The 144,179-nt window shown below is 45.5% G+C and overlaps 1 long non-coding RNA gene across 3 annotated transcripts; it reads right to left on the reverse strand.

Annotated features, from left to right (window-relative positions):
• Positions 1-18,772: 18,772 nt before the first annotated feature.
• On the reverse strand, positions 18,773-95,738 carry LOC135904748 (uncharacterized). Of its 3 annotated transcripts, none has more exons than XR_010565196.1 (6): positions 95,618-95,738; positions 81,357-81,446; positions 31,777-31,917; positions 26,985-27,108; positions 26,813-26,923; positions 18,773-19,188 (listed from the first exon to the last, which is right to left on the reverse strand). It is a non-coding gene; the product is annotated as an uncharacterized lncRNA (long non-coding RNA). The 3 variants fall into 3 exon arrangements; XR_010565195.1 differs by having other exon boundaries at positions 31,777-31,953; XR_011507426.1 differs by lacking the exon at positions 81,357-81,446 and having other exon boundaries at positions 95,618-95,728.
• Positions 95,739-144,179: the final 48,441 nt, after the last annotated feature.

Consider the following 144,179-nt stretch of genomic DNA (forward strand, 5'->3'; position numbering starts at 1 on the left):
ACACAAATAATGCGTCTCACCCTTTTTACTCCTTTTATTTATTAAGCCACAGTGACAGGAGCCTCAATAACTTATAGGGACTTCACATGCACGAAACAAGCTAATCAGACTAATGGAGAAGCATTAGAGTTGGTATTCGCAATGTTTCCAACCTCTCCGGAAGTATTGTTTTTGAGACCGGATCGAAACACAGTCAACAAGAAGCCGTTTTCGCAGGCCTAGACATCTCAGCCTGATTAAACTTTGTTTTTTTGTGCTTGCCGCAAGTGATATACCGTAGGCACTAAGGAAAACGTAGCCCAGTGACATCTGCACTTCTCGTAGCTTATCGTATAGCTAAAACATACAATTTTAACATTTCTTCTAACGGAGTATAGCTTTCATACAGAAATAAATAGCGGATGTATGTGCCCGTGAAACACAACGTACAATTGGTAAGTAATTGTCGGTCAATAAATGAGCCACAGTATTGAGAATTTCGCTATATATACGTAGCACTCAACAAGTTTTTACGCCTGGCAGCTGTGTTTTCATTGTGTAATACTAAGCGCATTGCTAAAAATAATATGGTACGAAATAGGTAGTTCTAAAATAACATTAACGAATAAATAGCTATTTTTTTCATGAAGTATTATGACACTTTCTATGGCTATGCAAGGGATTTCAGGCTAATATCAAAGCTACTCCCTAAAGACGCATCGACAAAAAATAAAGAAGAAAACAGCAAGTGAAGTGCCGAAAGCTGACGCCGTTTTATGCGCGTTATTGCTACAACATAGGGAAAAAAATGCACGTAACATCAAAGTATTCCAATTCTCTTGTCGTCCAGGTAATGACAAATATATTCTTTAGTTACCCCTCAATCCATTTTTACAAACTCTAGCGTCCTTGACAAAGCCTTTTCTTTCATTCACGGGATTTTAAAACACCTCGTGTTTGGTGCATCGTAGCGTTAGCCGCTTTTGCGTCATCAAACCCCATTTATCTAACTAACTAGCGTGGTCTCACGAGCTCGAGAGATGTAATCGAGCTCGTGAACTAAACTAAACTGGTCTCATTTCGAAGTCGCTGTGCTTTGGATTCTGAGTGTTATCTCTCTAAAAGATCCTCGGATGGCTCGCATGGCAGATGCTACTATAAAAGTCACTCAGAGGGCTTTGCTCCTCTTTGGAAACGAATATAAAGATGGCTACATATGCACATCGCGGTATGCTTTGTTTCCTCCCTAAATCAACGGTAGTGCAGACGCTATAGGCGCTGTAGGGTTTCTTACCATTGGTTGCGCTGATTACCAAGCTGCGTGTGAACGATGCCCAGAAAGAAAAAAGAAACGAAAAAAGATGCAAGCACATGCACATGCCCTTCAAACCTTCGAACTGGAATGGAAGCGAGACAGGTCATAGCCGTTAGTTAGCTGTTCGGGGTAACCGAACCAGCGCTTTTCATTCAGCTAGCGATCAAGAATGAAACATTACGCGTCCAGCGGCCTCCAGACCGCGTTACCGTCACACCACCATCCATCATAATATACGCACGCATCGACGGCTCCGCAAGCCGACGTCGCTTATCATTGTACGCGGATGTTTCATTCCGGCCATCAGCGTCATTTCCATTGTGGAAGAGTGGCAGGATAATCTGTAACCTCACGATGACTTTGCCCCGAGCGAACGATGGTGCGTATCGCCTCGATTAAGTCGGAAGGGGGCACCCGAGTGTTTTAATCACCTTTGGTGGTAAGCACAATATATACGCAAGTGAATGGACGACAACAATACAACACACAAGTGTCAACACTATCTGTATTCGTGAACAGGGATTATTACAGGACATTCCTAGAGTAAAAACGAAAGCATTTCTTAGCTGACTGCTGTCAACTACGATGTAAATTGCTTTTTTTAAAGGTAACTAAAAGAGAAATTGACGCCTTTAATGCCGCCAGCTATTCACCTACTCTGGGAAAAGAAAACTAAGAGCACAAAACAAAATGAGGCATTTAGATGCTATAGACCTTTGCGAAGTTCCAGCACAAGTGCAAAACAAGTCACAGAAAAGCGTAAAAGCACACTAAGACCCACATTGCTGTAAACCTAAACCTAGGGCGAAAAACGCACACTTTCTCACTGTTTCTTACAATAAACGTTCATTCCTCCTTCTCCTCCTTCCACGAAGTTTTCAAAAACCAAAATGTCTTTCTTCAATAACTCCACTGTCGACCATTGTCCAAATATTTTTCTCTTTCGAAAAGAATGGCCGGCGGTCTGGGAACATTAAATGAGCTTTTAATCTTCGCCTCACATTGTCGTATCGCGGGAGCTCTAGTATGAGGTGTTGTACGTCTTCGTATGAGTGGCCACAATGGCACTGCGGACTAGCAATGCATTGAATTCTGCGCAAGAATTGACGCGGATATGCTGCGCCAAACACGTAGGCGGTGCAATAAAGTTACAAAACTTCTAACCTCGGTCAACTCTCTGTGGCATGAACAATTTAATGTTAGACTCTACGAAGAATAAGTCTGAAGATTAAGATTTCTCATGACACCAGGTGATTGTGGCCCGTAAGCCTCAGCGATAACGACAGCAGCCGGGTTTGCTCTGGGGGCCCCGCGACACACTGTAAGCACTCTTCACAACGAAGTTAAATTTGAAAAATCACCGTCCGAGCAGTCCGCGCAGATGGTTAACCAACTAAGCTGAAACGAGCGGCCCCAGCGTTTGTCACTGGGTTAATCCCGACGGTTCAGTAAACGATGGCTTGGTAGGATGGCGGGTACTCGGTACGCAGCTACTACTTGCGCTCGGCTGCACGAGCCTGTTTTGTTCCAGGTTTCCAGCATCGGCATGGCGTAGACGAGCTCGTTATGGGTTCTTCTCGCGGCATTGCTGATCGAAGGCTGCTTGCTCCTAAGGAGTACTTATGACGCGTTCTCGACCCATTTTGGAGCCTGAGAGAAACGGCTGCGGCCACAATCGGCTGCGACGGAGAGCAACGACGTTACTACTGCCGCGTATAATCCAACACCACATAGATAGCACAAGGACTTTTCACTCCGAATCATGACCCCATGTTACCTGACCTGACTGCCATAGAATCTAATGGGGATGCTCCCGAGTAGAAAACAGTCATTTTGATGTCACCGCTTTCATCACGCCAGCCTTGTCAATGGAAAGGCCAGGTAGCATGACGTCACGGATTGGAGTAAACATGCCTTGTGCTATATAGTTGGTGTTGCCAAACTGCGCGCCCCTCTTTCACTTTCTCTCTGTTTTTTTGTGCGTGCGCATGGAGTTGTGCAGGAGGAGTTTTCGGCGTACAGGCAACGGAAAGATTGGCAGACGTATGCATGGACGGACGAGTTGGTTTGCCGTATACAGCTTCGCTGTAAAAAGTATTTGCCTTTATACTGGATATCCAAATCAATTTGTAGCTATTTAGCACACTATTTCTACATAATTGTAGTGCCAAGCATACATAACTGTACCCATCATGGTAGAGTGCTGGCTTTACTGTTTTATTGCGCAATACCAAGTCGAAGGTTCGATTACCGACTGCGGCAGCCGAGTTTTCATTGGGACGAAGCAAAAATTCATTAGTGCACCGAGCTTTGGCAGAACGTTATTTTAAGAGCCCCACGCGGTTTTTCGGAGGACTCCAATACGGCATCTCTCGTACCCGTTGTGTTTCTTATCACGCACTCTCAGCTATTTTGCACGCTGAAGAAACAGCCCTACATGCTACTTGCAGTACGTTTACTAAGTAAGTGTGTTACGCGTGCATCTGCATAAACAGCAGTGACGATTCACCTTTGTTCTAAAACGAATGCCTTTCTAAAGGGCGAATAACACCACGCGTGAACACTCTGCTAATTCCACATTTTCATCGAAGTGAAAGCGTCCTTTCGTTCTGCAGTATTTCGCTGGGCATCGCAGGGACGTGTCAGAACGTAAGGCTGCCTACATTAAATTCTCGTTTGCTGGTCGTCGCGTGAACGCTTGGAGAGCGACCAACCACGTTTGTAGAACGCAGTTTGCGCATTCGTCAAGAAAGGAAGTCGTCTGCGAATCTCTGAAGAGTATTCTGCGCTTTCGGTATAATTCAAAGGTTGGCCGGCACTTGTCTTCAACGTGCATACCCTGTTTGCTTCCTTCCAAAGTAGCGAGATGGCCACAGAGATCATGTTTGCGTAGCAGCTGTAAACAAAGCAAGCCTAGTAAACCGAGATAAGCAAAGCGGGGAACGATGGCAAAGACACACCTAAATGCGCTGTACCCTCTGCTGGCGCTCTCGCGCCAGCGAGCTTCTTCGGTCCAGGAAACACGCATAGTGAATATCATGCAAGTGGGGCATTCGCGCTGCTTAGAAATGCAGCGAAGAAGCGGAAATGTATTCAACTTTTCACTCCGGAGGTGATAGGATACATTTTGTATACGGTACAGTCTTAACGTACAGATGTTCTAAGGCTATATTTCATGCAAGCGTTGTGTCTCAACGGAATTAACGTCGAGCCTGTGGCAATCTCGCGACGGATGACACTAACAGTGAGCATTTTGAAGTTTCGTGGGCTTCGCTCACGTCCTCAATGACAGGCTCGTAAAATCAGCTTTGTTTGTTTCATTCTTATCATATTTACTCAAGTCTAAAAGCTAACCAACGTCGTTCGGGTAAGTCAATATACATGTTTCTAACGCTTCCATTTTCTTCTAATGTTCACATGCGTCAGAGACTGAGAAGACTGGCGACGAATCAATAGAAGCAGTGAAAGAGTGGTGCATGTAAAGAGAACACAGTGATCCTCATAGCATCAAACTTAAGGGACATAAATAGGGCGCATCCATCAGCAGATGTGTCTGCGTGCCGCACACACCTATGACAATGCGCGTACATATCCTGAATGAAAGCACGCAGAATGACAAAGCTCACAGATGCAACAAGTATTGATTGGCAGAGCAAGGCTATGAGAGACGACCTCTCGTGACCGCGTGTTCTTTTGTTCTGCCATCTCTTTTTCTCAAGAGCCATATTTGTTGGCCTCGGGAGAGATCATCAAGCAACGTGCGGCAAATAAGCAGCCTCGAACAACAGGATCCGTCTGACGGGCAGGGGAGAACTACTTTTGATAATGAGATGATAACTTATATTTTCCAGAAAAACGTGTTGTTTTCGCATCAGCACAGCAAGAAGACGACATGGCGCGCCCACAAATGCGCTCGAGGAATCGCGCTTGCCGATACTTATAAGCCTAGATCATCGGTGAAAGGCACATCATTAGGATTTCGTGAGACAGAGTTGCTTGAGTTTTGTGGAGCTCCTCCTCGTCAGTATAGAATACTCCCCACAAACCCTTCTTTCTTGTATATATAGATTTTCACTGCAGCCTTCTCGCGCTTATGGGGCGTTGGTAACCACAGCAATTTTCCTTCAGAACCGTCGTCGTGCAAGTGGTCCCGACAACTGTGCGAACGCCATACGTTCTAAAATCAACGAGGGCGTCAGTGGCTGTAAGGCTTCACTTAATGGGAACATCTTTGGGTGGACTATAAGAGCTATCTCTCACAGAGATCTGTGTTTGTCCTTACAGAGGGTGGCCCGACAAGTAGGTATATTTCCAGCCGTCGTGTCCCACAATGTGGAATGTTGCGCTCTATTCTTTTCAATCTCGTTTTTGTAGACCTTGCTGAAATGCCACCACAGACTCCTAATGTCTCGCTCTACGCTGACAGTAATTATTTGCATCTGAGCGTCTGACATGGCACGGCCACAAGTGCGTGCTAGAATACAGAAGCGGCAACTCTGAAAGCACCATACCTTTGCCGACAAGGACTGACGATTTCTACAGAAAAATGTGCACCAGAGGCATTTACACGAAAAGCGATATCTTTCTACCGGGTGTGTATCGAGGGCCAGTCCATCGCGTACAAGAAAGCTCACAAGTTCTTAGGCGTTATTGTGGATTGTGACCTCACCTGGAGTCCGCATGTGTAATACATGAAGAAAAAAACGCAGGCTTGGCTTTGTTCTCTCCACAGTTACTCGTACCTTTACCACAGGTGGCGAAGCAAAGTGACCACTCGACGGCCAGTAACCTCGAAATCGCTCGACAGGTGGCGCAGCAATGTGCTTCGCTCGAATGAACCAGAAATCGCTGAGCTAAAATGGCTGTGGCTTAGCTAAGGTTAAGCCCAGGATGCGAAGCATACTAGCCTTTATTTTAACGCGACAGCGTTAAGGAGCTCGTGTCGCAGAAGAGCCGGTGTTGTCGGCGTCGGCTCAGGCGTGCGGCGCTTGCTCAGGCGCACATTTCGTTGTCGCGCCGAACGCTGCGTTGCTCCACGCTCACCGCGTCCGATGCGGGGCGCGTAGTCGCTGCGCCGTAGCAAAGCCACCTAGAAACAGTCTCTGTAGCACGCCGCAACCTTCGCTTCTCATTCCAACGAGCAGCTCTGTCTCCAGGAGGCATCTCACCTCGTGAGTGTCTAGCAGAGGCAAGCGCAGCTGCTTATATACCGCCGCGACGCCGCGAGCGACGGCGCGAGTTGGAGCCCCGTTTCTCCTTTGTCGTGACGTCACGGTGTCACGTGGTCAGCCTTGAAGGTGACGCCACGAGCGACGGCGCGAGTTGGAGCCCCGTTTCTCCTCTGTCGTGACGTCACGGTGTCACATCGTATTGAAGGCGACACCACCACGCCTGACGAGCTGGGTTGAGCTCTAGTAATATGCTTCGCATAAAACTCATTTGTATTGAAGATATGTTCAAATTCGTAGCTGGAAAACGGTGGAGACCGTCTGTACGCTCCATGTTGCAGCTGTACACGGCACTTCTTCGCGGATTCTTGCGGTGCTCTCTTCCTGTTTTGTCGATCACTTGCAAGACGAATCTCCTTGCACTACAGAACGTACAAGCCCAAGCGCTTCGGACATGTACGTCTTGGCCTCCCGATGTATTCTTCGACAGCTGCAACGATTGTCGAGGCACAGGAGCACCCGATCTTCGCTCATATCGTCAGTGAGATGCTAAGAGCGCACATTCGACACCTCTCTCGGCTAACACCACACACCATATAGCCAATTTGCCAGTGCGACTACCACAGGCTACCTTCTGTGGTATTGCGACAGTACACCATGACTCGATATCATCTGGCTTCAAGCATGCGAAGCACCCGACATCGGCATTGTGGTGTATCCGGCAAATTCGCCTGTGCCACTCAATTCCTGGGGTTGCTAAGAAAGTGGACTTGTCACCGCTAGACTTGAAGCAGTTGTCCCTGCTTCTCCTCAACGAGTCTTATTTTGACCGCATACCCAGTTGCACGGACGGTTCCACCGATTTAAGCAGCTGCACCGGAGCAGTTGTTGTTGCATAAGATGGTACCTCTTTGCAGTTTAAATACTCGCGCAATAGAACCTCGACCGCAGCAGAATTTGCCACTATTCATGGTGCACTCAAGTACGAGCTCTAGCAGCCACCGAATTACCGGGCTATTTTATGCGATTCTAAACCATCCCTACAAACTCTGCAGTTTGGCCTACGTCATGGGTTAGATGAGCAGCTAGTGTACGAAATAAGGCACTCTCACAATCATGCGCTTGAGAAAGGCGACGACATGGTGTTTCAGCGTTTGCCAAGCCATTGCGGAATTGTTGGCAACGACAGCGCAGATGAAGCTGCGCGCTCGACTCCCCAAGAACATCAGCGGGTTCCTATATCACTTTCAAGAACTGATGCCGCGCGACAACTTAGTCTTTTACCAATTCACGGTTGCACTCTCTCGACGCTAACTTGCGACTTCACCTGCCATCTGGGCTCTCCCCTCACAAAACTACTTTACTGTGTAGCATGCGGTTGGGCAGTGCATTTACAAATTCCTATTCATTCCAAATGGTAATGGCCAACAATGGGGCGTGCAATTTGTGCATGTGCGATGAAATTATATAGCACCTTCTGTGTCAGTGCCCATTCTTTGACACTCAATGACATACTTTACAAGCGAAACTCAACCTGCTAGACAATAGAGTGCTCCCGGAAGAAAAGACAATTGGACCATGACCCATGCGTTCTTGAATGCAAAAGGCCACAAAAGCCCTTCTGCGTTTCTTGAAGGACACTGGACTATTTGAACGCTTGTGACAGTGGATACTCCACTGTGACTGACTCTGAACGATTAACTATTATTTTTTTCTTTTCTCTCCTTATCTGTTCCTGCCTTTTCCTCCTCCCCACTGTAGGGTAGCCAACCGGGCATGTGCTTGATTACCATCTCTATCTTTCCCTCTTCGTTTCTCTCTCTCTCTCTTCTTTCGCAGTTACAAGTCGATGACATTGCGTCTGTGATAGCGTCTCTTAATGGCAAGTTACTTTATTATCAAGCATAAACCATGGTCTCCGAGTTCACGAACTCGAAACCGTGGTCCCGACATTGCGACATCGGCGTCCATTTTTGAATGCGATGACGATGACAGTTCTCTTCATCTGTGCCTCGTACCCACCTTGGAATATACGCCATGAATTGGGCGGAAGAAAACACATCATATTTAGCGATAAAGATAGCAATAAATACATCTAAAAGTAAGATTAAATTAGAAGCCGTAACTGAAACTTGTTATTCTATCTTTCGCTCTCCAGATTCTCTCAAGATTTAGCGATATTACCAAATTCTATCAAAATCGGAGGCGAATATTACCACCGCCTCACACTAAACTGAACAGAGCTTAGTCCGTTACTTGCAGGCGACTACAAACAGAAACTTATACGAATCCCATGCAACTAAAAACTTTCTACCCCGATATATACGAGAGCGATATGTGCAAGCTATGCAAATCTGTTAGAACCAACCTTCAACAGATGTTCTGGGGATGTGAAATATACCAAAATAAAATGGCAGTCTCCCCAGAAATTCTACGGGTGCGGTGGTCGGCCGTGCTGCTCAGCTCAGAACTCCAAGACCAACTTTGGGCTGTCCAGCGAGCCAAGGAAGCCGCACGGGAGCACCAGCTCCCAGTGGCCATCTAGGTGGCCCCAGGCCGAGGCTTCCCATCGCCGGATTCCAAATAAAGTTATCACATCACAGAACTGAGACTTCCGATTATTTAAAACCAAATTATCAAATAAATGAAAACAGGGTGACTGTGTCTCATTTGTTTATAATCAGGAACATTTCTGGTTACCGGTGTTAGATGCGCACACAGAAATAGAGGTGGGGAGATAGACGGGCGAGACCGATTTGGTCGACCAGCTAATGTTTTGCTACAAAAGTCGGGGAAATATACACATTCGAATGCGCTAGGGAAACGCGGAGCAAGAAGAGGTAAGTGTGTTAGAGTTTACAGTGGCATGCAAAAGAAACAAATTTGACAAAAAAAAAAGATATCAGGTATAAACAGTTGTAGTTTTCATGAAGATGTTTCCTTGGAAACTGCCAATGATTCGCAGACATCTTTTTCTAGGCTCCCTTGTTGTCACTCGATTGGGTTGACCTGGTTTTCTTCTTTTGGTGTTTCTTTACATTTGCTAATATACATTTTGCGGATGGAAGTAAAATGAAAAACCGTATGTGGAACTTAGATTTAGGTGTGCGCTAACCAATCCGGAGGCCCCACTTATATTCATATTTACATCGTGGTATTGGCATAGGAAACCGCTGAATTTAACTTCATAATTTTCGTACATATTCCAATAAAATTTCAACTGCTAGGCAGCCTCTACTATCGCCGCCTCTCTCGCTATGTCTCCCTTTAGAATTTCGTCAACAATATGGCAGCTTTCAAATTGCCCAGATCACCATTCCTTGCATTTCTCTCATTCACAGATTATTTGTTCAATTTAACGCAGTTTGTCTGCTTCCTCGAATTCACAGCAATCTTAACCTGGCGGCATTCCGGTTTGTCGCTTACTTGATATTGCGAGGTCACAGCAATTTACGCATCATACGAGCGTTCTCGTCCTGATGGATAATTATAGGAAACAGTTACGATAGAGAAGAAACCGCGCTGACGCTGAGAAAAAGAATAAACGTTGCATAACTAATATACAAAACGCTAGGTCATTACCCCCTCCAGTAACATACTGCTTCCGCCCGTGAAACAGAGTGAAAAGATTGTTTCTGCGACTGTCCCAGAATATGTCTTAGTGTTCGATAAATGGAAGAGTTAGGGTTCACCGCAATAAGATTTACCATTGCCCCTCATGAAAAAATCACCCAAAGGCAATAGCCTTACGTCTCTTTTAAACCAACTAAAGGCAGTGAAAACTGTTATGTTTGTCTTTCTAACAAAATTAGCTTAAAGACATTTTTGGTTTTACGTGCCATAACCGCTTCCTGATTGAGAGGCGCCGTAGTGGGAGGCTACCGAATATTTTGAGCGCTCGTAATTCTTTGAAGTACATTTACATCTATGTCATCATCGTCATCATCATGTCTACGACCACTGCAGGGCAAAGGCCTCTCCCATACTTCTCCAACTACCCCGGTCATTTACTAATTGTGGACATGTCCCTGCAAACTTAATCTTATCCGCCCACCTAACTTTATGTCACCCCCTGCTATGCTTCCCTTCTCTTGGAATCCAGTCCGTACCCCTTATTGACCATTGGTTATCTTCTCTTCTCATTAGATGCCCTCCCTATGCCCATTTCATTTTCTTGATTTCAACTAAGATGTCATTAACTGGCGTTTGTTCCCTCACCCAATCAGCTCTATTCTTATTCGCCTTAACGTTTGAATGTTTTTATTCCTGCGAATACCTATATGCAGTTTTGTCTATATGTATTACTGAGTTGTCTGGACACTTTCAGCGTCTATTTATTTCTTTTTTATTCTTTGATTATGCGTTGTAGAGTTATGTTGTATGGATCACTCTTGTAATTGTATATTGATGTATGCCTTTGTGTTTTATTGTTTTCTTTGCTCCTTGTATCACTTGCACACATTGCTAAACACCCAAAGGTCCTGTAATGGTCGTTCACTATGGGACCCTTGTCTGTATGTTTTTGTCCTGCCATGTATATTTTAATTGAACTTCATAAACAGAGATTTTGGTTCTGAAAAAGGTGAGCTCTATGGAACCGAAAGTACTTTCACTGGTTCGATTATTTGCAGTTTAGATTTTTTATGTAGCGAAACTTCATTTCACGCTGTGGAAGCCTTAGCATTAAACCACAAATTCTACTACAGACTTCCATTCGGCGTTCAATATACAACTTTCACAAAAAGTAGTGCTCATCATTGTATGCTGTTCATCAGTAATGCCAGCAGTGGCCTTGCTATTTGCATTAAAATACTATTTTACTTCTCGAAGACTGTCCTTAATGGAGGATCACATACGCCCGTCCCATTTCTGAAACGAATTGTTCTGAAAACAGTTGAAACACCTAAAGGCCTTAATGTCAGTGGCGTTGTTTGGCTTGCTCCAGAAATCATCTCGAACGTCTCGACGCCTACTCTTTCTTTCTTTCATTGAGTCACCAAAACTAGTAAGTCCTGAAAAAAATCGTTCCAAAATTTTCGTCAATATTGACCGAGTAAACGCTATATAAACGAGAAGTCAAATCTACCCGCCGGTCATGTGCACTATTATTCTACCGCTGTCACTTTTGGCGATGTCACAGCGTCGGTCATTCCCAGTTGTACACGAGGTTAGAGAACCAAAACACTGTGCGTTTCTTCTGAACGACGACCTGCAAAGACTGTGCGCCTTTTTGGCCCTTGTCTCAACCCGCCTCCCCCCAAATTATTCCTCATCAATCTTGACTGCGTCTGCTTTCTTGACCACACTGAGCTGCTTTCTTCACTGTCATGAACGCAATGTCAGGCTGGGGCGCGCACTCCGTTCGACATATGAAAGCACCGAAAGCGCAGTGTAAAAAGCAGGCAATGCAGGCAATTGATAATGACTGTCTGAAGTACTTTCGTTTATTAGTGTACGTCTAACTGCTCTACTTCTCTTATGTTTCATTGCCGACATGATTATAGTATTCACGCGACGTCAGGAAGCCCGTATTGGTCGCCAGTTTTACACACCCGAGAGCGTGAAAAGACTGTTTTAATGTATGATGAGCAAAACGAGAACAAGGTGAAAGGAGGAGCCAAAACGTTTCGACACGTGGACTTGTCTTCTTCAACTCCACTTGTCGAAACGTTTTGGATCCTGCTTTCACCTTGTTCGCGTTTTGCTCGTCGTCTTGAATTTCCGTCTCCCGCCTTCCCCGTGTTTTCCCTCTTTTAATGTGTGGCAGTTAAAAAGGCTTTTTTCGCTTTCGCTGCTCAAAGCTACCGGCGATACACCACAAAAGACTCCTTCTTCGATTCAATGCGAGAGAACAGCAATTACCCTCGGTACAAATTGACTCGCCTTTTAGGTCTACCGGGGGCGAGGCCGATCGCCTGTGCCATGACGAGGCCAAGTTAGTTGAAAAGAAGATACGTGCTTGTCAAAACACGCACCTAGTCATTTACACTCGCAGTTTCTTTGACGACTGCACACCGCTCGAAAATGAAGAAAGCGCTCGCTTGCGGCACGGCTAGGTAAAAACGCAGAAGTTCGGCTTTCACATAGCTGTGCTTGAACGGAAACAAGAGCAATAGACATTTTTATCAAGAAGCATTCAAAAACGTGTGCGCTAGACATGTAAAAGAAAGTATGAGGTAGTAGTTTGGTGAGAGCTTGGCAGACTGAATTCAATACCGAGAAAAGTATATAAAGACTGAAAAAGAAGGAGAGCGCCGTCGATGTCAAGCTGTCCCTTTGTTCAGACCAGGCGTTATCGCTTTGAATAAAGAGAAACGGAAGTACAGTCATCAATAACAGAGTCCCTGCTTTGAGTTTTTGGGGGGGGGGGGGGGGTGAAACGGCATTCCTGAAAGCAATTTACGTTTGCCGCTTTCGCTCGACGGTGAATTTTTATCGGGCTTTCTTTTGGTTTCCTGCCAGTGCGTGTTGCTGATCTTGACTCGTAATGACGGACGCCAAGAAGCGTGTCTTTTCCTTCTATTTCTAGTGGGGCGCATTATGATGGCATCCAGTACTCACTGCAAGCATTTTCTTTCTTTTTTCTTTTTTTTTTGCTTTGCCTCGCTGTTTTTAGAGGTCTCCACTGCCAGCCGCTCATTGAAGCCATGCCTTCGCTGCCCTTCAATCTTCAGTGCCGGTAATGATTTTCTCCCATCTTATTTCTGTGCCGTATGGTATTTTTGATTGTCTCCTCCTATAGCAATCTAATGCAGCTGGTAATCCGCAGAGTAATGTTGCAGACATCAGCAGCACCATCCAATTACTAAACCGATGAGTACGCTCGCTTGAACGTACTCACATAAGGACGTGCGCAATAATCATATTTCACAATGTGCTTCCGGGATGTATGGCTTCCAATGATGTAGGCTGCATTGAAAAAAAAATGTTTGGTCTGTGGTCCTGTCGAGCATATGCAAGTAAGTGAAATAAAAAGACGGCTGCCGTTTGGATTCCAGTGGTATGAATATGCATTTCACGCATTCGTCCTGCATTTACCGTATCTACCAAAGAGGTCCACATCAAGACGTAGTTTATTTAAATATTTAAATTTGTATATATTGCATTCTCAGGGCAAATAGCATTACAGAGAAAGAGAGTTATGAAAAAATATTGTAAATTTTGTACGCTATATTACCGGACGACTGATGGAATACTCATACCGGTTTACAAGTAAGGAGAATATCAGATCATAAAACTAAACGAATCTAAGACGGTGATTATTACCGCTCCCCGTTAAAAACAACGCACTACCTGTACCTTTAAAGAACGCTTAGTCCAAGAAGAAATTTCAAAGGACATGATTCACAATAGTAAAACGAAATCATAATAAAATTTCGAGAATAGTTAACTATGTAAGAATGCTACCAAAACAGTGCAGTGTACTCCCAGATAATGAATCAATAGGCATTCCTGACGCAGAACTTATGAAATCTAATCACTACTTTAATAAAGGCGCTATACTACAGTCGGCTACAATCTCAGAATGCAGAGGCATCTTGACACACGTAAATTGCTTATGGCTTTTGCGGTGACCGTTTTCTACCGGCTAATTGCTTTTGCAAAGTTATCCCTCGCCGCCAAGAGGCTTTTGCAAGTACCCTAGAGCTTTGTAGAACGTTGCCACCCACGCTACAGAAAAATAATCTTTATCTAATCAGTTGCTGCAAGTGACGCGAATAGTACGGTACAGGCGCGGCCACTGCTAGCGGGAACACTGCAGCCTGTGGTAGCGCTCCGCTGAACGCCATCAGTCTTGGCAGGCGACTCACCATAGCAGACGACTTGCCGGGCTTTCTTTTTTATGCGAAGCATACTAGCCGCGCAACCACGCTCTTCGTTGCTGCGCCGCGCGCGGCCGCGTAGCTACCATATGACGTCATGACAGCTGCAAAAGCGGAGGCTCAACTCGTGCGCTCGCTTGCGGCTGCGTAGCTACGTAGCCGGGCCTCAGCTCGTGCGCTCGCCTGCGGTCGCACAGATGGTACTGCGGCCTAACTCCCACTCCACCCGCTATACCAGGTTACCAATACCGCTATACCAGCGGTATAGCGGTATTGGTAGCGGTAGAGCGTATTTATTGGTTTGAAAATACAGCAATCAGCAGAGTAACGCATGCGTTGTTTCTTCGTCTAGCCGAACCAAATATAGCCAAGCAACAGCAGTTCACCAGGCTAAAGAGTTGTTCGACAACTAAAATAAAGGGTAGTATGCTTCGCATCCTGGGCTTAACCTTAGCTAAGTCACAGCATTTTTTTTTTTTTTGCCAATTGCTACGATCGCGCCTGTGCCGCAAGTGTTCATGGGGCGCTGGTGGTGGGGCTCTCCACGGCGCAATGCCATGGCTCCCGTGTTCCCGGGAGCTAGAAGTGGCAGCGCATGTATGTACATTCTGAGACGTACGCGAGCCCCAGTGAGTACGCAGGAATGTAGCATGAGTCTTGTTTAAACCGCCGGCACACTCGTACTGCAGATCAAACTTCCGACAACCTGCTCGTCACTAGCGCGTTGTATTGAGGATTACTTCGTAAGTTTTGTGGGCACAGGTTAGCACCCATAAAAAGAAGAAAAGCCGCGTGCTACCTTGGCGGAAACCAGCCCAATAGAGCATTTGCTAAAGTATTATGCGCATCCGAAAGATAAGTATTTTGCAACCAAAGGATGCGGTGCGGTACAGGATGACCTATGACAAGTTGAGTGTACAACTTAAACGTGCAGTCGCGGCCCGGTATGGAGGCCACGAGAATGCCATGCCATTTTGAACAATATAGGATGCGTGCCCGTATCAACGTTCCCATAGACTGGTGAACGTAGGTAAGCCCTGTCCACAGCCACACATTTTCCTACAAAAATTACAAGGGGGAGCTCTGGCACGGCGATCGTTCAAGCAACATGGTAATTATGGTTATTACACGAATTTATCTGACCATCGTGCTTGCGGTTTCAGACGTATTTGCCACTTTGTTTACTACCCGCCATGGTGGCTTAGTGGATATGGTGTTGGGCTGCTAAGCACGAGGTCGCGCGATTGCATCCTGGCCACGATGGCAGCATTTCAACACGGGCGAAATATGAAAACACCCGTGTACTTAGATTCATGTGCACGTTGAAGAATCCCAGGTGGTCCAGATTTCCAGACTCCCCCACTACGGCGTGCCTATTGATTTAGTTGTGGTTTTGGGATGTATAACCGCATAATTTTATTCCTAGCTTTGTTTACGACGCTTTATGTGCCTTCATCTGTCTAAATTTCGAAGCAATCCATGCCTTTCTAAATGCAGAAGTCAATAAGAGTCCGCGAACACTCATAATCGCTACTAACGGCAGCGGTTCCGCCTGCCATGGCAAAATCAACACGAGGCAAGCGCGTTAACGTGCTGGCTCGCACGTGAGGAATACTTAAGGGTGTTTTGTGACTTCTGTCGACGCAGGCGCCTTTTGCATATTCGTTTCAATTTCGGGCTTCTGTGATACAGACCGTGTGTTCGAATCCTACCATAGTGAATTTTAATAAGGTTCCTTCTTTATGTGTAATGCCGTGCCTCGTTGCAAAGGATGTTTTTGCAGTCACAAAGGTGTTTGAAGCCATAACTACAACGCTTAGGGAAATTCATGTATACTAAGCATCGTTCCCCTTCTCTCTCAACCAGCCTGCTTGCAATTCAGCTCGCAGCTCGCCTGAACCCCAGCGCCACAGTTACCTCCAGCAATTATTCTACGAAGATCTATGTTCAGGAGTAACGCATGCGCACTTGCATTCCAGCATGGAAACTCTCACTCTGCTCAGAAACTGCCCGCGCTGTACCTCAAGATGAACGGTGAAATCGCTGACGCGAAATTGCAGCTCCAGCTACTGAAAAGTGTTTCCCCCTGTCGCTAGGTTGCACGTTACGGCATTGCTGTTCCTAAGCGATGTTTCAGTGCTCGTGGCCCATTCTGGAAGCCCATTACTTTTTTAAGAAACTAAATGGCGACAAGGCGCTTTCTTTGTTTCCTTGAGACAGCGAAAGCGACTGACCAGGGGGCAGAGCGCTGTTATAAGCCGTCGTATATTAGCGCGACAGCATTAAGGGCCCCATTTCACAGTATATGCTGTGTCGGCGGCGGCGGAGTACTCCGCGAGCAAGAAATGTCGTATATAATTAGGTATATCTATATGCCGCGCCTCGCTTGCTATATGACTTGCCGTATATGTGGGTTATATTGCCACACCATTCTATCACTGTAGTTGTTCGTACCTTCTATTACATTCTCGACAAAGTAATTCCTCGGAAGTTTGAGAATGACTGCCACAAACAAATGGCGTGAAACAAACCATCAGCCCCCGCATGCCTTTTATGCTAGTTCGAGGAATAAATATTAGAAGTGCGGAACAATAACAGACACCTGGGGCGCTATAACGTAAAGCCATTCCAAACCTTTCTATCCCAATTCTGCATTCAGCCCTCCACGATTGGTAAAAAAATTTTCGAGCCACCACCCACTGCGCCTGTATGCCGCGCGACATCACGAAAATTGCGGAAATAGCCCATCTAATGTGATATGTGGTCACTGATTATGCGTGATTAGACGCAATGAAAGAAAAATAGAAATTTCTGATTCGACGCCTTTATCGCCATTAGCGAAAAAGGCACGCTGTTGGATGAATTGCTATTGGTCAAACGTTTGTGGGCTACGCCCACTTTATCTATATATCACGCAATGGCACAAAACCACGAAAAATCACCACGTCAAAGTGACGTACATGCGGTTAAGACGCATTATTATGCTGAAGAAAAGTTTTTCTGAATAGCCGAAGACCGTCCCATTCCAAAAAGGAATACAAGATGGCTGCCGACGATCGCTATGGCACTGGCTACTCGGAACTACCGGGGAGCATGGATTTATTTGCGTATAATATAAGATATTGAGTGTCAGCATATCGTTATCGAGACGGCATGTATACGACACCGCTCCGCCACCTCTACTTTGCTCAGGATCTGTTTTGACGCCATTTTTTGCTTCCGTTGCACGCAGCCACGATTTTTCACCAGCAACCGCAAGCTAAGCAAGGCGAACCAGAGCAATCGCAGACGCCAGCACCACCCTCCTCATTCGTTTATCTAATTTCACTCTGCGGGCTCAGCCCAGTCGAAACTCTCTCCATTTGAGGGCGCTCCCCACCTCTTCTCAGCCAATTAGATGAAAAAAACTGCTGAATGTAGGCAATGACATTCCCTTTGAAAGCAAAAGAAAGTGACATTCTATAAACGAGAAGCGTGTTTGATTGGGCTTTTCAAACAACGCTGTGGGTTACCGTTCGATGATTGCGGCGGTGGTTAAGTAAATTTGACGACAGGGGATTGGAATAAAACAGATTGTAATAGTTTTAGGCTATAGGGCCCCTTAAAATGATGTACATTTTTTTTTGAACGCGGCTGTGCACTACCTCTGCGATTGGCACACGCAAGAGGCCGCGTATGTGCCGGAAACCTCGCCTTCGTGCGTAGCGTTCGCCACCAACGTTTCACGCTAAACATTACAGTTGCATAAGCTGCAGTTGTCGGGAAGCATGAGAAGCAGTCAGGTATTTGAACGCTATCGCATTCCGCTCTTAAAGGTGAAGCTTAAGCGTCCTCTAAGTGTTTGCTGCCTCGTGAGCCGCAAGTGACTAAACTCAACTCAGCCGGCTGAGATGTGGTCAAATTTCACGGATAGCGCTAGCGAAGATATGTCTTGCTTTACGAACAGACATTTCACTCCAACCACCTCACAAACAACGGCAAGCGCTATTTTACAAGCCTTCACTTTTCAGAGAAGGTAATTTATTTCGAGCAGTTGTAATGTGTGTTTCAGTTCCCCGTCTATTACACGCCGGCGTAAAATCCCGCCCGCATTTAACAAAGACTTTTTCGGACATTTTTTTTTCATAAGCAGTAAATTATTCACGTGTATATTACTTCACATCGACTCTCATATTTTTCGCCTAATCTCACAAAATTTGATCTTAGTGGCACGTATAGTTCTCCGAGAACTGGGGGTTAAATAGTGCGTCTTTCGTGAAATCCGCGAACAGTTACCAAGCGTTCTTGCATAGACGAACTGTACGCGTTAGAAACGCTAAAACCCGGGAGGTTGGGCATAGAATGTCGTATTATTAGCGGCAACCTTGCGATAGACTGTTTGTCAGACTGTCCTTCAAAGAGCTCTGACTAACCTAAACTGATGTTTTATGTGGCTGGCACATCTGGGTTTTTTTTTAGTGATACAGCGCCAGTTAATTGTATAAATATGCGAAGAGAATTTTATTTTAAAAAATCAGATCAGCATGTCGACTAGGTGGCACAGTCGAACTTCTGAGCATTGCTCCTCACCTTGTACTTTGCGAAACGGTTGGTCTTTTGTGAAGTTTTCTTCACCACGCACGCTTTACCATGCCACATGGGCATGTCAGTCAACAAAATCGATACCACGTAAGCCAAACAGTGGCACACTTTGCTGTCCGGCGCTGAGTCCAGGGACCATCTCGATCTAGTCAAGATAGCACCCTGGGTGGCTACGGCTCGTGGGGTTGTGGACTGAAGGCTTCACGAAGGACCGAGTGCTGCCGGCGGGGAGCACCCCGGTGCGATTTTCCACCATTCATGTTTCGATCTTTCTCTCTTCACGTCAAAAAGCCTTACTTTCTTGTCTTCATCAGCCACCTGCCTGCATAAGAAATAAAGATAGAGCAGGTAAATTCAACTAACTTCTAGTTAATATAGTATTTCTTGTAGCTCACGTAATATTCTTCTGCCGCGAAACAACCAATCTGGTTTTCGCCCTCTCTCTCATTTTGCATTTTTCCAAGTAATCGTATTAGCAATCACAGAATTCTACACTACGGATTTGCAGATGCGAGTGGCGTCACTCCCTATTACCTTCATACAATGCTTATTTATTCCATGCGCCAACCGCTTCGTGTTCCATGTATCTCTTTCCCCACTACGTATGCCCTCTCTCTATTGTTTTATGGTCCCGCTCTCAGCATCGGCACGTAATAAGCAAGTCTATACGGTATATTGCTTTATATGGCCTCCTTCACATGTCAGGACTCTCCTTTCTCCATGTGCGCGTTTACTTTCCATTGCCTTTTTATTGTAGGCCCATCACGTTCGCTTTGCTCATCCTTCAATGACGCCTGCTCGGGCGTGTCCCGGAAGCACAATGCATCTGCTTCTTTGGTTCGTCGCGTGTGTGTTTATTTCCAATTCCCCATGCGCTTTACTCTTCATCGCTTTCGCTTGTTCCACACGGCACACAACGTCCCTTCTGGCTGCAGATCCTCAGTGTCCACCGCGATATTTTATTCTGGAACCACGCTTCCAACATCTGCCTTCTGGCTGGCGGTACCGACGGTTGACATTCCACGCGTGTCCTCGCTTCGAAGTCCTCGTTGCGAGAAAGCGCACTGGCCACCCTTCGTTCGGACGCTGTCGTTCGCCGAGGGTCCATTTAGGTTGGACAGCGCGGTCTCCCCCCTCTTGTCCAGCGCGCAGGCACTCGATGTGTGCCGGCTCCCCAAGCTGTGGCTTGAGGCCAGTTTTGAGAAGAGCTGCAAAAAAAAAAACGCACACACAACAGCCCTACGCCAAAAAAAAAGAAAGAGTGCTCGCTGTCGTTCGTTGGCGTTTATTTCGTGCTAACTCCCCTTTCATTCCATTTTATTGCTACGTGATAAGCGTGCACGCATTATTTATTTTTCACGTTTGCTTCTTCTTTACTCCCATTGTTAAACACGAAATTTCCTTTTTTGTTTATTTTTACTGAGCTTATTCTGTACTAGGGCGTTTAGTGCCCCTTTTGCCTTATCATTCGCCATCCGTTCCTGTAAATTTCGCTGTCATTCATGCTTGAAGAAAGTGAAGGAACTTCAGGCGTTTCTTGCCGAGAGGAAGGTGCGGTCCCAGGCAGCTGAGCGCGGCGTCAGAAATGGGAACCTCGCTCTGTCTGTCACTTCTGTCTTGAAAGGATGAATTCTGTGCGACAGTTCGACGTCGACTGTAGGCAATACCACGGGCTTTCTAGAGCGAGTGCTTGTTGTTCTTCGTAAACATTGCGTTTTTGTCTAGCTGTAATTGCTGCGAAGTGTGGAGATCTCCACGCGTTTCTCGGGCTTTTGAACGGGCACGCGAGAATTTCTCTGTGCCGAGAGAAATCACTAGGCATTGGAACATGACACATCAATAGATTGGAGAAAAAACAATTTCACTGTTCCAGTTCCCTCTGTCCTTCGAAAGCAATGCTAATATGCAGAAAATGGCACTTAAAGATGACATTGCCGCGATACTGTGTTCAAAAAGTAACAAACCGGTGGCCATGCTGCTACGGAAATGCGGAATTAGCTTTGTAGTGTTTAGCATTTGATGAAAAAGTTCGCCATGTACTCATGTGAATGGGAGGCCTGAAATCACGTATGAGACTTTAGCAAGCACAATTCATCATAAATACCGCGTCCATTTAATTTATGGTGCCACATTCGAACAAGATATGACGATGATTGGTCAATGCCTGTGCTTTTCATTTCGATGGCCTGGTGCCACACGTGCGAATATTATTTTATTTGCATTAATGTCATTCATTATTTGATTGCAGTCGCCAAAGTTCTTTAGGCCGAGAATCTCGCACATTTCAATGCCGTATATTTCTGAGTGCAGTGTGCTTTAAAGATGGCTGCCATAGGTGCTGAACTACGTGCTTCAGCGCCTTGATTAGTGATGAAGCATTTAAGCGCGGCTTTGAACAATTGTGTGCAGCAAACATCCTCAGGTCGTGACCGTATGAACATCGACGCGGTTGCGCCGATTTTTTGCTGTAATTTCATGTTTTTTAGGATATGAAAGAAAACAAGAAAGCGAAGGCTGACAAATGATGGTTCAAATATCATTAAATTGAAACGTTATTGCCAAGAATTTCAACTGCAAATGCGTGCTTATATTTAAATTAGCACTAAAAATAGCTTCTTTCGAAGCACCGCTGATGTCATCGTCCTCATGCCATTAGGGAACCTAAAGTAATGATTCTTTATTATCATTTTTCGCGCCCGTGTGAGACAAACATATAAAAAAGCCATTTGTTGCAGTTCGCATGTCCACAGCTCTCCATGTATTGCTGAATAGAAGAGAGATATTTGACCAGTATTCGCGGCTTATTCGTTGATTGGATATTCTCGATCTTTCGGGAAGTGTTTCAGTGGCTTTCCGGTTGTATTCGACTCAAAGCGCCGCGAGATACTCCTAAATCTGGCAGTGTGGGCCCAGTCGAAAGGAAAAAGAAAACACATGCTTTTGCGGTTATTTTGTTCCGTTTCATAATGGACCGCGTTTTCGACGTCCTATTGCGACGCCTCGGCATTTGGTTCAGCAGCTGTGGCAGCTCTACTACTCCCCTCGCCAAGTTAACAAACCAGGCAGCCGCATTTGCAGCCACGAATGCGTTTGAACTTTTCGATAGGAATTTTCCTTTAGCTGCTGCTACCCGCAAGCAGCAAATAGAGGCACTAGTCGATAGCGATTATTTTCTTATAATTCAATGGTCCTTTCAGTTTGAACGACGTCCTGCCTGCTTATGAATTACAACTGTTTTGACGAGGGTGGCAAACTTCATGGCTAAGCGCACTGCTTGCACCCGCGTGCCGTTGTCATCTTGTTTCAAATGAAGAGCGTCAGCAAATCAGTGGTAGGTAGCAGCTGAGGACCAAAAAAGTTGTGCAGTTTCGCGCGAAAGGCAAGACATTCAAAATTTTGCCACAGCAAGGTTTAGCGTTTCGCTTACACTTGCCAGACAGCGTTCTAAGGATGCGTGCCCCAACGTTGCTGACGCATTACGGACCACAAGGAAACTGCTGCAGCGCCACAGAAACAGTGCCCCCGGAAACTGTCAGGCATCTCACAACGGCGGCTTAGTGAGGGTCGCCGCCACCTGCGTTTCAGGCATCACTTCTAACTGGCGTGAGAGGTGAGGCGGGGGAAAAATCGTCAGCGTTTATAAATGCAAGCTGACTGCCCGTTCAGCTGAGACCACTGTAAGCACCACAATGTGCTTGCTATTTACACAGCTGCACGGTAGGAAACCACTGTTGTGGGCACAGCGTGCATGCCAACAGCGCCAGGCAGGAGGCCACCCTGGCACTACTGAATAGCCCATTGAGCATAGGATTAGCGTACGTCCGCGTCCACTGCCAATGAATTCCTCGTTCTGCATGCAAATGCGCTGCACGTTTCTAGCCCATCTGAAGACAACCCAACCATTTACGCGGGAGCAATACTTGCAGCGTCAAAACTGAGACAGCACGGCTGTGGCGACGGCACCTCGAGTGTCCATCTGATTGCTATCGCAATAGAAAAAAACGTGAAGGTATTAGGGTGTCGCTTTTAGAAGCAAAGTTTCTCTTTGCGAACCTCGATGGGTTTCGTGACCTTGGCTGCAGCCTGTCAGTTCTCTTGCCAAATAACCCAACCACCACAACGGAGTACTCGCGCCGCGCGCACCACTGGGTTCTGTGCACCACCACGAGATGGCGCTCGCCTCCGCGCATCCGTGGCACCGGTGGTTTCGGCCGTGTGGGAGAAAGAAAAGAAAAAAACCAGAAAACTCACCTTCGAGCATTCGCATTTGTACCGTAATGGGGAAATAAACGTTTCTTGCGGATAGAATGGATGCCATTAGCGCTGCGTACGTATGCACGTGCTGTCTCTGAAATTGTGGTGCGCTCGAGGCTTCCGTCGTACGTGACAGTAGTCAGCGAGTATGCTTAACAAAAGGCTCCGTGTAATATTAGTGCGCCCGCGCTAGTACGTGTGTCATTGAATGTGCGTCTTTATGTGTGCGAGCCTGCATGTGTGTACACATGTTTCGACCGCTTATGCATTCGCAGAAAGCTTCGCTGTACATAGATTCCAACTGGCTGGATCTATGGTACTTTTGGTAGGCTGTTTACTCGTCTGATATAGTGCAGCAGTGCTGTTCGCTGGAAAAAGATACCGAGCTCCTCACATTGATTTTAGAGCGAAAGCTTTACTGGCCGCGATCTTGCGATTTCGCCATGGCGGTGCTCCGAGGAGCCACATGACGTCACAACGCGTGCTTCGCCACAGATATTTCTCTCTCTCTCTCGCTCCCTAGTCACTACTGCGCATGTGCCACTAGTAGCACCGAGCCACACGTGTTCTGCCGCTGCACAGCACCACGCCTTTCAGCCACCGCCGTTTGGGATGACGTCACACGCGTGCCTCGTCATTGCACTCGCCTCCGCTCGCTTCGCCAGCTGCGTCGCATGCCTGATAACATGTCGGAGGATTGAAAAGGCGAGCTCGAGTGCGCCGCAACCACAGTTGAGGCGGAAGTATGGACGGCGACAATTCTGATAAGCAGGAGGAGGCCTGGAATCGACATCGGAACGAGATGAAGAGGAAACGAATCGCCCAGCAACAGACGAACCGTGCGCCGAACGACGGGCTAAACGCCGAAACATAGCTAGACAACCAGACTATCCTGGACTTGCAATCAAGATTAACCAAGGCTAACCATGCTATGCCCTAGCTTTCGCTACGTATATCCTGGCATAGCCGAGCTAAGCCGCTGCCAATTTTGTTATAGTGGTTGGAAGGAAAACTTGCGACGCTTTTCAAATCTGTGTCCCTTATTGTGCGAATAGGAAATACGAACAACGCATTTCGCTAAGCTAAAAATGTATAAGATGCTGTGCGCCGCAAACAGGGCAGAAGAACGGAACGTCTCGGTGGGAGGACCTCCAGGCGTGGTAACGGAGCAACTGCGCATTTGCTGTTCGTGTGATTGTGTCTCCAGCACCAACGACCATGTACAGCTGCCACCGAATAATCCTCGTAACGTTCTGCGCACAATGGAAGAGGGTAAATAGCATGAACCATCCTGTCCGCCCCAACTGACTACTTCTACAACTGCCACTTTTTTTATAAGTGCAGAGTACAAAAGAATGCGGATAGTAAGAAAAAGGGGTGTAAAAGTTTCAGGATAAAAGGATAAAAGGCCCCGGGAGCCGCAATATGCGCACCTGCTATTCGGTTGTTTTCTTGATATCTGCATGTTTTGCTATTCCTTCTAGTTTCGGTTACCTCCCTTCTGACGAGTAGGCAGGCGTTATGCCCCTTCCGGTGGCAGATGGCAGTCAGCTCCTCGCTTTCCCTTTCCTATCAAGTGCATATACGTTTTCAAAACAAATAATAATAGTTGTTTGTCTCCTGTTATCGCTCTGTCTCGTTTAAATGGTCCTACGCGCACCATGCATACGCTGACTGCCTCTTACTTTTCGGTGCCTTTTCCAGAGCGAGCTCGCGCGGCGCAGTTCATATTCTTTTGTTCTTTGTTAAAACGAGACATTATCATCCACAAAACATGGAAAAAGCAGCTGCACAAGTTCAACAGTCTCTAGAATTTGTTGCCAGTTTATGTTCGCGCGCCGATTCACGTCTCTCGGAGTTTCAGCGCAGCGTTGGGAAGCTAGCAAGTCGCAATTGATCGCAGCCTAGAGGAATGTTAAGCGTGGCTTCGCGCTAACGGGTTGCCTAAACTATGGCCTGCACGCCTGTGTAGGCGTCCGTTTGTTCACGAGCAGTAAAAGCTCACGGGGTCACTGTCCGCATGCTATGCAATATATATATATATATATATATATATATATTGCGTATGCATGTGTCATGCGCATACTATTTTTGGCGGGTGCACCTTTTCCGTCGCTTGTCATGAGTAACTGAATAATATTACCAAAAGTGTTTATGATCAGTATGTTGTAACAGAGTCGGGGCGTAGACAATGCAGCTAACCGATCGTGTAATCATGCGCAGAGAGTTCTGTATTTGTTAAGGTACCTACAAAGGAACGCTTTCGACAAATACCGTCCCTTTCGTTCTATCGCCGTTTCTGTTTATATGTATCGACTACGAGACGTATGTTCTGCTAACAACATAAAAGAGAACAAAATAAGTCTTCATGCTCCATCACATTGGTCCAACTTTCAGTAACGTTGCCCTAGCTGTTGGCTAGCATTGGCTATTTATTTAGTGCTAGAATGGACAGGTCTTTAGAACATTCTATAGAAACTCAATGACTGCGCACCTGCTGCAGCCCTTACTACAAAAAAAAAGACATATCACCTTGGCCGGCTACTACTTACGCACGACTGGTATACCATCGCCTAAGACTGTGAACTACGACTCTGTAAGCCAGCGGGCATGCCAGCGCAGTACGCGGCTTTCGTATCACTGCACGGAACTAAGGCGACGGAGCGTCTGTTTATACGACGAGAAACGAAAGCGAAGAATTGAAAGAAGCGATGCTCCCCTTCGCCGGTTTGAAACATTTATGCGCTCCTGTTTTTCCCCGGAGAGTAACACAGCTAGCGCGCGCACGTGTGCATGCTCTGCCGCCGTCGACCGCTGCCTTTGAACTCGTTAGCTCGTGCCTTTTGTCGACTCCGCGTTTCGCTTCAATAATGAAACGTGCGCGGGTGCTCAGTTCGCCGGGAGTGCACTTACGGTATCACGTGGGTACCGCCACGCAGCCCACTCTTTCGCGGAGGTAGCTGATGTTCATTTGGATGTTTCGAACGCATTCCCGGACTTATGACGCTCTTGGTGCGTGGCGTGCTGCACGCATAATTTAACAAGCAACCGAGACGAGCGCGTCCACCAGCCGAATGACTTTCTTCCTGTTTTCGTTTGTTGAGACGCTCAACTGTGTTATTCGCTTGATTGAATTTGAATGAGCGTAATGCTAGCGAATGATCATAGAAATGCTACCTGTGCCTGAGAGGCAGTAATCCAGTCATAAAGTATGTGCACCGAAGCGAGTAGGTGAGTGAGTCGCATACGCAGGTGGCACAATTTTGCTCTCAATTGGGCTACAGGTGTAGGCAGCCACCGATAAAGGGCTTATTCGCGTTCATAAATGCATAACTTCACATTGGCGAACCACGGGCAGCAGGTGCAAATAGAGCTAGAGGAGGTAAGAAACTCACTCAAACGTGTTATCGGAAGAAATATTGAGCAGAATTGTCTCTTCGTCCTTACTTTATTTTCTCTTTAGTTCCTGTTGTTTTAACAATCACCGTCTGGAAGGTGTTTGCGTAGTAATGTGTTCATAGATTGGGCCTAAGGATGCATGAGGGAGGAAGCAAATACCTGTGTTGTTTAACGCTGTCATTCGCACTGCATGGTGCGATCATTCGTTCCTATTATTATATGGCGTACAGAAGTCTGGAAAACTTTCAACTTGTGAATCTGCTCTCAGAAAGTTCGAAGTAGTTTTTACTTACACAAATTTACGTCCGCATCTTCTCAGCAGGCCCACGATGCGGCTGGCAGGCTAGGCCTGTCGGTCCCGACGTGGGAGCGGCCCGCGACGTGCTAATACGCGTTCTGCAGGACTGTAAAATAAAAGTTACTCAATCAATCAATCAATCAATCTTCTCAAGCTTCCTCCCTAACCATGTTCGGTTCCTTCGTAGGCCCACGTTCCGAATTTGGTGTTGAGGATGCTCTCGTTTCCTGTAGGGGGGGCTGTGGGCCTTTGTCAAGCTGCCGTCTGCGAGCAGCTTTTACCCACAGCCTCCTCCATCATCCCCATGGAAATAAAGATTTTTATTATTATTCACATTTCGTGACCCGGTCACGAGGGCGCGGAGGGGGTTTAGCGATTTTTGTTCGTGACATGTATGTGACGTCTGGAATAGATATTACGTTCGTTCATGCGGAATGCCTGGCCTTAAAAAATAAATCTTTCAAATACAGATCTAATCCTACTTTCGATATATCGTCAACCTTGTAACAGTGTGAGGCGATTCTTGGGAGAGCTCGATGAAATACTGGGCAAACGGGGTTCAGCTGTGCAGTTATGCTTAGCTGGTGATTTGAACATAAATACGCTATGCGTCACGTCAACCACTGTTTCCGATTACTTATCCATTCTGTCTTCTTATGGTTTGGAATCCATCATAAATCATCCGACTGGAGAAGAGTGCCTAAATAACCGAGTCGTAGCGTCCTGCATAGACCACATTGTGGTGCGCGCATCTGACTATTCTGTGGCTGCTTGCGTAATAAATCAGAGATTAGCTGACCACTACTTTGTGGCATGTCGCCTTTCGAAGCCTTCTCTATCTACACAACATCAATCGGTTGGGAACACAAAAAGAAATAACATGAAAATCCAAATCACTAATACAAAAATGTTGGACCAACACATCACTAATTCTGCCTGGTCTTTGCTAATTGATGGCAGTGCACCCGATAAGATATACGAAAAGTTCTCCACTCAACTTAAACACTTTGAATGCCTAAGCACATATACTGTCATGAAAAAATGCAGAAATAATGTTAGCTGGCCTAATGCCGATATTATGCGTGCCATATCTTTTAGGGATTGGCTCTCGAAGCGCTGCAAACGCTCTCCTAAAAATGAGATAATAAAAGCTGAATATAAAATTACAAGAAACAGGGTAGTCCGGCTCTTGCGAACAGCAAAGAGAATGTATGTTTTTAATAAATTCAACCAGTCGCGCAAAAGTCCCGCGAAAACGTGGTCTATAATAAATAATCTTAGGAGAGGAAGTGACGTTCCTTCTAATCCCATTGACACATTTCTAGATGACAAAATAGTGGTAGTTAACGCATTCAACCGCTTTTTTTCGCGTGCTTCTGAAAACGCTTTATCCCAACAGGAAAATAATTGCACGTTGAAGGAATCTGTGTCGGCATCCGCTTTCTTGCCTAGCTTATCGACACCTGACCTGAAAAGGATTCTTTTTAGTTTTCGGCAAAATAAACCACCAGGAATAGATGACATATCTGTAGGCACTCTGCGAAGAAACTTCGATGTGCTTGCTAACATTTTGCTTTTTTTAATCAATGGCTTTTTAGAAACTGCAGTAATTCCCGAGACTCTGAAAACGGCTATAGTTAAGCCACTATGTAAAGGATGCAGGAAAGATAACATTGAAAACTATCGGCCAATCTCAATTTTGCCGGTACTTTCCCAAATACTAGAAAAATTCCATTACGAATGCATGATGTCTTTCTTAATGAAGTTTTCGATTTTATCGCCCAGATAGTTTGGTTTTGTTGTGAATCGAGGTACCACAGTCCTACTGGAAGAATTCTCAGCTGAAGTATATTCTGCATTAGAAAACAACTTATTCACCTGTGCGCTATTTCTAGACATAGCGAAAGCTTTTGACACAGTTAATCATAACATTTTACTAAAGAAATTAACTTTAATGGGATTCAGAGGACCATTCCACAGGGTACTGCGAAACTACATGTGTGGTAGGTCACAGATAGTTAAGGGTGACAAGAAAACCCTCAGTAGCAAGCAATGGCTTACAGCCGGTGTTCCCCAAGGCTCAATTTTATCCCCTTTTTTATTTAACATATTCGTAAACGATCTTCCTCTAGTAATTTCTAAAGGCACTATCTATCAATATGCTGACGATACGGTTATATTAACAAAGCATATAAATTATGAAAAGGCTGTGGGCGCCCTGCAAAATACAATACACCGTGTAATGCACTGGTTTGCGAAAAATTGTATTAATGTAAATATCAGGAAGACACAGTTAATATGCTTTAGAAATCCCTTAAAGACCACAGCAATAAACATTCCAGTATTCTTGCATGACCAGCACTGCATTTCATGTACATGTACCCCTGTTCAGTATGTAGACTCTGTGAAATATCTCGGTTTATTTATTCATAGCAGCATGTCGTGGCAGCATCATCTGGCATATCTGTGTGGCAAACTTAGAAGTGTCGCTTGGTTGCTTTTTAATATAAAAGGTTTCACGCCATTATCGGTAAAAAAAAAAACCATTGTGCATGCACTCGCATACAGCATCTTGCGATACGGAATCACCGTTTTCGCTTTCTGCGCATTGAGATGGCAGACGAGAATTGACAGTTTACTAAAAAGTATATTAAAAAGTGTTGCCTATGGCTGCGGCCAGATGCCAGGTGACAATTCATTTCCCGCGTTAGGTTTTCCTTCATTTCAGTCATTATTTAAGCAAACTGTTGTTCTTCGTCATTTCTGGAATGACCAATTGAGAGAAAAATATGTAGCTCCTCGACTTTTGAGGGACAACATTCGTTTCAATGTTCCTCGTTCGTCAACTCGGTATGGCGAGGCACGGAGATGCGTCTATGTGCCCAAAATCTTTAATGATCTACCTGACGAATTTTTCTCGGTTCAGTCAAAAAAGGTTTTAAAGAAGATGTCATCTTCCATTTGAGTTTTCTTTTATGTATTGGTATGTGTATATTTGAAGTAATTTGGTTGTATTAACCTGTATATCTTTATGAGCTTACAAAAATGTTCATTACGTTGCCATAACTTGTTTTTAATTTTTGTTTTTTGTTCTATGTAAGCATAAAAAAAATGTTCACTATGTTGGACTACCATGTATCAAATTTTCTGTTTTTCATCTATATAAGCGTGAAAATATGTTCACTCTGCATTGTATTAACATGTATTTATTTTCATTTTGTTTGCACAATGTTTTGTCGGCACTAAGGTTACGCATGTATGTGCATACACTGACCTCATCGCTGTTGCCGGCACTGCCGGGCCTAGTCACACAAGCCATTTAGGCTTCGACAGGCCCGCTTACTATGTATTTTTTGCTTGTGGTGCATAAATAAATAAATAATTATTATTATTATTATTATTATTATTATTATTATTATTATTATTATTATTATTATTATTATTATTATTATTATTACTCTCTCGCTGTAAGCCGTACTATTCGCACATTTATTGATTATATTTTGTTTGCAATGGGACGACAGATAGCCACTGCCACCTTAAGAAGCCAACCGCTCCTCTGAAATGCTGTCACTAAAATAAACTAAAAGCACATTTTCTCATGTAATTCATGACCGCCAATCACGCAGAAACCATCGACGACGACTTTCAATGCAAGCGAATAGCCGACCGCTTCTAGAAAGCGAACAGCGTTCTGTAATATACCCTTGAAAAGGTATGATTCATACGGTGAGCAATATTTAAGCAGCGTTTGTTGCATTGTCGCGTGATTACGTACACAACAGAGCCATTATCCAGCGTACCTGAGGTGGTACTATAGGTGGCCATGCATACAGACCGATTGACTCGTCTTATGGGTGTTGTTCTCCAGCAGCGCGGGTGTCTGCGTGGAGGGCGATTCTAAACCCCTCTTTTTCGGCCGCCACATAGGGCCACCACAGTGGGAGAGGATGGACGGAATAGAGGATGGTTGCCGTTCCCCAGCATCCCGCCCCAGCACCTAACCTTCAGACTCCCCAAAGCTCTCGCGTGACAACACGTGACAACACATATAATATTAGGCATTCGGTGGGGAACGCACCTCACAACTCGGTTTGCCCGAGAGACGGTGCACTTTTTGAAGATGCCTTTTTTTTCTGCGTTGAAAGTCCGTAACTCTCCGACCAGCAACCACTGACTCCGGAAACGGAGAAGAAAGAAAAACACCCAAGGAAGCTTATTCGTGTAAAAATGAGTTTAGCTTCAGGAACTTTTGTTGCCGCCCTGCTAGTTACTGAAGAAGTTGGGGAAATTGAAGGTTAAAGAGAGCGAGAAAGTGAAACCTGGTGTGCTCTATGCAGCCATGTCTTTGTGCATAGTGTTACAAAGAACACCAAAGTCTAAGCCTGCTGGTGCTGGGACTAAACGAATGCTTTCGAAAACAATTCTCCATTTCGACGACGCTGAAATGGTGAAGCCCGATTTTCGTATCTGTTTATCTTTTCTGTCTAATAGGAGAAGGTGTAGTAACAATAGCAGGGTCTATACTCGATTTCTTCTATACCGTGTATACCGTGTATACAACTTGTGTATACAAGTGTATACAAGTGTACCGTGTATACAATTCTTGTGTCTTCTGTCTAATCAAAAATGTAAACTAATAGTAGAGTGTCACTTTACGCTCTGCTCTCGACACCTTGCTTTACTTAGTCCATGTGTTAGATTATTCTCTGTCTAGTTGTCAGCTGTCCCCCGTGGATCAGATCCGACTAGTCCATGAAGATACATTACATCAAGATACATCCGACAATAAAATTTGAAGAAAATGTTTCAACGAATAAAGCGCTCTCATGCCGCATAGAGTCTAATTTAAGGTCATGAAGCCGCGAAGCTTGCACGAAAGGGTGCTTTGCTATAGGCCACCAGAATATAGAAAAATAAAGATGCAAACGCGAAAGCATTTCGCACAACTTCTAATACCTTCTGCACGTGTGCTCCCGAGGGGCGTACTTTCCCACAATTGGCAAAACCATGCGCTCCACCTCGTTGCCGAGTGACTGCTCCTTCAGTAGAGGGCGCGATCAATGTTTCCGCCTCGATGCACTTCGAGTGGGTTCTTTGCTGCAAAAACGCATGAACAGCTTTCAAGCCGCCCGCCTGCAGAATATATGAGACATTAGGAAATCGAAGCTCGGTAATGGTTTCAGTAGCTCTCATCGTTCTTCAGTTATTCCACGCCCGTATATAGCATTTGCCTTTGGCATGCCTGCATTGGGTAAGCCACAATAGAACAGCGCAAGAAGGAATAAGCGAGAATAAACAATTCCTCGATTGTTGAAGTCATTTAGGCGTACTTGAAACGCGAAATCATCATTGTATGCAGTCTAAAGGCTATAGAGCAAATTTACTTATTAAACTTTTTAATAGGACAATAAGATAATGTGATTGACTCCTTGTTGAAACATATGTAACACATGTCCAACCATGATAATTTATAGCCGTGCAATGCGCGCTACATAGTTTGTATATATGAAGGTTTCAAGAAAGAGCTGCTGTACAGTCTTCTTGAACGGCTGTCTGGCCCACATATAAAAATGGAACATTAATGGGAAAAACAAAGAAGGCGAAATCCGGCGAGAATGGCATAATACGTAAGAACGTTCGGCTAGCAAAAAAAAACAGCGGTAAAGTGGCAAACATCTGCAAGTTCATCGATCGACCGTTCGACCGACCATGCCGACCGAGCATTGGTCAACTGAGCGAGAGGCCGATTGAACACTCTATTTAGCAGTCGAAGAACAGATATCTTGACCTCATTTTACGTGATTACGTCATAAATCACTGTGACGAAACGCCACAGTGATAGGTCCAAACTTTACGACCCTGGAGTTCAGATTAACCGGCGTCATCGCATTCTGTCTCAACATAAAGTCAAGACTGGCCGGTCCACAAGAAATGGTTGGGGGCAACGGTGCAACCTAATGGGGCCGCCATTGCCTCGGACGAATACGGAGGCCATGGCTACCGGTGCCGGGCGCAATGGAGTCAAAGTTTATTGACAGTTTTCGGAAAACTACTCAATGGCGCTAACAGTTTGATTGGCACCGACAGATTCGCTTTTTTCATGTTCAAAAACGTTGTACTGCTCTTGAATATTATTAACACGGATTGAGGACATCATTTTCCAATCGGAGTTTTCTATTCATAGCCTTTACATTAACTTTCTTTGATTAGTTTTATCATAGCCGAGCGTACAGTTTTACCATTGTTTCAGCCTGATTCCAATTAAGGTAATCCAATTATTAAGGCCCACGTGCTGATTCGAGCGACAACCAGAAGATCAGTAGAAACTGAGAAAATACTATAGCAGAACAGGCTTTCAATATAACTGCTTGTGATAAACGAAACGAGAACTTTGCTCTCTATGGTTTATTGTTTTCTTGATCTGTAAAATCATGTGCGTATTCGCTTGGTAGTCAGTTATTAGGGGCCTGTACTATTTGACACCTCGCTTCACTTTAGTAGTGTCGCTTTTCTAGATACTTGGACAATTTCATTAATTATCAAGTCGGCTTCTCTACACTCTATATTTGCCGAAGTAATGGCGGAAGCATTCGAGGTTCAAATAAAGACAGAACACTTCGTGCTCATGGTGGATTTTGTCTCTTGCAGAAAGGTTAATCACGAGAGCCTCGCGTGCATTTTGCGCGCCTTAAGAATCGGAAAGTGCACATGTACGCGACGATCGCCAAAAATTATATTATATATTTTATTTATTATTATATTTGGCCATCTTCATCGCCAAAATCCTAGCTCTACAATTATGAAATGATGTATTTTGGAGTTGGATCTATTCGAGAAAATTTGGTGAAGATACCACCTCTGAGATAACAGAAAGAATAAGTGGAATAAAAACTGCGCAAAGCTTTGCAAGTTCGTTCAGCAAGCTGAAAAAAGATGACCGCTTTAGCATCCGAAAGTCTGCTCTGGTCGAGAGAGCAACGAAAAGACAAGAAAAAGGAAGAAAGAAAGCCTGGACACTCAGCGACATGAAAAACGGCGCAGGTCAGCAACTGCAGGAAAGCAGCAAACTAGGGAGAAGGGGGGGGGGGGGGGGGGGGCAAGCGACGAGCGAAAAATTCGCACGTGCCCGCAATTCGATTCCTGGAGAGGTGTTCTCGCGGCATAGCGCGAGACGCCACGCGTTGCGTCCCCCCGACGCTAGGTGTCGGCCGCTGCACGCCGTCGGGGAAGTTGGGGAGAGCGGCGTCGGGGAAGTCGGGATGGAGAAGGGAGCGTCGGGAGATGTTGCGTTGTCGCGGGGAGGGGAGGGTGAGGGGGTTTGTTCCCGCCGTGGTGGGGGCGCGCGCCGGCGCGTGCGTTGGGTTCGATGCTAATGAGTTTAGAGAATTCCTGGGCGTCAGTTTCCTCCCCACCCCCCTACCCGCCCTTGCGCGCCTCTTCCTTCCATGGATGGGGAAATCCTCTCCGTCCTCTCTTTCTCTGGCTCGCGCCGGCGGGAAGCGTGGCCGGAAATCGCTCGACTGGGAAGCACGCAACTCCCGAGGCGAGGCGTGGGAGTGCCGCAGAACGCCGCCGGAGCTGTGGGGGGGGGGGGGGGGGGGCGCCCGGTCTGGAGAGCGAACGCTGCTCGTGGGGGGTGTAAACAAAACGAGTGTTTAAACTTGAGGCATGCGGCAACGCGCGGTCGTACTTTTGAGCTCGCATGGCCGTGCGAGAGGCGCCATTTGGGCGAGCGACTTTGGAAGTAGGTGCAGGTGTAGGTGCTACATGGCGCGAAGAAATGGCCCCTGCACGTGCTGGCGTTTCAAGCGACGAAAAGAGGGAGCGTTCATTTCGATCACCGCGGAGCGCAACTATGCGCGCCACAAATAATGGGAATGCGAAATTGTTATATTGAATAGAGTACAAAATCGGGGCGAAAGAAAGGAACATGTACGGGAAGAAATAAGTAACCTGGGTGATGCACGGTGATACCGAGTGTCCATGTACGCATTGTGAGGTTGTTGGATGAGACGCCGTTTAGAGTGCAGGTGCTGTGTCTAATAAAATCGCAATACATGTGCGTCTTTCGAAGAGAACTTTTCATCAGCCACTCAGCCATTCCTAAATGTGCGAACGAACCTAATTTATGGGACATAAATTTAAAACAGAAGCCAACTTGCGAGGCTGTGGGTGTAAACTACGATGAATGTTTTCCCGTATATTTCAACGGCTGGCGTACAGCTAGATCAACAAAACGACTTAATCAGTGGGCGATCATTGAACGAATCTGACGTGCGTCATGCGTAACGGAACTATGTTTGGAGTTTCCGTATCACGTTCAAGTTGGGAAACCACTATAAAGTGTCCCTATCTTTTGCTAAGGTCACATATTGGTGGTAAAGAGAAACCATACGCAGGTGTATGGAAAGCGATGGTAGCGATATATAGGCACCGACGTTAGATAAATGTTCCCGAAGAAACTCTTAACTGGCGCCTTTACATAATCTTGGAGAGGCAGACACCTTATACAGCGCGAACTGTTATGGGCTCATTCCAGTAGCGATTTCGGTTGGCGATGTTGCCCACCGCCGCCGCCGGTGTCCGTCGCAGCTATGTCACGTGCGCACCACGTGGCGTCGACACTTGCAAACTTTGCATTACAGTTGTTTTGTATTCCACCGGGTGTGACCACATGTAGCAGTTGCGTGTAGCAGTTTGCATGCTGCATGTAGCTGAACCCCGTTAAACCAAGCAAGCTACGTGACTACTTGTCACCACCCTGTTTCAATTGCGATGCAAAGAACTCATCGTCGCCGCTATGAAAAGCGTCGTATCGTGGCACGGGTCAAGGGATGTGACACGTGCGTCGCGTAGTCTGGATACCTGCGTCTACTCTTCGGCACACGTTATGGCGCCTGCTCGTAAGATACGAACCGCCGCTGAAGAAGTGAATCGTAGAGCTGCGGGCGCTGCTGCAACCAGGCAACGTCGGGCGCAGCAGACCTCTGTGCAGAGAGCAGCAAAAGCCGTGGCTCGCCATCTACGCCAGTAGGACAGTTCAGATTGTTTTTGTGAAAAAAGACGCCGAGATACTTCGCCGCGAACACCCTCTGGTGCGTGGTGCCAAAAATGGAGCTCGCATGGAGCCGCTCCTCAAGCTTACGCTGTGACTGTTCTGCAGTGCAGGCCTACTTTTCTTTTTTTGCCAAGTACGCTCTTTTTCTTTCAAAATGTAATACGGGCGTCGGCAGACTGCCGCGACTACTTGTTTTCGACCAATTAACATGAAAGGGATCCACAAGTGACACAATATCCCCAAATCTAAAATGGACACATTGTAAGACGACAATACAAGAACTTCTCAAAGCACGAAATTTCACGAAAGACACCCTCTAAAATATTACAAACACCGAAGGTGCAGTACAGACAAATGAAATTACACAAGACCAGAAACTGCATAAACTGCCATATATTATCATAATAATAATACTAGTTACCTTCATATGTTTTTCCCTTAAAGGCCTCTTCACTCTGTCCCACGCTGTGTTGACAGCACAGCCAAGGCTGCGTGCCTCAGCATGGCGTTCGGTGCTGCGTCCTAAACCGTCGTTCCCGTTTCATCCTCGTGCATTGTTTGGCCCACTGGTTCTGTTCTGATGCTTGTATTTGCTTTATATTTCTGTCATGACGATTCGAGAGCAAAGCATTCGTGAACATGCTGCTCTATTTCCGAGATCCATCCTGGGATTCTTCAGCGCTTGGGCTTAACCAGAGAGGCTGCCCTCGCTGTGCACGACCTCCAAAAATTGGCAGCCCACTCGGCAAGCCACTGGCGCTGTCAGATTTAGAGGCCCTAAATTACGAATGTTCGGTTTGGAATGTTTGGAATGTTTAGATGGGGCCACCACCCAAACTTTTGCGTACGTGGAACTATCGGGCGGCGCGCCGCGTATTGTTCGTGAACGCAAAGTTTGAACCCACTTTAATCTGTGGGTGTGGAGTAAGGTGTGGAAAGAGTAAATGAACACTACTCAAGACGTAGCAACAAAAACTTCGGCAAACGGGATATTCAATGGAGTTTTCTCAACAAACCGTTTAGAAAAACGTCAACAAAAGCTCATTCACATCCCACGTACTGCGCAAATCGAGAAGCCAAGCTTTCATCAGTCATCAAGGCAAAACGGGGCATTGTGATTAGAAATCGGCCGCAGATTTCAGTCGCGAGAGCGTCACCTGAGTGTATTTTCTCGGCTACGTTGCACTGGATCTACCGAGAAGAGGGTTGACGTTGCCGCCAATAGAACAGCTTCATGCCGCGTATTTCACTTTCGAGGGTAGACGACGCTCCATGACGAAGGACCACGGTGCTTTCACACGATCCTGCTGCTGATTGGCTAATACCCACCGTCGCCACAAACTTCGCTACCAGCATATCGTGCTATAGAGCAAGGAGTTGAGGAGGAGAACGATGGAAAGGAAGGAAGGAAAGGTAGGGAGGTCAGCCAGATGCAGAGGAGGTGGGTTACATAAATAAGTGAAGGTTGTCTGTAATAATGCATGGTGAGTTATACCATGAGAGAAAAATATCTCCTGGATAAGGGAAACTAGTAACTAGCATACAAGAGCAATGAAGTAACAGACACAATAAAAACTCAATTACTGCAATCACGAAGCTGCGTGACGCTACAATATATACGTCGCTTAAAATAAAGGTCAGCTGGTCAACGTTGCATAACCTGGTAATAAACCTTGCATGTGCATATACTGCAATTTTCACCTGGCAACAGAGTACACGCATTTCATATAACCACGTTATGATAACCTGAAAAAGCTATTTATAAACAGCCAAGCGCACGTTTCTGAAGTGTGTAGCCTTTGTTGAAGATCGTAATAGCTTACTTGAGCCCCTTAGTCTGCGATCAAGCGTCATCAGTCTGGAAATCAGTCGGCGTCTTGGTTCCAAATATATACAGCAGTTCAAAAAATTTGCTCTATAGCTTCACATGCGTCACCGCATGCACAGTAAGTGCCTTTAGCAAGACTGATGCGATATGCCATCAAAAGAAGGCGTTTCTTCGGGCGTGTGCCTCTTAATAGCGTTTAGCAAAGGTACATACGACGGAAGGGCTCAAAGATAGGTACAGAGTGAGCACGTTCAGTGAGAGTTGAAAGCGTAAATTTTAAATTGAGCAGCTGCTTGGTTGTTTTCAGAGATAAGTGGAACATCAGTGTGACGACACTGTTTCAAAGTATTACATTCTCATGTTTGGGCCGTCAGGGCCTACATGGAAAGGTCTAAGAAACCTGTGAGGTTGAGCGTTCTTTTCCTTTAGCATGCAACGTTGTCATTCTTTCATTCTTTCCTGATAAACAAATAACTGACCAAGAGTAAAGGTGTCGCTGTCGCTGAGTACGTTCCTCTAGGTCAATCTCTCACAGGCAGCCCTGGCCATTAAAGAGGAATTAAGAAGAAGAATAAAATGGGCTGGGATGCATACCAAATCATTACCAAATCGTGACTGGGAACTCATCACTGTAGTTGAAAAGTGTACAATGATAGCCTTCTACCGTTGCAAACATATGGAGCAGGAACTTGGACCTTAACAATGAAGCTCGAGGACAAGTTAAGGACCGCACAGAGAGCGACGTAATGAAACATACTACGCGTAACCTTAAGAGACAGGATGAAAGCGGTGTGGGTGACAGAGTGAACGGAGATAGCCCATATTCTAGATGACATTAAGAAAAAAATTAACGTTAGCTGGGAAGGCCATCTAATCCGTAGGGTAATAAAAGGGGGACCATTACAGTTAGAGAACGGTTGCCAAGGGATGGACAACAGCAGAAGACTATGTGGGATGATTTAATTGGGAAATAAGCAGGCGCAAATTCGAATCAGCTAGCTCAATACAGTGGTAATACGAGCTGGCTGGGAGAGTCCATCGTCGTGAAGGGGATATAAAATCTAGGCTGACGATGATGATGATGGTTATGGTGAAACGCTGTCGATATCTGTGAGGTCACGGCTTACTGGTGCGTGAACTTCGGGATGCCATCGACACTCATCTTTCGTTTTTTTTTCCTTTTTAAGGCCCTTTCGGCCACATGCTCTGGGACGTCCTTCTGTATACTTATGTAAGCATGTACCCAATTATGAAACAAATAAACTGAAACTGAAGGATTCCCAAGCAAAGTTAGCATGGCAGCTTTTTCGTATGTGCGAAACGTAATTTACTAATACAAGCGCCCGTGATACCCTGTACTCTTTGTCCGTGTTTCTTTGCGCTACAACGGCTTCAATCTTTACTAATACAGCTTCGAACAATATTTTTGGTGCCCCTTTAACTTCTGAAGCCACCGCTCGGTACGGGAAAATTATATAAAAGTTCTTACTCTATTGCTGTAGTAGCTAATGCCGTTAAGGTATTAGCTTTATGTACTTTTTTATTTCTTTTTTGTGGCAATGGGCAGGTGGACAACGAGCAATTACGTGCGTACCGCGAACACGTATAACGACAAGAATAAGGTAATGACGTGACACCTCGGTGACAAACCAAGGTGACTGCGACAACGAATGTAGTGTGGTGATAATGGTGACAATGTTGTCATGAAGACGAGCGTACCTAGAAGACAAGGCTACGACATGGCGACGGCAGCATGACTATGATGGCGAACATCCCAAAGGCAGTGCGCTGTTTATGTTCTTGTTGTTGTTGTCGTCGTCGTCGTCGTCGTCGTTGTTGTTGTTGTTGTTGTTGTTGTTGTTTCTTTTGAATGCATATGAACACATGACGCAAAAGGGCAAGCGAGGAGCAGGCCGTCAACTGCCACCGAAACGGGCACAACACCTGCCTATAGTCATCAAAAAGGAGTCACAAAAATACAAATGGAAGTGGCCAAGCAGGCAGATACCTGCAATGTGCAGGTTCTGGAGAACGTACGAATAAGGTAGGGCTATTTTATTTTTGAGCCGTGCTAGCCTAATGAGCACTACGGGAACAGTTAAGTTGCTCATAAATAAGTGTGCTGGTAGCATTTGATTGGTAATGGTCGCAATATGCGCGTCTCTACAGTCACATATAGTGTGGCGTTTCTGGCACGTCTCGAATCCTCTTCAAGAGTTAATTGTCGGGCGGAGGTTCTCAAACGCCGGGGGCTTTAATAAGGCTGTTGGCCTGGCGCTCTGTTTGTGATGCTACCTAACTCCGTATTTCGAGCTCGCTGTTGCCGATATAGCGTATTCTCAAGATGAATCCACGCCGGGTTTTCGCAAAAGGTCGCTTAATCAAGTGTCCCCCAGCGACCCATAAAGTGAAAGTGTGTGCGTTTAGTAGCCGAGAAAGATTTATGTTGTGATCAGGCGCGTTCGTGTCAATTGCTTCAACCTATGACCTCTGCCGAACGAAGGAGTTAGTGAATATTTATGGTGAAAGGAAGGTAGCGCGAAAGACAAAGACCAAAAAGAATCGGCACCACATATACCTCTGGTTTCAATTCTTTTGTCACACCAGGCATCAATATAGTAATGGAGGCACCAGCAGGTGCCACCTTTAAACCACCTTGGTTATTGGGAGGCCAGGAGGAAGTTACCAAACGAAGATTTTCTCCGCACTGTGGCCACAATGTACCTGTGGCCTCAAAAGTGGCGTTGTGTTGGTCACGCAAAAACCCAGATGCTTCCAGAGCAGAACAGCTGCAGGAAAGTGCCGGTTGATTCTGTAATGATTTCAATGGCACGGTGATGACAGCATAACAACAACATGGCGCCAATGGGATGACCACGAATGTACAACGAAGAAGGCGTGACGATGATGGTGTGATGACAACCCAATGACGAAGTCGAAATGATGACGATGGCAGGTCCTTGATGACGAAAATCTCACAGCACATTCATGATAGCTACTTTCTGACAACTATGCATTGATGACGATGTTATGACAACAGCCGCGTAATCCCGATTGATTGAGGACAGCATAGTTATGATATTATGACGAAGAAGCAATGAGATCGATTTGAAAACGTCAGTGAAGCCGCTATCAGAAAGACAGAATATGTTGGACACAGCCTTGAAAAGAAAAAAAAATGGCCCACCCTTACCCTACAGGAAAATGGGTGCAAGCGAAGCTAGCCCTTCAAGCACCTGACCTTCGCCATGGGTAAGCAACCTACAGGCAACGGTGCAGGATTCCTTCGGCCTCCCACTCCCTCAGCTCGGGATCTTCTCGTTGCTGTCAGATTGCCTGGGCTCGGGCGGCTCTAACGGCTGGATCAGCGCGCTGACGGCAAGCCCTTTCACGGGCGAGTTCTCGCTGCCGCTCCTCGATGGCTACCAGTTCCTCGGTGGAATGCACTACGCATGGCCGTGCCATCCGTTTTCCGGAGAATGAACTGAACGGAAACGGAGCCGGCGCAGCACGTGCGATACCCTTTCCTGCACTTTCCCTCCCCTGCGTAAGCGAAACTGCTCTGACTGGTGCCGCGCGTAGCGTGAGCTCGCGCCTATGCAGCTGAAATCCTCGCTAATGACACACCCTATGCACCGGCGCAGCTGTCAACTCATCAAACCGTTTTTTTCCTGCAGCTCCTCTGCTCCGGGAGCAACTGAGTTTTTTTCCCGTGACCGCAACGCTACCGAAACTTGGGATAATACTATTTTCGCTTAAAAAACGACACACCCGCAGGAAACAAAGTTACAAGATGGTTCACCGACACACTGCTGCTCGTTCTTTCGAATGAAAAATGCTTCTAGGGCCTCACGCGCTGTTGTTCTTGCGCTTTTCCCGAGAGTCTGCGTGTCACAAAACAATCACTCACTGCCACGAGATGCGACATGTGTAACCTAGTGCCTATGCTATTCTTCCTTTTCTTTAATTTGTGTGCGTTGCCTCGCAATCGATCACTCAAACATGAAGTCCAGAAGTATATTTCATTCGAAAAAATGAGCAGTGGTGTTTCAGTGGACCAAACGTAGCTTTGTTCCCTGCGGAAGTGTCCTGTTTCAATTCAAAGCTGCGACCAAGATATTCTCTCTTTTTGTTGTAGTGGCTTCGATGGCACTTTTTCAGATTTTCTTTTTTCGCATGCCTAACTTTCTGTATAAATGTGGACTTATTGTATAAATTAGTACCGTGAAAAGCATCCAGGTATACGAAAAGAGCACCAGCTGAGTATTTGAACTACATAAGGGTAACGAAATTCTCTTCGTCAAGTTAGCATGTGACCTCGTGCGTCTTGCGCAATATTCGCTATTCTTAGGATCCCTAAGAACTAGAAATTTTTCAAGGATAACATTCACCAAGAGCCTTTTCGGTGATAGCGAAATCTAATTGCTAGTGTTTCATTGGAATATTGCTCCATTTGTAACTTTACAATTTTAGGATAAACGCCAATTTTCAGCTGTCATCGTTAGTTGATATGTGAGAATATTAATAAAGCAAAAGTCCTCGGCACAGCGCTGGTAAATTTCCAGTTTATTCCTGGCTCACACGGACCCTAGGCAAACTGGAGACGTTTCAGTAAATTATTTACGCCATGCTAGCGTATGTTATAATGTTCCATATTGCCTGCGTTACTAAAATCAATTCAAATGTTTTAGCAACAATTTTAGCGACTGTGCAGCAAATTTTAACGTAAGTTTAGCCACCTTTTCGTGTAACTTTAGCGAAACGCTTAAAAAAATTATGGTATATGACTGAAAGGGACAGTTCTTCTCTAGGTTGACACATTTTTGGCACAAAGTTGCGGTGAGAGTTTCCCTAGCGACCAAAGAGACCAAAGTGTATGCGAAAGCCCTGGGTTTCATGTTAACTGCGTGGCTGACCCCTGTCAGCCATTCGATAATAACAATAGCAATAATTAGTAATTATCATCATTATTATTATTCACGATGGACTGGAGAACTTTATACCACTAAAAGGTGCTAAACACTCTAAATTTCGCCGCCGGCTTTCTGTTTAACTGAAAACAGCTTTGAAAGTTAAAGACCTCGCTAACAAGAACGCAGACCATAAAAATCAGGAACACTGGCATATAGATTTTAAAATGTACAGGGCGTTCTCTAAACGTCTTTACAAGCGTGATCATTCTATCCATATAGTGCATGTGGAAGCTAGTACTTATAAAAATTCAGTCATTCTGGAAACACATTCGGGAACAGTCGACCAACAACACGAAACAAGATACCTCTCTAGTTAGCAGTGACAGCCAAATTGTTCCAAACTTCGCGAGGCACCTTCGCCCTACACTTCGGGTATTTGTACGGTGAAGGGTATAGTGATGGAGGGAGTGAGCTTTCTAATCACCCTTCACTAGATTCGAGTCTATCGTGCTCAGAAGAACTTGTCTTTAAGAACATCGAACGCTTAAAACCGTATTATCCATGTGGTCTTCATTACGTTCCACCTGTTTTCATACGTATACGTCCTTGCTTGTTCCAGTGACTATTTGAATTTTGAATTCTGTTTTAAAGACGAACCCATTCCTAAAGGCTTGGAAAACAGCGCGGGTCGTTCCCGACTTCAAGTCAGGGGTAAAAACTGCTGCGAGTGACTACAGGCATATTTCTTTTCTATGCAAAGCACATAAATTATTCGACTCAATTCCGCACTCAATAATTTCATCCTCCATTAAAAATAATATCATTCTTTCGCGGCATGGTTTCATATGGGGACGCTCCACAGCTACCAACCTTCTTAGCTTCATGATGCGTGCTTCCAAAGCAGTGCATAAGAAAGGACAGCTGGATGTCGTTTATTTTGACCTCGGTAAGGCGTTTCACGTTGTATGTCACAAAATACTCCTTCGAAAGTTGACAAAACTTGATCTGCACCACTCTGTCGCAGCGCTGATAAGAAGCTACCTACGCGAGCGGTGCTGCTACGTTAGCGTAAATGGTCAGTCGTCAGAACTTTATGCAGTTACAAGGGGAGTTCCTCAAGGCTCTGTCCTGGGCCCTCTTCTTTTCTCGCCATTCATTACCGACGTCTCGGCAGTCATTCAAGAATCTTGAACTGTGTTGTATTCTGATGACGCGAAACTCTTCAAAGCGGTAAAAAAAAATGTTGATGAGTGCGGCGCTTTTCAGAAGGACTTTGGGAATTTCTCGTCATGGCGCGTTGGAAACAAGCGGCTCATAAATGCATCTAAAAATGAAAGTTCTAAGCTTCACGTGGAAGACTAACAGCACTTTATTTCCCTACACCGTTAAAGACGTTCTCTTGCCGAGAGCTCAGGGAACGAAGAACCTTGGAGTGTACTTCTATAGCTCTCTGAGCTTCTCGCTCCACGCTCAACAGATGAAGCAGCATGCACTTCGAACGCTCAGGTCAGTATGTCGAGTGACGAGGGACTTCAAACAACCTGGTTCATTTGTAACTTTATATACGACCACATGCCTCGTAGTTCTTGAGTACGGCTCCGTGGTTTGAGGCGGCACTTGTAGGTCAAATTGCGAACTTTTCTAAAGTGTGCACAAAAAGTGCACATCTATATTTAAACATGGATTTGGTCTAAAGCCTTCCATCTCCATAGAGCTAACACAGACACTCACGTTGCTTACTCTCTCCTGTAGATGCAACAAACCGGATGTCGTTTTTCTCTACGAATTAATACATTAAAATGTGCTGATCGCACTTTGTGTGCATTGAAATGTGATGCCCTCAGCTCCCACCACAATGGGCGTTTTACGTACCGCAGAAAGGCACAAGAAAACAGCGCCCCTTTCAGCCTTCAGATTTTTGTGACCCCCTATCTAGAGTGCAGGCTACATTTAACGCCCATTCAGAATGCCCAGATATCTTCATGCCCGATTCCAACAGTTTTCTGAAAGGAGATGTAGAGCAATTTCAATAACTCAACAAAAACTCTCATATCTATTGTGCGTTCCGTCATTCTCTAATATTCTTTATGTTTCTCCACTTTTGTATTCTCTTCGTATACACTTTGTATGCTACTTAAAATCTGGATTCGCAAAATTTGTGTGTGTGTGTGTGCGCGCGTGTGTATGTGTGTATATGTGTGTGTGTGGGGGGGGGGGTTATACCTGGAGGTTGCTTTGCCGAGTGCGCCAGCACCAAGACCCCCAAGGTTGTGCCTGGACACTTTAATAAAGCCGCTTGGTATAATATTATTATTATTATTATTATTATTATTATTATTATTATTATTATTATTATTATTATTATTATTATTATTATTATTATTATTATTATTATTATAGAGCCGATTTCGCTAGAAGTCAGTCTAGCACACTGTGACAAATTGTTAACTGGATCTTTGCATGTACCGCTTAATATTTCTCTAGTCTTGTTTGATGAGGTAAATTCTATTGAAAGCGTAACATCTTTCCATAGCGTGCCCAGAGTAATCTTTCATAGGGATCTTAATACACCTGAAATTGATTAGAACACGCTTATATATTCAGATTACAATCATTACAAAGAGAACAAACGCACCTTACTGTTGAATTTTCTCTCCTGTTCCCTTCAGCAGCACAACTTGTGGCAACCTCATAGGCCATTTCCTATAGAGTGCTCAAGATGTGCATGCCTCTGGTTCAGACATTTCCCTTGTGCGTTCCGATAAGTATCGCCGGTCGCTAAGAATAACAACCACTATGTCAGCCCTGAGACAGAGCTCCTTCAGTGGCCTAAACAAATTGGTTACTGCTCACAGACAAAACCAATGTCGATGACAAAATATATCCGTTTGCGGAAGTTGTCTTGAGCAGTATGCGCAAATATATTCCTCAGTCCCTTCCTTCCAGCGTCCACTCCATCCTCGCCATATACATTATAAAGAGCAGTGGAAATAAATGGCACCGCTGCCTCAGTCCCTTGTTGATATCAACATTCTCCTCGGTCCTCATCACTTGCTTTCAACTAAAACAGTATTTTCTAAGTAAATCTCTCTCAAAAGCTGTAGACAATCGTCACCTAAGCCTTCCCCTCGTACAATATCGCACAAAATGTTGCGGTCTACGTTGTCGTAGGCTCCTGTATTGTCTAAAAAGCCACATATAACGGTCTGCTTTCTACTTTTGATATTTAGTAGTATTTAGTAGTATATAGTACGAACCAATAAGTTATTGTCTAAATGCTTACCTATTCTGAAGCCATTCTGAAGTTCTCGCAAACTGCCATTATTCTCTACCCATGCTTGCAGCTTTAATCTGATTGCCTGCATTGGTAACCTGCATATTAACGATGTAATGGTCAACGGTCTATACGAGTAAATTCTGCCTTTCTCCCCCTTACCTTCATAAATTAAATTCATTCCACTTTGTCGCCAACTGTTTGGTACTCTTCTATCTTTTAAGGTTTTTTCCACTGCTTTCACCAGAGCTTCCTTACTTTTTGGCCCTAGTTCATTAAACAGCCTAACAGGAACCTCGCCTGGCTATGTAGATGTGCGCTTAGGAATTTTCTCATCGGCTTTCTTCTAGTTGAAGTTTTCCATCTGGTTCTCTTTGATGTTCTTTTTTTTCTTCATATACAACCTCGGCATTGCCTTGGAAAGATTATGTTATTTTTCTGGAGTAATTTAATGCTGCTTCCCTTTCCAGTTTGTTTCCATCTTCCTCTAAGATGTGTTGTTGTATTGTTGACTTCCTCCCTAATAATTTCATGTGGTTCCACAATATTCTAAGGGCGGCCTTCTCTTTCTCACGTATTTCTGACGACCAGCGTTCACTTTCGCCTTTTCTCTTTGCTTGCATCAGTATTTGAACCATGGACTTTTTTTCCCGGTATATTTCCCATTTAGTTTCCACTTCACCCTCCTTCGTCAAACGTCAGCAAACGGGCGTACAATTTCGTGCCCTCCTTCCTTTCCTCAAGGTCCACTAGACTCAAGATTGACGAGTTTTTGACCCACGAAATACACCTTGGGCCAAAGGGAACACTTCAGGGGGCGGTGATCTCCCAGACGCTGTTCAACATCTCCCTGATCAGCCTTTCGAAGGCCTTGAATGAAATCCCGAACATTAACCACACGATCTACGCGGATGACATCATCATCTGGTGCTCCAGCGGATGTGAGGGTCAGGTCGAGGATGCTTTGCAAGAGGCCATCGATGTGACGGAGCGGTATCTTATCCCAACCGCGCTAAGGCGCTCGCCCACTAAATCCGAGCTCTTGGTCTGCAAGAAGAGGCCCAGAGGTGGTTCACGTCGGTCCTGGAAGCCAGCAGCAGAGAGCCACATTACATTATTCACAGGTAAGGGCTCCCTAGTACCGCGGGTAGACACTATCAGGGTCCTAGGAATGTTTATCGAGTCAAACGGGGCCAATGCGGCCACCCTCAAACGCATTTGTTCCAAGACCAAAAGCGCCCTCGGCCTGATCCGAAGAATCGCCCAACAGGTACCGCGGAATCAGGGAAAACAATCTGATCCGGCTTATCCACGCTTTCGTGCTATGCCACCTCGCTTATTCAGGGGCTATGCACGACTGTCTCGTATCGGAGCTCAACAAGATCAATGCCCTAATCAGAAGAGTCTTCAAGCTGGCCCTCGGCCTTCCCATCCGAACGCACACAAAAGACCTCCTCAATTTGGGAATTCACAACACGCTCGAAAAAATCGTTGAAGCCCAAGAATTTTCCCAGGTTGTCAGACACTCCGGTACCCCAGCGGGCCGAGCCATACTTTGCAAGCTGGGACGTAACCCCACGGTCGTCAGTCTCGACGCTGTGAAGCTGCCCAGCGACGTAAGATCCAAGATTTACATACACTGGATGCCACGAAATATGCATCCCACCGACAACGAAGGACGAAGACGAACCAGGGGTAAAGCTCTGCTCGCCAGTGCCCGCTTGAACAAGGACCGAACATGCTTCGTAGACGCTGCTTCGTACGTTCATGAAGAGGCTTTCTCCTCAGTGGTCATCGACTGTGATTCTAAAATCCTTAGCTGCGCTACCATCCGCACTTCTAATTCCAGCCTTGCAGAGCAGTTTGCTATTGCTCTTGCATTGACGGACAGTGTACATGACACGATTTATTCGGATTCCAAGGCCGCTGTCAGGGCCTTTCAGATGGGAATGGCGGCTTCCCAGGCCCTACGTATCATCCAAAGTGCCAAAGACAAGAAACATCACTCTTTGGCCTGGTTCCCTGCGCATCTTGGAACCATTGAGGGTGCCTCGGTCAACCCCAACGAGGAGGCGCACTCAGCTGCACGAGGTTTGACTGACCGTGCATTGGGCACCGCGTCCTCTCCTGGGCGACCCGAGTCTCTCTGCTCGTACAACGAAATCTGCAAATATAATTATCTGTCAAGAAGACTCCTACCTTTGCCGCACTCCTCGCTGTGCAGGGCCCAGGCAGTCACTCTCAGACTTCTGCAAAGAACCACTTACCCGAGCCCCGCGGCGCTGCACACAATGTACCCCGAACGGTTCCCAAGCCCGGACTGCCCTCTGTGTGGTGATTATGCGGACTTCGGACATGTCCTGTGGGGCTGAACCCCTGCCGCTCCCCCTTTCACTCAAGAGGAAATGATGAAGCTAATTAGGGCCCAGGATCGGACCCCTCAAAGCCTGACAGTCTAGAGGGCTCGCAAGAGGGCCATCAGGTTTCACCTGATGGTCCCCGAGTGGGCCTAGCCAGGTGACGTGGAGTTTTCTTACGTCTATAGTGGACCAAATAAAGTTGTTTCACTCATTCACTTACTTCACCCTGCGGCAACTGCGCATTTTTTGCCTGCCTGTGCTCCCGAGATGCTTTCTGTCGTTCGGCGATCGCCTCTCCTATCTCCCTGTTCAACCACCTTTCCGGTTTATTTTTTTTTCCAACGAACATGATGTTTTTCTTTCAGTATTTCTGTCGGTATTACACCTAGAAGCTCACTATATTACCCCTCTTGGCCATTTGCCAAGTCCTTTTTCCACTCTTTTGACTATAATTGTTATTTGTTCGGTGTTCAGATTTGGACTGGCCATTTTGCCTGACTTGCTCTCTATCCCAACTACATATTGGATTTTCAAAACGTTACGTTTACGGTCACTCCATATGCTACTGTGCCCTTCCTCGTCAATGACCATTTCTCTAAACTTATCATGAATTCCTTCTGTCATCAGACAGTAATCAATGGTCGATTTCCGGTTTCCCACTTCCCACGTGATCTGCCCTTCACCCTTAGTCCATGTATTCATGATAACCAGGTTATGTTGCTCACAAAGACCTAGCATTGACTTCCCAGCCATCTAAACCCTGTATGTGGGCATTCTTGTCGCCTAATAGGATAATTTCGGCATTATTGCCGAAACACGTAATATCAGCACCTATGCATTCCATTAACTCTTGATTCTTCTCTGTGCAATAATTTCGTGTCCACAAATACTTCACGCCCAGCCAAGTTTTTTTTTACCACTCATTACACCTGATAACCAAAGATGCTCTTGACATTTTGAATTTTCTCTTTTTCATTTGGCTCCCTCATGGATGAGCATTCCGACTCCCCTCTCTTGTTCTTGGAGAAGAGCGCCTCGTACCGGCCAGTGGAGTTTTGAACTTATATCCGCAAACGCTCTAGTAAACGTGGATAGTGTTTTCGACTGCTGGGCTGTAGATGAATAGAACTCCAAGCAGGCGCAGATTGTTTTGCTGTCCATTTCTCATCGTTATGCAAAACTTCGGGTTTCAAAACTGAATTCAGTCAGCAGCACGTGACGGTTCCTACATCTAGTGCTGTGTTGTTTGATGGAAGCTCAACAGCGAATGTCTTAGGCGCTTGAAGCCTTTTCATTCCTGAGGCGATTTCGGCGTCCCCTCCACAATATTTAAAGCTTACGGCAATATATTTGCACCAGTATTGACATCTATAATTACTAACACTTTCAATACTTTCACTTTCTTTCACATGTGGACAACTGCTCGTGTTTCTCCTGCATTTATGTCTGGATGTAAATAAGATGTCTTTTATATTGCCCGATTTCTCTTCCCTCTGCCATGTCTAAGAGTTTTTAGCTTGCTATTCACAAGATGCTGTACTGCACTGTGAAGAACTCGTTGTTTCCGAATCAGCAAGGATTTTTCCCCGGGCGCTCCACTATCATAAGTCTCGCCAGTTTCACGACACAGATCACCGCGCTGTTATTTCAGAGGGAACATGTTGACCTCAGAAGAGCTTTATGTAGTCGGCTACTCACTGATTCTGACCAAGCTTCGGCATTTTGGTGTTGACTGGTCAGTTGTCGATCTCTTGTATATTTATCTCCTTGATGCATCATGTTATGTTAAGGTCAATGGCCAAACATCTTCTGTTTTACTTGTCAACTAGCGGCATCCCCGAAAGATCAGTATTAGGACCAATCTTATTGTTAATGTTTACTAACGATGTTCTTTCCTCCATTCCGTATTCCTCATTCCATCTATATGCCTACGCCATCGAAACTTTTAATGAAATTCCTACTCTTGATGACTTTGGCGTCCTGCAGTCTGACCTGGTTTCTTACTATAAATGGTGCGAGAATAACCTCGCCTGGAACCCTACTAAAACCAAAGTCATGGCTTTCGCACGCCATACAGCAAGCATTTCTTTTTCTTATTCTGTAGATTCTGTACCACTGTTTAAGGCCTGTGAAATCAATGATTTAGGCGCACAACATAAGATCTTTCAGCTCAAACTAGACATGTTGGAATGTGAGGTACGCGCGCTCTCTTGGCTCTGTTTGCAGACTATCGAGAAAATTCAATTCTCCCACACCATTTCACGAGTTGTACACAGCAATCTGTCTTCCCCAATTCGAACATGCATCGGTTGTCCGGCATGATATTTCTAGATTCAACGGCGACGTTAGAGATCGGGTCCAGAAATAGTTGTTTAACCCACTGCATGGCTCAGCCAGCGGCTCTGGTGCTTCGCTGCTAAGCCCGACATCGCAGGATCTAATCCCGGTGGCGGCGGCCGCATTTCGATGGCGTCGAATTCCAAGAACGCCCGTGTCTCGTACTTTGCGGGCACGTTAAGATATCCTCTGGCGGTCAAAATTATTCAGAAATCCCTCATTACGGTATGCCTCACAATCAAATCGTAGTTTTGGCACGTAAACCCCTAGAACTCAATTCTGTGTACACGTACACCTAATTTTACATCCCGTCTGTTAACGCGATTTTCGCAGTTGTTTTCATGCGGGCAAGGCCGGAGTGGTCGGTATGAATCGGCCAGCCAATGAAACTGCGTTGGAGTCCCGAAATTTTCCTTTGATATCTAATTATCAGTGATTGCAGAGAAAGCAAATGCAATCAAGACAGATGACGATTATTGTTCAGGGACAAGTTACAGCCCAAGGGGTGTAACGCTTTATTTAAGCTGCGTACTCATCATTCATATCGAAGAACACGCATTCGGGTAACTGCGTTTCGGGCTCTGGAAGTAACAAAAATGAAATTTTGACCTCGGTACTGAAGAATAAGCAGGAATCTAAGAGCCCTTCGGAAATTTGACCCGGACTTCTCTCAACAAACATAATCAGAAAACTGGGGTGGTTTCTTCATGAATCCAACTCCCTGACCTTTGCACGCAATCTTCATGACGGCCGTTCCTCTCCTAGAAAGTGCTCGCTTAGCTTTCCTAACCCTATATCTTGCAAATTTTATCCGCTCTTGCATTCTGGTACGGTCGCTTGTGTTCACGCGCTTGCGTGCCAGGGCCAGCATGTCGGTCTAAGTGCGTGTGTGTGTGGTTTAAACCAGTGATTACTTTCAACAGTGAAAGCAACCGATCTTTTTTCGGGGGTGGGTGGTGGGGGAGGGACTTTGGAAGCTAGCTAACTGTCTCGACATGAGCCTGTAGCAGCTAACTTCGTGCGATCGAAGCGCCTTTGGCTCTAATGTGACAGCTGACGCGGTTTTCAGACTGCCACGCAAGGTCGTTGCACAAACACCCTACACGCGCCGAAGCGGTCGCCTCAAATGGCCCTCCATCCGTCTTCGAAATTGGATAAAGACGCTGACGTCGCACCAATTGGCACGCCTCGTTAGGTGACGCCGCCGGAGAGGTCGTCGCGTGTAGCGGACGACGGACGCCAGTGTCTCGGCTAATGTTTGCCGCTTCGCACGTCACCGAGTGTCGAGACTAACAAAGAGTCCGCGAAACCAAGTGCGTTGTGGAGTGTGTAGGCAGGAGTAGTTCTCCGTAAATTAAGATTTGTTTGGATGCCGAGACACCGAGGCCGTCTTCGATAATGTCTCAGCCGTCTCTTACCGGCAAGCCAGGGTATGAAGGTGGCTTCGCACTCACTGGTAATGAATAGGCTCGTTTCCACGAGCGTAAAATAAGAAAAAAAATTTCACAGTCTAGCCCAAAATACGAAGCATCGATTGCGATAGCAAATTACGAGGGCCGTTTTTTTTTCAACCTCCGATCGCTCCGTGCAGGCGCTACGCGGGCAGCAGAAAGCAGACATGCGCTGTAGGCAACTGCGCAGCTCTCGCGCTACACACTCCGCCATTGTTGACATTCAGGCGTCGGCCGGCATTGTGCTACAGCCACGTAAACATGGCTGCCATTATTGTTGCTCCCGCCAAGTGTGAATTGCGAAGTGTTATTCGTTTTCTACAGGCTGAAAGCCATGGTACTGCAGAAATCCATCGGATAATGAGTCGAGTGTATGGGGAAAACTTCATGAGTGATGGTGGTGTGCGTGAATGGTGTCGAAATTTTAAAGATGGACGTAATGATGTGCATGATGAAGGGGGCCAAGGACGCAAATCTGTCGTTTCAGATGACCTGGTTCAACGAGTTGACGGTATGGTTAAAGAAAACCGCAGATTCACCATTACTGCTTTATCTACGGAATTTCCAGAAGTTTCAAGGTCTGTTTTGTACTCTATTGTTACTGAACGGTTACGCTACAAAAAACTTTGTGCACGTTGGGTCCCAAAAATGTTGACGGACGGCCACAAAACTCGACGAATGGCGTCAGCTTTGGAGTTCCTTGAGCGTTATCAGGATGAAGGAGACAACCTTTTGAAATCAACCGTGACTGGGGATGAAACCTGGATTCAATACGACACACCGGAAACAAAACGACAATCACAACAATGGATGCATTCAAATTCACCAAACAAACCAAAGAAATTAAAAAAAAAACTTCAACAACAGAAAGACCATGGCTACTGTGTTTTGGGATCAACAAGGTGTGTTGCTTGTGGAGTTTATGGAGCCCGGAACCACAATCACTGCAGCTGTTTATTGTGAAACTTTACGACGTTTGCGTAGAGCCATTCAGAACAAACGAAGAGGAAAGTTGACCGCTGGAGTTGTTCTGATTCATGACAATGCCCGTCCACACACTGCTGGAGCAACTCAACGGCTTCTCGAACAATTTGGATGGGACATTTTCGATCATCCGCCATACAGTCCAGACTTAGCACCCTGTGACTTTCATCTTTTTCCTGGGCTGAAGAAGTGGCTTGGTGGGAAGCGCTTTCAAACCAATGGCGACCTTCAAACCAACGTCAAGGACTACTTGAATTCATTGGCGGCAACTCCTTTTGAAGACGGTATTGCAAAGCTTGTCCACCGATATGACAAATGCCTCAATCTCTTCGGTGATTATGTCGAAAAGTAGCCGTAACTGTACTAATATTTTGGTAATAAAATTATTGTTTTAGATGAACTTGTCTTTTATTTGTAGCCTATCGGAGGTTGAAAAAAAAACGGCCCTCGTAGTATACAGCAAAACAAACATGGGGAACTTACGTGCGGCCTAACAGCGCAACTTGTTATGATACTGAAACTAGAAGAAAGATCGCAAGCCCAAAACTAATCTGCTAAGTATTATTCCTTGTAATAACGAAAGTTGGTTTAAAGTTACGTGTGCTAGGTAAAATTATTTCCTCTTGTTTAAGCATTTCCGAACATGTAGGCTACCCATGAATATATTTGTATGATATTGAAAAAAGTGGCCTTCCCATTATGCAGGGTGGAGCTGAAAGAGTACAGAGTGCTTCGCATAGGTCGGAGGCATCTCAATAGCCCTCTTGCTTCTCTTTACGGTGTGCAGAGAGAAATTACAGGTAACTTCTCAAAAAAAAAGGTTCCAGTTTCACCCGAAAGGCAAAGCTTCGATTGTGATAGCAAATTAGTGGCCAGCTATATGTAGTAAGGATAGTAATTTTATTCGCCGTATAAACTTCGAAACATTCACTCACTAACTGAATTTACAAGCATGGTCTCAGCGCGCACAAGCAAACATGAACACATCACACTCGATGAGCGTGGACACTAGCTGTCAAAACGGTGCTGAGAGCAAGCACGGCAGCAGCAGCGGCAGAAAGTGACCTTCGTGCTGCCTATCGCTTCAATGCGAGAGTGGCGAAAACACCGCGCGCACAAAGTTATGAGTCGTCTGCATATTCCTTTAAAGCTAGGGCACGCGTGACCGTGTGCGGCCGTGCAAAGTACGCACTTGCTGGCGTAGTGGAAGCAGCACCCCACCCCCTCCGCCTCCGTTCCGCGCTGCCTCCCCGCTTTCCTTCATATATGGCGAGAGAGAACGACCTGCGATCGCCAGTTCCTTGAGACTATGCGGTGCCGCCCGAAGCGGCACAAGGGACACAGGAAAAACGAGGACAAGCGCTTCCTCTGTCCCCTGTCACGCTGCACCGCACAGTCGCATGGAAAACCAACTAGCTCAAATCATCGCCCTTATACGTCAGTTACCCTTGCGCCAGTTCAGGAAATGCGCAGTTGCTCTCGAAGCACAACGCCGCCCGTCCTCCCTCCCTCCCATCCTCTCACAGCCTGATGATGATGATGCGTGGTGTGGAATGGCGCAAGGGCCAGGTATGGCCAAAGAGCGCCGTAACAAATGTTAATAATATCGATGAGCCCCTCACCTGCATCCTCCCCCCCTCGACTGAAGACAGCGTGTCTGCTCCCCGCTTTCTTCCTCTTCTTCCTTCGAAGATGGGAGGTGGCGGATTCAAACACCTTATAGCGTATATTGTGAACCGACTAACGGTGAAACGGTGATTACGTGCAGCTTTACTTGGCGTCTCATCGTGGAGAACACAATTAGCCACATAGCGAACTAGCCATGGATGTGGTTGATAATTGTGTAAGCTGTTCGACGCGGCGTCACTTTAATTCCGGCTGCAGAGTTCTACTTTAGTCTTTAGATTTCTCCTGTTGCAGTGTCCTGTTCCTCTCCTTTCCTCTTTCCTTTTTCCTCATCTCTTTCCTATCTTCTATTTCTGTGTTGCTGTCACTTCCCTTCAGAAGAGTAGACAGGCTTTGTGCCCCTTCCGGTGGCAGTTGCCAGCCTGCTCCTCGCTTTCCCTTTCCTAATACCTGTGTATGTGTGTATATGTGTTCAAAACAAATAATAATAATTTGCGCGCACCAGATTGAGCCGTGGTCATCGGCTTCCATCACGCGCTGTCACTCGCACATACAGCACACGACGCGTGGTGGCGTTGTTATTGCCCTTGGCTTTTTTGCAGAACATGACGGCGACGCTGACGGTGACGGCAAAAATGTGCCTCGAGTATTCATATAAAGAAATTATGCAGGTCCCACACACAGAAGGAATCAATGTAATGCATTCTGTAGCGTTTGCTTTGCTTGACGTTAATTAGTGGGGATGTTGACGAGGAATGTTTAATTTCTTCATCGTTTGTCCAACACAAGAGTGGTGAGTTGATGATAAACATTACCTTGCGTGCACCACTGCTGTTTGTCTGCGTAGTTCACAAAATACAAAGGGACAGGTGTTTGGTTGAGGCGCTGTTGTGCGCCATATTTCATAACCTCTGAGAGGGTAGAGCATTGTCATTGCCTCACATGGCACATCGCATCGTGGCAGAAACATTATACTTGAATTGGATTATGAGGCTGTAAGTGCCAAAACCACAATCTGATTGTGAGGCATGTCGTAGTGGCGCACTCCGGATTAATTTTGGCACCGTGGTGTTTGTTCTTTAACGTGTCCCTAAATCAAAGTGCATGAGCGCTTTTCTTTATTTTGCATCCGTCGAAATGCGGCTGCGTCGGTCAAATCTGCAACCTCGAGGAGGAGGAGGAGGAGGAAAAACTTTATTTGCTCTAATTGATAAGAAATTAGCGGTGGCAGATGTGGTCGGCCGTCTTCACGGTCTTCTTCCCCATCTGCGCAGGTTCGACGCCCATTCCAGGGCACCACTGAGGGTGGCTACTCGGTGAGCGTGCTTTACTACTCCATGCTGGATTTTCGGATCGCTGCTGGAGAGCACCCTCTCCCACTGCTCCGCACTCGGGTCTTTTATTTGAAGGAAGCAATGTCATAGCCGCAAAGCCGTCGCGGCTGGCAGAGCAGTGTTGATTCTACGTGCGACCACCTTCGTTGTGTTCTGTCGCCTAGACCCTGCGGTGCGCTTTAATTAATGCGGCTCTGCTTCTGCATGCCCTACGTAAGTTGTCTTCTAGACATACTTGCATGGCGTTTATTTTTCAGGAATAGCAGCAGCGCACCATGCCGTTATCCAGCATTTCCTTGCCTTCTCACGTCACCTTTCCTCTATCCCCCCCCCCCCCCTTGTATTTGTACGGAAAGTGCGAACGAAGACAGGCAAGGCTGTTATTCACTCGTTTTGCGGTGGTGTCGGTTCTACCCATTTGTTACCCCCTCTCCCCTCTGTCTCCTGTCTTCCACTCGTCTAGCTTCTCTCCGTACTTGCACGTTGGTAGAAAGGTAAGCGCTTCCGGGGGGTAACTGGTAATTACAGCTGTGAAAGAGGCTAAAGTGGCGATAACCCCGGAGCTCAAGAGGGCATTGTGCACATGCGATGCGGAGTGGTTCAAATGAGTTCCTCACGTCGCTTTTCTTCTCTGTCTTGCTTCTTCCATGTATCTGCACGTTCTGAACCACAACCCCTCCACCCCCCCCCCCACCCCCCCCCCCCCGACGGGGTGTACCGGACAACAGCAGCCACAGCAGCAACAGCAGTGGAAAAGCCGAAGAATAAGGCAATGCAAGCTTTGCTTTAAAAAGGAGTAAGCTCGTTGAGAGCCACAAAGCCACCGGCTGGCCACGATAGGTGGCGAGCCATGGTAGTGAAGCAAAATTTAGGGTAAACAGTTGCACACAGAAAGAATGCAATCGTTACCATTTGCCAACGCCTTTAGGGTAACCATCTTGGCACGCATCAATTTGCCATTCTTTTTTATGCTGAGCAAATTCCAAGACAATGCTTGCTGTTCTTTCGTACTGCACCTTCATGTGAAATCTGTCCCTGTAGTCTAACTCTTTAAAATGTCTATCCCCGCAGTACATTGTCATAATAATTTATTAATAAGCTTTCGGAGCATTTGTCGGTATGTTCACTATGAGTATGCAAAACACACTTTGTTCATTTAACGAGGAGAGGAAAAAATCTAAGCTACTACACATCCGTTCAAACATTCCACAACGTTCAAATATGAGTGTCATTATTCTACGTGCCGTCGCTATTGTCCCTGGAAGTATCTTTCTGCTAGCCTTGAAGTCTCAGCACCACACATGAAATGAAGTCTCAGCACCACACCACATATGGATACAGACATGAAAAAATCTACTATACATCCTTTTCCTGGAGGTACTAGTACGGACATCACCGTGAAGCACAGTAAAAATAACAGTCTCACCCAAAAAGTGAAGCACTGATTGCAGTAGCCAAGTATTACTAATGATGTAGTTTTATAGGCGATTTAAGCTACAGTGAACGTTTGGTTACTAACTCAAGTATGACGTCAGTCGAGCTTAGACAATTAGCTCTCAATCCATCAAAATGTCGCAGATCCAACGAGTCGGAATCTGTATACTGCGAAGCGTTGTGTGAGAGCAGAAAGTGTGGAAACACGAGTTCGCATATATAAAATGTCCGCACAATGTGGCACGGAAGGCTTTTATGAGGGCATTGTAGTGAGGCTGACGCAATGCCGCCGATGTGGGAAGGCGAGCTTTCTGGTTCTTTCTTTTTTTGTTCTTTCCCCCACACGGCTGCAGCCGCCATTGCCGTGGATCCGCGGAGGCGATCGCCATCTGGTGGTGGTGCAAGGTAGCCGAGCCGCAATGTCGGGCGCGTCATTCGCTGTGATTGGTTGGCCTATTCGGCTGGATAATAGTCGCGCAGGACTCGCAGTGACGAAAACCCGGCGAGGTGCGCAGAGAAAAACTTCGCTCTTACAACGAGCATTCACTGTCACCCCAACAGCATGATGAGGAGCGCTGGCATCTCTGAGCGCATATGCTTGCTTCAAGGCGAACGTTTTGTGTTTCCGCTGACTTAACCATTTTAAGAGCGCGGCGTCCCTACCACTCGGAGATTACGCGACCTTCTACATTTAGGCACTCGGAAAGACGGCGTGAATGAAGCCGCCTGACATCCCGGATGGCACTAGAAGTCTTGCCCTGGAACCTGCAAACAGCTCGCCACCAATCAATTCTTCCCGCATTTACAGCACGAAGGCGATGTCAGAAATGTGGCGGGAGCGACCGCGTAATTGCTATCGCTATCAAAGAACACTGCACTTGCCCGACGTGATACAAAGGTTGTCGAGCAGCCGTTAACTCTCGCCATGAAGACAGACTATCGAACACGTGCTTTGTAATTATCCATATCGGCATACGAATGAAGGCCTAGTTTTACATCATGACTGCTAAGGGGATTCTCGCAGTTGCTTTCGTGCGGGAAAGGCGGGTGTTGTTGGTATGAATCAGCCAGCCAATGAACCTACGTCGAAGTCCCGAACTCTTCCTCTTAAATGTAATTATCAATAATTAAAAAAAAATGTTACCACGCACACATTTCACTCAGATAGCGAACGACGTCCTTCCGCGGCATTTCTTGTCAACAATCTGTAATTCTTGTTTCATCGTCACGTTTCCCCGACTCCACGTCGGAGGTCGAATATGAATTGTATGGCCGCGGGCGTAGAAAATAGGGGTGTTGTAACAAACGCAACTGCATCGCAGACCATATGTGCCGGTGATAAACCATTACTAAGAGCAGCCAGGAAAAATACTTTTATGTCGGTGACAACCTAACAATAAAAAGAAACTATATGTAGGCTATCCAGCATAATTTGCATAGATGCGCCAGCCAATAAAGATCGCTTATTTATCTGACGTCAAGCTGCTTCGCGGGTTCGGAACAACTGCTTTCTCCTTACATACAGATTGGGCTGTGTGTCGCTGGTTTCAGGATGAAACCTGAGCCTCTAGACAAGTTTTATCAGGGTATCATGATATCGCATATTTTGTATGCCTTGTTTTTGCTGGCTGCATGTGCCGGAAGCCATTTCGAAGCCGGAAATGCGTCATAGACGTCGTCTTTTAGATACAACCTATAGCCACTTCAGGGACACGATGACGAACTTTCGCTAGAAAAGCACAAATATTGCGCGCTCTAGTGAAGCCTGTGAGTTTGCAGCATTGAAAATTGTGGCACCGTCTGCCACGCACCAAGCGAATGACAGTTTGTGTCCTGAGAGATTTTGGCGTACACCTTCGCTTCTTTTCCCGCCTGTTAAGCTTCCTTGCCTAATCATACACAGGGCACACGAGAGGACTCACACAAGATGACATAAGGCAGGGCGAGGGGTAAGTATAGTCAAGAAGTAAAATTGTTAGTGGCACCATAGAACAGGCTTCAGAACAGAGGCTTCACGCACAACCGTATATATATATATATATATATATATATATATATATATATATATATATATATATATATATATATATATATATATATATACGATTAGTTCAGCGTACCACCGCAAGTAAATGTTTTTGCTTGTGGCAATTGCTGTTTGTATCATAACGTGCATAAAGTTACTAAGGCATTAAGCCTCCATACTCCAGTCATATGATGTTCGGGTTATCTTTGTACTGAACGGAATGAAAAGCCCAACAGTGATGGTCTATTCAAGTCTCCATTGTCAAGTCATCTCCTTTGGGTTAGCATTAGGGCATTTAACGTACAGATTAACCATAAGCAGAAACTGAAAATGCACAGAAGGAAAGCGCAAAGCATCAGCCAAATAGGTGGTGCTGCAAGACGAGATGACTACGATGATATATCACCTGAGAACACGTCTCAAGAACGTCCACGACAAGCTGTGACGGTGATGACGATGACGATGCAAGCGATGACGAGAACGACCGCGAAACAATGGCAGTGACGCACGAGGACAGTGCCACCGATGATAGCCATTACTGACATCCCGATGATTAAAACTTCGAAGATGGCATAGGGAGCAAACATCGCGGTTTCTCTATGAAAATTAGTTTGGAGACGAAGCAATTCTTCTTATAGCGGCTCCTTGTTGCTGTAGCGCAGCCTGGCTAAACTGGGTAATCATTGACTAAAAAAATTAAGAAAATAAAAGAAGAATAGAACCTGACGATAAATATATACATTGCAGCCGCAAGCGACACCATGAAAAAGGCTTGAGTGCCGTTAGTATCTGCCCCGATGAGAGCCAATCAGAAGACTGAAATCACGTTTCTGATGTAGCAGACTGCGCAGAAATGCAGGAAGGTGCGCAGACAGCTTAATTACCTTCGTGCGGAAAACGTACGCCTAGCTAACCCCTGCCGAAATCTCTCGGTGCTCGTTTTCGCAGGATTGAAAAAAAGAAGAATGGCGAGAGGTTATGGGTGTGCGTTGCAGGAGGAGAGAGCGAAGGTGCGCACACGGCTTTGAAGTGGACAGCGGGTGCGGGATAATCGCCTTAAAACGGGAGAGGAAGCGACAAAAATCGAAAAGTCATCCCACGCGCAGCGCTGCTACCTCGCGCATAGGCGCCTGTTCACGTTTTTCCCCGGCCGAGCAAGAACATCCAGTGGCACAAGAAGAGAACACCAGCCGCCGCCGTCTGCGGCCCGGCGGCGAAGAAGCCTCTGGTAACGAGATTGCGGCGCCGCCATTGGTCGGATTTGGGCTGTGGCCGAGGAGAAGAGAGGAGAGAGAGGGAGCAGCCGGCACCGTTTTCCGAGCCTCTCCTCCTTTGGATGTTGTGCCACTCCCTGCTTCTCCCTTCGGGCGTAGTCCGCTCCCCTTTCCCTTCGGTAGAGAGAGCGGTGCAGTGAAAGCGGGAGGGACACTGTCGAATTCTGGAGGGAAAACGGGGAAAGAAAGGAAGCCGAGAGGGCTTTCTGGGGGTTTTGGGGGGGATTAGGGGGGGGAGGGTGCAGAGAAACCTGGTGCTTCGGAAGAACGCGGACGAAGTCGGCGTCGTTGGTGGGTGGGCGGCTAGTTCTGTAGCGGGGTTTCAGCAGAGAACTGGCGTGATGAAATAAGTGAAGGCTCGCGCGTACCTATGCAAAATATTGGCGGAGTAGGTATCATTGCGAAATTTAGGGACCCAACCTGGGAGTTCCAGAAGTGTTACGAGAGCGATGGTGACGGGCTATTGTCAGGTTCGCTCACATAATAAAAGTATAAGTGTAAAGTTTGACCTACATCCACACTTGCACCACAAATGAGGTAGTGCATGTGGGAGCCTAGAAAGGAGAATTGGATAACGGCTATAGCGCCATCCCTCCCCTCATCGTGCTTTACTCTGTCTCTCCTTGAAGCACAACTGTAAAACGCGACGAAAGCGACGTCAGCATGACGCTACGGCGACGGTAGCTGCGCCCAGTCGCCTCCGCTTCAGTAAGACTAAACAAAAAGAAAGAATAAATGAAGATTAAGAAAAAAAAGCCGACGCTGGCGCGCCGGCGAGTCCGCCCTCCACGCGGTAGCGGCCAAGAGGCGCCGTGTTTCGATTTCGCTTTCCGGGGCGTCCGATGCTGTGGCTCCGCATCTTCCCTCATCCTCTCCCCGCTCCTCTTCCTCCTTCTCGCCACCCTTTCCCTCCGTCCCCAGCTCTTTCTCGCACATGCGCCGCTCTCTCCCCCTCCTACTTCCCTCCGCGCCGTAAACGAGCGCGCGCTGCGACGAGCGGCCGAGCGTTTTAGTCGCTCCTGGGTCGCCGTCGCGCTGTTGGGATCTACGGTTTTCTGCGGATGCCCAGTTCTATCGCCGGTTTGTTGTCCTTTCTTTTTTTTTTGTGCAACTCTCGCCCTCCCCTGTCCACCGGCAGCGATCGTCGTTCTTCTCCCCGATCTTTCCGGTACGCTACACGGCGACCAGTAGCGTACCAAATCGGTTCGCCGTTATCGGCCGCTACGGATAACGGAGCTTCACCCATACTCCGCCTTTTCCGCCTCTAATGTTGACCCTACGAATGTGCCTGCGAGTGGGGCCTGAGTGATTGTTTCCTGCTCCGTTCTGTATGGATCCAAGGCCCAACTGAGCGCCAGCCTGACATTTGCCCGATGGCCTACTCCTGCTAAGCGAGCCGCTGCTTTCTGGGTGGAGTAACTGTGAATTCCTGTGTGTGTCTATCCTGTGTACCTGAGCGTGGCCATTTACCGTACAACGTGACTGGTCTTCTGAGCTAGAAGGCCGCAAGACGCCGTGTGCTTCGCTACATTCTGTGCCGCCTGATCACAGGACTAGCCTGGCAATTTCGACCTACAGTGCCGGGGGTAGCGAGAGATGGACGTCGGCCACGTATGGCGGTCTCTAGCCCGCCATGTTCGGCGTCTGGGCCCGTTGGCTACCAAATTCCCGCGTAGTTCGAACGGCGTCCGATTCAACTGCAGACTTGATACCGACGAGTTCGAGGAGCGTCATCGTGGTCAGGGTGACGGCTGGATGGGCTGATGGAGTGCGGCGGGTTTGACATCACGTGACTATTCAGCTCTCAAACATTTACCGTTTCTTTTGAAACTTTCGTTTTTCCCCCTGTGTTGCTGATATTCCCGACGTCCCACTCCCTGCGGCGACATCGGCGGAAGCAAGATGTCGAGGACTGTCGGTTGACAGAGAGCGAAGCCTCGAAAATTCTCACGATGCCTCGTTGCTGCCAGCAGTCCAGATGCCGAAGGAGTGCGATATCTTTCCTTGATGGAGACCCTCTTCTGCGATAACCAACTGCGTCGTCACCTGCTGTGAGCCACTGTGAGTGCGGTCAGTGTGATTGGTTGCTGATGATTGATGAGAAAGAGGTAAAAGTCATAGCGGCGTACGCGAACATCCCTTGCGTAGCGTAGGATTGTTGTCGCGCGAGACGACGCGCTGTGCTTTTACTTTGCCAGTGTTTCCTTCGGTGTATCCATCCTTTGAAAACTTCGAGTATTTAATCCATTGTCTCTGTTCTCGTCTGTAGCGAACGCCCGTTTCAAACTTTACTTGTCTGTGTCCTCCTCTTTCAAATGTTGTTGCTTCCGTCGAACGAGTATGTTGCGTTTCCGACATCTCAGCGGAAGGGTCGGCTGGGCTTCGAAAAACAGTTTGTGATTTCGTTACGCGACACGCCGATCGTTTACGCTTCAGAGATTGCATCGTCAAAGATGGCCGCCCAGCGAGACAGTTGCGAGCGCCCCTAGGGTGCGTCAGCCAAACTACGGAGAGCATAAGGAATGCTTACACTTTAGTGTTGAGAGATTGAACGCTCATGCAGACTTCGCAGGAAAAGGTAAATTCCAGGAAGTACTTTCGAGTAATTGGCTGCTAAAGTTGTTCCTGCAAGAAAGAGAGAAAAGTAGAGAGCAATCCAGATTGTTTCTTTTTTTTTACGCACACAACTACCTTCCATCGCAGTAGCTCGAAAGGCCACTTCCTACAACTGCCCACGGTGTGAAAGATTCAGCTCCAAGTTTGTTTTCTAACGAAAAACGTGCTGCCTGAGCTTGACAAGGCTTTCAGCCAAATTAAGTGCGGATGCTGAAAAGCACAATAGCACCTTGTAGTTTTTATATGAAATTCCACGTCAGCCACTTTCAGCAGCGCCTGCAATCTGAAAACAAGCAGGGGATCGACTGAGGCTCCGCTGTACTCGTCATTCCTATTTCAGCGCGCTTTCAGAGGGATATCCGAGAGACCTCGAAAAACCTGTCTTCCTCGTTGTGGTGCTTCCTCAAACGCATCTTCTACAAGTCTGTCCGCAGTGCTCGTCAAAACAATACGCTTATGACAGGAGGCAGACAAGCCTGTTTGCGTTCGGATCGGTTGCAACTTTGTAAGCAGACCCAAATCTGAAAGTCGTCATCAACTTGATGTGTTCTGCGCACGTGTTTCCAAATTTGTTTTCGGCTACTTCACATCGTTGGAGTGTTGTGACCGCTGTGTTGATTAGGCCTGCAATGACAACACAAGTGGGGAAGTGACTCATCGTCCAGACTAGGAAGTGCTGCTCCTGGAGCCTCCACTGCAAGCCATTTTGGTCTCTTCCATGAAGGTGAGTGAATCCTATCCGGCTTGCCTGATGTGCAATGGCTGCGTTGTGCCCTTGTGCCTGACCACGACTCCAATGACGACAGACCCCTGGCTAATTTACTTAATCGGTGGTTGGTTCATGTGATCCAAAAGCTCTGCTACAGTCGACAAATGCTCACTACTTGTTTTAAGTTCATTTATGTGCATATTTATGACATATTTATGCATTTCACTCACGTTGAAGCCTAGGTTTAGCAAGAGTTCTTCAATACAACGAAATGCAGCTCAGCTTTGATTTACCGTTCTTGGTGAACCGATGCTTCAAGTCGAAAACTATCAAGGGAAAGTGAGAGGTCTCTAGAATGAAAGCAGTTCAGACTTAAGATATTTCGAAGAAACGTCACTCTGGCTTAGTTTTTTATGGCACAATTAAATCAGTAACTTTTTTTTTCAGATATGTGATATAACACCACCAGTGAAATTTTATATGAGGCCTGACTACGTAAATGTAGATTGCTACACAGGATTATTTGTCATGGGAACCTAGCCGTTGGAGATGCGGGAACGAGTAGCTTAAAAATTACTTCAAATCTTTCCTCCCTGAACCTCAGACGAACCGAACTACGTTGTGATCGTAATGCCACTCTACAGTATAATCTGCAGCCAAACACATCGTAAGCTACAGGTCAGGGTCTCCATACGCAGTTCCAACGTAATCTCTCAAAACCGCGTGTTTTATCCCCTGTCAACATTTCTTTTTTCTGATTCATCCTACAAGGTCGCTCGTGCTCAAACGAGCTCCTGTAGATTTCAGTAACGTATATTCAACGTTTTTGCTTAGACTAATATCTTCTAACTTAGGACTTAAGACAGGCTAGTATCACCTCAAGGTAGTTTAGAGTTCATTCCGCGTAATAAGTCTTCAAGACCTCTCCCATTGAGTGCAGTGTCCTGCACTCAGTTTTGAACTCAACGTGAAATATTTTCGAAATATTTATCTAAGTCGGGTTGTTTCGCTAACGCTTTGCAAGCGTTCATGCTACAAACAAGCCACTGTAACTGGGAATGCTAGTTCTGAATTCTCAGTCAGGCTTTCCTGTAGCGCCACGACAGCTGTTGCAAGCAGACGTGTTCCTTATAAGCATTTTAACTGAAAAGTGTCGCTTAACACTCCACACCTTGCAAATGTCAGGGTCGGTATTCACCAAAACATCTCGCGTTCGGCTTTTTCATAAGAGTACATTTCAGCCAGCGCTCATACTGGACATATTAGCAAAGGTGGCCAGCCAATGACAGAGAGCACCTCAGAAGAAGAAGGTTTGCGAATAAAGCCCCAGGTGCAAAGTGGCCATAAATGATACCTCGGAGCTTGTCCTCATTTAGGTGAACCTCTTCACCACCTTAGTAGGGTAGCCAACCAGACGCATTTCTGGTTTACATCCTACCTTCTCTCTCTATTTCCTCCTCCACCACTTCAGCGATTTTATAGGTACGCGAAGGATGTAATCCACGGGAGAACCATGGGGACATTAGTTGCAAGATATAAGAAATGGAAGTGGGAAGATACACGTGAATAACTTTAGCAGGAGCTCTACATTAAATTTACTCGTTCTTTAGGATTCCCGAAAGCGTATACTTGTTCGTCTCGTTGAATGTACTCTGATTATGTTCTTTTCAATAGTATGAGGAAGTAAGAGACTACTTAGCCCTTTCTGGTTCTGACGTTTGCGGATGAAGTGAGAAATTTGTACTTCGTAGATCTAAGTGTCGAAACAAAGACAAACGAGAAAGTCGATATTTTTTCTCATTGGCTCTTGACAAATAAATGGCCTCTTATGGTTATTTGGACTAGTTACTTCGCAATAATAAGGATGCAAAGTATTGCATAAACTAACCTGAACGTGGCCACTCAGTTTTTACCACTTAAGTAGTGCGGCCAATCTCTGAAATGGGAGTACGGTATAGCACGATTAAAAGACGGGACAAAAGGAGACACATAGGAACACACACAGCGCTTGTGTGTGTCCCTATGTGTGTTCTTTCGTCCCGTCTTTTAATCACGCTACCGTACTCCCCTTGAAGATGCATCACCAACAAGCCCACATTGCCACCCTCACAATCTCTGAAGCCAGTTTCTCCCCAGTTCAAATGATAAAACTGTCGAGCTTTCAACGTAGATTCAGTTTTTTTTTCAACGTTTTGTTCACTTTGTCAATGTAATTTCTGTAAAGATAAATTGTTGCTCTTGCTCTGCGAATACAAAGCAAATTTCATAGCTAAATTTGTTGCTAAGCTTGCTTCAAAATAATGAAACCATGAAGCCACCCAGCCCAAGCTGAAATGACGTCGCAGCAAAAGCTTTTGTGCTAACACGGCCTCCTGCGTGAAGTCATATTCACAATATACATAAGCACGCACATACTATGTTGTTCTGCAAAGTTCTTTTCCACCAAACAAGAAGTGCCAAGGTTACACGATACATCGTGTGAATTGTAAGAAAGATGGGCGTCACACTTCCCTTAGAGAATCTAATAGTGTCAACACAGTCCGCCTTTTTACAACAGCAGTGCAAAAATATTTGAATAACTTTTTGTATAGCGTATACTAACGCAGCGCCATGACATTCACGCGCGTACGCTTCATTTGCAGTGAAGCACAATGATACGCTGCTATTTCCTTTTTTTATCTTTCCGGCAATGGAACACTCGCCCACACAGATCACGACTCTGACACCGTCCAAGGTTGCTCTGCGGTGTGCTTAGTTGGCTGTCTAGCGCCGCGACCGCATTGTTGCATTCGGCGCTCTGTACATGTGTGATCGCTGACGCCCAAATTTGCTCGTGATGCTTGGTTTTGTGTTTGTGCGCATGCTGGTTTCCACGGTTACAGATAAATCTTTAATTCGGAGTGCACAGGCATCGACAGCACTGCTGGAGGTGCGCACCGCGAAACCGCAGTAGCAGTACTTAGTTCAAGGGCATATAACATCCGCACCCAGCTATATAAATTTGGAAAGTTGCGCCCACTTCGCTGCTGTATCACCAAAAGTCATAGTCCGCGTGCTAATTGTAAGCAGATTTGGAATGACCGAAATCAGCAGCTTAACTGTTTCAATGTCTTAGCGCGAATTATACCGCAAGATTCGAACAAATTTCTCTGTTTCCGTAAAAAAAGCTCAATATCCCTAGATTTAGGGAAATTGCATGCTGGTTCTGCACCCAAAGCAGGTGGTACGCCTTAGACAGCAGGCTCCGAAAACGCCACACAGAAGCCTGACCTAAGCGTAACACGTCACGTGGATGTTTGAAAATGTAAAAGAGATCCATGCACGGCAGATAAGTCGATGAATTACGTATGTACAGTTGCCGACACTCAGATTTGTAAGATCAGATCCAGCATTTGTTTTTTATGCGTGTCAAGTATTTTAGTAAGGTGTTATGATTATTACAAAGATTATTAGACAACAAATTTGGGCTAAGGCAGTCAAATATTGTTACGTAAATAATGCACAAGGTGTAATTACATGAATTTATACACGATGTATTTAAAGTGAGGCGCAAGACATTCAACAAAATAGTGCAGAGCTGTCACGCTGAACGACACTGTCCGGTTCGTCACCTTTAACACAGTTATCGATTTTTCCTTTCGAATTCGGTAGCCTTGCAGCAATATTTACGTTTATGGCAGCTCATGTAATACGCATATTTGAGCGAATGTGTACAGAACAAGGGAAAATACTGATTGAAGTGAAAATGTATAAGGCTGGAATTTTGTGGTCACAGAACACTTAGTACATTTTCACTGGGACAGACTTCATGAAGTCTCAAATGGCCTATACATCGCGTTCCTTACTCGGCTTGCAACTGGACGGCACTAGAACTACCATTCGCTTTTTGTTTTTCTGTGACAAGAAAGTTTCAACATGGTAACTGACATGGATGACGATCGGGATCTTATGAAGGGCCAGCGAAGCCTTTATGAGATCCTCATAAGTTCTTCGAAGAAACAGGGAGAAGTAGCAACCAATCAGTATCTCGTCTTGAGTAATGTGTTCAAAAAGATAAAAGGACTGCAGTACATTTTTCTGGCAGCGATGCCAGCACTAAGTAATTAGCTCTGCAACATGCTAGACACGTGCGTTTAAGCTTAAAAACTCATCTTGCAGCTGGTTCCCTGATGTTTGCCCCCGACGCTGTTTCAATGCCAGAACGTTACAGGTCGTTAATTCCTGCTTTGACGTTCTCGTGCTGCAGTGATGCCATACTAATACAACGTGTTCTGATATCGCTATTTTCCTTTGTCACGCTTCTATGCTTTATAACGTTTAAGCATCCTATGCACTTTTTTTTCTTTTAAAAAACAGCGAAAGGACAAAGTACACGTGGTCGCTCTTGCATTATAAATAGGAATAATACCCTGCTCCTTAATGTACAATGCATCAACAATTGTAACAATACGTGCGCGCATTCTTCAGTAACATATGTAGCAAAAATGAAACCTATGAAAACGCCTGCTCAAACAAAACAGGGACTTAAAAACATGGGTTGTGTAAAAAATTAGTGATGCAAGAAATAAGCCTAAACGAAACAATTTACTGTGAATTTAGGTTCAGTTCCAGGGAATAGACCTAATAATTTCCGTAGCGCACCTTCATAACAGCAGTGGAAGCAGTATAAATTTTGAATTTAATTAACGTAGGCACATGAAAATACTTAAATGTTTCTCCACCTGATGTGACATTTCTGACGCAAAAGCTTGGGCGCTACATGGCTCGGTCGAAAAGTTTCGAGCGAGCAACCTATATTGCACTGATTTTTTATTTAGGGTTTATAAGTCATGGCATTATCACTAGTTGGAGGAAGTTTCATTAAATGGTATTAACAAAATGACAATCCTTGATACGTCTTTACGAGCTGCTCCTGTCGCTCCAATATTGTTCTCATAAATTTACATAACATAGCATGATTACCTTTGTCACGCAATGTCACAGACGGCCCCATCGAGTGCTGAAAAAAAAAGTGAATTAAAAATAACAACCTTCTTTTTCCAGCAACGATTCCTGCCCAAAGTTTGTGAAATATTCCTGCCTCAAAAATTTTTTTTTGGCGCCATCACTTATGAAATCATCGTTTTCCGCAATTTTGGACAACCAATAAGGGAGGATGGAGGTTAATTACCACTGCAAATTTATTTTTCTTGCTTAGGAAAAATAATAATGAGAAGCTGCGAAATCAAGCTTAGTGAGGTTTCACGGGGTCAGGACTTGATTGTTATTGATAGTCAGGAAATCACAACGACAGTTGATCGCACAAAGAGTAAAAGTCGACATTTATTTTCACCATTCAGCTCTGTTGCGGTTCTCGCACATAATATCGCACCATTCTTGATTGAAGTGCCATAAGGACAAAAAAATGGCAAAATGTTATGTAATATAAATTGCGAAACATTTTGTTGTTCTTAATTCGAAAGTTTGTCACATAAAGCGGGTGATAAATTTTTTGCGTGCGAATGAATCTTGTTCTCATAATCTCACATGATGGTATCTTCACTAGCTCGTGAATGCAGCTTTTTGCGCACAAGACGAGGACGAAGAAGAGGCTGAGACAGGCGAGCGCGTGTAAGTATGTTGGTCAGCGCGGACGATGCCTCAATGACAGGCTACGGGAGCATCGCCACAATGCGATAGAAATGGGAGGGGGTTATTATGATGCCCACTGTAGAAATTGTACGCCAAGTCCCGCAGACGCCACAAATACGGTCCATGTAAACCGCTGTATAGTGCCTGCTCAACCGTGAGCAGAAATCTTAATCAGTTAATCTGGGAAATTATCGAAGCGGGATTGATTGAAAGGAGTGGTGGCACCTGCGTGTCACAACCATCCATCGCCCTTTCCGGCAAGGAGCTATCCTTCTTGCGCAGAGATAGGTATCTTCTGCGAGAGGCGCCCACGTGATGTGTCTCGGATTCTGGTATATATAGCGGTCACTTGCTTCAAAATGAAACAACGTTGTAAGTCTGCGCTCGTGTGCCTCAACCTCTCTTCTTCGTCCTCGTCTTGTGTGCAAAAAGCAGCATTCACGGCATCTTAAGTATTCAAACATTTAAAGTTTATCATGTCGCGTTCCAAATTGCAAGAGTGACGAGTGTTTTTTTCTGCTGTGCTGTAATGAAACCTGGTAACTTTCCTAAGTTGCAATTTATTGCTAGAAAGAAGCTCTCATAGCCCGCCATACATCAGAGACACCGATAGATAAAAGCAGCAGTAGAGTAGCAGTCTAAAGAAGGATACTGTTTTTAAATAATGTCTAAACACGTCTTTGAGATTAAACACAAATTGTATGCAAGCCGTGGGTAACCTCTTACGTGGCACACTACATCGTTAAGTGGTGTTAAAGAAAATAAGTGCTTTCCTTAATTGTGCCGCTAAGCAAGTGTTTTTTTTTCCTTGTTCCTATTCATTTATTCATTCTATTCTTCAGATCGGCCTCAAACGCACAGCGATTTTTTGCCTTGTTTTATCACGCCCCCGGAGAATTTGTCCAGCGATACGCCCATTCCATATTGTGGTGAGCCCAATCAGGAACGCACCACCTTTCGCTTAGCATTCCCAAGCATTGTAAACATCTTCACATATTGACGGCGCTCTTCGCACGCCTCAAGAACGCTTTCCTCTATGCTTCAAATAAGTCTCACAAGATCTTGGGAAAACAAGCAGCGCCACATTGTCCTCAGGGCAACCTCCGAACACCTATAGTAAAGTTTCTTCTGCCTTCAACTCGCCCCTCCCCTTTCTCCCCCCCTCTCCTATCCAAAGCGCGGTCATATCACGCGCGTTCTTTTCACAAGTACGCACACTTGAAGACGACAATTTAGTTGGAGTGAACTGGCCTCCCAACTGAAATGCAACGGTAGCAATCATGCACCCAGATTTTTATCCCCTTTTCATTGATGATGAGTCAGCAAAAAAAAAAAAAGAAGAAACGTCACGCAGTCCTGTGTAAACACGAGAAGAAATCTCTGCTATTGTCTGCAGAACTTGATAAGCTTGTCAGGACTGATTCCAGAACAAACATCTACCTATAATGCACGCCATTATGTAACAGCAATTTCCGTCAGAACGTTAAAGCGCAATTCGTATCTTCGTGGCAATTCGTATCCGCTCATCTGGAGGCGTTTACTTCTGGAGCCTTTCTTTTTAACAAGCAAATTTGGAGAACGTGATTTCGCAGGGATTCGCACCACGACACCCTTGAAAGTCAGAACCCGAACTCAAACAAATCTACCTTGCCAACACGGTTCAGCACGTTTACCTCTATGACCTTATACTCTGTGTAATGTCATATTGTAGGGTAGCCAACCATGCTCAGGCCTGGTTCACCTCTCTGCCTTTCAGTCATGATTTTCTCTCTATCCTGAAGTCGCTGTGGCGGTAATAATTGTGCCACTGATGCATGCTGCTACCCCCTTTACACCGGTAATCCAGTTTGATTTGGCACAAACCGATGTATTTCTTTCTAATCAAATAAAAATAATATTTTTTAAGCGAGCACTTGTGCGCACTGGTGCACAAGTTAATGATGATGCGTTCTTCATAGTTACGATAGTAACGTTTAAGTCGATTAGGCAAAGCTTGTTTACGCAGTAAAAGAAAACTTAAGAAGATTATCTGGCGAGGTTTTGCGCCGGCCACGTCAGCCAGAACTAAGCGCGCTTACGTAAGGTAACGTTGATGCACTTGCCATTATAGCTTTTTTTTCCTACAGCTACTGAAAGAAAAAGATATATATAGAGAGAAATCCGTCCAGGGTGCGCATGTCAATAGCCTTCCGCAGATATTATTCACCATCTTTTTATTTGTTATTTCCTGCCCGAGAAATCAGGGCAGACTTAGCGTTGCGTAACATGTGGAGATGCATAGTTGCGTAATTTCTTTTTCATCATAGCGATACCACTTAATGTACGTCTCACGTTTTTCTGGCACGCAAAGAAAAGACAATATTCCAAACTTCAGTGGAGGGGGTCGTTAAGTTTCACGTGGTAATTTCCTTTTCCGTCTTTTGACATGCGCTTATTTTTCTTTCTTATTGGGGTTATTATTTTTTGTTTTACGCGAAGGCAGTTTAAAGTTGCCGTTTTAATCAACTCAATCTTCTGTTGTTGTTGCTAGTCAGTTGCAGAAGTATTCTAAAATGTGAGTGCGATAGAAGCTTGATCTTGGTTTTCCGAAAAAATGTCAGTCGCAGAAATGCCATGAGTGACACCCAGCACGGTGACATCCTGTGCGAAAACAGCTGCGGCGAATGGGCCAATTTTGTCCAGGTTGAGCGACAACAGAAACTTTGACTCTGTATTGCGCTGCATACGGCTTATTAGAGCGCTTGCGCGTAACGTATTGCACCTACTTCAGTGCGTTATTCGTCCGCTGTGCCATTGTGGCCACGTTGATGAAGATGTATGACACTCTATTCTCGACTCCCCACGGCAGGGCACACCCAGGTGAAGATTGAATCAATGTTGTTAAACCGTGGACATTCAACACTGCAAAAAGCATTAGGCCCGTAGCCGACAACGGGGCTACAGAAGAGACTACACTCAGGGCTCTAAAAGTCCTTTTTGTAGAAAGTATAATAATCTTCGGCTTCTACCAAATGTTCGTGAATGAAATCACTAATTGTTCTACCACCACAAGTAGCAGATGTGTTGCTTGAGTTTGCCTTTGTTGTATGTGATTATGTACTTATCGTTTTGGCAGGCAGCATCGTGTGGTTATGCCAACCATCTTGTCTGCAAAACCTAAATTACTTGCATGTTTTAAAATTCGTTTGTATACTTTCACTTGTTTACGAAACCGTACGTGTGTGTCTCTTAGTGTACTTTTACTTCCTTCTGCACCTTCCTTTACCCATGTGCGAAACTTCAAACATGTTCAAGATATTTCATGCCTTCAGTGTCTTGCGGTGTTTTCCATGCTTCTGCTTTCGTTTGTGCTGCTAAGAGAAGTAGCCGGTGCCACTAAAGGCACAAAACCCTCCTTTAAGCTCACCGAAAAAAAAAAAGAAACTAAGGTGAAAGGGACGACAACAATTATACAATGACGATGTTTACCACGACGAAAAATAATGGAAAAGACGTTAGTAGTAAGCGCGACGGTAAGTAGTATGAATGAGACAGCACACAAGAGCCTACTGGAATACGTACAAAATATTGCTTCGTGTGTTTCCCTCCTTCGTTTTTGAGTGCCCTTCAAGTCGCTCTACTCACCATCATACTTAAAACGAGTTCAACTAGAATGCGATGGTGACTTCGGCTCGACGTTATCATTGACTATGGAAAACTACGCTATGTCACCGTGGGTCGTACGCGGCAGAGGTCACAATACAAGCACATCACTAAACGAGTTTTGCGACAAGGGGCGAACTGACCTCACGTGAACTGACCCTACGCCTATGACGTCACTGTTGTTACGACCACATGAAGCCAGCAGCGGCAATCTTTGCACTCTGCTTAAGCTCGACTCCGTGATTGCTGCTTTTGCTGCAAAAGGCACGAATAGGGAACAGAACTTGCACACATGCTCCTGGATTTGTGTTTGTTTTTATTATCACGATAATAATTTAGCATTGTGAAACATAGTTCCAGCGCACATTTGAACAAGGACGAGGCGAGAAAGACAACACAAACGCCGGACTTCAACAGAGTTGAAGTCCGGCGTTTGTGTTGTCTTTCTCGCCTCGTCCTTGTTCAAATGTGCGCTGGAACTATGTTTCACAATGCTAATCATAACCAACTAGCCCAGCTGTCCATACTTAGGAATAATTTAGCGTAATGATACTTTTTGTCGGGTCGTAGTTATTCATCGTATTAGATATCGGATGGCTCAATGCACACAGTCGTTCTTCGTACGGAGACAGTTGGACAGGTGGGGACGGTAGCTCTTTCAGGGTTTCAAGTATTTTGGTTACCAATCCTCCCTGGAGACATGGGATGCCGCGGGGCCGGACTCTCGCACCTCTCTGTGGAGGAACTCGGCGAAGAGGACGTCGGGCTGGTTTCTTTTTTTGTCCGTGGCGTTGCCGCGCCGAGCGCCACGTCATAAGATATTCAAAAGCCTGTGCTCCCCGAGTAAAGACGGGTTCGCGAAAGTGAAAGAAAACGAGGAAAGGCGAAAAGAGAAGGAAAACATATTACGGCCACGCTCGAGGCAATAAGCAGCAAAGCAGCTCAATCTGGCGCCTCTCACTCGTTCTCTCAATCTGCTGGCGGTGGTACATTCTCCTTGCGCGCCGCCTATCCGTAAATTCCGTGCACCACTGAAGAAACTGAAGCGGCCAGTCATGTGATCTGCCGACTGATGGAGCAATAAATTGATTTAAACGCGAGCGCATCGCGTGAGATGTCCTCACCTAGGAAAAGTGTCAGACCACGCAGTTTCTGGGAAGTTTAAACCCTGTGACGCAAGTGGATGTTTATGCTTCGCAACTGGGAGTTATTCGGCATTCCTAGATGGTGTCGTGCCAGATGGTGTGACGTCCTGGAAGTTTCCAATGCAGTGTCAACTGTCGCGAAAGCTTTGGTGCTTGAAAGACGTGGCTTGACCACGATGTGTTTATATTCTGCACATTGAAAGTGCAGCCCGAAGCTATAAAAAGTGGGTCGAATTAGAAAATTATATTTATTGAATAACAAAGAAAAGCACCCATGCATCCACTCCCAGCGGTGAAACACGCATTATCGAAACAAGCGGGAGAAGTCGAATTACGCATGGCTGACGCATGCCTGACGCATATCGCTCACCCATAGGCTTAAGGGTCTATCCTTTCTCTCTAGCCTTGCACGTCACCCGGGGGGGTTCATGTCGTTGCGAAAATAAATATAAAAAAGTTGTTGTTGCTTCAGACCTCGCCTGTATTCGTGCCCATAGCATGTCTGGAAACTACAAACTTTTCATAACCACATTTGCATGCAATTTCTTAAGAATATAAAAAGTGAAACGTTTAAATAAAAGCCTTACTCTCATCAAGACGGACCAAGGCGGTGGCAATCTGAATCCATATTTTCTAGCGGACTTGTGCAGTTCTCTCATTTCTACCGAAATTGGGGTGTCACAGAGCACCATTTACGACAAAATTGTTTGCTATTTAGATCTTATACAATATAGCTTTTTTTAAAGTTTTCTGCGCATCACTAGCGCTTGGTAAATACCAGCAAGGAGTTGACGCACGCAGGGGTTGTGAATACCGACGAACATCAGTCGTTATTATTTTGCGTCCTTTACTGCACACACACAAAAAACAAGTATGACGAACTGCGCCAACAATAGTTGCCAAATACAATCGCTGAAGCTTGATTCCAGAACTGCTTTGCGACAGATAGCCGGTGGCCAGCGTTCGGCATTGCCACGTGTTCTTCCCCGGATAATGGCCATAGCTCAGCCCTGCTTATCATCAGTGATGATAAGAGAACATACTAATCAAACTTGATGAGGGGAATGATGAGGTGATGAGGCTAGCACTTCAGAGTGATGAACACGTAACTTTCTATGTCGAGACCTATGGCGTGTGTCCTCAGTTAAGTCTCTTCAGAAATGCTGTGGAAAAAACTACGTCATCATTCTGCGCCGTATAAGTAGAATCGATTACATTACGATATGGCACAGTGTTCATTGATGGCGTTAATAGCAATACGTTGTTGCGGGCAGAAGCCCAAGGAATACGGAGTGCTTCTTCAAACTGAGCTAGCGGTACACTGTTGCAGCAGTAAGCTATGCCCTTACATTACATTACGCCCTTACAACTCTTACATGATGCTGAGTTCATCTAGGATCGACATATTCCGTGATGGGTACTGTTCACAGACAATGTTTCTGCCCTGGGTGAGCACAATTTATCCTCAAGCTTCTAAAAAGTTTCAGAAGCGGTTTGAACGTTCATTTCGTTCCATTCAGAACCTAAACAATCTAGGAAAGAACTACGTCGCTTGGTTCTATCCTCGCCGCTTCAAAGCAATGTCCTGGTCAACGGTAGTACCAGATAGTTTTGAGCATCGAAACTGTGCTTTCTTTCTACATGTTTGACGTTTTAACTTACCATTATGAATAAATGACTGAGCAGGTGGTCGCAGTGCTTGTTTTCTCTTGCTCAGCATTCACGGTTACAGCAAGATCTGTGTCAAATGAAACAGATACCCAAAGGGTGACTCGAGAAACGTAGCAGTTTGACTATAATGACGTAAAAATTCCGCCCCTAAACTGGCATCGCACCTGCAACAAAGCTATTCACCGCGTCTTGTTGTCCGCACGCATGACGATTCTTTTCCTGCAATTGTAAGTATCGAAAAGGAACCGGCAAGTTCTGCAGAAAATTGTCTTCACCGATGTCTGCGTGCGTAAAGCCTCGCAACGCGAGCCTCGTGTGCGACAAAAAAAAATGTGTCGTCGCCCATAAAGGAATGCATTTAATGGCGGCATTCCTTTACGAATTTATACCAGGCCGGCACGTGGTGTCTTTCTTGGGCCTCTTCTTTCAGAATAGCGCCGAGTATTGAAAATCATAAACAAGTTGTTGCCTCTTGGCGTGGCTCGAACTAACGATGCCTCGAATGCGAGCGAGGTTCTAACCAGTGTGTACCGCAGGCAGTTCCAGATCGAGCATGGTAAGCTTCCCGCACGTGTGGCGAGCTAATTAGATGCACCGCTTTGCGCATACTTCGAAGCGAACAGCATCGAGTTGTAAGTGTTGGTACGATTTGTGCGCTGCAATTCGAAGTATAAGATGAGGACGGGCGCGCAGAGTTGGGTGTTTCTGGCATTGCAACGCCAAGCTGGACATTTATTGGGTGGCCGCGATGTGAGACTTTCTGAACGTTTCGTTCAGAACTGGAACCCGGCACGGCGAATGGCTGTGATCGCGTGCGTGGCAGCGGAAAAGCAGATTTCTGTATGACCGCTGCCACATACTTCGCATGAGGATTAATAAATTTAAAGTAGTCGTCGGAGGCAATATCTCTGAATGACCAGTCTCCACAGACGGTAAGGAGACACAGTATTTGCATAAATTTAAAAAAGAAATAATCTTGAGTATGTTACAGTAGGAACAATTTACTGTGCTTATCTGATGAATTGGAAATATCTCAGCGACCTCTGGTTGTCAGATGAAATTGCCCTGTTGAACAACTCCGGATAGAAATCGCAACAAATTATCAACCGTCTCAACTGGGAAAGGGCCAAGATAGGTCTGAGAAATAGCAAGGTAAACATAAAGGTGGCATTCGATAGCATGACAAGGTAAGTAGTGTTTCTGTATGCTAAGCCAGCCACTCGAAGCTGCGCAAGGGCACATTTACCGAAATCATAAAAGCATACAGTGCTGCCAGGTTATAGCCGTACGTACTGCTTCCTGCTCAGAAGTGCGAACTCATTGCCTATGGTCCGTCGCGGAGGGCGACAAGTAAAATTTTGGAAAAGAAATTTTGAGTGCAATGTCGGAGACCACAGGGCTTTGTCAGCCATTCGGAGAAAGGTCGCTCAGCGTTTGCTCGCTTTCTGTTCGCTGGTTGAACGAACCGCAGCTGCTCGTTTTCTTTACAATACAAGATCGAGCACTGCATAAATACACCTAATTAGCATGTGGCACGTTGCAGCCTGTCGGTGCGGCCACGTTCACCAGCAGAGATGCAGAGGGCGTAAAGGCGGCTCGCACACTACAGCCATGCATAATAAAGTAGGCCCATTTTCGGCCATCCGACCTATGACGATCGATACGGCAATTCACTACGACCCATTGTGATGCTTTGACTATGCGGGCTGAAAGCGAGGAAAAGACTTGAATTCTCGTGTTTCTTGCTTGTTTTTTCCTTGTGCTCGATTTTCACCCGGTAGCTATTTACTGATGTGAACGAGAACCTAAGCAAAAGTGATTATCGTTTCATTCGTTCTTATGCGAGACTTGCGTTGTCGAAAATGAAAATCCAACCGCCTTACGGGACTGCTATTGGAGACTCAAACACGCAATGAAGGAGTCGACTCACAATTCACAAACTTGAGGAATTCTTTTCACAGCCACTTTTAACACAAGGCATCCTTCTACTGCCTTACGGGACACCGGTTAGTTGCACTTCGCTGTATGCTCTTCCACGAGAAGGAAAATTGAGCGCTTATTACGCGGTGCTTCATCGCATTCATCGCGTTGTGGAACAGGTATCGTTCTTTTCTTTCCTTCTTTTTTTTGCGATGCCCAGATATTCTCTTTGGCGTCTGAGGAAACTTGAATTGAGATAAGCCACAAGTAGCAAACTGTGCATACTATTCAAATGAGCCGTCGCTGACACTTCCTGTAAAATAGTTCCAGTCGTGGAACATGGCTGAGAGTGTACGTCGCCATTTTACATCGCACAGAATTCATCATCGGGGAGTAGAGAGAACTCCGTACGTATTCAATAGATAGATAGATAGATAGATAGATAGATAGATAGATAGATAGATAGATAGATAGATAGATAGATAGATAGATAGATAGATAGATAGATAGATAGACCATTGATTGATTGATTGATTGATTGATTGATTGATTGATTGATTGATTGATTGATTGATTGATTGATTGATTGATTGATTGATCGATTGACTGATTGTTCTCATACCATGCCTCCTTTATCGTTCTGTCAAAGTTGCTTCGGATAAGTACCTGCGTTTCAAAATGCCGTCGCAAGCAACCTCGTTCAGGTGAGCTACTTCCACGCTAGCACCGCACACTGCACCGTTTCGGCGATATCTATAGCATCGCTCATTCTTTCTTTACTATTGCCGCGTGCCTTGATTTGAAACGAGCATGTGGAAGAAAATATTCTTTTTTTAGCATTCGGCAAGCGCGACGCGTAGGTAGCGGATTGCACCTTCGACTGCAAAGGCGTCGCGGAGACGCCGTGATGAAGAGAAAAAGAAAGAAAAAGAAAAAAAGTAGAGGTTTAGAAGCACGGACGGAAAGAGCGTGCGAGCGCCGAGAGGAATTGATTGCTTCCGGAAATATAAATTCGCTCGGCATGAGCTCAGCCTCTCGAGACGTGGTACCAAGGTGAAAAAAAAAGAAGGAAAAGACGAGGTGCGACACGCATTGCAAGAAAAGGAACAAAAAAGAAAAGGAAGCAGGCACGGTGAGCTGGAAGATTCAACTCGCCGACGTTATCACGTCGTTACTTATTAAAGCACCTTCTCGGGATTGTAGGAGTAAGAAGAGGAAGAGGGGGTGTGAGGAGGAGGGAACGCGAAGCTGCTTTGCTCGAGAAAGGAAGGTCACAGGCGGGACGACGTCAACCAGCGAATGGAAGAGGAAGATGTGGTATTGCGACATGTCTAGAAATAAAATTTGGACAGAAACACCGCAGGTCTGTGTCCCCGGACGAATGGCGCAAAAAATAGCTACCGCTGGACCCTGTAATCGGTCGACTGGGGGAAGCTGTGGTGACGATCGGTTTGACTGGTCGTCGCATGAAACGTAAGTTTGTCGGCCGCTTCCAGCGCACCAGCGAACAACAAACGCAAAAAAAAGCGCCCGTGGCCCGCGCGTTGGGGGCACGTTAAAGATCCCCTGGCGGTCAAAATTCAATCTGGAATCCCTCGCGCACTGCGGCGTGTCTAATAATCAAATGGTTGTTTTGGCAAGTAAAATCCCCGGCATTCAATTCAACAGTCGATCGCTCCTGTGTGGGCCTGCTCGCATTGGGGCGCTTTTTTCTACAAGCGAAGGCGTCGGGATTACTTGGCGTTGCGGAAGCAGACGACACCCTGTCTAATGCTAGGCCACGCACTACCGGTGCGGGGGCGGTAGTTGGGAGCAGCCTTTTTACTCGATCGCTTTAATGACGCGTCTTTCCTGTTTAATTTATTTCTCGATAGATTCGACGGGGACGCACAAGAAACAAAACGAAAAATAAGAATCAGAAATATACGCGTCTATTTTGCGGGCGTTCAAAGAATTAGGAACATTAGAGGGAAGTTCGCACGCTACGCGACCACCTGCGACGTCACACAAGGTAATGTAGGTAAATAATTATAGCGATGGGAAGACAAAAAATATGAGTAACGTGGCGTCGCACGCGTAGTTCAAACCAGTGAAGTGCCGCTTACGGTTCACAATAAGTTTAACTCTGTTTGTCGAAAGTGCTGTAAAACATTTCCCTCGATAGGGAACTTGGTATCTCGTATTGTTCTACATCTGCGCTAGGATGCCTCCAAGTTTGAACGGCTTCCATTGACTCCTATACTTCAAATTCTGCGTTCACTTTCTGAGAAAACCGCCCCAGTAAACTTCTGTGGTTACGGCGTCGCGCTACTGAGCTCGAGGTACCTATTCGATCCCGGTCGCGGCGTCCTAATTTCTGTGGCAGCAAAATACAAAAAAAAAACGCTCGCCTACTTAGATTTAAGTACACGTTAAAGAAACCTACTTGGTCAATATTAATACGGTGTTACCTACTACGTCGTGCCTCGTAATCGTATCGTGGTTTTGGTGCGTAAAACCCCTGCTTTTAACTTACCTCTGGAAAAATGATTACTGCTACACAACAGTAGGTAATGTGCCAGTGAGGAGGGTATACTTCTCTTTTTCGCGAGATTGCCTGATCTATGATCGCCTGGTTAGTTATTCGCGAGATACTACATGCTTCCTCCAGGCACTTCAACGTGGTTTTAAATATCACGTGGGAATAACGTTTCAACATAGCAGTGGCTGTTTCTCTTCAACACTGTTCCCCGTTCTTATAACGCATACTTAAAAAAGTAAGTAGTTCAAATATTTGGAACGCTGACTTACTTATGATTTTACGTGGCCCATGTGCGATTTGGAAAGTGGGTTTTCCTCAATAACTTTGCCAAACCGCGTGAGGATCTGAACTTCGATATACTGATCCTTTTGAACTGTAATTTATTGCATTTCGAGTATTATTATTTTTTATTTTTTTTTGTCACATTGGCAAAGAGCTGTACTTTCGCGAACGTTTCAGATTCATTATACAGAGAAAGTTTGCTCATCCTCTATTGGTTCGACATGTGTTCGGTTCCCTCTTAGATATTAACGCAAGGGAAACGAAATTTTAGCGTAAAAGTGCACCACAGTTGACCGCCGGAGCTAATTCTCAGTAGCATGTTTGCTTCTGTGTTTTCTCCCTTGGCTGCGCTCTATCCACTTAGTGCGATGTATTGCCTGCAATAACCTCAACAAATGAACAATGAACAAATGAACAATGAACAACACTGAACAAATGAACGTTAAGAGATTGCGCTTAAGCATCGAAGCAAAGCCAGCCGTCGGAACACAATACATCACCGCATTTGTGTAGACGACCCCGACGCCAAAGTGCAGGATGAAGGAGCCAATAGCTTCACCAAGTGCGTCAAAGCTGTGTGGAAAGGTTTCCTTCAGGACGAAAGGAGGCGCGAAGGTAAAACATTAGTACTATATCCTTGCAAAAAATTAAAAAAAAAAACACTAAGGGCACTATAGGGAGCCGTTAAGGAAGCATGCGGCTTGACCTTACTCTAATCATGATTTTCTTAGCAGGCTAAAGAAAAGATCAATGGGTAAATTTGTCATCTACCCTAGTGTAGCTCGAAAGTAGAAAAAACAAGCCGTATGTGTTCCTCGAAAGAAAAATTCGTCCTCGTCCGGTTATTGTCAACTCCAAAGCTTTCTTCCTTATAAACTTGTGTGTGTGTCCGTTGTAGCTTCGTGCTACACTCCGGTGGGCTACAACATTTCCCTTTCCCGAACCTTCCTCCACCTTACGAGATCCCACAGAACTGATTTGCCAAGACGAAGGTGCTTTAAAACTTCTAACAACGTTTTATACAGTGGTACGTGACACAGTTTGGTGGGAATTATACACGTGTGTGGGGGAGTCATCGGCGCCGGCGTAGCTGCATATCTAGATGAGCTGCAGCTCCGCCTAATCATGTGTTTGTCGAAGGCGTGTTAGCTTTGGCACATGTGACTTTCGTAATACTTGGTTCTTATAACGTGTAAGATGTTCCTCGCCTTCTGTTTATAGCTGTGCGAGAGATTTTAGATGACGGACCTAATCTGATACGACAGCACTAGAGATCAGCGGACGAAATGTGTTAACGAACACGTCTGTCTGCCCACCTTATTCACGCATTAGCAACATGCGTACGCCAGACCAGTTCAGCACCATCGTTAAGGGACACCAAACGGAAATATTAGGCCGAGTCAGAACAGTAGATTATGCGTCTTGAAGCCTATCATCGTTTTTTTACGTGCGAATGTATGGCTTGGTTGGCGTAGAAGATTGCCATCGAAAGTCTCCTTGGCTGCTGCTCAATTTGAACCACCCGCGCCAAAATGGACAAGTTGAAACTATTCTCACGTGACCTCCCTCTCCGACGCTCTCCACGAATCAGCCAGTGCTGGCGTCACGTGAAAGGTATCATAGTACAGAACAGATTTGGTCACTTCATTTGTTTTTATTTTTGTCACATTATAGCATCCAAAAGATTTGTTCTCTCTAAGGATTAAGATTTAGTTATTACAGAAGCCTAAGCTTTCAATCTAGCTCGACCTAACATTTTTACTCCATTTGGGATTAATGGGTGCACGTTGATAGGAAATTGTGTGCCGGAGAAAGCAGGTAAAGCGGAGCAACTGCCTACTGCTTGTACAGATTTAACAACATTTCTGTGTGAGCTGTCAAGGGTTGTAGAACAACGAATTACACTCAGGCGAGCGTTATTTGGACCCCTGGCAAAGGGAAGTGCCGATCTACATATGTTACTAGATGCAAAATATCATCCATCGTGTGCACATTCAGCGCTTGCCATACTTCAAAGTAGTACATTCTTCATTCTTGCCACAAGTGAAGTCTGGCATCGATCTTCTTCATCACTTTCCAATGGCAGCTTGTCACGTCGATAGGGCAAAAGGAACTATTGATAGATGATTCTTGACAGGCTTTAGTAAAGGAGCGACCCGTGTAATTTTCCAGGAAGGTGAATCTATATACTGCAGGTTGATGGCAACTGATGAAAGAATTGACTGACGCTTCTGCCTGTTCTACAAAGCGAATGAATTCGGGTATTTTGAGTTTTCAATGGGCCGCGATGATTCGCAGGCCGAACTCGTTCACCCCAGGCTGTTATCAGAATTCTATGGACTGAAGGTAAATTCCTGCATGCTTGTTGCTGCATTATTGGCACGCTTAATGGGCACCGTATCTCTCCACAAACGCAGTTATCTAAAAAAGATCAACAGATTTAAGAGATTCCTTCGCCTATGAACTAATTTACTGCGACAGCAGCATTCTCCTACAGCGAAGACCATCTTATTTTCCTTTAGCTGCTCCTTCTTCAAATAATTCGGATAACCCATTACGGACAGCTGGACAATAATTGTTTTTTTTTTGTTATTATTTGTTTTGAAAATATATATGCATTCATGTCTTGAGTGTATAAGCGGCATCGCTAAGGCGACACACGTGGGGACATCAGCAAGAGTTAACAGAGGTCTGTACACAAAAGGCGTGCAAAGACTGCGGAGGGTATTTGGTTCTCTACTAGCGAAGAGGAGTGAAAGGAGGTGGAATAAGGGGACAGGTACAGCAGTAATTGTGTGCACACTTGAAGGTGCAGAGCACGCCTAAAAAGGCCAAAAAGATTTTTTCACTTCAAGCGTTGTAGCAACTCCCTCCATGCTTCCGGCACCAGCGACACTCCCGGTCATGGTTCAACCTCTTCGGCTACTGAAAACACTCCTGAGCCCAGCCCACTTGCGCTGAACATCGTAACGGGTGCAAAAAACACAGGCCGTTTTCACTAGTTTCTTTCTTTTCTTCTCCCTTTTGGTCCCGCGGAAATCGTGCATAAATGCGTCCCCCAATCCAATGCGCAATGAGTGTCGGCATTCGTGAACGTCACCCCGATCCAGGTGAAATTTGCGATGGCCCTTGTGGAGTCATACATGCTCGAAGATTACGCAGAAAATACACCGGCGAAACCAGGACGTTTACGGTTGGGGAGGGACTCTTTGAACTAAGGCGCCTAAGATGACTATGCGCTTCAGACACGGCTGGTAAAGTGGGGGACAGGTTAAGCTGAGGAAACCAAAAGCCGAGGAAACGAAAAGCCACGTGCCCATCTGAGTGGTGGTGCCGATTACACGAATTCCATTATGCGGGTTCCACTCCGTCCTAAGCACTTTCTTTTCTGACGAAAAAAAAAAAATATAAGCAGATTACGCAATTGGGTTAACTCTGATGGAAAAGGTCAGCTAGCGGAATATTTCACTTCAGTACAGAACAGCGGGTGGAGTGGCTTTGTACCGACGCTCGAGCATGTGAATTTGTTTTTGTTTTTTGAACTTTTAGTGCCTTCAGCTTCCTTCGCTGGATTCACTCGGTGCTTGGCCGGTTTGTTATAGCGAGAAGAGCTGAATTTGTTTTTCGTCGTTCAAAATTTTCTGTTTTCATCTCACACTCCAGAGCGCCCCCAGTAATATTGGCTATAGGGGCCGCATAACGTAAAGCTATTCCAGTATGTTTTTATTCCAATCTCCTGACGTCAAATTTGCGTAACCGCCGACGCAAGCATCGGGCAGTCACCCGCAGGGTTGTCTGAATAAACCAATCGAAGGCTCCCCTCGTTCATAGGAGGTCACTTTTGTTTGCTTGAAAAACGAATAACATTCCCTACACTGAGCGGCTTGTCTTATCTAATTGGCTCACGAAAGGCGAGGAGCACGCTTAAGTGGAGAGGGATTCGATGGGGCCGAGCCAGTGCACTGAAAATGGATAGCCGGATGAAGAGGGTGGCGCCGGCGTCTGCGATTGGTCCGCTTTCTCTTACTTAGCTCGTCGACTCGTCGGCAATCGCGGTGGCTGGTGGTCAATCGCAGCGGCACGCAACGGAAGCTTAAGAAGGACGCTAAAACGGATCCTCAGCAAAGAAGAGTTGGCAGAACGAGGTCCTAAACGTGTCGAAAGTTCTCCAAAACGTTACACGGCCACGCAAAAAGTTTTATTACACGCAAATAAACCCATGCTCTCCGGCAGGTGCGAGTAGCCCGTGCCTCAGCGATCGGTGGCAGCCATCTTTTATTCCTTTCGGAACGGGGCAGCTTGCGGGTATTCAGAATAAAATTGAGTTTTGTTTGGCATATTAATGCATCTTTAACATGTACACGTCACTATGACGCGGTGACTTTTTCGGTTTTTGACGTCGCGTGACAGGCAGGTGAAGTGGGCGTAGCCCGATATCTTTTGGCCAATTGCTGAGTGCTAATGGCGAAAAGACGTCGAATGAGAAATTACTATTCTTCTTTTGTTCGGTCAAATTATGTATAATCAGTGTGTACACGTCATATCAGATGGGGAGCTATCGCGGTTTTCGTGACGTCACGTAACAGACGGGTGAAGTGGGGATGGTCCAAGAAAGTTTTTCACCAATCGCGCATGGCTGATTGCAGAATTGGAATAGAAAAGTTTGGAATAGTTTTACGTTATAGCGCCCTAGGTTTCCTAAAAGTGCACTGGCTCCAGGCCATTACTTGTATCGACTACAGTCTGTATAGTCTGTCACTTACACCTTTGCTTACGCAGACCTTGCTATTTCTTTTTGTTCTTACTATAGCGTCGTATACGCAGGTATATTGAACTGTTCAAATGTTCCAATAGGTCTTTGATAGAAGCGGAACCAAGATGTTTACTTAAGGTGTTTACGACATCGATCTGTCATTTGCAAGTGCGCTTGTAACTGAACTCATAAAACGTTGGCAAGGTTGTGTGGCAGTGATCACGGCTTCAGCAGGAGGGTGTGCTTGAGCGTTAACAAATTCCAGTCGGTATTCTCGCACATCGAGATTTACGAAATACATAGCCTAATTTCCAATATAGGCTGTAGGAAAATAGACAGGCACTATACATGCATTCGTTAATAGTAACGCTATTACGTCGTAAACTGCTCCTACACAGCGCCAGTTTGATACGGCAGTGACAATTAGACGAGGTGAGGCCGAAGCGCTTTGCGCAGCGGTGTCAATCTTTGTGGGACTGCCGATATTTTGTTCGTATTTTCTTCTATGCATTGTTCCTACTGAAAGCGATGACCTAACTGGCCTGACGCCGCTGCTCCGAACACAGCAACTTTGTGCCGATTACATGTTTCTGGTGAAGTGGAGCGAGAAAACGTGTTTTCGCAACAGCGGTAAACGATATACCGTTATGGTATGAAATTAATTTCGTGCCGCGCACGCAAACACAGTTTCATAATTGGTCACTGGCTTGAAAAGGGCTCCAAGCCTCCGACAAACATTGGTGTTTTGGTTTCGGTTTTTTTTCTTTTTTTTCTTTTTTTTGCGGGAGCCGATGGGAAAAAGGAAGTGCCGCAAGAACTAAAAGCAGTGTAGTTGAACCGAGAAGACATGATTCGCATTAATGTTGGTTAAGTTGGAGGATAGATGCGTCCGCGGTATTTATATATTTATTTATTTAGTTACTATTAGTAATTATTTAATCATTTATTTGTATATCATCAGTTTGTACTTGCACACGAAGAGAGCGGGTCTGCATGCAGGCTATTGCCAGGCAGGCATATTTTAGTATAATTTGCAGAGCAAGAGGAAGATACCTTTCTTCGTTTTGAATATACTAAAAGTTACGAACGAGCGTTCCCACAATTCTACCACATCCACTGCACACGCGGCAAAGAGCACGGTCATCGATATGTGACAGCGACAGTGAGAATAAATTTATTAGAGTGTCCTAAAGAACTTGATTGGGGGGAACCGAAGGCTCCCCAATCAAGTTGGTGGCTCTGCCTGCGATGGGACAGAGAGGTGGTGACCCTGCGCGACGTCGTGGGCCCTCTGGACGGCCTGTAGTTGGTTCGTTAAATCCGAGCTCTTCTGCAAAGCGTCCCACTTGTACTTGTGTTGAAGGTCGTAGCCCGCGTTGTACGGGCACAGCCAGAGCATGTGGTCGAAGGAGCAGCATGCGTGACCGTGTTTGGAGCCCGACTGCGGAAAGTTCGGGTCTATCCAACTAAGCGCTCTGGGGGTGAGGTAGGATCTCGTTTGTAAAAGCCTGAAAGTAAATGCCTGAGCCCTGTTCAGTGTCGGTGTGGGGGGAGGCTATTTCCTCCTGCTGTGTCTGTAATGCGACGTAATTTCGTGAAAGGTAGTCAGATGATTATTGAAGAGGCAATCCTGTGGGAGAGGCGAACCATTAGCTCGGGCGCGGTTCGTGAATTCACGCGCCAGGCAGTTGGCCCGCTCGTTAGGGTTGCAACCCGCTTGGTTACTTACATCGTTCATGTAGGCCGGGAATTACGCTAGGGTATGGCCATCGATATGAGCTAGTAAATTATGGCCATAGGCAGGAAAGGCCCCTCTGATGTCTGTTCTGAGGAATTAAATGCTCCGGAGCGTAACAGCCTTATCTGCAAACATTTACCCACGAACCGCGCAAGTCTGCATCGTTCAATAAATTGCTCGGCATTGTTAGTTTTTCTTTGCTCTCTGGGTAAAAAAAAATGATAAACTGTCGTTGTATGTGCAACACGCACTCGTATTGAGCTCCTTCGGAACAGTGGAATGGTTTTGTGGTAACTCAGCATAAAACGGTCACTAGAAGCAGCCAAGAAAACTATGGTAAGTGTTTCAATAAAAGAAGATTTTAAAAAAGGCAGCATTGCCGCAAAACTTGATCAACAGTGTCAGCGGTAAGCGTGAAAGCGCCGCTGAAGCTTGAGCCAGTTGGTAACAGTGCATCTTGGTGGTGTTATCTATCAACACACATACTTGGAAAAGCGACGGGCAGATTAACCGAGTGCTGCTCACGGTAAGCGGGAAATACTACGCGAGAGTTTCTTCAAACGAAAACGGATGCATCGCTGTATATACACGACACTGTACTGCTGGAACACAACATGTAGCAGCGTTCTTTGTTTGAAGGGCATAATGCAGGTGTACAAGAAGGCCGGTACAGAGTCGTGCCCATTGTCACGCCCCTATGTGGGGGGGGGGGGGGGGGGGCCTGCTGCGGATGCGCCGAGTAACGCTCCCCCCCGCGTTGAACGACGAGTGCTATTGATTCGGAGGAACAGCTCCCTCCACGCCTCACTGGTTCTAGCCTTTCCTACGCTTCCTTCAAGACTTTCTTTTTTTTCTCCAGAGACACGGCCCGTGCGTCCGCCACACATCGCGCGCACAAATGTTTGCTCGGCCAACGCTTTAAACTGGCGACGAATACCGACGGGTAGCGCGAATGTGAAGGGCGCCCCGGCTGTGTTTGGTCGGGACGCCTCGGTGCATAGCCCCCGGTGCCCGTGTATACGACCTCCTTCCCTTCCTTCCCTTCCGAACTCCTTCCCTTCCTTCTTTTGCGACCAACTTCCCTTCCTTCCCTTGCGGCCTCCTTCCCTTCCTTACTTTGAGACCTCCTTCCCTTCCTTCCCTACCGACCTCCTTCCCTTCGCCTTGTTGTAGGCGTTGCCTAAGACACTCTGCTGCACGGAAAAGTCGTTAATGGCGACTGGTTTGTTCAATGAGCGGGGAGTTTGTGTATGTGCAATTCATATATCCTCAAATCTTTTTCTTTCTTAACTGTTTGTGCTACTGATTACGTTGTTCTCGCACGCCCGCGCCCTGAAGCGCTTTATATTCTTTTTTCTGGTCGTTATGGAATGCGTTGTCTGATGTACTGCGGAGAAGACGCGAATAAACGAATGGATGCCAAATTATAGGTGTGCTCCCCCTATTATTCGCGTACGGCCAAATTATTTTAACTTGGTTTTAGCTCGGCATTAACACGCGAGTACGCGTGGGCTTGCACCACCGCGGTGTTCAGAACTTTTTTTTTCCTTTACACTTTCATGAAATGTGCTGCTCAGCATGCGCAGTGTCATTTCATTTCAGTTTTTATTTTCCAGAAAGAAATAGACCTTTCTGGTAGGGGTACCTGGGCAAAAAGCTATATTTTGACAGCTCGACTGGGACCGGGCAACCTGGAAACATTTTGCAGTGGTGACATTCGGGAGATGAAAAAGATTAATGATAAAAACATAGCCAATAATAACACATACAGGTGACATGCACATATTCTTCCGCATATATACTAACACACGCATATATTGTAAATACACAAATACACCTAAATTAGACTTCAACATCTCACAGATATACTAACAGTAAAAAAATTATAACATATCCATTTCCAGCAATAATATAGGTTCGAAAGTTTAGTAGTGATTGAAAATACATCCACTTGGGCAGTCTGCATCGCATCCTCATTATCAACATTATTTTAAGGCGACATGTTTCGGAAATATTATTTAAGCTGTTTCAATGTAAAGCCTATGGTATGCTTGTACCTGTTTAAGATACTAGGTAAATTATCTTCCAAGGGTTTGTAACTTGTAGTTAGGGTGGGAATGCGGTGTAAACCACAAGTCCGTGTTTCGCGTGCGTATGTTGCTTAGTGCGGGTTTTAATGCTGCTGTGTGTGTAAGGAAATCGTGAATGGAGCTAGCCGAAAATAGAACGAGAGCGAAATACGAAAGTTGTACATGGGATGAGAGGCCATAATATTAGAGGTGTGAAATGCTCGCCAGTGTGTAATAAGTACGGAATATTCGAAATATATCGAACTATCTTTTTTTTTGTAACACGTTGATTTTCATCCTCTTTGTCATAGTAGTTGTTATCGATACTGGACTGCAGTAGTTCATATGTGCCTGGAAGAGTGCGTGATATATTCGAATTTCGACAGATGTCGGAAAACTTGTGCGACAACGTGTCATCCGTTCATATACAGTTTTTTGCATATTGCGTTGACCTGTGTATCCCAAGATAAACAGGCGTCAAAAGTGATGCCCAGTATTTTGTGTTGGTGGACGAATTCGATTTCCTGTCTTGCATAATAAACGGCGCGATTGACTGTCAATGGTTTGTTCCTTGCGCGGAACATAATGATTTTGGTTTCAGTTAGATTCACTTCAAATCTATTTTGTTGGGACCAGTAAAACAACTTCTCAAAAAAAATGGTGCATTTTCCTTCCAAAACGTCTGCACCTGGAGCAGAAAACAAAACAGTGCTATCGTCAGCGTAAATAACGAAATTAAGTGAAGTGTCTATGTCGGGAATGTCATTTACGAATGTGTTAAATAAGAATGGGCCTAAAACGTTGCCTTGCGGTACACCGGTCTTAATTGCGAGATAACCAGATCGTGGCGCCCTGTCAGGTGTTGATACTGCGTTCTCATACGATTATAACCGTTTATCGCAAATGGTTAACATGAAACGAAAACACTCAAGGCGCGATTTCGGCGTCACCATCACCGTCGTGACCGCGAACGACAAGCACCGTTCTTTTTTTTTTTTTAGGGGTGGGAGGCGGGAGCCACCGAAAAAAAAAAAAACGTGGTCAAGCGGAGACACTGTCCCCCGTCAGAACATTGGCGTGATGCGAAGCACAGCTATAGCGTGGCTGCATTCATGCGCCATCTGAGCGGTGCACGAGATGAGAACGGCGCAAAGGCACTGGGCGTTTCTGAGCCTCAAATGAAAAATCATCGCACATATTTTTTTTTTTTTTCACTGGTTTCAGGGTGAGGATGGATGCCCGTTTTGTTCAGGCCTGCATGCGCGACGCGGTGTGGTACGCGCCCAAACTGACCAGAAGGTCTTTCTCCACCCGCCAAGCCGATTGACCGGAGCTTGATGGCGGAGTGCTTCGATGAGCATTGAAGGACCCTGGCTGTGAAAGGCCTGGTTTACTTTTATTTTATTTTTTTGCGTGGAGCCGTTGCTGCTGCGCAGCAATATATTGTTGCCACACGTGTTGCCTCTGGCCAACGTGTCGCTGCCGCGTGTTGTTAGAACACCGCGTCCGCGGAGGTCGAGCGCGAAGCTAAAGCAGGGTTTGCGTACCGGCTATAGCTTCTATCTCATTGCAAACGTCACGCGCGTACACATACAGAGGGACCGAAGCAACGACGAAGACAAGAGCTGACTACGCAACTTCTCCGAGTCTGAGACAAGAAGCACCCACAAAATACTGCTATCGTTGCATAGAACCTAGTTTTAGTTCGCAGATCGCTCGGTAGAGGACGGCAGGGTACCCTAGCAACATGATGATGATGATGATGATGATGATGATGATGATGATGATGAAGCCTCAATCAATGGCGCAAACCCACTATGGGGGATAGGTCACGAATCGGGTGGTAATATGATTGAATAAATAAAAGAATTTAGTTAATAAATAACTAACAAAAAAAAGTACTAGCAACCTTCTTGTCTCAGTCTCTGAGAAGTTTCGTAGACAGCGCTTGTCTTCGTCGTTCCTTTGGTCCTTCTGCCTATACACACGCTGTAGGTGATATTTGCGGAGCTAAAGCTTGCCATCAGGTTCAATCCTTAACTATATTATTAAATACAATCCTTAATTATATACTAGTTCAATCCTTAAATAAAGGTTAATTATATGCAGCGTTCACATTGTTTGCTATGTAACTGTAGATGAGTCGTCTCTTTCATGCTGCTACTAAACTTTTTTTTTTAGCTTCCAAAAAGCAACAAGTCGTGACTAGCGCGAGGCAGCTTCTTTTTTTTAGGAACAAGGAAATTTTGCAACTGTGAAAAATAATTGTGGACAGCTCATACCTGCTTAAGGCTGCACGAAAAAAATGGAGACAACGCAGAGGGAACGAAGGAGCTCTGTGCTTGACTCACAGCTTAACTTTTTCTATTGAAGTACAGACAGACAAATGGAATGAAAAATGACAGACTCAATACAAGGATATCCAAGTGACCAAAAGAGAAAGCAGCAACATGTGACAAATACCGCTAACGATGGCAATTTATTGCGTAAGAGTGATCCGGACCTCCATTGGAGGCTTGCATAACTTCTATTAAGCGGCATTCCGATGCTATTACCCGCTGCGAACAGGCCTCACGTGCACAAAGTCCTCTGTGGCGTACTGACCAAACTGCGTGATCTTATTGCGATGTCTGAGTCGCCGGCCAGCCGCTCCTGCAAATCGTCTTTCAATGCACAATATGGGGGACGACAGGAACCAATGCCCGATGAACAGGTATGTTCACCTGGCATCCAAAAATCTGAAGATTAACCTTAACATGACCCGTCAAGACCACAGCATTCTATTCTAATTGTCGTCGTTTTATTCCAGTGTACGCCTTCTTCTAGAGCCTCTTTTTCCATCCATTACATCTCCTGCAGAGTTGTATGTAGGCCAATGGTGGCGCCAGCCAGACACTCAGTATATTCAATAAAGTACTTTCTCTCTCTCGCTCTCTCTGTCATGTCGGAAAAGCAGGAAATGCTAAGGCACAGAGCCAACGTACCCGCCCACTCCTTCGTCGTTTTGTAATCGAGGAAAAGCAAATGCAAGCCTAAAGACGATGTGCACATCTCAGAGAGGCTTCAATTAGCTCCGCCCATCGCAGAGCAGTTCATGCGCCCGCTTCGAGAGTATTGTGTCTTTCTCAATGTCCCTACGATTACATGCAAGATATTGACGTAGCTTCGCGAAAGGTCCACACAGCGTGAGACGATACAGAGAGTCCCACGCTGCTGTTCTCGCTTACGTGGACGTGTCAACAACACACTGGCGTTCGATGCGGGAGAGAACGAGCGTGACGCCAATTGTTTGCTAGTGTGAGTGGGCGCCGCCCAAATATAGCAACGTTACGGGACTGTGACGCAAAAGGTGGCAGCTCATTCGGTGCTGCTCTTCGCCATGCATCCTTCGCATCTGTCGCAAACTACGCCGCCATCCCTACAGAGACATTTCGTGCTTTATTGTGTTTGCGATATTGATGGCACTAATAATAATATATGGGGTTTTACGTGCCAAAACCACTTTCTGATTATGAGGCACGCCGATGTGGGCGACTCCGGAAATTTTGACCACCTGGGGTTCTTTCACGTGCACCTAAATCTAAGTACACGGGTGTTTTCGCATTTCGCCCCCATCGAAATGCGGCCGCCGTGGCCGGGATTCGATCCCGCGACCTCGTGCTCAGCAGCCCAACACCATAGCCACTGAGCAACCACGGCGGGTGATGGCACTAAACAGGGATGTAAAGTTACCAGACGCTGTGTGAGTAAATTGGGTGGCTGCAATAGCAAAAACGTGTCACTGCATTATTTAAATGAGCCGTGGGGGAGCAGAGCAGAACAACACGTCATCCAAGTCCGCCTCACGGCGCTCATAGGAAGTGCAGCACCAAAATTGCTGGGACGCTATGGATTCGTAACAGCCAATTGACGTCAGTTTGTGTTTCTATCGATTAAAAAAAATGGTTACATTGCATTCACGAGGTTAGCAACGTTGTGTTAAAACATGAAAAATGCTCTATTGGTGTGCACCATTGCTTCTTTGCAGCACCTCCACACAAAGTTCATGTGTTGCTTGTTATATTGGAAGCGAAATAGAGTATGCGAGAACATTTCTTGTAGTTAAGTTTCCTAAGATAGCCTACATTCAGTTTCGAATACTGTAAAAACAACAATGCATCCATGACCTAACGCCTTAATTAAACAACAAATTACTTGTTCTGAGAGAGATAACAAAAATAGAACGCAAAAATGTTGACCAGGGTAGCGTCTGGTTGGCTTCCGGCCCTAAGCTGGAGGAAGAGAATAAAGGAATAGAAAGAAGAGGAAACGGAAAGTGGCGAATTTGCACGTGCTAGGACAGCACTACGCTTGCAAAGGCCCTCGCACGAGCCAGTTGTTCTCAAAATGCACAAAAGTGTTTCCACTGCCCACTGTATCGGCGATAGGCTGGAACGGTGTTCCAGGAGTGCCTGTACACTCAGTGGACAATCATCTGTAGTCGCTTCAATACGTTGGACACGGGCTGTCTTCGTAACTCTTTGTATCCCACACTTCGTAACTCTTCGTAACTCTTCGTATCCGAAATCGAGGGTAGTGGCGCAATAGAGGGTCCCTATTCTACTCGCCGCCGCAGACATCGCATGCCGCACTCTCATCAATTCCATTTAGTACGGAACAAGCTCTCGTGAAAGCAACTGACAGCCGCAACCGACACAGAAGGGTTGGCTCGCGTTGGAGCAGTCAGGACGGAGGTTCGCGTTGCAGCGAAGGATTTGTATTTTGTGCAGTTTGGTGCATCTTGTATGTTCGGTAATCCAGTCGGCTAACGAGAGCGCTCACCCTAATGTGAAGCTGCCTCGCACTGTCTGTTCTAGAGAGCGGAATCTGAAGTTACACAGGATCTGAAGTTACACAGCAACAAATGTTCAACGGACTCTGTTGTAGGCTTTATTATACGCTATGTTATACGAGATGAATTCCGTATTAATTACGACTGACCAGGGTTTTTTGAGGTGCCCCCAAAAACCCAACGTATGAGCGTTCTTTGTTTTTTTTCCCTATTTTTTCACTTTGCTTTTATCAAAATGTGCATGCCATGGCCAAATCGGAAACGATGACCTCGTATTTATGTCAACTAAACATATATTATGTCAGTTTATGTCTTGGTTTTTAGTATTTCTTTTAATAAACTATTTAGACAGAGGTTAGTGCCGCACGTAGTGCCAGCTACCCTTGCTCTCTGAATGCTAATTGGGCTCACAATGCTCAGTACAAAACTATCAAATAAAAAATGCTCAGGTACATTCGTGAACAGAAAGTTCATTCTGCAAAGTACAAAGTTTGTGCGACCTATATGTTCACAGAAAATAGATGTTCATACATCATTCTTGTTCCCAAAATGTCAATCTCCCTGGAAAATTGGAAGTGAGGTTTATCTTAAATGCAAGATAAACGGCATTCGTATATCGTTTGTTACAGTACGGCGCTCGCAGTAATGCAGGACTGTAGATTGCCTTCTGCCTTTGGATATTCAATGAGCCCGAAACGGTTGTATCAGTGTTGTCAGGGAGTGCTTTCAAGTTAACGATTTTTATTTGGTTTCGTGTTTGCAACATTTGCGGAATAATGGCGACGGCACACTTCCTGAAAACGACTCGTTACTGAAAGGCATGTCCATGACACATGGTTAATAACTCTTGTTTCTTTTCACTGCCAACAAACACGGCTCGGGAAAAGTGATATATTTCTTGTTACAAATGTTCAGTAATCCTAGTTATCGTTCTTTTCTTTTTCATTTTTTTTCTCCTGAGAAGAGCTTAGTCATTCCTCTGAGTGCAAACTCTTGTCTACGCAAGCTGTCGTAGCAGCCACCGCCCCTTTTTAATGAATTCTGATCCTGCTATGTACACGCTTAGCGCTTTCCATTATTTAGCTTCCCTGAGCGCTGCAACCATTCCAGATTTTTTTCCGACTTCCCATCCAAAAAAAGCTTTTCGTCTGCTTGCTTCTCTGTGCAGTATGCCTACCGTACGGACAGAAGTCTTCTTTGAGGGAACGCCCAAAACACGTCGAGCGCGTGAGCAGACGACAGGAAAACGTACAGCGAGCAGACGACAAGTACACGGGGAGTCATTATTTTTGCAGACATGGCGGCTTGCAAGGATACGAGGCTCCTTTCCACTGCTAAAGCATGAATTCAGAATGATCAAATGAACTTGCAATTTTCCGAAGTCGAAGCCAGGGGGTTCTTCTCTTTTTTTTCATTCCCGAGAAGGAGTGCGATTTACATGCAGGGCCTTTCCAGAGGCACTCGCTCGGCGAAGTTTCTCCAGACGAGAAATGGTGATGTATGCTGTCGACATCCCCAATGCTGCTTAGCGAAGGCGTCATTACTCTTCACGGGAAACTGCGCGTAGGCCTTTTTGTAGACCTAGCGTTGTAAGTTGCCTGCGTGCGCAGCTAAAAAAGTAATTTACGCCAGAGAACACCGTCCGAGTTATTTTTCTTGTGTGTGCGTGTGTGTGTCATACATTTCGACTAAACAAAAATTCCAAAGGAAGCACGAAAGGGGCGGCCAATTTCGGCTGAAGCGATCACAAGTCATTTCTCTATGTTGGTCGACGTTTTTAGGACAGCCAGTAGGCATCGCAGTAAACTAAGAAGCCACAGGAGGAAAGGTGGAAAAGCTTCGTAGGGCGCTTTCTAAAAGAATTTAATGACGCGTGCGCTTTTGAAGAAACGAGAGTAGTGTCATGGAGAGCGGGCTTTGGACATTGCGTGCGGGAATTGTTATTGAAAGTGACGTCGTGGTCTGATGGACAAACACAGTTCACGTATTCGGAGCTTCCTTCCCTCTTAAAGAAGGTTTAAATTAAGCGCTGAAAGAGGATCAAACGGCTGCCGACGAGATCAGACGGCTGTTGTTTGCGAGAGGATTGCTGGTCAACGTGAATGTGTTATGGGCGAGTTCATCTGGAAAGTTTGCGTCTATCATGTCTTTCTTGACTGTCACTCTTTGCTTTCTTCACCTCCTCCTTCCGGGTTGCTTCTTTAACAGGGAGACTCCTGTCTAAACACTCTAATACAACGCTCCGGGAGTCAGTCAATACTATGCCAACTATGCTTCTATGCTGAAGTTAATATAAGAAAAATCAAAAGTGTCCAAAGAAAATAAAAAAAATTCGTGTTTAATACATACAGCTGGCACACACCTCCGACTCAGCTGCTAGAAAAAGATAATTTAGAGACACTTCAACTAAGACGTCATCGTGATAGGTTGAAATATGTGTATTTAATATATCACGATAATATGCGTATCAATAAGGAATTGTACATTCAACAGGTGGCTCGTCGTTCCACACGAGGAAATCCCTCGAAAAAAAGTTAAATAATTCGCCTGCAGAACCGATTGCTTCAGTAATTCATTTTTTCCGCGAACTATTCGAGAATAGAACCGGCTCAGTGCACACATTGTCGAGAAACCCACCATACAGTTATTCCTAAGTGTTTTATCATTCTTCCATCAGCCTACGATTTTCAGCAACACTTATCATCTCGCGACATATGCTACGGTTCTCCCGCAAAATGCTTCGATAAGTGATTAATTACAGCAGTTTGTCATATCGTGCGAAGCGCATGGGCAGCTTGAATGGTCCGTGTTGTTATCTAATTTTTCCTTGCCAAGCGCTCTGTCAATATATCAGTGCACAATTTTATATCTGTAGCTCTGGTTTGTAAGAAAGCGACGTGCAAACTATCGGTCTTTCGCTGCTTTTCACTGCGTGGTGCTAGCCTTGTGTAATGTGTTCTTGTCTTCTTATTTTTGATCATTTCTTCATGTCTACTGTCCACTCCTGCCCGCGGCCTTCTCTGAAGGATGGCAGTACTTATCAAATAAAATAAATAAATACTGAGAAGGTTGCTACTGTATGTAACACGTTTTTTTATGCGTTGCATATTGCAATCACTCAGTTCAGCCCTTGGGCGCGGCCGGGCAACCACCATTGACCTTGAGCGCAACCACGTGACGTGACGTCATGACAGCCGGAGGAAAAGCTGGGCCCCAACTCGCGCAATACGCAACGCATTCTTGGCCTAACCAAGCTAAGCCTGGCCATTTTTTTTTCTTCAGGTATGCAGCCTAGATTGCATAGCCCGATGTCTAAGACACTTTATCTTTTCGTTTGCGTTGGGTAACGCACACAAAAAGAGAAAGTACCTGTTGTACAAGGCACGCATGCGCAGTGTACATTTTAAGGTCACGGCTTCGTGCGGCCAATGAGTGGGGAGGAAGCAGCGGTTCAGCGGTAACGTAAAATACGTCGATGCTGTTGATTGACACCGTGGACAAAGAAACACAATCTGAAGAGTAGCCCCGACGTCACTCTTCACGGAGCCGTTCCACATTGGAAACACCTGGGGCCAAATTCGCAAAGCTTTTCCTTCGTAAGTGCTCTTTGCCGTTGGCCTATCGCGTTGACTGATGATACGCCCCGCTTCGAGAGTGCCTCGAATTTCCTCTCAAGAGCTCTCGTCTAAAAATTTTTCGTTATTGGCCTTGAAACTTATTCTAGAGAGGCTTCGCTCTTTGTAGAAACACAAATCGCGAAAGCAGCCGAGGACTAAAGACTATAGGACAATGCAATCCCATGCTCTCGGATTCTTCCAATGCTCTGTCCCTTGATCGCTCCTTTAAATCTATGATGGTAACCAACAAAATCCGGCAACTTTTTAGCCACAATTTTGCGATCGAAGTATGTTAAGTAGGCAAACTACTGATAGTGCCACAGTTAAAGAAGAATCATAATCGACTCGCTCAACTTGACATTTTGATGATCCTTTCTAACCTGTCATTTCTCATATCTGAGTTAAGCAGCGCCTACCCCAATTTTTGCACCCCACCAATCAAGGCCATGGGAGAGAAAGTAATCAGCTTCCTTAGCAAGCGTTGTCATTAGTCCATTAAAAACAACGACGCCTTAGTGACACGTGACTTTCACGACACCAATAACACTGCACCGGTAATTAATGGGGCCTTGCAGAACGATTTCTTTTTCTGTTTTATGATGGACACTTTCAGGAGCCACATTTCGCTGTTAAAGTATGGAGGCGCACTCGGAAAACAGGCCAATTGTTTCGCGATGTCCGCTTCACATTGCTCAACATCGGCTGGTGGCGAATCAGCTCTGTTTTGAACCGCTAGAACTCTTAAATTTTATCCTATTGGATGGACCAGCTAGAAGGCATTACATAAAAGGCTAAAGGAAGGTGAAACTTCCTTGTTTGTTCATTCGCATCATTGCGATGCCCCACTCAATCTTCTGGGGCAATGGATACAGAAACAATTTTATCCGCGCTATAGACGCGCTCTATGACGCCTCGGTGGCAGCTTAGCTGAATTAAAATCACTGGTTCGTATAGCTATGTCCTGCACAAAACTGTTAAAATAGCGAGCTATTCATGAATTTCAGAAATAAAAACACGTAAAACGAACTCATTCTTACTCTACGGAAAAACGTCTTCGCTCTTTTAAAGGAATCAACCGTTCCTGGGTACTCACCTACGCACTCTCTCTAGGTGTCCCTGATATGGGTAGGAAAATAATGGGCAGTAATGTGGTTTGTCGTTGCGTCACCCGATGAAGCATCGGAAACATTTACATTTTTGCCAATCCTTTTATACCTTTCGACATGCGTTGTTACGTCAGACTCGTAAGGCGGAGACCGTTTCGGACATCGCCAAGGTTAAAACGCGTTCGACACTCGAGAGGACCTAAACATCGAGGAAAACACATTCGTGAGCTCCTCCTGAACCATGCTCGTTGGAAGAAGGAGCGCGGAAGGTATTCCAAACGAACGCACCTTACGTCAGCACAGAACGCCGAGCTAGTTTTTTTTGTTCTGGTAGAAGAGTTCTGTCCTTAAAGCAGCAGCAGGTGAAGCGCCCGGTCCTCGAAAAGTGCAAGGATTGCGAAACGGCGGTGTTTCCATTTATAGCGACAGAATTACCAGAGTTCCCGGCCAGTGTGCGAGACGCTCGTTTCTATGCGTTCGTGCGCTGGATAAAGGCCCAGCAGGTGCGTCAGGTGCGTGCGATGGTGAACGCGTACCTTTGCAGGTGTAATGCTCGGTTCTCTGGCGAGAGCCTGCCGAATAAAGATGAAAGGAACGAGCTTCGGGAAGCTGCAAATCTGGCAAAAAAAAGGTAAAGAAGAAAACGGAAAACCTAGCCTAAAGAAAGAGAAGACACGAGCGAGCGATCGAATGAAGAGGAAGCATTCACGACACCCGTCCTGCTGAATATGTAACCAAGCCCAGTAACCTCGACGTACAAGGCCTGAGCGCGGGGAGAAAAGGAACCCGAATCCAGTGCGGACAGCAGGAAAGACAGGCATGGGCAGAGAAGCAAGAAACGCCAAAGCCAAGGCCCTGCAGGACATGACGTAACGAGAAGGACGACAAACAAAACAAACAAGAAGAAACGAAGAACAGTCATTACGATGCAGAAATGACCAAGCAGCAAAGGCAGCAGGGTGATGAACGAACAAACACCGAGACTGCGTACGCACTGTGAGACGCGAGGAACACAAAAACAAATAGGACCAAGCAAAGCGTGTCGCGTCGAAGAAACGATTGCAGAGGGGGAGGAAACGTTGGCAGCGGCTTCCCTGCGGTGTCGGCTGATGTTCCCGCTGCGGACACGAATGGCCGCATGCGTCCCCCCTGTTTGTCCCAATGGGGAAACGGAAAGGCGAAACACGGCGAAGGAAAGCGGGAAACACGTCGTCCTGGAAACGGTGGCAATGGAATTACGCGCACGCTTCTGCCGCCCTGTTTGCCCAGCTCTCGGCTCACTTGCAGCTGCGAAGCCCGGGGTCGGCATGGCACGCGAAAGGGGAAGAAAAAGGAGCGAGGGGAGCGAAGGTGTCAGCGCGATGCACAAACGAGTGACACCAGGCGTTGTGCCTTTGTGCCTTCGTTTTTTTTTCCTTCTCTCGCCGCATTAGGGAAGCGATCGGTGGGGAAATGGGTAAGGATAACGGAAGCGAGGATGAAATGAAGGATGGTAGGAAAACGCTTACGGTTGAAAGAAAAAGGCTAAGGACAAGGTGGCGAGAAAGATGTCTGAGACGTGCGACATGCAGGATATGAGTGGGAAGGGAAAGAAATACGAAAACGAAACGGCCATGAATATTTCTGGCTCAACTGAGGTAAGAATAGGCAGTTGTGAAATGAGGCGCGATCTTCACAAAGAATGGGAAACGTAGTCTGGTGTAAAGTTGCAGTGGCCGAAGAGAAGTTGTTTAGTCCGAAGCAAAAAAAAAAAAAAGATGAACAAGGTCTTCGCGAACTGCAGCTGAAAGGAATTGTGACAGAAAGTACAAGTTTATCTTCTCTAGTTCCTGTGACGTGCCTGCTCCTGCTCATGAAGCATCGTATCAGGCGTAGGTCGTTGAACACATGCTTACAAGACTGTGTACATACTATGTGCATTCCATAGTTTGTATGCAGCTCCGTGTTGTCCGCAAAGCGATACTGTGGCGCCGCCTATCATGCACTCGGTGAATGACGGGTTTGGCCTCGGAAATTTCTCTGCACACATTTGCGTACTTTTTTTCTGTCCTTGTAAATTGTATTGCTTCTTTATTCGTTTTCTTGCATGGTTAGACATGTAACAATTAATAGACGTTAGAGAAGATGACAAAAGAAGTACGCATACTCGGTATAATTTGATACCACCAGTAGTATTTCCCGTAGTTAGGCCTCTCGAAGGCCCATATGACAAAAAGGCTTCAGGCATCAGTCTCAGCCAGCCAGTGCTAGCTATTTACATATTCCTATAGTGAGTAAAACGCCACATGCTGAAATGCTGAAAGGTGGCGAATCTCTCCTCTTGCAATAATGTATATTTCGTTCTTTCTATTCCCCTCCCCCCCCCCCCGGTGCCTGGGTGCTCGTCTGGTTGACCTCCCTGTCTTTCCTGTCCTTGCTCTCTCTCTCTCTCTCTCTCTCTCTCTGTCGTGGGGCGCATTACATCTTTTTGTCATGAAAAAAAGAGGTGAGACCGGCAGACAGGACACAAGAGTATAGAAGTGGACAACACGAACACCGACTATCAACTGGAGGGAGCACTGAGGCGAAAAAAGAAAGAAGACACAAAACTCATCTGCGCAAGCTCAGGAATGGTATCACCCCGTGGCAGTAGGGTACCTGTGCCGGTCGACGTGAGAGATAACTGCTAAAGCACTTTATCTCTTCCTTATGTAAAGTAATCGAAGGCTGACTCACGCACACACTCCCACCATTATAGATATGCCATACCTCCACCATAAGACGCGTATCTTCTTTCTTATGCCTGTATAATATCACGCATTCATCTAACTCTGGTATGCAGTTACAATCTTGGCAATGTAGGGAAGGATTAGAAGGCGTTCCACCAGTTAACCACCTCTTATGTTCGATTAGCCTCTGATTGATATACCATCCCGTTTGCCCTACGTAGAACTGGCCACAGCTGAGGGGAATTTTATAAACCACACCCATACGACAGTCAGTAAAACTGTTGTTCTTATTGTGCTTCACTGGGCAAATATCTGTTCTTTTTTTGCCTTCTACCTGCTCCTTTTTCCTCTGTACGGCAGCGCATATCTTACCTAGCTTATTGGGAGCAGTGAAAGCAACATTAACATCATATTTACTTGCCACTTTTTTAAGCCTGTGCGACACTGAATGAATGTGCGGAATAGCCACGCCTCTTTTTTTTTTTTGCTAGTACTGATTTCTGTAATCACGTCCATCCCCCTCGAAACCGACCTCTTTAGGCGCTAAGCTACAGTGGCCACTGCTGCACTAGGATAACCTGCTTCTAATAGGCGCCGAACCTGCGCATTAAAACTGGCGCTCATTTTGTGCATGCAGGATCTGGTGAGAGAAGACTTAAGGCACGACATGGCAATTCCGTTTTTTACTACTTTGGAATGCTTCGATTGAATGTTTAGGAACGGCTTGGAAGATCTTGGGGAGAACTGTCAACAAACACGATTTTGTTCGAAGGCCAAGGAAATGTCAAGAAACTGAATTACGCGTCGCTGAGGAAATCCCTCGGTAAACTTTATTCCTCCTCCATAAAGTTTAAATTGGTCACTTACTGAGGTAGCAGCGGAATTGCATTCTTCCGCATTGCAGAAAATCAGGTAATCATCAAGGTAACGAAATATCTTGATAACGCCATCACCTAAGGCTTTCTCTAAGCTATCACTTAAGGCTTTCTCTACTAGGAATGAAGCTTAGAACGACAGAAAGCTGACCTAGTTGGTAAGGATTCATTATGCACTGACGTAGCACCCGACAGACACCTGGTGATACCATTCCTGAGCTTGTGCAGATGAGTTTTGTGTCTTCTTTCTTTTTTCGCCTCAGTGCTCCGTTCAGCTGATAATCGGCGTTCGTTTTGTCCACTTCTCTACTCTTGTATCCTGTTTGCACGCCTCACCTCTTTTTTGCCTAATGAATCCTTACCAACAAGTTCAGCTTTCTGTCGTTCTAATCTTTTTGTCTCTATGTACATCTGTTTATTCCACTGGAAGACGCAACACAGAAGGGAATCAAAGATGTTCTTGTTAACCGCCTTTTGTATTGGTCACCAATGTATTTTACTCCAGATTTTTATTTATTTTCCTCAAACCGTTCTCGAATGCATATGACTCAACCTATCATTCAACACAGAATCTTGTGTGTGCCAAGAATAATAACAAATAAAGAAAACGCTATGACTACTATGCAGTATCGCACCATTGTGAGTGACAAATAGTGAACGCTAAGAAAGTTTTCACCCTCTCTCGCAAGTTCTAAGCGGTTTTCTTTTGTCATTTGCGAAACACTGCTACTCACTTACGGGCCGATTCACTCTTAGCTGATTTATACGCATTGTAGTGACCTCACCTTCGATTTCTCCACTTTCGCCACTTAAACACACCATTCGCGAGTCTCTAACACCTTTCAGAAATTTGCGGTGCACAGTTGCAGCCTCCGCAACTTTCTTGTGCCACAAATTATACTTGCTTTTGTCGTTCACCTTCACTTCTGAGTACCACTCAATGCTGACTGACGTGAGCGCTGCGAAACTAAGCCGCGCCTAATTACGCCAGTTAAAAGTGTCGCACATCTGTGAAAACTCTCGCCTGATATTATGAAATCTTTGTCTTTCCCAGGTGAAAATTTCATCTGCGCGTGGCTTACTGCTTTTGGTTTACGCCGAATGTTCACTCAAAGTTTGTGAAATGAGTGTGACGTCACATCTGACGTATGTTACTTAAATTAAGAATTCTCTTCTGCTTCCAATACAAAAATGCGGGAAAAGGGCAGCGGACCAAGCGCTACGAAACCGCAGCTCGAGTGGGCCGGTGGCCCAACATTTCTAACTGATGGCGGAGAAACGAAATTCCAGGTAACAGTCAGAATGATACCCCTTCACAATTATGCCAGAATATATACTCAAGTCAAGTAGCAAGAGCAAATAAAACACATTCAGCAACGCAGATGTGAAATGGTGCAACATCTGAAAACTGTATCCGAAAATGTGGCGCATGTAGGATGAAATATATTCGAAAAATTCAATTAGTCTCACGTGAACAGTTTACACAATCACGAAGCCACCTTTACTGGGCCTTTCGAAATAATGCTTGAATTCTTTGAGCTGTAGGCCGAATACAACAATATTATTTGGAGAAAAAGCGTGTCTCACTTAACATAACTGCTTTTCAGAGTGAAGTCGTGAGATATAGTTAATGGAAGGTGGTGGTATAAACATTGCTATTCCTCCAGACCTTTTGTATCAGGCGCGAAAGACCACGAATATTATATCCAATGAACTCGGTTTTCTACGATAAATTGGTTGCAAGGTAATGAATTATCCGCTACGTTGAGTTACGTAGTACCAAACATAGACATGCAGATGGTACTCGCGGATGATGGAAAGCGTGCGACTTGTAAGTTTACTTTGGTCGCTTGCATGAATGTGCGACAATGAGGGATGCTGCTGTGCCGCAGATTACCACTGCACGGTTGTTCTTAGACAAACTTTTTACTACTTCATCAATGGCTCACATCAATTCAATCTAGCAAAAGTGTTTCTAACCGAATAGTTTTACTTAAAGTATGATATGAATTTTGCGAAGCACGACAACGCAATGCCATCAGGACGGTTCTTGCGAGTAACTTGCAATTAGGCAATACCTTGCTACACTCGGGTCTTGTCAAATACACGACTTCAGTGAAAATACCCTGTATGATTCATTCCTTGTTTGGATATTATGTTTTATTTACTACTGAATTCTGAACTAAGTAAGGCTTTTTCACCTCGGTTGCACTTACGCTTGTAGTATGTAAATTGATACGGTTTATAGATGTGATATATTCCATGTAGTTTCTATATACTGCCGCCCTTACGCAATGCCTCACTTTGCGGCCTGTAGGGTATATTGAAATAATATATATATATATATATATATATATATATATATATATATATATATATATATATATATATATATATATATATATATATATATATATATATATATATATATCGTCATGGAGCCACCACACCAGCTTCAATACCAACATATAATAACCTCACCAGTCACCATAGTCCAACTTCTGCGTCCTCGACTACCTAGCTCTTTCCTCGTATCCATATATACAGCTTAACTTTCAGCGGAGTTACTCGTGAAGATAATATGACGTCAGCACAGACGCGAAACCATCCTCAGAAACGGTGTCTGTCTATATACATATACTATACGAAATTCAGCACCTTTTCGACTGCGTTTTCGTGGTCCCTTTTGACTGCATTTCTTTTATTTATTTATTCTTAAGCCCGTGTGTGCGTCCTGCTTCTCTTTCAAGCTGGATAGTTAAGCGTGCACGCAGGCCCCATGCATTCGGAGATACACTCCGCTCTTGTCGGGGTAAAAAAACAATAATAATAATAAAGCTCGCTTTCACCCGATCACCGGGAAGCCGATTTATTTGGCCCCGGGATTTTCCCAACTCGGCACTCGCTATCGCATCTGGGCAGGAGGTAATTTCTTGCACTCTTCTCCGGAGGAGGTAGGAGAGGGGGGGGGGAGGGGGTGTTTGTCGCTCGCATTTCTTCGCCACGCATTTCTTTCCTTCTCTCAACAGTGCCTCTCGGTGACAGTCCCGCAGCTCAGCGCATTCGTTTTCTAGCGGGTCAATCGTTTTCGCATTCGCTTTCCCGCTTCTCCTTCCCGATCTCCTACGACATTAGAATCCCATGCTCTGTTTCTTGTGAGAATCGCTGGCAGAGAGGTTTATCGCACCTCAGTCGGCGCTGGTTTTCGTCTTGTCTATCTTGCTTGAGCACGTACAGGTCTTAAAACGTTTTCATTGGTTTTTCTTTTTCTTTCTCTTCAAACATCTTTCGCCTTTCTCCCTTGTGAACGTAGCAGGGGTACCTTGTCGTTTCAGCATTCGTCGTTTCGTTGGTTCATTCACGGTTTCCTCTTTCGCATCCAAACACTGCTTTCACCCTTGCTACGCTTCAGTGATCACAGCGCAGCACAAACTGGAACGCGAGATATAGAGAGAGATTTTGAAAGGTGGAGAGTAACGGCAGCTTAAAGCTTTTAAACTGGAGACACCGTGAGGCCCGTATCTGCAATATATTACTCCGTATTTCTGATATCTTGGCTTTTGTTTCTCAATGTGATGGCGCTGCGCCCGTGTATCATTCCCATATTTGCACCTGCACATCCATTAACATACAGAGTGATGTCACGTACGTATTTAACCCTTTTTGGATACAGTGTACTACGTTACTTAGTGCACTCTCGCCTCGCCAGAGGGCGGGTAATGAAGTCAGATTGTTACGTTTAATTGAAATTCAGAAATAATATTGAATGATGAGACGAAAGCTGGCGAAAAGAGAACATGGCGCAGATTGGGAGTCGAACCCGCATCATCATCATTACGCTTGCGATTCTCTGTCATTTAGGTTACAACCTCACTGCCATGTTGCCATCCGTTTACGTGCGCGGGCGCATTTGTGTACGCGGGCAAGATTAGCGCTGAGGGTGTTAGTGCCACCCAGCACCGTTCTGGCCGCCATTGTGGCTTCATTGTCCGCTTGCCTTATACGGTCGCAACTAACAAATAACATTGAGCCCTCGAATCTCCTTATTCGTCTAATTTGTTATATACAGGGCTGCGTGTTATTATAGAATGAGCATCCTACCTAGTATACATACGGTCACATCAGAAGGAAGACATTACGGGTTGTACGGAATTGCTATATTTCGTGCAACCTAGCCTCAAAGTACGGATGGCGTGAATGCGCTCGAACATTATTATTATTTTTTTGCCCAACCTCATAATTACGTGCTACTTATACGTTCTGTCTTCTGCGTTCATCAGCATTTAGAAAGTACGTTTATTCACTCATAGATCCTTACCCATAAAGAAGTGAAATGGAGTTACAGCATCAAAATCACACACTTCACACTTCTCCGCCTTATCCCCTAGCTAAATCTAACCTTAGTGAATCACTTGAAGAGACATACTCTACTTTGCAATTTAAACTGTAGAGTGATGTTAGGTTATCATTTAATATTCACCTATCAAATTCCTGATTGATGACCTTAGGGAAAATGTCCCAATGGCAGGATCCAAGCAGAACAGCGATAAAGTAATAGAGATTTAATGCAAATCGCGGTCTCAGTGCACAGGTTTCCAAAAACTCGTCTTCAAGATCTGCGGCTGATTACGTTTATGTTCAGGTTAATACTTACAAGCCCTGTGGGAGTAAAAAAGAACCTTGAGTCTAATATTTCTCATTTTCACTGGAGCAGTATGATGACAGAGAAAAATAAATGAAACTGAAGCATCCTTTCATTAAATAAAGTTTTTTTTTTCTGACCAAACGCAGCCTTAAAATAAAAAAAACTCAAAATGCATCAATTCGACAATGACCGAAAATCAATCACAAGCCGAGCAAATAAAAAGACGTGAAAGTAGAAATTTTCAACTGCTGACTACGCCCGCGGTCTTCTACGTTCGCAAAAGAAACGTGTCCGTTTGTAGCGGAAAGTAGAGATGTCCATTTATAATAAGAAACCTAGAACGTACACGCAGAGTAATACTACAAAAAACATGACTCAAACTGCCGTCATTGCCATCCCGTTGTAGCTTTCGACGTGGGGAAATGGGGGTTCATCAAAGCAATCTGTCGGCCATAGCGGGATCGTCCCTTTCTTTCTCTTACGATTCCTCTGCTTCTTTCTTTTTTCACCCTGTTTTCAGCCTCAATTCTCTTCCTTACATCCCCAATTGAAACAAGGCAAATCCCGCAGGACTTCGACGTCTTCGGTTTCTTTTGAACTCACGGTTTGTAGAATTCTCCTGACAGTACTTTTATTTCTTTTTTGTTCCCAGGAACGACTTCTCGCGCCGTTTTCGGGCCTCCGTCCCCTGGGGGAAATGAGGAGAACGGGAGAGAGAAGGCGTGTACAAGAATAGGGATGAGGGGAAAAGGAAAATGGTGGCCGGTAGGGATCGGAAAAGATCGCTGATGACCGCCACCCGCCAGCGGTCATCCGGGTACTCGTTCCGGCAGCCGATCTCAATTCTCTGCGCGTTTGTGTGTGTGTGTGTGTGTGTGTGTGTGTGTGTGTGTGTCTATGTGTGTGTATTGCTGGGAAACGAGGACAGAAAGAGAAAGACTTGGAGGGCGTTCGTTGCAAACGTTACGGTGATCCCCCTTGCTTTCTTTCTTATACTCCCTGCTTTCTAATCGGACATCGTTGACCGGTCTTGATTTTTTCGCCCACGTTTTTTTTTCCTCGCTTTGTTTTTTCGATGGCTGCCGGCGGGCATGGTACAGATGAGGACTGAAGAGGAAAAAAAAAGATTAAAAATTTCGTGGTTTCGGTGGTGATGCGCGTAGTTTTTTTATCACGATTTACTTTATCGACTTCGGTTTTCTCCTTCTATCTGCTCCCATGATCATTAGTTCTTATTCTTTATAAGTTTTTGGTGTTTCTTTTTCCGTTCAGCCACATCGATTGCATTGTTGGTAATAGTGGCGCTGCTGTGGTGACCCACTGTGGCTGGTATTGAGGTCAATAAGAAATGGAGGACTAAAAAAACATGGTTTTAGACCGAAATGAAATTTCACACAGAAATGAAATAAGAATGACAGTAAGGAATTTTACGCTGTGAGAGTTTGAAAACCATCCGTCTCTTTTTCATGCTCGAGCCAACGAAGAGCCACTAGAATTCCTAGAATGCAAAGAGCGTTTTGCGTTTTCCATTGTGTCTTGGTTGAAGTCATTTAATACAGAGTAGTTTCTGTTTTCTGGAGCCTGAAGTTGTTCACTGCGTCGTCACACGAAAGGAAACGATTGCAACAAGTTGATCTCGAAAAGCGAAGCATATGTGTTGTGTGTTTCGAGCTGTGCCCGGTGTGTACACGTGGGCGACCCGGGGCAGCTTCTCTTGCGCTGTTCTTGTCATGTTGACAGACAGACAGACAGACAGACAGACAGACAGACAGACAGACAGACAGACAGACAGACAGACAGACAGACAGACTTACAAAACAGACAAGACAATACAGGGAGACACAGACATACAAGACAAGACAATACAGTCAGTCAGACAGACAGACTTACAAAACAGACAACACCGACCGAAACACAGACAGCACGGACAGACATACAGACAGACAGACTTACAAAACAGACAAGACAATACAGGGAGACACAGACATACAAGACAAGACAATACAGTCAGTCAGACAGACAGACTTACAAAACAGACAACACCGACAGAAACACAGACAGCACGGACAGACATACAGACAGACAGACTGTGGAGACAGACAAGACATATAGACAAGACACACAAGACAGACAGACAAGACAGAACGACAAGACAGACAGACAACAAGACAGACTGTGAAGACAGACAGACATACACATGCAAGAGAAGACAAGAAAAGACAAGACAGACAGACAGACTGTGGAGACAGACAAGTCATATAGACAAGACAGACAAGACAGACAGACACACATAGACATACAAGAGAAGACAAGACAGACTGTGAAGACAGACAAGACAGATAGGCAAGACAGACAGACAGACATACACATACAAGACAAGACAAGACAAGACAAGACAAGACAAGACAAGACAAGACAGACAGACAGACAGACAGACGGACGGACGGACGGACGGACGGACGGACGGACGGACCGACGGACGGACGGACGGACGGACGGACGGACGGACGGACGGACGGACGGACGGACGGACGGACGGACGGACGGACGGACGGACGGACGGACGGACGGACGGACGGACGGACGGACGGACGGACGGACGGACGGACGGACGGACGGACGGACGGACGGACGGACGGACGGACGGACGGACAGACAGACAGACAGACAGACAGACAGACAGACAGACAGACAGACAGACAGACAGACAGACAGACAGACAGACAGACAGACAGACAGACAGACAGACAGACAGACAGACAGACAGACAGACAGACAGACAGACAGACAGACAGACAGACAGACAGACAGACAGACAGACAGACAGACAGACAGACAGACAGACAGACAGACAGACAGACAGACAGACAGACAGACAGACAGACAGACAGACAGACAGACAGACAGACAGACAGACAGACAGACAGACAGACAGACAGACAGACAGACAGACAGACAGACAGACAGACAGACAGACAGACAGACAGACAGACAGACAGACAGACAGACAGACAGACAGACAGACAGACAGACAGACAGACAGACAGACAGACAGACAGACAGACAGACAGACAGACAGACAGACAGACAGACAGACAGACAGACAGACAGACAGACAGACAGACAGACAGACAGACAGACAGACAGACAGACAGACAGACAGACAGACAGACAGACAGACAGACAGACAGACAGACAGACAGACAGACAGACAGACAGACAGACAGACAGACAGACAGACAGACAGACAGACAGACAGACAGACAGACAGACAGACAGACAGACAGACAGACAGACAGACAGACAGACAGACAGACAGACAGACAGACAGACAGACAGACAGACAGACAGACAGACAGACAGACAGACAGACAGACAGACAGACAGACAGACAGACAGACAGACAGACAGACAGACAGACAGACAGACAGACAGACAGACAGACAGACAGACAGACAGACAGACAGACAGACAGACAGACAGACAGACAGACAGACAGACAGACAGACAGACAGACAGACAGACAGACAGACAGACAGACAGACAGACAGACAGACAGACAGACAGACAGACAGACAGACAGACAGACAGACAGACAGACAGACAGACAGACAGACAGACAGACAGACAGACAGACAGACAGACAGACAGACAGACAGAGCTATGAAATGCAACGTTTTGTGATTTCGATATAATCACCAGCTTTAGAACAAAAATACGCCTCTTCATTTATACGTCGTCTTGATATGTACAAAACTAAACATTAAGTAACACGAGAGCACGAGACTCACTGTGTAATTGGCGGTCCCGTTAGCAGGAGGAAATAACAAGGAAAATTATTCTTGCTCCGCAGAAAAACTAAATGTTTGGTGCTGCAGTCTTGTAGGTCGTCCTAAACACTCATGTAAATAAATACAGTTTCATTCAGCCGTTTTTAAACCGATGCATTACATGTTACCGTTATCGTAATTGTTATTTTTACTCGTATACATATTTGTCAAAGGAAAGTAAACAGTGATACTTCTTGTCATTTGTTGTCAAACCACGGCGAAGCCGCCCCGTCAGGCTACCCAATGTAGCAGCTTCTTAGGGGTCTGCATTTTTCCAAGGAAAAAGATATAACACGTGATTTCATCGGACTTAATTATAACTAATTCTATATAAGAATCCCAAATATACTGACGCTGGGGCATCCGATCGTGTCGACCTCATATACATGTTCGTAAGGAGCTTCCGCGCACCGTAATAAGCGATGCGGTAGAGATCCCTTCGTTGGAAGCAAGCTTGACTACAAAATGAATCGTTAGCGCTGATAGCTGATGTTTCGCTCGTGATAGTGTCACGGCGTACATGTTTACACTCCTTTTCTTTTCGCGCAAGTGGTATTATATGAGCAAAGAAGCTGGCCTTTACAATGCCACAAGCAAGACTCACGCAACGCGCGAAAAAATTTCTCCTCCTAACTTTGTCATCTTGCATATTGAGATATGTTGCTCTTGGCACGCAGCCTGTATAAGTTTCACTTCTCGGCGGGACCCTCAAATGCGTACGTTCATCCGAGGCTCTCCAACCTGTTAGCTGTTCGAGACTTCTTTCCTTCGCAAACCAAAAGAGAGAAAGAAAAAAAACGCGTGAGCGATAACTCGGTATACTTGAGACGAATGCCTCGTCGAGAGCGCGTTCTCGGCTAAGCTATAAATGGACGTGAGCAAAACACTGGCAGTTAATAGCGGAGACGATCAACCAGTAATGTAGGAGGCTATAGTCTGGCGCTGACGTACGGCGAGCAGAAAGATAAAGAAAGAGGAAAAAAGGAAAGTTTACGCTAATCCTCAGCCAATATAAAGCACCACTCTCACGTACATTAATCGCAGGCCCTGCAAAAGCGCAGTGTACGAACAGCCGCATAGAGCGTCTGATGAGGAAGAAAGAAGAAATTCTGAACGTAGGGGTATCGCAGAGAAAAAAAAGGAGGAAAGGATATAGGGGAAAAAAGCGAGGGTAGCTCCTGCCTCGGCGAAGGGAAGCGAAGGGGTGTGGGGTGATTGGCAACGTGGTGAGGGTGAGGGGGACGGCTGAAGCGAAGGAAAAGAGGAGAGCTGCAGGGAGAAAAAAAAATATCGATTCCTCGGGAAGCTTCTTCGCGTTAGCTCGATCTTCAGCTTGGTTCCCTCTCTCGCCTAGTAAAGTTCTTTTTCTCATTTCCATTTTCCTTCTTTATTTTAACCTTTCTACACGCCCGCGACTTGCGCTTTTCTCTGAACATTTGATTATTTTTCCTTCGTCTTTTCACGCCTGTTCGCTCCGCTCCCCACGCAATTCGGGTATGGCTGCTAACGTTGCGCGACTATCTTCTCTTCGGGGTTGTTTCCTCGCCTTTGCTGTGCTCAGCACGCCTTTTCCTTTCTTTTTTCTTTGTGTTTTTTTTTTCTTCGCACTGACGATGTGGCAAACTTCGATTTCGCGCGCGCGTTTGCCCGCTGCTCGCTAACGTGATGCTTCGCTGATTCCGCGCTAGCATTGAGATATTGGAAAAATGAAAAAAAAAGAAAGTTGTCAGGAAAGAAAAAAAGAATGACGTCGAATACGTACATGCAACGTTATCAACACAGCAGCTCCTTTGATATCGATTATTTGAATATGTTACCTTTTTTTTTTCAGCAGAATATGGGCCACAGAAGAGCAGTGAGTTAACCCGCTACCAACTGCTGGCTGTTTTTTTCTTTTTGTTTATTTTTTTGGGGGGCGGGGGGAAAGCTTTCGCGTCTTTTAGTACATTTTTTTTTCTCTCCTAAAGGGGTCGAGGGGATTCAATCGTGCGAATATCGGGCAATATGATTAGTCGTAACGCTGCCTTCACTGTTGCAACGTTGTAGGTCCTTTTCTCAGATGCTTTGGTAACTTGCACCCTTTTTCTGGTGAAAGTGAGGCCCGTTATTCCACAATAATTTGTTTTATTGAATTGAAAATTTCACCAGCGTTCGTCACCGGCTGTTTCGCAACATCTGATTCTGAAGTGAATCCACAGAAATGACGCAGGGAATTTAAAAAATTATGCATAAAGATGCTATCAGATCAGTATGTGGGAAAATATTGCGTTAAAGCGCTGGAATCGATGACAAGTACAGCCAACACGACAAGACGCTACAGTGCGCCCAAATGTGAAATTAGAGAGCAGCTAGCACGTGAAATATGTATATAAAAAGAATACACACACAAAAAAATATCATTCAGTCACAGGTGATTTCGTCTATGCTGCTGTGGAAAACGTTTCCGACAAGCACGGTGTAGCGGTTGACTGCGTTTCGTGTATCACACCAACTGCCTATCATAGCGTCGAGCAATATCCACACTTGTTGGAACTGCCGTATGCGCCGGCTGTCAGCCAAAATGCAGAACAGGTTTGCACGACGTGCTGCTCGCACTACAACGACTGTCGACGCGTCCATACGTAATGCCACTCTTTGCCTGTTGAGGTCTCTGGTTGATATTACACCTGCAATCGGGTATTGCTCGTTTTAGGCCTCACTTCGAAGGCCCACGCCCCACGTTGATTTCGCTAACCGATAGGCGTCTAACGAATCGGTCCGTGCGAAATGTGCCGCCTCGATTCCTCTAGTCGATCAGCAGGACGTTTTGTGAATGTCCCAGCTACAAAGTGCCAAGAACAGTGCTCGTAACCGCGCTCGAAAAACTGGACAATCACCCCTTTACAGAGGAGAAAGCTCTAGGACACTGGTCCAGACGGGCTTCGGCACTCAAGGCCTTAAGGGCTTTGCTGAAGTTTTTAAGGACGTGCGAATTGTGCGATCGCCTTTGAGTGTTGTATCGCGTAGTATCGCGTTACTGCGTGAATTTCCTTTTTTTTCTCCTCTTCTTCTTTCTCATTTTATTCCCTTTACTCCTTTCCCCAGCACAGGGTAGCCAGCCGGTACTTACACTGGCTAACCTCCCTGTCTTTCCTCCTCTCTGTCTCTCTCTCTCTTGGCTTAGCGCAAATGTTATTAGCGATGAAATATGTACTATTAACTGAGGCCTAAACGTGAAGTAGTTGCCATAAGCTCCAGATGGACAGGACGACAGAAGCGCGAGCACTAAGCCGAACTATTTTGGGAATATTTTGACGAGCCGGCAGTAAGCAGCGCTTGAAACCGCTCCTGTGCTCGGAGAAAACAGCAAGTGGGAAGTGAATCGCGCCACCCGTACAACTGCCGATTTGTCGGCTTTCTTGAGTTCCTCACTTACAGCCTATAACTCATTTCAGACCGGCAGAAAATTTCCGAATGACTTGTTTCCTGCGTCACTCAAATGCGACTTCAGTGGCTCTTTTGATTCTTGGATTAATTGTGTCTTCCGCGAATTAGTTCACCCATTTTCTCATTCTCCCCAGCCTATCCTTTGTCATTGTCAACTGCAGTACAAATGAATATCTGCCAGCGGTCGCCACTTACCCGAAACACGTACCATCCTACTCCGTCCTATGCCTTTAAATTACCGAGTTTCATTCCGCCAACTGCTACGATTCTCCCCCGTCTCTCTCTCTCTCATATATATACATATATATATATGTATATATATGTACATTAAGGTAAGAAAGGTAAAGTGAGAGAGAAGGTGCTACATAGATCGTTAGCCTTGGTTTTTTCGTTAGTGATGGTCTTTTTTGGGCGTCTCAGAGAAAGTCCGCGAAATATGAAACATAACCGCGTGACTGCGCTTACGCGCTATCGCATTGCAGCGCTCTCAACCGTGCTTGGAGCCTATCGCTTATCGGGGACGACGGCGCCTCTTTTCCGTGTACCACCGTCAAAGATGCTGACGCACAGTGAAGCCGATGCCTTCCGCCGCGGCTGCTCACTTCGCCACAGTTCGCTAGCAAAGTTCGCTCACTAGACGCACGGTTGAAGTGCGCTGCAATACGCGCGCGCGTGAGCGCAGTCACGTGGTTTCATAGTTTAGTTTCATTTTCGTCGGTGTAGTGAACACCTTCTGTGCGTTCACTGCTCGCTGAACTCAAGTGAGTCTGGTAGTATCCCTAAATAAATAAGTAAGTAAGTAAATAAATAAATAAATAAATGACCTGCTTCTGCCAGCTTCGGCGTTATAAGGCACACCAAGGCGCACACCAAGGCCCCCCCCCCCCCCCCTTTCATGCGGTATGCCTCATAATCAGATGGAAGTTGTCGCAGCTAAACCAGCAGAATTTCATTTCAGTGTAGTTTACTTGACCACGACTCCGACTTCCTTCACTTCGAGTTGCCGAGAAATTCTGATTCGCGCGGCAACGTGGGGCACTCCTGACTACCTCAAATGTAAGGATGGCTGACTCGAAAATTCGGTTGTCTAGGGTTCGATTCCTTGACAAAAACAATATGTGTTTCTTCAACTTTCAAGCCCTGTGTAGTTCCGTGAAACTCGCAAAGGTTTCGGGTGCATATAGCTTCGGACAGAATAACAGACGGCAGACAAAACATTTCTTCAAATGTCTGTTCTCGCACGCACGTGCGAACTGCGCCTGTGTTCACAACAACGACAAAAAAAGGTCAGAAAAAGAAATGGCACAACCACGGAATGAAGGGCGCCTAATGACAGTGGCTCAATATTGGACAATGGATGTCTTTAAAATTCGAATTAATGCTGATGCTATGCCGACATCAATTGTTTTATTCGAGAAGTAAAAGCTTTCCAAGATTTTGACTCAAGTATGAGTCAAAATGGCCAGGCGCCATTTGAGCACGAGCCGAGTATTGCTCAGTAATCTGGCTAACGCTCCCTCATATTTTAGCTCTAGAGTCAAATTTTCCTAATTGCGATAGTTTCCCAGGAGCCATACCATTTCTCTTAAATAAACAACGGCACCAATATGTAAATCTCCAGTGAGAGTTCATTAGAGTACCGCACACGTGAAAGCAGTAGTTGATTTAAAAAAGAAAGAAGAACGAGCGTATAGAATGGTGCAACAAATTTCTAAGAGGCATGGTTTCAGTGGGCCTGTGTTCACAAAAAATATGCTCCTACAGAAGACTTGGGTGTAGGTATATTTTCAGCCAATGTTGATGCTTGACAAACGACTGGTCAATGGTGCACAATACTCACGAACTAAAGGTTTTGTGAATTCGGCCCCTGTGCTGCTGCAAACCTCTTCTGTCTTCCTGAATTCCATTTTCTCCGTCCCCTGGTAGTGAATCAAACGGTCACTGCGAAAGGAACGTTGCCTTCTTGTTTCTTTTCTTTTCAAATGATGGTTAAGAGGACACCTTCGTCCAGTCAAGGATAGCAGATGGCACACGTGGGAAAAGGAGCGGAACCAACGCACGCAGCAAGAAGTAAAGCAGGTATCCGCAAAACAGCGAACTTCGAAGGAAGCCAACTATGAAAGGTCCCTCGGAAACCAAGCTGCAGAGGCTTCAGGAGAAGACGACACCGCGACGATATGTGTGTGTGCGCGTATATGTGGGCGCAAAGAAAGAAAGAAAGGGGTAGGGAGGTTTAGGTTATCGTTCCACTCGGGCACGACGACATTTCGCTCCACGCCAACAAAAGCGCTTACGCAGCAGTGCCTGCGGCGTATCCCTTCCGATTGTTTAGTCCTCGCAGCGTGGTACAGTGATATTTCGATTCTTTCATCGTTGTTATCATAATTTTTTTTTTTTCGCCCACCCGGATCTCTCTACGAAGCGACAGCTGCGGTTGATTCGGACGTTCGGGTCGTTTCCCGCGGAACGTTGGAGGGCTGACTCGCGTTCTCTTTCTTTCTTTCTTTCTTTCTTTCTTTCTTTCTTTCTTTCTTTCTTTCTTTCTTTCTTCCTTTCTTTCTTTCTTTCTTTCTTTCTTTCTTTCTTTCTCTCTTTCTTTCTTTCTTTCTTTCTTTCTTTCCTTCTTTCTCTCTTTCTTTCTTTCTTTCTTCCTTTTTCTTTCTTCGTTTCTCTCTTCCTGTCTTTCTATCTTTCTTTCTTTCTTTTTCTCTTTCTTTCTTTCTTTCTTTCCTTCTTTCTCTCTTTCTCTCTTCCTTTCTTTCTCACTTTCTTTCTTTCTTCCTTTCTTTCTTTCTTTCTTCCTTTCGTTCTATCTTTCTTTTTTTCTTTTTCTCTTTCTTCCTTTCTTTCTTTCTTTCTTTCTTTCTTTGTGTCCCTGCCCAGCTCAAATATATTTCCAACGTGTTTGCTGGCTATCCTTCTCGAAATCTTACTTTCCGGGCTCAGCAATATTTTCCTCCTCCCGGCAAATCTATTTGTCTTTACGAACAACTTGTCGTTAAAAAACTAAAGTCTTTACTCTCTTTGAAGGGGAAGGGGGAGGGGGTGTATTCACTAGTTCTCCAGCTTAAGGTTTATATGAAGCGCCGTAACTCAAAGGACCGACATGGCGAACTGCGCGGACAGCGGGACAAATTATATACGACCGGGACAGAGAGCGCTGATATATCTTTCTTTCGACGCGTTGAACGTGAACCGACTAACCTGCAGGTTATAGCTATAGCACAAGGAGACTGCCCAAATGGTCTGAGCTGAATTACAGCAATGCAAGAAACGGACAAGATCTCGCTGGAAATTTTTTTTGTTCTTCGTTTGCTTTCTCAGGCGCAAACATGTCAAAACTTGACCGCACGTACACCGCTTCTTAACAAAAGCAGAACTCGGGCACGAAAGGTTTCATCAAAGTTCTAATGAATCTTTTCTATAGGTACATTAGGGTCGAACGATTCGACGTCTGACATCGCGTCGGTTACCTCGGGTAACCTGTATTTACAAAGGTCATGTTCCTATTGGGCAGTTTCACGTGAAGGTTAAAACGATTTAGGTAGACGAAATATCCCGTAAAATGCAGCGGGAAGTAATATTACGATATGCATCTCTTTTTATTCCGGTGGGGAAACTTAAAACGAATCTAATAATACTGAAAATAGTGAGGCACGCAGAAAATGACAGGCTCCATGTTGAGATAGTGGGAAGACGAACGAAGAATGAATAGAAATGAGACAGGAGATGTTCTGGTTAAGACGAAAAACGCGTATATTTTTTCAGGGCTCTGGATAAGTTACGAAAATTTGACGATCGTCGGCAGGAACTCAAATTCCGCTCGCTTGCTGAAATTCGACGATGATAGATCAGCCAGCATAAACCGGCAGCTCCCATTACCTGTCATAGAATTCCACAATCAAGCAAACCCTTGTGAAGACAGAATAATTGCTTTCCTTTTTTTTAGTTGAAGGGCAAAAGAAGCACATACTTGCGCAGCATGTAATTTGCCGAGGCTCCTTAGATGGACTGCGCGTGGGGATGTTGGTTAGAGTCAAGTTAAAATCATCGGAGCCTATTGGATGAATATATCCAAACCTGTTTCTCTATAGTTTAGTGGCGCCTTCTTGCAGAAATAAAGGGCAAGCAGGGAATCAATTTTTTTTTTTCAAAGACGCTTTCATCTCCCCCTTTTTCTCCTCATAGGAAAGGTATGTGCTAAAGTAAACAAATAGCTTCTTAATCATTCCTCTCTTACTACAATTGGATTACAAAATTCTGCGAAGTCATCAAAGTGGCAGTCTGTACGCATACGCATATGAGCTGCGCCTCTTCCGCACAGCCATCTCAATTCTAGCTGCTCAGCTCAGATAAGCTCACTCACGGTAAAAAAGGAAAAGAGAGAGAGAGAGAAATCGCTTGCCTGCTTCTACAATCCACCCGGAACGAGCATACCAATGAGCATCGCGCTCTTAAATACGAGGACATTGCCTGCCTGCATTCTGATCTTTTATTTATTGTTTAGAAGGTGCAGGTAGCTCCAGCGCGGGCGGGCAGTCACGTCTCGCGTTCTAACCTAATTGGGAAGACTAACCCCTCGCCAAGTATTCCTTCCAGCACTTGGTACACTATAGTCTCGAGCCTTTCATCTTCGATATCATCCACGCGAGCGTCAGCGGCCCCCAGTAGTTCCTATCGACCCATGTGCAGGCACGGTCCTTATGCACTTTCTTTTTCCTCATTCGTTCATTAAAGCGTAGAAAAAAAACGCGCGCTTATACTTCAGTGTCGCAACGTTCTAGAAGCGATTCCTTCCCTCTTTATCACCCCCGCAGTTTTTTTCCTCGCTTACGACGCGTCAATGAGACCGACGTCTCCTTTTTTTTTTACCAAATTTTCTTCTCTTTTTCTTCCCCGCAATCCGTATATGCGGTAGCTCTCACGACTTTCCGCCGGATATTTGCGCAGGTTTTTCCTCCGCTCTGAAATTTCGAGCCGGGGCTTGCGTTAGGGTCCCCGCCAGTTTTTGCCAATTTGGACGTAACACCGAAGAACCTTTATCGGCTTATGAGACTGCTCCCCCTCTTCAGTGCCAGATAAAAGCGCAGGAAAAGAAACAAAACAAAGAAAGACGGTGACGACAGTCGTTACGCAATTTCGATGCCTGTCTTCTGTCCACGATGCAGTAAGTGGGCAAACGCAGTTTGCCGATAGGTTTAACCAGTTACGGCTTTTGTTTAACCTCTACCGCCTACTATGAAAACAACTGAGGTGATTTTTTTAACTACTAGTTATAGAAGCGCGAGGTTCGAAGTTTGGAGAACGTGTGCACTTGGCGGCAGAGGTGATGTAATGCCTAAAGCGAGCTTGTATTCATCCTCACGAAAAAAAAAAAAAGACATAGGTATTGTGCCGATAAATTAATTTTCTATGTGTTTTTTTTCTTTTTTTTCTTGCAACAAAGCTCGAGCCGATGAAAGAAGGTGGATGGTCATGGCAAGGCTCTGGCTCTCTTCAATTCGGTTAACAGGGGTACATAAAAAAAATAAAAAAGAACATCTGACATGGCAGTACGCATTAGGCAAGGCGTTAAGCCTATTACTTCACGCATCGTATTTGTTAATTAAAGACATAGATAGGGGAAACCCGCCTGGCTAATCGAAAGAACACGGTAATAGTAAAGTTGCGCATAAATATAACCAGTGTAAATGCTTCAACATCACGGTCTGCACGTCACACGAGAACTCAAATAAGTGCGACACGTGATAAGATAGCACATATAATGAAATATTAGAGCAACTCAAACCAACGAATGTAAACTAAGTGTGGAAACGATGACGTCGATGCGACACTTACTTTCACAGTATCTCAATTAAAGCTAGCATCACATAACTGTAAAATGTTACACACTCTTAACAATAGCTCTGCCTAAGATGTCGTGAAATATTATCCGTCAAATTTTCTTAGTTTTTTTTAAACTTCGATTAGAGAAATCAAATTTATATTCATCAAGTTTGGATTTTCGGCAGCAGCAGGTAACGCTACATAGGCGGTGGAATGCCGAAGCAATCATGTACCGAGCGTTGGGTTGTTGTCAAAGAAATTCAGGTGATCAACATTTATCCAGAACAGACAACTACGACTTCCACATTGCCAGGCCATGGCTTTGAGACTGAAGCCCCACCATTACGGTGAAATTTAGCGTTGTTCTTTAGTTTGCAATGCGCCCTCAAGTAAAAATCTTGCGGCGTCTTTTTTTTCTTCGGCGTTGTTACGTACATAATGCCGAATGTAAAGAGAGAGAGAGAGATAGAAGTCATAAGGTAAAGGCAGGGAGGTTAACCAGGCTGAGCCCGGTAGGCTACCCTGCCCTGTGGAAGTGGGAAAGGGGACTAAAGGGGAGAAGAAAGAAAGAAGGCCACAGATATCCTTTATAGTTGCTATATCAGACAAAATTGCAGCGAATTAGGTTATTTTATCCCTACTCTGGAGATTACTCAGCAGCGTATCATGCTGATATAGCTTTAAGGACAAAATTAACAGCATATAGTTACCTTTATTTTAAGTGCGTTGATAAGTTTTAATTACAAAGCGTCGTGAAAAAGGCTGTGAAGTTCCTGCTCGTGCTTGGCCATTATATACACGCACACATGTACTTATGATGCCTCCAGAAACACCACTAAGGCTACATATATGTCGCGTCGCGCAGTACATACGGTACAATCACATGTCAACGACAAGTCAATAAACACGGGCAGATTGCCACACATAGTGAGTATACCCAAAAGAAGAGCTATTTAGCAGGCGCTAAGCGTTTTATATTTAGCCGATCTATGACACAACTTAAAACACCGCGAAACCCGCAAAGAAACTAAAGCAAGCGATAAACGGGGTACTGCACAGTATTCGCATTCGCTCCAGAGGGGTCCATTTCGTTTTGCTTTAGTTGAACAGAGGGCTCAAAATATCGTGTCAGTATAGCTGGGGCCTGCAAGGTAATGCCGCACAGTAGGTCTGGCACATCGATACTTCCTTGAAGCATTACATTCCGGTACTGTCTCCTCAAGCTCAGCGTTCCAAGTGTCCTTTCATTCACAAAGCAGCGGTAGTCCAAGTACGTCTCAGGCTGAAGGTGCCTCTCGTACGCAGTTCGAACATGGACTACCTTAATTTGCCCACAACCTTACAGTTCCAAGTTAATCTCAATAAAAGATTCGAATTCCAGACGAAGTCTGAGCAGCGGACCAACATGGCTGAGCAAGGTATTAGCATAGGTAAACGTAAAGTGATGTTTCTGGTGTCCCGTGTTTTCGAAACACGTGCCGGGTGTGACGAGGCTCACAAGCCCTTCGCAAAGCTATATGATAGCATTCTTCTCAACCATAGTCTGTAAAGCGAGAGATAGAGATGAAGAGAGAGAGATAAAGGCCAAGGAAAGACAGGGAGGTTACCAGTGGATATCTCCGGTTGTCCTCGTACAGTGTTTGTAGTCGGCGCGTGATCTGTGGTGTCCCTTTCAGGCGACATTTACTATCCTGTGTTTCCTGCTCTCTCTCTCTCTCTCTCTGGTGTTTACATATTTTATAATATTAATTATAGTGAATCAACATTATAACTATTATTGTACTTCATCAGTGCTGCCAGGGACGATCGTATCCATTTTCTTTATTACCGATACCCACTCCTTTCTTCTACGTCAGTGAGGCTCGTTTCGCGGCCCGCCCTGCCTGTCAAGCAATCAGCTGGTGTACGCATATTTTAGACGTTCTTCAGACTAACAAAAACAAAATGGAGACGTTAACGTGGTGGACATAAAACACGACAAATAGAATAGCTCAGGCTGTTTGCGCAGTGCTGATAGTGTTCTTACTTTAAGCTTTACACATTTTTTATACGAATACGCGTAGCCCTTCCGAATGCGCTTAATTACTCTAAATGTCTTTACATTTTGCCCCGGCCTTCGGCGTTTTGCACTGGACACGCATTCTTGAACGGCGCAGCAATCGATCTGTTTCATGCCTTTCCGTCGCACTTTCTGTTAACACTTTCCATTAGCACTTTCCATCACAGCCCTCCGCTGCGACCTCCCGAAACCTTTTTAACTTTGGTGTTCTCTCGCTCCGAGTGTATGCAAACTCCACTAATAACGTGCTCACCGAATCTTTTCCACTATGGCACATGGATTGGAAGAAAAGAAAGAGCCAGTCTTTACTTGAAGGTGCTCCCTAATTCAAGATACGTTCGTCGTATGCCTTTCAATCTTGGCTCTCGAGCCCACATTCAGAATCGCTCTCATTCTTTGATCTTTAATAACGTTCAGGGGAACAGATACTACGAATATATATATATATATATATATATATATATATATATATATATATATATATATATATATATATATATATATATATATATATAGAAGGGAAAGAGTACGATGTTGCGATGTACGTTGAATAAGCACAGTATATTTTACTGACGTTTCGGCTGGTGGTCAAAGTCAAGAACTTTGACAAAGGCTGGTCCACCAGCCAAAACGTCAGACAAATACACTGTGCTTCTAAACGTACGTCGTACTCTTTTTCTTCCTTTTACTACAGGGGCCAGGGTAATTTCCTCGATAACTATATATCGTCAATTGAACACATCATATAACACATTTAATTAGTTACGTTAATTAGTTTGACACATCTATATAACATCAGTTTACATAAATATATATATATATATATATATATATATATATATATATATGTATATATATATATATATATATATATATATATATATATATATATATATATATATATATATATATATATATATATAGGCTTCATGCTAAAGGCTGGCCAGGTGACCTGTTGTCGTACATTCTTTTCTTCTCGCTCTGCCTCTTACTTCCGTATAGCCCGAAGGTGCGCCGTAGGTACTCGTTCCTTATCTTTTCAATCGAAACATTAGTGCGCAAGCAATTTCTCTCGTTTCAAACGTCTTCGATCACGAGCGTAAACCTTCGCTTGCTATTTCTAACGGTTAGTTCTCTGACGCCCACCACATCAATCACTGACGCTATTGTTATAATCTCTGAAAGCTGTCGGAGCAGGTTCCTTTGTGTTAAGTGCCCCCGACGTCCTCCCTTTCTTTTTTCTTTTTCCTCGGAACGTTGTGTTTGTTTGTTTGTTTTTTTATTACTGCCGAGAACAGTTAAGAAACGGCACGGTTGTGACGGAAACACCAACATTTCAATCTTAGCCTATTGCATACAGCTCTTTTTTATTCTTTTTTTGGTATTTTTTGTGTTGCTATATTGCTTGTCCTCATTCTTTATGCACAGTCCACGACGTTGCCATTCAACGCTTTCTCGTCGCTTTTCTACTCACTGTACCTCGCTGTTCTTTTGAAAGAAAATTTCCATCAGTGATAAAAACTTGGGCCATATTTTTTTTCTGCTCACTTTACTGCCGAGGGCTCTGCCTCCCATGACTCTTATTTGGCGTTTGCGAGAAACTTCTTTTGTCTGTTATGTTTCTCAGCTTATGATGTTCACCAGACCCTGCGAGCCGCTGTGAACGCTTTTTGACTTCCGATACTGTGGCATTCCAACATTTCCAGCCGGTCTTGCCTAGCCTCATACCGAGTCCTCTTCAAGCCGTCACATTTGCCTCTTCATAATGGGCACCGTTCCAACCACTTGTTATTCTATTCAACATTTTGCTCTTCTGCATTAAATAATTCTGTATAATTTCATGTTCAGGTTTTATGGAGGCACCTATTCTATATATATGTATATATATAGAACGGCCGCCGGCTGTGGTCGTTGATGGCCGGTTTGCCGTTTACGTATTTGGGATAGCGTGGGTAGAGCCATCCACTATCATGAAAGCTGCCTGCGCTACAGAATTGATCGTAAGAGAAGACCCTACAGGCAGCCCTGATGCTGCACGTATCCTTGCACGTATCCCAACATGAACGGGGAGATTTGCGAAGGCGGGCCCTGGAACCATATTCACACCAAGATAGAATGATATGCTTCTTTGTAAGAAAAAAATTTCTGGCAATCCTCACGCTCGGCATATCATTTAGCGAAAGCTATGCATTACATTATGCATTACGGTGGCGAATAACACTTACGAACGAAGAGCTTTGCGAATTTGGCCCACTTATAATTGTTGACCTGTACGTAGCACCTATAATTCGAAATGAAATTAAGGAAAGATATTCTACATTTTAGATACCGTGTGCCAAGCCGTCATACGTCACGAACTGTATATCCCATAAGGTGGCGAAATGAAGGTTGTAGATTTATCGAATTCAGTACTGATAAAATGTTTGCCCTCATTGGAGAGAAAGTGTGTATTGAATGAACGACACTCTATAGGGGGGACACGCTACGCCAATTGCAACGAATGGAAAATTTCTGCCAGTACAGAGTTGAAGTTCATGTTGCACGTACGCAAGATAAAATCCCATTCCTGCATACCTTGTTGGCAGAGAATCTTCTCTGGATGCCATGCAAGGTCTCTTACTTCTCCTTCCGTCCTCTGTACTTCATAGTCGTTATGTTATGGTGATGATAATAGTCACCTCTCCACACTAAACCTCCATGCTCACTGATGTTTGCAAAGGTGATTGCCTTTCGCATGAATAGCGTCATAATATTTCTTATCACGTATCCAATGCGCCATCGGATATGGAAGAACCGGATATCGAGCTACTGCCAACATTTCGAATGGCTTTGAACTTACAATTCTTCATTCAATTGGACGAAACGCAATATGGCTGTTGGGCGAGGATAACGCCGAATGCATTTGTATATGTTTTAGCATGACAACTGCAAAGTATAGGACGGCCTCAGCGAAGAAAGGGTTCACGGGACGGCGGCTCTAATCGCACATTCGACTGGTCGCTTTCTAGCGCTCTGTCGCGCACTCGCGGTGCCATTTGCGTTTATCCGGTCGAAATCTAGCGCTTGGAATGCATTCGAGTGGCAGGTTCGGAGCACCGCGCTCCAGCTCCCGGTGCTCCGAGGTGCTGCCCTTCACTTCGAGTGGCGAGTGGGTCCCGGATCCAACGCGATCCTGGTCGCCTGGCTTACTCCGATTGCTCTTGGGGCAGCTATGGTGCGTTCCGCCGGGGCGGGATTTCTCGCGCTCTAATCTCGAGAGGGATCCGCATCTTTGCTAAGCGAGTTGGAGCAGAGTAGGAGTAACACCATAAGGATACCAGTGTGACAGCGCAAGTCAGTAGGACTGTCCTTGCCGTCGAGGCTCGAATACCGAATCCTGCTGTTCTGTTCGTGCCTGACCGAGACGAAGGATTGACTCAGTCAGGATAAAGACACTCATGCAACACAATAATATGTATTATGTGAATTTAGGTAGCGACATGTTGTGCAACAAATCTCATTGCGTCTCAACAACGCAGCGTGGAAAAAGTAACGCTATTCGCACCAAATGGCGATTATGATGTGTCATCCAATGCAAGACAAAAAAAAAACGTAACAGTGTAAGTGCGAACATTTCTGAAGGCGTCCTACGTTAATAACATAGCTAAATTTTAGATAGTAGTTTTTTTAAAGCATGTCCAAGTAGGTAATCAAATGATAAGTATTCCTACGATGTTGAGGCAAGGCTCGGGTGACGTACAAATCCACTAAATTGCAAATAGGGTCGTATATGCCGGAAAACCCGCCAGAACAAGATGCTGTAACAGGATGAACGCTCGCAGACTGTTTTTTGCTTAATATTCAAAACGCACGGCAATGACTGCATGAAAATTATGCAATTGTATTTTATGTAAAGAGCTGTTTTCGTTGCTTCTGTATTGACGTCGATAAACTTCGATAAAGGATCACTTAAGGATGACACGAAATCACCCTCAACATCTCGTAATCACTCGGAAAGGCTCAACCTCACTATGTTGGTTGAAAATATTTCATGGTACGTGAATGGACATTTCCGTGTACCGGCGAAATATTGACATTAAGCGGGAATGTAGTTTAATGCAATTAAAATTATGAGTTAAATCTATAAATGCTTCGTCTCGTAGGCGGTTTTCTTTCTATCCAACCTGCTTTTCGAAGAAGGGAAACTATGGCAACATTCTTGCTTAAACGTTACAGAAAGAAACATTACCTTCATAGTGCGGCTTCCCTTTCGAGACAGAGGGAAATAGGAAATTGTTTCTTAAGTTCGCCGAAAGAAACACACGAATCTCTCCTATTACAACTTTGCCGAGTCAGCACTAAAGTCCAGCTCGGCGCCGCACTGACCTTCCTACGGTTTTTTTTCTTTTCTCTTCATATGTCCGCGGCACATAATCCCCGGGACCAACTTTTTTCGCTAAGGCGACGTTTATTTAATTCTTCCTTCGAAATTTCTGCGCCCGCCGTTGTTCGCGAAGCGACCACCAGTTTCCGCCCCAGAAAACTTTCATTTTCCAAAGCGTCAGCGGTCTCGGTATTGCGAACGCACCGCGAATCATTTGCCTGTTGCTTTATTTTTTTTCATCTTGGCGAGCTTATTTTAATTTTTTGTTTCCTTCGCTACGCGGAAAATGAAAAGCTTTAATTCCCGCGGGACGTTTTCCCCTGCCTAGTGCTTCGGGGCACTATTGCTCTGGAATGTCGCGTTTCCTTTTTTTCAAATGTTTTTTTTTTTACGTACATTCTCCAGGTAACAGCGCAGTAGCTGTTGAATAGCGCGAAGCTCCGGGAGTATCATGTTCTTACGCCGAAACCCGCAGGGGTGATTCGCGTGCGAGCAAAAGACAGCGAATGCATTGAACGCATTTCAGGCGTACTTTCGGCGTTCCATCGTCCAGTTCTGGCGCTCTTGTTCTTTTTTGTTTTTTTTTACACCCAATAATAACTAGGTGGTTTAAGGCAGCGTGACAGGACGAGGAAAAAGAACGAAGAAACCAATAGACGACGCGCTGCGTACGCCATTGACTTTTCTTTATATGTGAAAACCGAAAGTTTAGGTATAAAGAAAGCTGGTCGCAGTAAAACTATGAAAACCGGTTCGTAAGAAGAAAACTAAGAACGCTGGGCAAAGAGCGAAAGCGGCCGGAAGGCTTATCTCAAACGTATACATGGTGTCCCAACTATCATGCACCAAGATATAAAAATATTCAAATGCCACGTAGCAGGATAGAACCAAGGTAACGTTGTTTGCAGTCGCTTGGACATACTCGGATTATGTTTTTTTTTTGCATTCCGCCTGATTGCATAGTTATTCCTAATTAATTAGTGATATTCTCGAATATTAAAAGTGCATGAAAAGTGTCAATGGGAAAATTGCAGAGCAACACGAGAGACTGCCGATACAGTTTTGTTGCTCAATACGTGCTACATAAAAGTGTTTTTCTCGCAATATTGCCCCGGGAGTGGCCTCTCGAGGCACTTTGCGTGTATTCGCGGGCTTATTCCACGCTTGGGAAAACGCGTTTGTGCAACACGTATTAAGCAACAGAGAGCTCTATCGGGAGTTTTGCAGCGAAGCTGTTTATGGCTAGCCGATTCGTCCGTCCGTCCGTCTGTCTCCTGTACGCCGAAAACTCCTCTGGCGCAACCCCGTGCGCATGTGCGAAAAAAAAAATAGAGGCACGCTATTGGCTACGTCGGTAGTGTCGTCGTTGCTTTCCGTCGCAGCCAAGCGCGCGCGCAGCAGGTTATCTCCAGCTCCGAAATGGGTAGGCCACGCGTCGTACGTACTCCTGAGGAGCAGGCAGCTTTCGATCAGGAACGCCGCGATCAGTACCGGGAACGAGCTCGTCTACGAGTGCCGACGCTGCAGCCCCGGCACAAGAACAGGCTCGTGCAGCCAAACGCAAGCAGCAACGCCGTACCGAGGATTTGGCAGCCTATCAAGCCGTCATTTGGTGATCCTTTGGGATTAACCCAGTGATAAACACCGGGGCCGCATGTTTCAGCTTCTCTACTTAACCTTCCTTAACGGAGTGCTTGGCCGGTGCTTTCTTTTTTTTTTAATGTTGCTCTACAATTTTCTCAGTGTCACTTTTCATCTACTGGTGAAACTTGAGCTGTTAATTAATTAAGACGCATTGTGTAATTAGGCTGAATGCAAGAAATACTCGGGGTACGTCCAAGAGACGACAAGCGTTACCTTGGTTCTGTCGAGCTTCGTGGCAAATGCGCATTTTTGGAAATATTGGTGCATGACAGTTAGGACACCTCGTATAAAACGCCTCCAATTTTAATGGCTATCCTGTCGGTCTGGTCACTTGCGTACGACGGTTTTAGCCTGTGCCAATAATTGTTTTATTATCAGCTGTCGGGGAAAACAAGAGATTGTTTGGCTGTGAGTACTCGGCGTTTCCTTCCTGTGCTCTCTGTTTTCCGCCCTCGTATTCTAACGCTGTACAAATAAACGGTATCCGCACAGAAATCGCACACCTATCTGATTTTTTTTTTTTGCGTTATAACTTGGTTACTATCTTGGTCAGGTAGTGTTGCACTTGGGCTGTCAGGTTTATTATGCAAGCGTGTCGAATAAATATCACTCATAATTACTTCACAGTCACCACCAATTGTAACACCCACGCGAATTGCACCTGGAAGTGTGGTTGGCCTATAGGAAAAATGATAAGCGCGTTACATCTGGAACAATCTCACTTTTGAAGCCTTTATTCTAGTTCTTATATACTGTGGCCTCAAAATATGGCAACAGCTACGATGAATTATAAAAGCGCGCTTGCACGTGAAACTCAAGGCGTGAGAGCTTTCCACGAAAGAATAGCTTTGAAATCTCAAAGAATGCACGCGTTCAAACTAAACAGTGACGTCTTCAATAAGCGATTTGCAATTTCATGGTTATATTGCGCTCAGTTTTACAAAGACGAAATTAAGAAAGGACAGGACGTGGACGGACGTAGCGCAAGTCCGTCCACGTCCTGTCCTTTCTTAATTTCGTCTTTGTAAAACTGAGCGCAATATAACCATGAACGTTCACCAACTAGCCCCCTTCATTGCTTTACTAAACGATTTGCAATGCTGATGAAGGCCGTCATGGGAAAAAGAGTTGCAGAGGTTTCCTCACCCTTGCATCAAAATGTATTCAGAACATAAAGACATCCATTAGTCCGAAGCTTTATGTTAATAAGCGATCGTTGTACGTGGCCGTAGTATAACTGAAACGCCATTTCCGCTGCTTGTAGTTGCTATAGTCTGTTTGCGGATGTCGTAACGACGGAGACCTCGAGACGCTAAATCCTCGAAAGAACCAAATAAGGTTTCTCTCTCTCTCTCTCCAGTCGCTTTAGGTGTCAAAGGCCCACCAAATAAGAAAGTTAAACTAAGCTCGATTGGTTAGTTCCACTAACCGATCGAGGTAGTCGTACATTGTTGCCGCTGTATACCGACTTCTGGATTGAGAAATTTTTGTTAAATTTTCTGGAGTTCAGGCTTTATTTTGCGGTGTATATCGCGCTTCAAAGAGCTCCGGTAGAACAAAACACTTTTGATTTGCACGATAACTTAAAAAAAGACGGTATCCTTTAGCAAGGCTAGCTCCCTTGTGTCAACACATACAGCACGAGTATCTACACATTTATTCACTCTGTATTTATTAATCATCGCGGAATCGCAGTGAGTATACTGCTAGAATAGCAGCTTGGGCTTGTTGGTTTTCCATCCTGGTGTTAACAGCGCAAAATGTAGACGGGACACGATACGAGAAGACGACACCACAGCGCTTGTGGTGTCATCTTCTCGTATCGTGTCCCGTCTACATTTTGCGCTGTTAACACCAGGAGTAGACTGCGTAGCTTAGTCTTCGTTGCATCTTAAGGCCTGAGGAAGAACTGCGAAGTGCTCTCCGCATCGAACTACACAGCGGCGGCGTTCACTCCACGTGAATGGCTCGGAGTATGAGCGGCTGTCACGTAGACTCCCTAGACGAGTTCGTATATTGAGTTAGGCATCACGCAGAATGCCGGAATTCTGAGGGAGACCTACCCTAACCATCGGCAACTAATTCGCAACCCCGAAAGACTAACGTCGCAACAAGTGCAATGGCTTGCCCGTGCCCGGAAGGAGGCACCCTTGTAGGACGTTAAAAGCCCGCCTAATGCAGTCAGTATACTCTTCTTTGTCTTGTTTGTCACACATGCTGCAGTAGCTCCATTCTTACGCGAGAATGGAACGAGAGATAGCCCGACGGGTCGCCGTGTGGAGCAGCTAGGGCAAACACTCAAGCTGGCAACAGGACCGAAGGTGCATTAAGGCCTCTCCTGGGAACAACAAGACGTCTTCGCCGTGTCCCACAAGCGTAGGTCGTTCCAGTAAATGCGTGCAGCAGTGTACACGCAAGAACTGCAACGTCAGCCCTTAGACGTGACGCTGCGTGAATACCAGCACGCTACCTTACAAGCCTCGTCTGCGCGTCGTCTGCCGCCAAAAACGCTGAGCAGACGACGACCGCCCACGAGAGGCGAACCATGGCGGCGAAGGCTGGCATGTATGCCTGCGTGGTTTCCACTCCGGTAAACATAAAGTTTGAGCACCGCGCAAAGTCGGCAGTGTTTTTTTTTTTTTACCGAGGGAAACATACTAAGTAACAGCGCCGACATGGAAAGGAAGAGGCACAGGAGCCTAATCTACTGCTGCACAGTAGATGCCGGGCGGAAATATTGCGGCGAAGCAAAGAGGCCGCACTTGCCTCTCGCGCCAGCGTGGGTTATGCAGCTGCATTAGACGGGACGCACTCACGAAAGATGATGGCCACGTTGTTTTGGCTATGAAACGAAAAAATCGTTATTCAAAACACGTAAATATATGACAGAAGCGTGGTATCTAAGGTCGTCCGTGGAAGGTAGGCAAAGGCTTGTTAGGCGGAAAAATAATTGAAGAAAGAACGAGCAATGTCAAGAAAAAGAAAATGGGCTTGAAGCCGTGAAGGAATTCATGAAAATCTCGAAAAATGAGTATTCTTCAGGCACGCTAAGGTATTTGCAGTTCATTAGATTCTTTCTTCGAAGTGTCCTTTGAGACTTCCGGTGATTACGGATTGAATACGCGGTTTGCTATAGTAGCTTCGATGGTCCGAGAACGTGTGAGAATTATTTGTTGCCTCGTACAAGAACAGGTGAGATTTCGACCTGTGGTATAGATGCAGCTTTATAAAATACGAGCGACAAAAAGACATGATAAAGAAAGAGCTTCAATTGGAGACGCGATGCAATTTATCTTTACGCATATATATGAGGATGCATGAATACCAATTTTAAGAAAGAGAAGCAGAACGCAAACACAAACGTTGCTCCAACGGGGGAGCATCAACGCGTAGGTTTGTCCGACCGTATATGTGCGCGCCCGTCAATCGGCGATGACTGGACGACGCGCAGTCTACCTTTAATAGGTGTGCGGTAGCGCTATTAGGAGAGAAAACAAAGGAAGACAAACAGGTACACACACAGTGCTAACTTCGAACATTGAAGCATACATTTGTTCAAGGCATGCACGCCTTCAGAGTTCATGCTCAAGCCTTCGTCTTCCGGTAAACGTCTGGATTCGTGCCGCACGAGAGAGAGAGTAGCTCCGGTTTTGTACTCTATAGCTTCGGTGGCGAACTCAAATCCTCGGTCCATGACATGACGCACTTTTTCTGGCAGGGTAAGTCCTTCGGGGATGTAGACCTTGTTACCTGCGTGGCTCGATGAGATGTGCCTTTCTTTTCAACCTTCTGCCCGGAGCTGAGTATCTCCAAGCGACGGCAAACAACATTATCTTGGTTGTGTCCAGCTACGTGGCATTCTCATATTTATAAACTCTGGCTAAAGTTAGCTGGGACACCCTGTATAGTTACAATCTTTATGGTTTTACAAAAGCGATCGCTAGTGGGCACTCGTTTGAAAAAGAAAGAACAGGGAGTCCTTTCTTGAGTTTTTGTGTCTGTAGGAGTGCGTTCTTGTAGTGAGTGTGTCTTGCTGCGCTTTGAAACTGTTACCTAAGATGGTTTGCTAACTATATAGCTCATCTAGAAGTTAAATTTAAAAATTAAATTTAGGGGTTTTACGTGCCAAAATCAAGAGAAGATAATGAGGCACGTGGTAGCGGGGGTCGCCACTATTTGTTTCGAGCACCTGGGCTTCTTTAACACGCACACCATACGCGGCACACGCGTGCTTTTTGCATTTTCGCGTGCCATCAAAGTGCGGCCGCCTCGACCGGGATTCGATCTCGCGCCCTCGGGCTTTGAAGCGCAACACCAAAGCCACTATATGCGCCACCACGGCGGGACCTATAGCTACAAGCTGTTCTAGCTTATACTGTGTGGTTCAACAAACAGGGATGAGGGCGTCAGGGGGAAACGTGGTAGGAGTGCATTTAGGATGGTCCTGTGTTTGAACCGAGAATTACGATAGAACGAAAAAAAAATGAAAGAAAAGAAGACTCCGAATTTCGTAGGAAGTAAAGGACTGGCGCAAATCATCGCAGAAATAGCGCCTAATCGCAATGTATTTCGGCTAACCCAGTCCAGAGCCGCGCCAAATTCACGCTGCTGTCGTTAACTCCCTCGTTCACGCCGGCAATATCACCGGCTAGCGGCGTTTATTGAGCTCAGTTGGCCCTCGAAAATGCAGGTGAGGAACGTTGCGAAAAAAGCAGACCCATACACAGAGTATCACGCGAAAATTTCACTCAAAGCAGTAAAACAAAACGTATACAGACAGTCCACGTGGGATGACATCCAGGAGACTTTCATTGCTCTGTGCTGTCGGTGACAGGATCAAACGGCTGAAGGTTCTGAAAGTTGCACATCACTGCTTACACGTACATCTGCATGTGCTCATTTTATTATTAACATCATTTATCAACAGTTACTGTTCGCTTCGTAGTTAAGTGGGGAATACAGCAGGTGTTCTTTTTTTCTTTAGGGGCGTGTATTTTTTGCCAGCTCATTTCTTATAATTAAAATGAATACTTCAAGACTCGCATACAGACTACACACGGACTCCCATAAAGAAGTACATCTGTCAAGCATGCACATACTATAGATGGGGTGCTGCTGCAACGCGGCTCAGTATATAATTAAAGACGAGTACAAACAATGATACGCGTTGCTTTCACAAAACACTCCGCCTTCTTGTGGACTAAGTACTCCCACTATTTTTATCAACCTCAGAAATTATTCCTTTACAAATGGTTTATTCCACACGAACTTTGTTCCTGGAGTAGCTAGGTGCAGCCTTCGCGTATAAATCGACCCCTCCTCAGTGTTCTCGAGCAGTGGTCCCCCTATCCAATCGATGAAGCTGCTCGTACTAACAAGAGCGCCCGATGAATATCGGGTGCTCGTGGCACCAGGCTCGAGCGCAAATCCCGGTCGACAAGCACGAACGCAAAGACGAGAACGCAAGTCGGGTTGTTCGGTCAGTGTCACTCTCGGATATATCGATCGCCCGGAGCGAGCCCATTCGCGTTGCCTCCGCCTTGCGAGTGGGTCGTGCCATCAGCCCTTGTGCACGCACATAGGCACACACACACGCACACCAGCTCCCGAAGTACCGCACGCAGTAATCAGACAAAGGCGGCTTCGGTGGCTCTTGCGAAACTTTGAAGGAACGAAACCCGAAGAAGGCAGCCACAGCAGCAGCAGCAGCAGACGTGGCACTCCGGGCGTGATTCGCCGAGACCAACGGCTTCGGAAGAATAGGCTATTCCCAGAGTCCAGCCTCGGATAAAGAAGAGAGACGAGAGAATCGAGGCAGCGCGCAGTCGGAAGAACAAAGGCAGCACTTCGCCGTAATGGAGCAACTTTGCCCCATCCCCGTGGCGTCGCGCTTCCCCCCCCCCCTCTCTCCCGGATTCCCATCCGTCCCTCCACTTCTTTCGACACTTCCTTTAGGCATCCATCCATCCATCCATCCATTCATCCATCCGATGGGCCGTCGCGAGTGACCCCGAGCAGACGACTCGAGCATCCTTGTCTGCTCGCCGGGATGCCGGGCGAGCCCGGAAGGGCCTGTCACCTCTTGTGCCACCCCCTCTCCCTCCCCCCCCCCCTTCTGAACTTCTATCGCTTGTGCTGGTCGTGTACTCTACGTCAGAGCGGCTTCGATGAACTTCATCTCCAACTCAATGCAGAGTGGTCGAAGCTGAGGCAGTGAGTTCTCCCTCTCTCTTCCCTCTCTCTCTCTCTCTCTCTCTCTCTCTCTCATATATATATATATATATATATATATATATATATATATATATATATATATATATATATATATTATGTATCGTATTGTCTTTCTCTCTATATGCTCAAAAGAAAGATGTGTAATTTCTCCGTCCTGCTCGTTTTTTTTCTTCGAAGCCCTCTCAATTCTTTCTAAAACGGTAACAAACGGCAATTACAAATATAATTGTGTGTTTCATAATAAAGTGTTTGCTTGCTTTGAACTAATATCGAGAAGTGCTTCGACGGGAGTTAGTTGGCATGGCATGTCTTTACAGTGTATGCTTGGGATGCTAAGTTGGCACACACAGGTGAATTAATACACAAAATGTGTTTGCAACGTTAGCAGCGCAATCAAGCATTATATATAATCAAGCCTACGTTGAATGCAACCCAGCTTACTGCGAGACAAAATTAGCAGAAGGAAGCGGATGCAATATTCATTTATTTACAGGTCCTGCGAATCTTACTTGCGATTAAAGCAGGAAAGGGGTTATACAAAGTACATCTAAAGAATAAGTCGCAGGTTCTGTTAACAGATTAATGCTACGTGGAATACTGGTTTGAACAATCATATGTGGATTCTAAAAATGACAGTAGGAACCACAGGTTATGCAGGGATGCATTAATACATTAACAACGATAACTAGGACAATCGGAGTATATATAAAAATATAAGATCAGTCGGTTGAGATAAGTACAATGCAGGGGCTACAAAATACAAAATTTGCTACCGACAGCCATACAGCAAAATAAATGAATGGAACAAAATAATGATTCATTCAGTAGAAGTTCAAGCTTCAGAAACTCAAATAATGGGACTTAATCGTGCAGTGAAAGTATATTTTCATCGAGCACCATTGAGAACTAGTTTAGCAAACATGTGTTGTCAGGTAATGGGTCAAGCTTATTACAATCTCTTACTGCTGCCAGAAGTCACGAATATTTCAGGCAGGTAAAATGATGCCTGTATTTAAAGGCGGTCACAAAGTCTTCGTTGCCTGTAGGCCTTGCTGGAATTATAGCAACATATCTAGTAGTCTCGATATTTACGTAGTTGTGAAGAAAGTCTAAAACGAATTTTAGTCGTGCTCTTCTGGCTCGGTTTTCCACGCTATTGTGCTGCTGCTGTTGCTGCTATTTCCTTGTAAGTCGTGTCGGTGCGTTGTTGAGATCATGTGTGTACTTGTACATGGCAGGAGGGCGGCAGAGAGGAAAGTCCACGCGAGAGACTCGTTTGGACCTTTCCATCACGTGGCATGCGCACAATGCCTTCTGGAGTTCCCTGGGTGCCCCCACATTGACCTCTTGACAGCTGTACTTATCCGTGACCCCTTCAGAACCATTGGAGGAACTACAACGCTTACCTCTCTACTAACGTGCAAGTCTAGTGGGGACGTATATAGAACTGTAGAGAAGAAGGAGGAGAGGAGGCAGAAAATGGGTAGAACCGACCCAGTCGCGAAACGAGCAAATAGCAGCCTTGCAACTCTGGCAGTTCTCACGCAGGGGGAGAGGGCGGTAGATGAAAAACATGACACTGAAGGGAAGAAAACAGCGGCTGCGGGCGAGCTGAATATGTGGTGCGCTGCGCTTCTGCTATTTCTGAAAAATAAACACCATGCAAATTTCTGAAGCGGACAACTGACGCAGGACGGGAAAACGCAAAGCCGCATTGAAACACCGTAGGGTCTGCGAAACACTAGGGAAGCGGTCGCACGTCAAATCGACACTTGTGTGCCTGCCCAGGTAGCTCGGCTTTGGCATTGCTCGAGGTCGCCGGTTCGATCCAGATCATGGAAGCCGCAGTTCGGCGGGACCGAAATACGAAAATGCCAGTGCACTTTGATTCAAGCGCACGTTAAAGAACACCGATGTGTCAAAATTAATCCGAGTTCGCCACTGTGGCACGCCTCATAATCCGATCGTGGTTTTGGCACATACAGCCCCATTATTGACTTAACGTTTACCACTTCTGCCACGATGCGATGTGCTGTGTGAGGCAAAGATAATGCTCAATCCTCTCAGAGATTATGAACAAGGGCGCACAACAACGCCTCAAGCAAACACGTCTTCATGCGTGTTCTGTGTGCTACGCAGACCAACAGCAGTGGCCCACCCAAGGTAACGTTTTACATCAGCTCACCGCTCTCGTATTGGAGTAAACGCCTAAGGAATTGCATATGTGTCGTCAACATCACCGCTAATTATCGTCAATCACAGCAAACAGCATTAAAGCCTCGCTTACATCTATTCCCAAAGCGCGTGGAATCCGTATATTTCTTTTTCCTCTAAAACTCGGGTTCGTTGAACGTTCACTGCAGTCTAATAATACTCAGACCTGTATTGCTTTCTCGTAATTGTGACGGCAGCAAATTTATTAACTTTAAGGGTTGTTTGCCAGTCAGGGCACAAGTTAAAAACGGAGTCGAATCCTTCATTTAGAGTTACCTGGCCATCATGCGTGTTAATTTCTTGATAGAATGTACAATCGTCTGCACAGAGCCTAATTTTCACGCGTATGCCACATGTTAATTTATTGATACAAATTAAAGATGATCAGGAGCCATGGCACAACCCTGAGGCACAGCAGATGTGACTGGAGACCATTTCAATGCCTGATGATGAATTTCTACAAATTATAATCAGTTAGGTAATATTTGATCTACGTACTGATCGGACCGCCCCCTAATTTTGATTGTAGTTTAGTAATGAGTTTTCTGTGCAAAACGTGTCAGAAGCTTTCGAGAAAAGTAGTAAAATCAGGTCAATTTGTTTTTAGTTATCGCTTCTAAACGAGAAATGATCTGTTAGTTCTAACAGCTGAGTGACAGTTGACAATCCTTTACGGAAACCACGTTGGCAAGGCGATAGGATGCCTCCGTCTTCGAAATATGTAATTATATGTTTGAGGACTATGTGTTCTAGAAGAAATAGGCAGAAATTGGAGGCTTCCGCTTTGTTTCATGATTTGTCACTTGGGTAATTTTCGCATCGTTCCTGTCCTGTGGTAAAGTTGCTGTTGGTAATTATTTAATAAAAATTAAGGACAAGTATTTGGTTAACCATTCTTCGTATATATTCAGAAATATGTTGGGTATGTTATCCGGCTCGACTTCCTCTTTAATGTGAGTATTAGTAAAAAAAATAATTAAACCACGCTCAATTACTACAGCTGCCTTTAAATTCCTTTGACTGCACGGGGTAACATGTGGAACCTTTCCGTTATTAACCGTAAGAACCGATTGAAAATATGTGTTAAAAATGTTTGCCCTGCAGAGGTTGTCTTCTGAGGGAGCCGGGTGTTCGCTTTGTGTGTATTACGTTTAATGTATTCCCAGAATTCACGGGAGGAAGTTTTTGAAAAGTTGGAGAGGGTATTAGTAAAGTACTTTGTTTTTGCTGCATTTATGTGACTTCTCATATTACAGATAGCAGCTAAAACACTTTCTGCAGATGTATGGGTATGTTTCATTTTTCGTGCTCTTCCTAGGCGTTTTACTTTGCGTTTAGTGTTAACGATGTCGCAATTAATCCAATAGTTAGTTTATTTTTACTTCTTTGTTTTCATAGGCACATAGCTGTTTATACAAATGAATACAATTTCTTTAAATCTTTGTCATAGTGATTTTATATCAGATGATGCGAAATTTGATAATTATAGAAAGGTGGGAAATTGAAGGATATGTTCAAGTATGCTTCAGTCGCCGGCACTGGTGGCATTACGGGGATTTGTTTGTGATTGTAGATGGAATAGGGAGCTGCGAAAGGGTACGATGCAAATAATAAATTTGTGGCCATCCGTGATTTTGATTTTGGCACTATTTGTCCGGAATTCGTCTCTAAGGAATATTAATTCTAAAATGTTAGATGAAGATTCGTTTGTACGAGTGGGTTGAGCACTATTTGACACAGAATAATGTTCACCACTTGTATATATGATATGTTCGGAGCAGGTTGTGCGAGATTATAGTTTTTGCCATTTTAAAGGCAATTTAAAATCGCCCAGCAAAATTTGTCTGCTACCTGACGAAGGACGTTTGAAAAAAGGTATATACTAATCAAATGTTGTCAGTTTCTGCCGCGAGGCTCTGAAAGGCGCCGCCCACAATGACAAGACATGATTCCAATAGCAGCCTGCAAAACATTGCTTCTGTGCCCTTAACCTGGCGTAGCGCCTAATAGCATAGGCTCTGTTTGTAATGATGGCTACGCCTCCCCTTGTGATTGCCTGTCTTCGCGAATGATCGCGTAATTAGGTCGTAATACCTCGAGATTTCTAACGTCACTAGAAAGTCACGTTTCGGTTAATGTCATGATGTAAGGTTGCAGGCACAAAAGCTATAATTCAAGTGCGTCTATTTTGTCGATAACGCTACGAGCGTTTACGTTGATGAAGCCTGTTTCTGCCGACGGGGGCGCAGCTTCGATGCTGCGTTTCGTACGTTTCTTTTTTATGTTTGCACGTGTGTATGTGGATACTTATTTTAACGGGAGTGCTTTGTTCTTGATGGGGTCCCCGCTGTAAAGTTCCTCGTTTAGACATAACTTGCCAACTACTAAAGATGCCTTCGCTCCACATGTCCTTACGCTGTTGAGCAAAAACACCAAGTTTTCCTCTAATTTCACGTACGCGAGCTGAAAAATCTTCAACGATTGCATAATTAGTTTCCTAGTTCGTTATATCATTACAATAAAATAATCGACTCTTATCAATCACGATTCATCGGCCAGCGAGAATCGGTGTAGTGGAAGCGCGAACCTGTGCTTTCTGCAGAGCGATAGACAACGTTAATAGTTGGCAGTCACACCCGTTTACTCCCAACTATCACCTCGCAGTTACCACATTCCTCGTTCTTGCCAATGTCTACACGTGCGTACATTGTTTTTGAAGTTGCATAGTGTTTAGCATATCAAGTAATCAGGCTCAAAGCCCTCCTATGCTCACAAGAACCATGGGGCGGACTAGCGGCATCTTAGGCACGAATTTATTAGAGGTAAACGACACGTACGTTGTACTATGAAAACATGACCACCGGGGCACTGATTTGTAAATTATAAATATATTGAATTTTGTTCCATTCTTCTAATCAGTTTGGACAGCGCCGTCTCCGTAGTCCTAGTCGTGAAACGATTACTCCGCAAGAAACGGCCAGGATCGTAGGAAAAGAGGCATCGTTAAAGAATGCAGCCAGCGATTTCCGACGATAGTTAGACCGACAAATTTACGTGGCTCCGAACGGTTTCTGCTTCTGTGGTGCTGCACGTTACTCCTCGGACCCACCACATTCTCGACCATGCAGCCAGGCCCCATGGTGACCGGGAAGTGCGCAGCGGACCGAAGCCACACCCCTGCAAATGGTCGACAAAGTCAACACCGCTCTCCGCCATTCTTGTGGGTCGTCCTTGCCTGAAGCAGTCTTCCCTAGTTCCTTTGCTATAAGAAGCACAAAAAACAATGCGCTTCGTCGAACACCCCAGGAAAGCAAGAACTTCTGCCATCCCTCGACGACTGTGTCCTGCTGCTGGTGCTAATACTTCTTTCCTTACGAGCGAGTAACATTTGCTCGTTTCTTTATTGTTTTTGTTTCACGTTGTTCTACTTGTTATTCCGCGCAAGATTCGTTTGATCTGGCGCTTTGTTTGGGCTACGACTTGGATGCGGTCTTACGATTAGGAGCAGAGTCGCTTTGCCCTCCCAACTTCGACATCTCGACATTCTGGGGCACGCCTGGAAGGAGGCTGCTAACTATGTATGTATTCAGCTAGGCAATGCCACGCCTTTGTGCGGGTTACTTGGCTGACAACTTGGTCTTGGCTTAGCCCATACGTATTTTATCTTTCGGCGAGGTCTTTTCTGTGTTTCAGTAAGAACACTGGTATTCCAGCAGAGAGCAAGTGAGTTTATTCCGCCTAGCAAATAGCGTTGGCACCTTTATTTATTTCCGTCCTTTTAAGCTGCGCCATGCAGCTATCGAAGCCACTGTGATTTAATAAAATTCTCTCATTGAAGACGTTTGGGTATCTTTGACTACTTTTTGACACGACAAGCACAAGCGAGGTTATACACAGCAGTACAACCTCGCTGCCCTTTATATTTTCAACAACATCGCGATGAGTGATTTTAACTTAGCCTTGTAGAGCGTGTTTTCCGGCTATCTCGGCACCAATAATCGCCAAGCGGCTTTTGTTAGTGGAACGCTATTGGACGCCGGTTGCCCTATCCCCCTGTTTGTGATTTACGCTGATAAGGCTTTCTCCTAAACACACACTTTCACGCGTCATTCATTTGCGAACACTTCGCAATGACTGTTTCTGAAAATCATTCGGGTAGCCATTAAAAAAGCTGTTGTATGAGATACGTTAAATGTCATTAAAACACTCTAGACAAAGGAAACTAAATGGCTAATGATGGTGTTTTCTTTGGCCCGTTCACCAGGGCTCAAGTTCACGAAACATTCTCAACTGGTCTCTGTGACTGAACCGTCGCCTTCGTAATGATATCTGCAGCATCAGGGCTGGCTCAAGTTTTCTCTTACAAAGAATTGTTGCGTAATAACGTTTCGTGAATACGGGCCCAGTTGTTTTGTTCTTCCAATTTGATCGATGTCGGTATGACACAGTGAACCGCTATGATTCAACTTCTTTGCAATTTAGCAGTGGAAGCGAGATACCCTCATCTTGCTCACCAGAAGGATAGAGTAACGATTCAACGCATATAATTATGTGTGTAATGCTTGTAGAGTGCAAAAATGTACCGGAGTCAACTACTCATTGTTTCACGTATCTCACTAAATAAGCAAGGAAATGCGCATTTCAGGTAACTGTCAAGCCGATGCATGTTCTCGACGAGAATTCCGTATAAATTTTTTATCAAGATGTGCTTTGTGTCACGGAGGACCACTGAATGTGTTGCTTCGCGGGTCATCGTTTCATACACTCACTGCCCCGATGACCGGGGTAGTCCGGTTAATGACAGCCTAGCGGCGGATAATTAAAGCACCTGCCCCGTCAACCAGTATACTAAGAACAACATGATACCTTGATGGCTGCCGAAATGGTTACGAGTCAGGCTAAACCGGGCATTCCCTTCAGCCTCATTAAGCGACCGTTCACGTTGAAGGCACCTCTGCTGAGCTCAAAGTGCTTTAATTTGCCCCAGTAAAGCAGGCTTTGCTGCCAGCACCTCTTTACGGAAGCGAGACAAGGCGCTACCCGGAAGCGGCAGAGGCGATGGTCAAGCCATTTGCCGGAAGAGGCCCCCAGCACGCTCGGCCTTGCGGACGAAGGGGCAGGGGATCAGAGGATGCGCCACGGCTCTTCAAGTGCGGGACTAGGCCTGGACCTGATCGGCCGTTAGGAAGTCCGGCGCTGCGGATAATCTTCGGGAGTGCGCGCTTTCGGGTGACGCTGCTGTCACGTGCAGTTTCCTAACCGGCTGCCGAATGAACAGCAGCCAAACAAATTGTTTTATCGAGCGAAGCCAGCATTTTGCGTGCCAACGGCGCAGGCGATTAGTGAGGGACGACGCTAATGCGATGTAGCTATAGTTCCAGCTGGCCGAAATGCCCTTGCGTCCCTCTTCGATTGCAGCAAGTTAGGCGTGAAACTTCACTTTATTGCACTTGTCTGGTCGCTGGTACTCATCCTTTTCCCCTGAGAAAAAAGTGAATACCTGTTGTCCTAGGATTATGCAGTACAATTACTCAAATACAGGAGACCCATAAGGCTTACAACCCTGTGATGCAGTGTCGTGACGCTGGTTTTTATCCATCATTATGAGGGATAGACGCGCCCAGGTGCCAGCAGCCGGTTACGTACCCCATCGCGCACTTGCACGTTTCTTGCTGTCTCTGCAGTGCTTTTACATTCAATTTTGATATATGCCGACCTACACCTGCGTACTGCGATACAAGCGGGTGTCTACGTCTACATTCGCGGCTCTGGGGTGCACATAAGTGACCAAAATCCAATACGGCGTTTGAGGCCCCGACTTCACCGGTCAACTCGGCCGCTTCGTGGATGTGCCGGCCGTTCTTTCCATCTTCCACACTATTTGTAACAGTTCAGTGCGACAGATTTCATTTATCAGTCTAGATTTAAAGGGTACTTGTGCAACGTATGCAGGCATTGCAAGTTATCCATCTTTAAACACTGTTGACTAATACTGAACCGTCTTAATGAGCTGTATCACTCGCTTCAAGCCTCATAGCGGTGTGTTGCGCACCGCACGAATGGTTTTAGGATACAAAAGTACAGAGGAGAAGTGGCAGTGCCTAAATCAATGTAGGCGAAAGCAGTCTCCTTTCGCGAGGCAAACATGATATTCCGGTCAATGGCGGGCACCAGGGGCCGAGACCTGTAGTGTGGCCGAATACTGTAGTACTGTAGTACTGTAGTGCGGCCGAGTAATGTAGCCTTCGCAAAGGCACTTAGCACGCGCTAGATGACCGTGTGCGATTGCTGCTTCAGCAAACCGGGTATCGCGGCAAACAGCGCTTCTTTGTTTGTTCCGCTCTTGCTCGTGTATACGTTGCACTGTTGTAATCCAGAACAGCCCATGGCGTCACAAAAGCTGTATAGCACCTCGTGTCAGGGCCTCGCTCCAGCGCTGCTTTTGCTATGTTGTAGTCGACGACGCCTTCGCGATGGAATCGCGGGACCATATCACGATAGTCAACCTGTCGCATTGAGGGAACGTAGCTTGCATTCGCGCTTCCATGCTATACGGCCACCAGAACATGTGTATGTAAGCACACCATAAAAGACGGACTGAGACCTGTAGCACAGCACGCATGGCGCGTGCTCGCCGGTACGTCTATCAATCCCAATGATGATGGAAACCCAACGGGTGCACATGGTTGTAAGTTATATACAAAATCAGAGTAAGGTTTCTTCTTAAGCGAAATTGCTTTCTCTCTCGGGATGCGCCCATAGTGTAAGATCAAAGTGTAGCGTCGACGTCGGTCCACGTAAAGCAACTTTTGTCAAGTCGGTGTGCGTGACTCGCTAGAACGATAAAAAGGACGAAACCTGTGAAATTGTGCACCGATGCAACTGTCCTTTTTGCATCCGAACGTTGTCTCGCGGCTACTGGGTTGATGTTCTTTCGATGTCCCTCAGCAAGAGAGACGTCGCGGCCCGCCTCAGCGTAATTGTGGTCCCTATACTGCGAAACAGCGATAGCAGCTTGACCTTCAGCCCAAACACTATACCTACAAGCACTATACCTGACCTTTGAAACGAGCCCATCAACTGCCCGCATCCAGTTCTCGTTATTCAGACATACCAGCTATCAGCAGCCGAACACGATAATTTCAATATTTGTTCTAAAAAATAAAACTCGAAGCTTTACTTCGCCCCGATGGTATTCTTTCGATGCAATGTTCTCCCTACCGACGTAGTTACGAACAATAACGTACCAGTGATGCTATGTTCAGACTACGTGCGCTACGTACCGATCATTCGCACGGAACGTAAGCGTAAACACAAAAAGCGCAACTACTTTGTTCACACTACTGCTGCATTTAGCGGAAAGTACGCAACAATCGCAACCAGCC

The sequence above is a fragment of the Dermacentor albipictus genome, chromosome 7 (genome assembly GCF_038994185.2).
Source record: "Dermacentor albipictus isolate Rhodes 1998 colony chromosome 7, USDA_Dalb.pri_finalv2, whole genome shotgun sequence".
Lineage (NCBI taxonomy): Eukaryota > Metazoa > Arthropoda > Arachnida > Ixodida > Ixodidae > Dermacentor > Dermacentor albipictus.